This window comes from Hemiscyllium ocellatum, chromosome 49 (genome assembly GCF_020745735.1).
Source record: "Hemiscyllium ocellatum isolate sHemOce1 chromosome 49, sHemOce1.pat.X.cur, whole genome shotgun sequence".
NCBI lineage: Eukaryota > Metazoa > Chordata > Chondrichthyes > Orectolobiformes > Hemiscylliidae > Hemiscyllium > Hemiscyllium ocellatum.
In genome coordinates, this window is record NC_083449.1 from 8,747,012 (window position 1) to 8,853,105 (window position 106,094).

Genomic DNA, 106,094 nt, shown 5'->3' on the forward strand with positions numbered 1-106,094 from the left:
TGAAAGGTTCAGCATAGTTTATGTATAGATATCCAGGAATAAGATACAAACCGGAATCTAATCACGGATTCGATGTGATTTTTACATGGAATAGCAGATATCTGGGACTGAGATGCAGATTGGAATCTTAAGTAGGGTTCCAGATGTTTTACTTTGGAATAACAGATCCCCAAGGGTGAATTGCAGACTGGAATTTAATTGAGGCATTTGGCGTGGTTGATGTTTAGAATAACAGAAGCAGGAAATTGAATTACAAATTGGAATCTAATTGAGAGATTTAAGTTGGTATACGTTTTGAAAAATCGATACTGACGAGTGAGTTACATGCTCAAGAAACTTTCAAGAAATTCAGTATTGAGAAATTCAAGAAATTTCAGGTTCAAATCTGATCGAACTTTTCAAGGTATACATGGATTAACATGCATTTAGGAGTGAGTTATCGTCTGGAATCTTATCAAGTCGATAGAGGTGGTCTATGTATAGAATATGAAAGATTCAATAGTGACTCAAATCAAGGCGATTGGGAGGTTTGCATGTAGAATAACAGATAACTGGGAGTGACTTACAGACTGGAACCTCATTGGCAGGGTGGGATGCAAGTGATTTATATACAGAAAAACCAGATAGGAGAGGGGCAAAAACACGGGACAATGTAGCCACCATGACCAAATCCAAAAATGATGAATGAGAAAGTTTCCAACTGCTCTGAAAGCAGGGAAAGAAACAAGTAGACACTCACACAGTCAGGGACGGACAGAAGAATATTTAGATTTCCAAATGGCATCAGATCAAGATTGACCCAGCACAGATAGATCAGAAAGAAAATGAGAAGACATCATAAGGTGACTGCAAAACCCAGAACAAATAACAGGAAACTAATCTGTTTATTCAACCTGTGCTGAAAAGCACAGTTGGTCAGGCAGCATCCAAGGAGCAGGAGAATCAACGTTTTGGGCATAAGCCCTCCATCAGGAATGAGGTAAAAGCATCAGATTATTGTAAGTCTGCACTGCAAAATTAAAATTGACCTGGGATCAATTCCTTTTGCAGTTCCAAAACTGATATGACCCTTTAGAGGTCATTACCCACATTATAGAACATAGAAAAATACAGCGCAGTACAGGCCCTTCGGCCCTCGATGTTGCGCCGATTCAAGCCCACCTAACCTACACTAGCCCACTTTCCTCCATATGCCTATCTAATGCCTGTTTAAATGCCCATAAAGAGGGAGAGTCCACCACTGTTACTGGCAGGGCATTCCATGAACTCACGACTCGCTGAGTAAAGAATCTACCCCTAACATCTGTCCTATACCTACCACCCCTTAATTTAAAGCTATGTCCCCTCATAATATCTGACTCCATACGTGGAAAAAATACATTATGTTTGTGATTTTCCACTTGTGTACATTGAGCTATATCCCCATTTGTTTTCCCCATTCAATGAAAAATGAATATCGTTTTATAATTTCAGTATCATATTGGTTACGATGCTGCCTATCTGGAACATTCTCATTTATCTTGAATACAGTGGAAATACAATGAAACCAACAAACGTGAAGTTCCATCCAATAACTTTTTAGATTGTATTCTCAAACAACAAACATTTGAAATCACAGTGGGTCAGTGTGATATTTAGTAAACTCTTGATTTTGGAACAAGCCTAGCCACACAGGATTCAAATGCTGCGACAGATCCAGAACAAGGTGGCACACCTAGAAAGTAGAGGGGGTGATGGACTCTCAGGGGGAAATGTAGCACGAACAGCCAAGTTTCGTGTACTGAGACTGGCTCTGATGTAGCAAGGGGTCAGTAACATTCCTAGTGATTGATTATGATAGAGAACTCTCTAGTCAGAGGCCTTGTGAGTCCAGAAATAAGCATTTTGTCACAGACAAGGCTGGATAAGGCAAGAGATAAACAGGAGTAATGGGTGCCGGTCTTAGAGAAGTGGAAGATGTAAATGGGGTAGAGCAATGGGATAAAAAAGAACCAAATTACATAAATATCGTGTATTTGTTGAATTCAGGGTGTGTGTGTCCCTGCCTTGTAGACAGTGGACATCGCACCCTCTTGCAAGGGTAAAATAAATGACAATACTGATTCAGACCTTGTCTCGGATTGAAATTATTGAAGTGAGTGAGCTTTGTTTCTCACAATTGGGGGCTGTCCGGGATGTTCTTCCATCGCCGGGGGGGAGTGGTTGGCCCTGGACACTGAGAAGACTCGTCCCGTTCCCAATTGAGGCGTGGTCTCGTGTCCCAGTTTGGTCCACTCCCTTGGGCGACTGGTACGAATCCCACAAGAGAGACATCTGAATCAGACAGTGACAGGAGGTCGATACAAAATACGGCAAAAAGGGGCCAGGCAAGTCTGTGCACAGATCAGGGTAAGAAAATTGACTTTTAAGTACTGCCTTGGTGGCTGGGATTGAGATTTAGTAATTAATAAGGGACTAACGAAGGAACTCAATATGGGTTGTGCCGTGGGTAAGGAAAAAGCCTTCGGGAGAACAAAAGAAGAAAAAGGCAATGGAAATGGAGGCGGCGTCCTTTGCAACATACCTCCAAAAAGTCCGTTGGGCAGGATGTTGTGGAATTGGAAAAATCATACTTGTACAAGGGAAAAAGATGATTAAATATTGTTGCTTTGTATGGACTAAGGAATCCATTCTTCATCCCGCCGTCTTTTGGCCAAAGTACAGGTTGGACGAAGACTGGGTTTGTAAATATCTGAATTTATATGTCAATGAAAAACAGCCTTACAGTCAGGAGAAATCAGATTATGCTTCAAGTCGGAAGGGCTAGTGGCTGATTTTTATTGTGGAAACTTAACATGATTTCTTTTAAGGTTAAGGATTCTATAGTGATTATGAATTAAAAAATGATAACTCCTGTTCTTTTTACAGGTCATGACTGCCTTACTATCAGTTTCTAACTAATCTCTTTTATCCTTACATAAAAGTGATTTATGGACGACAGTTGAAGTTTCAGTTCAACATTAGATTGTAGTAAAAGCAAAGTCCTATGGTTAATATCTGTGACCTTGGATTCGGCCATTGTTCATGCATTAGAAGTTTTTTTTAACTTGAATAGACAAATTCTTTTAAGGCAGCTCTGATTATTTCACAACCTATAGCATTGTAATTGAGCAATGATTGGTCAGGACTACTTAAGAAAACTAATTTTGGAATTAAATTAAGGGACTAAAACTGGATAATTATAGTGGATTTCAAAGTTGGGAACTGTATGCATTTTACATCTTAAATATTAAATACTGAATAAATTAATGTAAATATATAAATATATTTACAAGTTAGGAACAGGCTTTAAAGTTTGTCAAGCATAAATTGATGAATTGGTATTTGAAGTTATGGGAAGCAAGAAATATTGCAATATTTCTTAAAAAAAATTGTCAAGGTCTAAATAAAACATTGGGTGATGAAGAACAGCCATTGGATGGCCCTAAAGCTGTTCAGTTGGTTAAATCGGATCAGCAATTGATCGGGCAACGTAACATAGAAGTGGAAACAAAAGGCAAAAATAATGATAGCCCACAGTTGATGAGATAATAAAGAAAAGGACAAAACTAAAAGGAGAAAGGAACCGGAATGGTCAGGGAGGAGATGTTAAGGGGTCTGGTGGAGAGGAACAAGGATCGAAATGGAAATCCCCACAGATGGGATGTTATTACTGTGAAAGGACAGGTCATTTTAAGAGAGAGTGTCCAGATTTAAAAAGGAAATAAAGACAGTACCGTTTATGAACCTTGATGAAAAATAAAGGTGTAAGGAGTTCCTGCCCCCGGGGACCCACCAGGAACCCATGATAAATTTAAAGGTGAGACCTTATAAAGAGGACATAGTTTTCCCAGTCGATACAGGGGCAGCAAGGTCATCCTTAAAATTTAAGCCCAAGATACGGGGAACGAAAGAGTTAATTGGATTATGGTGACAGTTTTGTGATGAGAGGCACGAAGAATCAGTTTTGCGCTCATGACAAAATACTACCACCAAATTGGGACTGAAATAACTGCAAATGGTGCTGTGAAATCTGTTGAGGTTCTTAAAAATGAATGTGCTCGAGCAAAACAATTACAGAAACAGAATGAGAAAGCATAAGTGACTGGTAAACAAATAGAACTGTACAATTACAGTTTTAAAAATGTTTTGGTCATTTGTTGCGTTTCCACCCTGAATTACAGATAATGATTTTTATATTTATATCATATATAATTAATAATTATAATTAAATAGATCGATTGTGTTAGCTTGAATCAATATTAATTGGTAGGATCCCTTCATGCAGTCTCAGTGACCTGTCATATTGATTCCTGCTTAATTTAAAACATGACTGCATTAATTCATTGTTAATTAAAGAATGGAAAGCTACATTATTGGCTGATGAGGTAACGAAAGAAGCAGCTCTGAATCCACAGGAAGCGGTGGTTTATTCCCTAATACCTACTGTCCCAGGTCCTCCGGAAGTTCCTATCTCTGGCCACTGCCAATTCCAGAAACTAAAGATTTGTTCTTAAAGAAGTATATACTGGGCTTGTCCTTCTCTCTGTCTTTCTTCAGGAAACAGGGTTTATTGTCACAGACTCCATCGCTGTTCATCCGATTCGACCGGGAGATTGCGTCTTAGTAAAATCATGGACAGGGACTAAATTGCAACTGGACTAGGAAGGGCCCTATCAGGCTCTTTTGACCACCGAAACGGCAATAAGGATGGCAGACAAAGGCTGAACTCACTACACTCTGATAAAAGGGCCAGTGGAATCTCCAGTTGAGGAAAAAGTCTGGAATCAATGCAAGAACCACTGAAACTCAGACTAAAGAGACTTTGAATAACTGATTATGCAGTGGCGACGCAAGCGTGGGATTATTTCTATAGGATTGTACATTAAGTCTTTTTGTGCTTCAGCACGATTTTTAGAATACTGGGAATGCTTAGAGTTATGATTCTAGCCCTCTTAATATTTGACAAAATCCCAATACTATTTTCATATGTATTATTAACGGTTCCTGAGTCTGATAATCTACAAGTAATAGATGCTGATGCATGCAGCTTAGTAAATTATAGGGATGTAGATAATCAGAGACAGTACCGCAGCTCAGAGATACATCTTAAGTCCTATGGAGATGGCCTTGGGGATGGTACTTGGTATAATGGTCTCATCACAGTACCCTTCCGACCAGCTCTCGATTATTCTGATAAAAAGTGTAACCCAATATATCTAACGATAAAGAAAATCACATGGCACAAAGCAATTCGGGGGGGGGGGGGGGCACTTATGAGATACAATTAGATGAAATATTTGGGATAGAAATGAAAGCAAATGGGAAGGATTTCTCGGGCTGTTGTTTTCGAATTAGTGTAGGAAAGGGAAAACGGGTAGAACTACTGGATAATAAGGTACAACCTTTCACCCCTCCCGATGACTCTAAAGTAGTAAATATTATAGAGATATAGGACTTGAAACAGACCATTGATATAAAAACTGGGTACGGGGATGCAAATGCCTGAGTTGAATGGGTAAAGTATACTGTAAAAAGTCTGAACAAGAGCAATTGCTATGCATATGCCTCTGGTAGGCCAGTGGCCCAGGTGGTTCCCTTTCCGCTCGGGTGGAAGTGAGACAGGAAGGGCATGAAATGTATGATAACCCTGTACCAGGATGAGACTGCATGAATGATAGGAATTGTTCCTCCCTTTCTCTGATGTTCCCTCCCTTGGAGAAGAAAGATTTAAAAGCCCCCCGACGTTTTCAGCTGCAGTTGGAAATCATAAGTCTTGTGTGCTTAGACGAGGTACAAATCAGTCTAGATATTTGGGAGAGCTGAAATTATGTACAGAGATTAAGAATGTCACCAAAACAGACAAGGGAGGGAACTACTCAGCACTAAAAGTTCCCCGAGCAGATCTGTGGTGGTACTGCGGAGGCAAAATATTGAGACCCACGCTACCTCCGGATTGGAGAGGGATATGTGCAATTGGCAATTCCATTTACCCTGGCATTTGAGAAGGAAAAGATAGTCGGGAAAAAGGGAAGGGGTAAGAGATTACTGTTAGGCACTTCTTTCGATGACAGGATTTATCTCGATTCTATAGGAGTCCTTAGGGGGGTACCTGATGAGTTCAAGGCTCGCAACCAGATTGCAGCAGGCTTTGAGTCAGCTCTCTTCTGGTGGGTAGCAATTAATAAAAATGTAGATTGGATAAATTACATTTTCTATAATCAACAGTGATGTATAAATTATACAAGAGATGCGGTTAAAGGAATATCCGAACAGCTTGATGCAACAAGTAGGATGGCATGGGAATACAGAATGGCCCTTGATATGATTTTAGCAGAAAAAATGTGTGAGATGTTAGGAAGAAGCTGTTGTACCTTGATTCCTAATAATACTGCGCCTGATGGTTCAATTACTCGGGCCTTAAGGGGATTGACTACCTTAGCAGAGGAACTGACTGAGAATTCGGGAGTAGACACATCTCTCACTGGATGGCTTGAATCCTGGTTTGGAAGATGGAAGGGGGTGGTAGTTTCCATCCTTACTTCCCTGATAGTAGTAGTCGGGGTATTGGTGGCCATTGGCTGTTGTATCATACCCTGTATATGAGGGCTCACCCAAAGACTGATTGAGACCACCTTAATGAAACAGATGCCCCTAAAAGGGAATCAGGCGGAGGAACTTTATCGACTAAATAATGAGGGGATGAGTGAGACCAAGATGGATGAAATCTCCGGAATGATGCTTGCAAATTTTGGGAGTGATGCTTAAAAGAAAAATGCAGAAGGTAACAAATGGTAATTAAAGAAAAAGGGGAAATTGTGGGATATAGGTAAAGTAGTGTTACTTCTGCAATTATAATTACTTATGCAAGGTAAATGAACTCACACCAGTATGTAATTGTTTCAACTAAGAGCTGAGTCAACTAGAATGCAAACTATGTGGAGGATATACATAATTGTTTTTGTATTAGCTAAAATTGTATGCAAGAATAAAACGTGATTGCAAAACAATGGTAGATATTCCAGACAAATAGGTAAGGTGCTGTGAGGATGTAGGTTAAGCCAGATATGCTTGCACAAGCAGTAGTTATAAGCATCTGTTTCCCACTTTTACAGAAACACAGGAACAAACCCCAATTAGAAGGTCATAAGGATCAGTATGAATGGGGAAAGCACAGATGGAGGGAGTAGACAATACCTAACAATGGGCCACAGCAGGATGTGGTCAAATGGCCTTGTGAGGCCAGAAATAAGCATTTTGTCACAGACAAGGCTGGATAAGGCAAGAGATAAACAGGAGTAATGGGTGCCGGTCTTAGAGAAGTGGAAGATGTAAGCAGGGAGGAGCAATGGGATAAGAAAATAGGAACCAAATTACATAAATATCATGTATTTGTTGAATTCAGGGTGTGTGTGTCCCTGCTTTGTAGACAGTGGACATGGCACCCTCTTGCAAAGGCAGAATAAATGACACTGATTCAGATCTTGTCTCGGACTGAAATTATTGAAGTTAGTGAGCTTTGTTTCTCACACTGGTATAATTACAACATTTAAAAGACATTTAAATGGATATATGATGGGAAGGGTTTAGAGGGATATGGGCTGAATGCCAGCAAATTAGATTAGATTAATTTAGAATATCTTGTCAATATGGACAAGTTAGATAGAAAGATCTGTTTCTGTGCTGCACCATCTCTATGACTATGACCTAGAAGCCAGTCACTGAGCCATTTCAGTTTTTGTACATTTGTGCCTCTCAGATATCAAGCTTGCAAAAGCAGACATTGCTGAAATGTTACATTGTCTCAGGCCTCTTCTGTAAACAACTTCTGGAATTTATCGTCTGTCTCCCTCCCCTCCCTTTGGGACAAGAATTCACAATTTTTACAATGCAGGAATGTATGAATGAAAAATGCTTTTGTTACATTTGCACCTGTCCTCTCTCTCTCTCTCTCTCTCACTCACTCACTCACTCTCTCTCTTTCTCTCACCCATTAACTCTGGTCAAAGAAAGAGGTACAAATACAAAAGTGTCTGTTTCTGTGTTGCATGATTCTATACCAACCAGCAGTCTATTGTGCCATTGGTCCCAAACGTGATGTAGGATATAGGTAAAGTAATGTTACTTCTGCAATTATAATTACTTATACAAAGTAAATGAACTCACACCAGTGTGTCATTGTTTCAGCCAAGAGCTGAGTCAAGAAGAATGGAAACTATATGGAGGAAATACATAATTTTTTTTTTGTATTAGCTAAAAGTGTATGCAAGAAAGAAACGGGACAACAAAACAATGGTAGAAATACAGACGACTAGATAAGATGCTGTGAGGAGAGGCAGTTAAGCTAGATACGCCTATACAAACAATAGGTATAAACATCTGTTTCCCACTTTTACAGAAACACCGGAACAAACCCCAGTTAAAAGGATCTTAACGATCTGTATGAGAGAGGCGGCACAGATGGAGGGAGTAGATAATGGTAAGGAAAGGATGTGCCTAACAATGACCCACAGCAGGATGAGGTCAAACGGCCTTGTGAGGCCAGAAGTAAGCATTTTGTCACAGACAAGGCTGGATAAGGCAAGAGATAAACAGGAGTAATGGCTACCGGTCTTAGGGAAGTGGAGGATGTAAACGGGGGAAGGAGCAATGAAATAATAAAAAATATATAGGAACCAAATTATATAAATATCGAGTATTCGTTGAATTCAGTGTGTGAGTCCCTTGCCTTATGGACAGACAGTGGACTTCACACCCTCTTGCAAGAGTAAAATAAAGGACACTACTGATTCAGATTTTGTCTTGGACTGAAATTATTGAAGTGTGCGAGCTTAGTTTCTCTCAGTGAGAATTTAGAATTGCGTGAAGATGTGAACCCACAGCTTCAGACAGAAGACCTCCCGCCTTCTAACCACTAAGGTTTGGGGATACGTTCACAGAATTTGGAATCAATTGTGCTCGAGAGTGAGAGAGAAATCAGACACCATTTTTCTGACATGAAGTGCTGTGTTAATTTGGTCCATTCTTTTCTTCAGTTGACGATGGCAAATGAGGACAAGTCATGCCCACCACCTGAAGGAACTTTTAATCTTCACCAGCAGAGTTCTGTGACTAGCTCCTCCGAATGTTCTGGTAGATAGACGAACCATTATCTTCCTGCCTTCCAGCACGTATGTCTTGGTCCCTTGTCCTTTCAAGGTGCATTAACGATGCGTAAGTCACGTGACTGTCAGCTTCCCTCTGCAAGGGAACAAACAATATTTTAATCCAAAGCTTGTTGCATTTTCTGACCATTTTTGTAATTGCACTTCAACAAAGGGGTTGAAGGACAGAGCAAGTGGGAGCAGGCGTAGGTCACCCGCCCCCTCCAGTCTGCTCCAGTAGTATCCCCCAACTCAGTCTCCCTTTTCCTACTTTCTCTTTTTAGTCCCTAAGTACTCTATCCCAATCTTCCTTGAACAATATTCAATATTCGCATCAGGACTGCTTTCTGTGGTGGAGAATTTCACAGGCTCCCCACTTCTTGAGTGGACATTTCTACCCATCGCAGCCCTACATCCTGTCTCATTTCGACTATGACCCATTTGTTTTGAACTCCTCTCCCTTACCTCTGTTAGTGAGAAATTCCTTCCTGCTTTGAACCTGTTAGAATTTATTGGTTTCCTCTCACCCCAATTCTTCTAAACTTGAGTAAATATACTCCTAACTAATTCAGTCTCTCCTCATCTGACAGTCCTGCCATCTCAGGAATCAGTCTGAGGCAGCGAAGAAGGCAGTCATTTTAGTTTAAAAAATAGTGGTAATGAACCAATCAGCCCAAAAATTATGTTTCCACTTTGAGACCCAACCACCCTGCTGTGGGCCTGGAGTCACATACAGTCATATTCATACAGCACTGAAACAGACCCTTCAGTCTAAACAGTCCATGCCGAACATAATCCCAAACTAAATTGTTCCAACTGCCTGTGGTTGGCCTATGATCTTGCATGGTCTTATCTAAACATTTTAAACATTGTAATAGTGTCTGTATCCACCACTTATTCTGAAAGTTCATTCCACACACAAACCACTTCATAAGAAAAATTGTCAGTTATGCCTTTATAAAATCTCTCTCGTCTCACCTTAAATCTTCCATTCTCGACAGCATCCAGGCAAATCTCTTCCAAACTCTCTCCAACTTAATAATATCCTTCCTATAACAAGGAGTCAGAACTGGACACAGTACTCCAGAACAGGCCTCACCACTGCCCTGTTCAATCTCAGTAGGACATCCCAACTCCTAGAATCAAAAGTTTGAGCAATAAAGGCAAGTGTGCCAAATGCCTTCTTAATCACCCTATCTATCTGTGATGCAAACTTCAGAGAATTAAGTACCTGAACCCTTTAGGTTTTTACTGTTCTGCAAGACCACTGATGGCTCTACTTCTAATTGTATAGTTCCTGTCTTTGTTTGTTTTACCAAAGTGCATTACTTCACATTTATCCAAAATAGACACCATCTGCCACTTTCAGGCCATTGATCATGATTTCTTTGTAATCTTCGATAACCTTCTTCATTATCCACTATACTACCAATCCCGATGTTTTCTGCAAACTTACTAAACATGCTTTCCGTTTTTTCATCCAAATCATTTATATATAAATGACAAAAGTGGATCCAGTCTTCCAAGACACTGAAGCTTTCAATGAAACTACTTAAACTTCAGGATCATGAACCTTAAATGATCGGAGGACTTTACTATTAATCTTTAAAAGTGGCAACTTGTCTGCCCCGCTGCATCACAGTGTGGGTCTGAACATCTTAATGATGAGTCAGAGCAGCAATGGAGAAAGAAAAGGAAGCATCCCCTGCACCAGATCCCACTACCTATACAGAAAACCTGCCAGTTCAGTTGCATAAAGAACAACAGCAAAGATGTATTATCCTGAATAGATGACATCCTTGCATTGAGGGACAGCTGACAACATTTTGGTGATGATTGGGCACAGTTGCTACAAATGTCCTGATCTCAGCTGTCTACAAAACACTTTGCAAAAAGTGTTAGTTGCATAAAGCTTGCAGTAGCTGCAAAGATCAAATAGTTACTGTCCGCTCTTGTTTATATTTCTCAAGCCATGATCTCTGAGCCCTGATGGCTACTCCTTGCAGTGTGACCACTCTTGCATTGAAGCCATTCAGTAGGTTTACATATTATGATAGATATTCTGTTGACAGGTTTTTTGTCTCTAGTAGAACGCAAAGTATTACAGAATAGATAACTCAGGAAAGCCAGATTGGTACAGGTTTCCTTCCATCAAGCCCATTTTTCTTTAAAAATATACACTCATAGGATGCAGGTGTGACTGGCTGGGCTAACGTTTATCACCCAACCATAATTGCCAATAGGACAGTAAAGAATCAGTCACATTGTTGGGTGGTCTGGAGTTATATGTAGGCCAGACTGGGTAAAGATGACAGATTTTCTTCCTGAAAGGACATTATACCCAGATGGGGCTCTCTCCTGTCAATGGTCCTCATGAGACTCGAAATCCAAGACTTTTATTGAACTCAAATTCACCCCTTCTCACCCCTTTGCCATGGCAGGATTTGCACCTCTGTCACTGGAACATCACCTGGGAATCCGGATTAATAGTCTAACATTAATACCATTCATCCATGACCTCCATTTGCTAGATCAGAGAGCTAGTTGGGTGTTCATAACGTGGTTCATTTGATCAGATCCACTTTTAATGATTAACTAATGTATCACACAGAACCACATCTATTAAATTGATGTCAGGACTTAATATTTAAATGGGGAAAGTCTGCGTAAAGCTGTGGACATAAACGTTTGGGAGTCTGGTCTGTGAATCCCAAAACCGAAGCTAGTGTCCAAGTTAAGCAGGTCATACTAGCCTTTATTTCAAAGGGAATGGAATATAAAAGTCAGGAGATTTTGTTTAAACTATACAAGACACTAAATAGACCACATCTGTGATACAGTGATCAGTTCTGGGCCTCTGTATCTAAGGAGTGGTAGACTAGGCATTGGAGGCAGTCCAGAGAAGCTGATCTTGGGTATGGAGAGATTGTGTGTTGAGGAAGAGGTTGAGTAGGTCAAACCTAAGCACATTTGGTGTTGAGAAGAAAGATAGGCGATCTATTGAAGATTCTCAAATGGCTTGACTTGATGGGAGTTGCAGAGAGAGGTTGTTTCTCCCTGTGTGGAAAAGTCTGGGACCAGAGGGGCATCATTTCAGAATGTGACAGGGGGAAGGGGGTTTGTTGCCCCTTGAAGATGGAGATGAGGAGGAGTTTCTTCTTTTCCAGGAGAGAGTGTCTGTGGACTTCTTTACTGCAGAAGGCTGTCGAGGCTCAGTCGTGAAAGTATATTCAAGGCTGAGATTTTTAATCTGTTTTTTGCAGCAGAGAGCGGCGGGAGCTGGGCGGAAGCGAAGTCGGAGCGCAGAGCTGGTCGGGAAGATAAGTGATTGTTAGTTCAGAACTTACCACAATGCCAATGGTCTTTTTGTAGCAGAGAGCGACGGGAAGAGGGGAGTTATTCAGGAGCTCAGGGAGTTAGGCTGGAAGCTAAAAGCTAGGACTGACAGAGTCGTCATCTCTGGGTTGTTGCCAGTGCCATGTGACAGTGAGGCAAGGAATAGGGAGAGAGTGCAGTTGAACAAGTGGCGGCAAAGATGGTGTAGGAGGGAGGGCTTCAGGTATTTGGACAATTGGACTGCATTCTGGGGAAGGTGGGACCTGTACAAGCAGGACAGGTTGCACCTGAACCAGAGGGGCACCAATATCCTGGGAGGTAGGTTTGTTAGCACTCTTTGGGGGGGGGGGTTAAACTAATTTGGCAGGGGAATGGGATCTGGACTTGTAGTCCAGCAAGTAGGTTAGCTGTTTTTCAGGATGTCCAAGAATGTAGGGAGACTGTGGAGAAGGTAGCACTGATACGGAATACTTGCGGACACAGAGATGTGTTCTAATTATTTCTGATACTTCAACGCACGGAGTATCAGAAATAAGGTGGGTGAACTTAAGGCGTGGATTGGTACTTGGGACTATGATGTTGTGGCCATCACAGAAACGTGGATAGAAGAGGGACAGGAATGGTTGTTGGAGGTTCCTGGTTACAAATGTTTCAGTAAGATTAGGGAGGGTGGTAAAAAAGGAGGGGGTGTGGCGTTGCTAATTAGACATGGTATAATGGCTGCAGAAAGGCAGTTTGAGGGGGATCTGCCTTTGGAGGCAGTATGGGCTGAAGTCAGAAAGAGGAAAGGAGCAGTCACCTTGTTGGGTGTTTACTATAGGCCCCCCATTAGCAGCAGAGATGTGGAGAAACAGATTGGGAAACAGATTTTGGAAAGGTGCAGAAGCCACAGGGTAGTAATCATGGGCGATTTCAACTTCCCAAATATTGATTGGAAGCTCTTTAGATCAAGTAGATTGGAGACGGGTCAGTGTTTGTGCAGCGTGTCAAGGAAGCTTTTCTAACTCAGTACGTAGATTGTCCGACCAGAGGGGAGGCCATTTTGGATTTGGTACTTGGTAACGAACTGGGACAAGTGATGGGCTTGTTAGTGGGTGAGCATTTTGGTGATGGTGACCACAATTCTGTGACTTTCACCTTGGTTATGGAGAGAGATAGGTGCAACAGGGTAGGTTTTACAATTGGGGGAAGGGTAAATACGATGCTGCAAGACAGGATCTGAGGAGCAAAAGTTGGGAGCATAGGCTGTCAGGGAAGGATGTCGTTGAAATATGGAACTTTTTCAAGGAACAGATACGACGTTTCCTTGACATCTATGTACCTGTCAGGCAGGAAAGAAATGGTCGTGTGAGGGAACCTTGATTGACGAGGGAGGTAAAGAGGAAGAAGGTGGCTTACATAAGGTTGAGGAAACAAAGTTCATTGGAGGGATACAGGATAGCCAGGGGGGAACTGAAGAAAGGGATTAAGAGAGCTAAGAGAGGGCATGAAAAATCTTTGGTGGGTAGGATCAAGGATAACCCCTAGGCCTTTTATGCATATGTGAGAAACATGAGAATGATGAGAACGAAGGTAGGACAGTAGTGGTAGATTGTGTATTGAGTCGGAAGAAATAGGAGAGGTCATGAATGAGTACTTTTCTTCAGTATTTACAAATGAGAAGGACCGTATTGTTGAAGAGGAAAGTATGAAACGGACTAGTAAGTTAGAGGAGATACCTGTTAGGCATTTTGAAAAACTTGAGGATAGACAAGTCACCCGGGCCTGATGGGATATATCCTAGGATTATGTGGGAAACAAGAGAGGAAATTGCAGAGCCGTTGGCAATGATCTTTTCGTCTTCACTTTCAACGGGGGTGGTACCACGGGACTGGAGAGTGGCGAATGTTGTGCCCCTGTTCAAAAAAGGGAATAGGGATAACCCCGGGAATTACAGGCCAGTTAGTCTTACTTTGGTGGTAGGCAAAGTAATGGAAAGGGTACTGATGGATAGGACTTATGAGTATCTGGAAAGACACTGCTTGATTAGGGACAGCCAGCACGAATTTGTGAGGGGTAGGTCTTGCCTTACAACTCTTATTGAATTCTTTGAGGAGGTGACCAAGCATGTGGATGAGGGTAGAGCAGTGGATGTAGTGTACATGGATTTTAGTAAGGCATTTGATAAGGTTCCCCATGGTAGACTTATGCGGAAAGTCAGGAGGCATGGGATAGTGGGAAATTTAGCCAGTTGGATAGAGAACCGGTTAGGTCGAAGTCAGAAAGTGGTGGTAGATGGTAAATATTCAGCCTGGAGCCCAGTTACAAGTGGAGTTCCGCAGGGATCAGTTCTGGGTCCTCTGCTGTTTGTAAATTTTATTAATGACTTGGAAGAGGGAGTTGAAGGGTGGGTTAGTAAATTTGCAGACGATACGAAGATTGGTGGAATTGTGTATAGTGAGGAGGGCTGTTGTCGGCTGCGAAGGGACTTAGATATGATGCAGAGTTGGGCTGAGGAGTGGCAGATGGAGTTCAACCCTCAAGTGTGAGGTTGTCCATTTTGGAAGGACAAATAAGAATGCAGAATACAGGGTTAATGGTAGGGTTCTTAGTAAGGTGGAGGAGCAGAGGGATCTTGGGGTCTATGTTCATAGCTCTTTGAAAGTTGCCACTCAGGTGGATAGAGCTTGTAAGAAGGTCTATGGTGTATTAGCGTTCATTAGCAGAGGAACTGAATTCAAGAGTCGTGAGGTGATGTTGCAGCTCTACAGGACCTTGGTAAGGCCACATTTGGAGTACTGTGTGCAGTTCTGGTTGCCTCACTTTAGGAAAGATGTGGAAGCTTTGGAGAGGGTGCAGAGGAGATTTACCAGGATGTTGCCTGGAATGGAGAATAAGTCGTACGAGGATAGGTTGAGAGTGCTAGGCCTTTTCTCATTGGAACGACGAAGGTTGAGGGGTGACTTGATAGAGGTTTATAAGATGATCAGGGGAATAGATAGAGTAGACAGTCAGAGACTTTTTCCCCGGGTACAACAGAGTGTTACAAGGGGACATAAATTTAAGGTGAAGGGTGGAAGGTATGGGGGAATGTCAGGGGTAGGTTCTTTACCCAGAGAGTGGTGGGGGCATGGAATGCGTTGCCTGTGGGAGTAGCAGAGTCAGAATCATTGGTGATCTTAAAGCGGCAATTGGATGGGTACATGGATCAGTGCTTAAGCTAGGACAAATGTTCGGCACAACATTGTGGGCCGAAAGGCCTGTTTATCTATGTTCTAATCAGGAAGAGGAATTGAGGGTTATGGGTAGAAAGTGAAGTTGAGGATTATCAAATCAGCTTCATTCAGCAGAGCAGACATTGTGGGTTGAATGGTGTACTACCGCTCCTAAATATGATTATTTTAATGGACTTGGGGAGGGATAATGCACCTAAGATGTAGACACTAAGTTGCAGGATCCTATAAGTACTGAAAGTCCCAGGATGCTAGTACACAGATCCCTGAAGGTGGCAGGACAGGCTAATAGTTAAGAAGGCATTCAGGACATTTGCCTGTATTAGTTAAGGCATAGATTTTAAGAGCAGATTGGTGATATCTGAGCTGAACAGGACCTTGATGGGGCTACAGCTAGACTACTATGGGGAGGATGTGATTGTCGTAGAAGGGGTGTAGAGCAGATTCACAGCAATGTTGCCTGGGTATCACATTCCAGCTCGGATTGTTCTCTCTGGAGCAGAGAAGGTTGAGGGGTGACCTGATAGAGGTGCATTAGACTGAGAGAGACATATAGCTGTAAGGCACATTTCCAAAGGGTAAAGCAATCAGTAAGCAGGGGTCACTGATTTAAAAATAAAAAGGGATTTGCGGAGAATATTGTTCATCCAGAAGATGGTGGTCTATCTGGAACTCACTGCCTCTAAAAGTGGGAGAGAGCAGAAACCCTTGTTACATCAAAGAAGTATTTAGATGTATAACTGCATTGTCGTAGCCTCCAGGGGATAAGGGTGAAAGAGCTGGAAAGTGGGACTGTTGCTTTCAGATCTTTGCTGGTAAGAACCCCTTGTCCGTAAAGGTCCATGAAATAACAAGAACTTACTGGTTCTCTTCTTGCTCTGATGTGATCTGGAAGAAACAACCAGAAAAAGATTTTAGTGCATAATATGGCTAGGGATTGCATTTACCGTTTCCCTTGAGATTATGTATCAGTTAAAAAACAGAGTGCAGGAGGAGAGGCGGCTGGCAGTATATGTGCACAGATGACTGAAGGTGGCAGGACAGGGGGAGAGCGTGGTTTCTAAAGCACACAGCATCCAAGAGCAGGAGGTGATGTTGAACTTGTACAAGGCACTTGCTGAACATCAGCGAGAATACAGCATGCAGTTGTGTTTGCCACATTATAGAAAAGATATGAATGCGTCTCAGCGAGTGAGAGAGTGCCAAAGCAGTTTTGATTTGATTTATTGTTGGCACACACACACAAACAGTGAAAAGTTTTGTTTTGCATGCTCCTCAGGCAGATCATCACATATAAAGTGCATCAGGGCAGCAGAACAGACTGCAGAATACAATGTTAAAGTGTTAAAGAAGGTGCAGAGAGGGAGATCAACATTAACATTTCAGAGGTCTGTTCAAAAGTATGGTAACAGCAGGGAAGAAGGTATTCTTTTTCTGTTGGTATCGATATTCAAACATTTGTATCTTCTTCAGAGGTAATAGAGTATAACCAGGTTGGGAGGGCTCTATGATTGTGTTGGCTGCTTTCCCAAGGCAGATGGAGTCTGTGGATGGAAATCTGGCTTGTGTGATAGACTTACAAGAAACCAGGTTCCAGGAAGGAGAAACTTCAACGATGAGGATACTGAAAGAAGTCAGTGACTATACTCCCTTGGAGAGGAGAAGCAGAGGGCGAGGTAGGTCTTCAAAATCACGAACAGGGGCTGGACAGAGTCAATAGAGAGAAGCTGTTCCTGCTTGCACAGAAACAAAAATGAGAGTGGGGCGGGGCGGGGGGCCTGTAGATTTAAAGTGATTTCGAAACAAAGCAAGTTGGCGAAGAAATGTGAGGAATAAACCTTTTCACCCAGTGAGTAGTTACGGTGTAGAATGCACTGCCTGGAAATGTGTTAGAGGTAAGTTCAATGGAGAAGGGAACTTGGACAGAAATGGGCTGCACAGGGATCTGGGAGGAAAAGCACGAGGGGATACATTTCTGTCAAGCTGTGGAGAAAGAAGTTGGTTTCGGTCAGTCCCAATATAGCCACACCATCTGACTGATACATTCGATTCTAGATATCTCTGAGGGAGTAAAGGTGTGCTTGACAAAGCCTTTATGTTAGGTGGAGGTGTGTCAGACTATGTTATCTCACTGAAAGAATACAGCACAGATTAAGGGAATGGTGAAGTTCAGTAGGGAATCCCACATCACATTGAACAACAGAGCAGACTCGATGGGCTGAATGACCTCATTCTACTTTCATGTGCAGTAAACCACTGAGGAAAGTTAGGTGTCAACCACATCATTGAGGATCTGGAGTCACATGCAGGGCCAGACTAGGTAGGAAAAGAGATTTCTCTCCCTGAAGGACAGCAGTGAATCAGCTGGGTTTTCATTCTGAGTTATGTTACAACAGTTTCACACTCACTTAATAAGACAAAGTGCAAAATGTTCTAGCGAGGTTATAATCAACACCAGGTTATAGATAAACAGGTTTATTTGGAAGTATAAGCTTTCCAAGCATTGCTCCTTCGTCAGGTAGCTCGAGGGGCACTAGCTACCTGATGAAGGAACAGCATTCTGAAAGACCTTAGTTTCAAATAAACCTTTTGGATTATAACCTGGTGTTATAAGATTTTTAACTTTGTTCACCCGCCACCTCCACATCATGTTAGTAAGCCTAGTTTGCGGGTGATGCAAAAATAGATGGGAATGCAAGTGGTGAGTGTGCATAGATGGGTTTAAATGAATGTCCAAAAAACTTTGAATAATACGTGCAAAAATGTAAGGTGATGCAGGAAGAACAGAGGAGTTGAAGATTATTTAAACAGAGTATGAATCTGAGGATTTGATCGTCCACATTTGTGAATCACAAAAAGCTTGTGCTTAAATTCAGCAGGTGATACCAGATCATAAGATTTCGGAGCAGAATTAAGCCCATCGGATCTCCTCTGCCATTTGATGATGGATACTATCTTTCTCAATTCCATCGTCCTGCCTTCTCCCCATAACCATTGATGCCCTTATTAATCAGAATCTGTCCATCTCTGTCTTAAAGCCACTTAATGACTTGGTCTCCACAACCCTCCATGGCAGTGAGTTTCACCACCTTCTGGCTGAAGAAATTCTTCCTCATCTCAGTTCTAAAGGGTCGACCCTTACCTGAAATTGTGCCCTTGGGTTCTCATCTCTTCTATTCATGGAAACATCTTCTCTACGTCCACTTTATCCAAGCCTCTCAGTATTCTGTAAGTTTCAAATTGATCATCCTCATCCTTCTAAACTTTATCAAGTGCAGACCCAGAATCCTCAATTGCAACTCTTTTGACAAGTCATTCATTTCCAGGATACTTCATGTCAACCTCCTCTGAAGCTCCTATCAGGCTAGTACATGCTTCCTTAGATACAGGGCCTAAAATTGCTCATAATATTTCAAATGTGGTCTGAAAAGAGCCTTATACAGCATCAGCAGTATATCTCTGTTCTTGTATTCTATCTCTCTTGAAATGAATGATAACATTGCATTTGACTTCCTAACTGCCAGCTTAAACTGCCTGTTAACCTGAATAGAGTCTTGAACTAGAAGTCCCAAGCCTAGTGCTTCAGATTTTCTTAGCCTTTCCAGAAAATCGTCTATGCCTCTAGGGAAGGCAAATGGAATGTGGCCTTTATTTTGAAGAGAATGCCGTATAAAAATGGGGGTGCTTCTGCTAAAGCTGTACAAGTCACTAGTCAGATCATGTCTGGGATAAGGTTTTGGGGTCCCATATCTGAGGAAAGATAATCTGGGTATTGGAGGCAATTTCGAGAAGGTATGATCCCAGCTACGGAATGACTGTCTAATGAGGAACGAGGTTAGGCCTGTATGATGAGGGAGTAGGTTGGGACTGTCCTGGTTGGAGTTTAGAAGAAGAGACAACCTTATTCAAGATGCTTCGAGGAACTTGACAGGGGCGATGCAGAGAGAGGTTGTGTCCCCTTGTATGGGTGAGTCTGGGATCAGAAGGGCATTGCCTCAGAATAAATGGGGGCACCCATTGAAGATGGAGGGGAGGAGGAATTTCTTCATGATATGGAGAGTGAATCTGTGGAATTCTTTACAGCAGAGGTCAGTCAAGGCTGGGTCATGAAATATATTCAAGGCTGAGATTCTTAACCAGAAAGGGGCTGTGAGGGTTATGGGGAGAAAATGGAGTTGAGGTTAATTACATCAGCCACAATCTTGTTGAATGGTGGAACAGACTCAATAAGTTGAATGGTCTAGTTCTGCTCCTGTAGTCGAATGGATCCCATTCCTTGAAGATATAATCTTGTGTTTCCTTTCTGACAGAGCAATGTAAAGTTATTTTGAAACATGTTACCTCTTTCTTTCCTGTTCACTTGAACAACAGAGTACATAATATTACCAGAAGTGGAACCATTGTCATCTGAAACAAAGAACACAATTTTTAAGGTTTGAGAAATAACATAGTCCAGAATTCTGGAGATCTGAAACCAATACAGAGCACTGGAGAAACTCAGCAGGTCTGTCAACATCTGTGGAGAGACAAAGAGAGTGAAACAGTGTTAATTTTTTCAGATCCAGTGTGAATCTCCATCAGAACTAAGGAGGGAGAGGTGGAGAGGTATTGGGATCAATGAAAGCAAACATGCCAAACACCTTCTTAACCTTTCACAAAACTATGTAACTAAACCCTTCAATTTCTCTGTTCATCAACACAACCTAGGCCCCTATTATTAAGTGTTTTGTTTTACCAAAATGCTGGACTTCACATTTATCTGCTACTGCTCAGTCCATTGACCAAATTGATCAAAATTGCTTGGTAATCTTACATAACCTTCTTCACTGCTGACTGTATCATGGGTTTTGGTGCCAGTGGGCCAAGCACCGATCAGTAATTTTACCAGCAGCTATACAAGGAAATGCAGCCTTTATTTCTCACGTGCCCAGTCACAAACTGACCTCTGCTGGGTTGGGAATTGGAGATGTCCTGAATTCCCTCTTTCTGACGGAGTCTGCAAACAGCGAACAGAAGCAGGAAAGTGAGGAGAACAGCAGCAACAGCAGAACCTCCGACGATCAAGGCAAAATTCCCAGGGGAATCTGGAACACAGAATCGTGAAATGAAACATCATTCTGACTGTCGCAAAATCACTAAATTTAACATGCTCAGTGAGAAAGCAGGCAACTGATCCTATTGAAATGGCAGAGCATGCTGGGAGGACCAGATACATAAGAGTTAGGGGCAGGAGTGGGCCATTTACTCCTCCCATACGATACGTATGACCTCAATTGATCTCATCTTGGCCTCATCTCCACTTCCCTGCCAGCACTCTCTTTAACCCACCACTGATTAAAAATCTTTCTCCTGAAATTTATTCAGTGTCCTGGCATCCCGCAGACGCTCTGCAGGGAGTGAATTCCTACTCATCTATTCCAAATCTGCACAAATAAAATTATTTGGCTTTCTGTGGTAAACAATTCCACGGGCTCCCTATTCACTGGGTGAAGACACTTTTCATCATCTCAGTCCTATCCCATCTCCTTTAGCCTGTGACCTCCTGGTTCCGGACTCTCTCCCAGTCACCAGTAACATCCTTCTTGCATTTAGGATACAAGTTTGCCCTGCAAATGGTGGAATTCTGAAGACAGTAGAAATGTGGAAAAGTGGCCGGATCCAGAGAGTGACGGTTGATAGATATTTTTGGGGATAGAGTAAGTTTCTAGCGGAGCTTTTCAGGGGATGCCTTTAGGAACTTTGCTTCTCCTGATAAGTTAATGATCTGGATCTTGCAGCACAGGGGTCAAAATCCAAGTTTGCAACTGACACAAAACATGGAACGATCACAAATCGTGAGGAGAAGAGTGTGGAACTCTGAAAGGACATTGACAAATTGATGGAGTGGGTAGATTGGTGATAGGTCCAGTTCGATGTTGAGGGAAGTGTGAAGTGATGCAATTTGGTGGGAAGTACATTGAAAAACAATATAAAACAGAGGGGTACAACTCAAAAGGGTGTATGAGCAGAGGGAGCTGGGGGATATATGTGCACAGATCACAGAAGGTGACAGATCAGAGGGATAGCAGTTAATAAAGCTCAGTGTCCTCAGCTTTACTAATTGGGGTGCAGAGTTCGAGAGCCATAAGTGATGTTGAACTTGCATACGATACCCGTTAGATTAGATTACCTACAGTGTGGAAACAGGCCCTTCAGCTCAATGAGTCCACACTGACCCTCCGAAGAGTAACCAACCCAGACCCCCATTTCCTTACACTTACTTCTGAATAATGTACCTAACACTATGGACAATTTCTCATGGCCAATCCACCTGACCTTCACATCTTTGGACTGAGAGAGAAAACCGGAGTATCCGGAGGAAACCCACGCAGACAATGGGAGAATGTGCAAACTCCACACAGATGGTCACATGAGGCTGGAATCGAACCTGGGTCCCTGGCGCTGTGAGGCAGCAGTGCTAACGACTGAGTCACTTTGCCGCCCCAGCTGTAATAGTCTACACCATTCTGGGCACCATAGAAAGGATATGGTCATTTCAGAGGGGGAGAGTACAGAAGCAGTTTACAAGAACAGTTCCAGGCATGAGAAAATTCAGCCATGAGAATTGATCGAAGAACTGGCTACTGTTGTCAATAGAAGTTAGTATTTTAGCAATAATACACTTAATTGTACCAATACCAACAAAAAGACCAATTAAAACAATAGCACTATACATAGCCATAGTAATTAAGCCAGTTGTACCATGATCCAAAATCCCAATCTCCCCATCCTGCACCTTTATTCATTCGGTTGACAAAAGTGCGAATATTATCAATATGTCAAGTAATGTTTTTGATAAGATCAGTGACCCCCATAATGCTTTTTCCTTTAACTATAGTGCAAAATCCACCTTCCTTCGCAAGTATGTAATCGTTTTTTTGGGCAAATAGGCGCAATTCTGAAAGCATGTCCCTAATTTCTATTAAGGAAGCAGTTGTCTCATTTCACAAAATTGTGAGTCCACAAATGAGATAATTATGGTCTTGATGACTAATAATTCCTAAGGACTCTCCTAATGAAAGAACACTAAGAGCTGCATATGCCAATGAGTGTGTTTTACTTCTCAATATAGCCTTTGGATTCTTCCATTCTGTACAGAAGTCAGGAGAAACTGTATGTTTAAAAGGGGAATTATGATCTCATTGCCAGGTAACTGGTCAGGGAACAGGAGTTGGAAATAGTGTTCCTACAGCTATGGCACAAGGAATACTTGCTCTATTCAGAACAAGGTAGTTAGTTGCCTTATTATAAACAAAAAATAATATCCAGGTTTAGCATAGGTAATAGAGGGACCTACCCAGTAAGAAGCAGGCCTTTCTTTGTGATTTCCTGGGGTATGTGGGTAATCTATCATTACATAATTTGGCCCTGGGTGCTGAGTGTGAAAATCATCTAATCTAATGAGGTGAGTTTCTTGATAAGAAACATGGTCAACATTCCAAAATTGTTCTATGTATCCCATAATTTGGAAAATATTAGTGCCATTAGGGATATCGTAATGAAGGTGGTGTTGATACTCTCTCCACATAGAGTTAGAATTCCAGTGGTAATATGGATACATTTTTCGTTAAGAGAAGCGAGGTCCTTCAGAAAAGCAGTGATGACTACTACATTTAATCATAGTGCAGGGAATAATTTTAGGCACTCTTACATTAAACGCACCCCCATCCCTTACCTTTGTAGGGATTTGGTTAGGATATTGTGGATTTATTGGAGGAAGTCCATAAACAACTAGCAGATGGGGATAGGTAATAACTAAAAAGATATTACGTCCTGTAAATGCTTTAGTACTATTCCATAACCCCATGTTAGTATTTGGAAGAATAAAAGGGGTCAGGGAGTCTCTTGCTGAAATAAGGACATAACAAATTACTTCATCCTCTCCCAAAATGTTATTATGGGTTTCTAGAAACATCCCCCCTTTGTCTTTTTTACTACGTGATCTATCTGAAAGGGGACAAGGCTTACCAGGAATGCCTATAGTACAAATGTAATCAAACTGGCACACAACACCTTTACAAGGTAAAGACCATTTAGACTTGTTCTGTAAATGAAATGTTTTTTTAATGCAGTTGACCACTGAAAAAGTCATTCTTGGCAACATTCAGTCCTTTGGCAAGCAAGGATATCTTCATGGCAAAGTTGGTACACTGTTTCTGATTGCTCAGAATCGCACAGATTCTGGTGCACCAGTGCTGGCAATGGCAAGTCCACACAGCAGGTCAAGTTTGATCTTAATCATCTCCCAGCATTCCCCCCCCCCCCCCCCCACAAGGTTAGAGACTGCAAAGTGTCCATTGTAATAAAGTATAAACCATTTCCTCCTTGTATATAAGTATATACAATACACATATATTCAAGTAAAAGAGGCAGCAGCAAAGAAGTAACACAAACTAATCTCGTAGAGATCACCCATATTCTGGTTTGAGTATTGCAGGAGTACCTTATTTGAGGCCATAATTTGTGCGCTTCAGCAGGCTAGAAGCCCTAAGAGCAATTTTAAAATAAATAATTCTCAAGTTAATCAAACTCAAATAGCCCATTTGATTAAATATATTGCCCATACTAGCAAAAAGTTCATTCATTTTAAACTCTGCACTAGAAATTCCCTTCCTACCCATTACTTTCTTATTTTATATGGAAAAGCCCAGGCATGGACGAATTAAGCAAACCTGTTCTTATACTTCCAGCATTGCTAGGATGTAATACTCTTTGAAGTTTTCCTACTAAAAACATCTATATTATCTAAAATTTAGATTAGTTCTGCAATATATTGTATTCTCTTTTTTTAAAAAAGAAATCATTAACCTTGTGCCCAATTAAATGGTCTGATCTACAGCTTTACTTAACAATAATTAGAATTAAGTGTAGAAACCTGATGGTGATTTTGAGCAGAAAAGTTGGTAATGAATATTGGCTGGAGGACAATGCTGTCTCCAAGTTATGGTAACATGACACAAAGCTTTCAAACGACACTGAAATTTTTCTAATATTGAGCTAACCTCAGAATTTAGATATTGGTACAATCTTAAATTTATAAACAACACTGTTCAGTATTAAGTATCTAAGTGAAGATAATAGCTCAGCCAGACACTCCTTAGATCTAACAGCCTTATCCAAAAATAAATCAAATCAACCAGTGTGTATTCTTACAAGCTCCATACACAAAGCAAAGATATTTAGACTTAGTGTCCATGTATGAAATCAAATCCCTTGATAATTTAGTCAGTAGTATATTATAGTATAAAGTGCCTGTAATTAATTCAAAAATGGATAATTGCAAATTACTTCCAAATTTCAAAACAATATTGAGAACAATCCAAACACTAAACCCGTATGTTTACAGTCAGTAGGCAATAGAGAAATCCACCTCTACATTGTGAATTGGCACTGAATGGACAGTTTCATTCCCCCATGCATATCACCAGGTCTGGCATACCTATCCTTATACTGTGCCTAACCGGGTTTTGCTGGGAACCCAATGGGATCAGAAATTTGGAGCATAAGGCTGCCTGCTTGGCAGATGCATATACTTACCCATTACTTTAGAAACAGCATCAGTTTCATCAGTATAAGCCAAACATCTTGATAATCTTCAGACTGATTGAACAAAATAGCATTATTATAACGTTGCCCCCTTGGGGGTTAAAAATCTTCAATGTTCATATAAGGCTCCAAAATCGTGGATCATATTAAAAGCACAATGAAGAGTCACTGTATACTAGTAGATTTTCCTTTTGATAGGATGAAAGCATGTCGATTTCCAATATCAGCTCAGAGGTAACATTAAAGACACATTACTCCCCATTGGCCACACTTCAACAGTTAAAGCAAGGGCCAGGCATTTGTCCCTGTTTTTTTATGTCTTGTTGCCAGTCTCAAAGGTGAAATGCTGGGGCCTGCCTGCCCCTATTTTCAGAATCCCCTCGGGAAAAAGTTATCCAGCAGTGGTCATCGGGTAGGCACGAGGTAGGTTCTGCCCCCAGTGGGTATCCTGGTTCCAATCAACCCTATCAGGGCTGGCATACGGCATTTGAGATCGTGAGGACACTGAATATAATTTGTTTTATCTGTAACTTGCATCATGGTTCAGTCCGGTTCTGGCCATCCCAATAGAAAACCACCACTCACCTCATTTGCGACTGGAAATTCCTGGACTGGTTTGTACTGTTGGTCTGGATCATGTCAGTGACTCCAAACAGAAAACATTGCAAAAGCATAGGGTTAAATAAAGGTAATTGAACTTCTTGATTATTGTTCAATTGTTCTTCACCTCTATCAGACAGATAGGCACATGTTTCAGTCTTGTAACACAAACCATTCATATTCAGGGTATTCCTAGAATTTTATGCCATTTACATCCATATCACACTTGGACATACTGAGCAAATTTGGCCAGTTTGGTCTTGCAGTTAGAGGCATGCTTCATTAACATAACTATAGTTCCCGGGATGGGATCCGGTTTAGGATGGCGCAAGTCACTCATTTCCATGATATAGACTATGAAGACTGAATGCTTCATTTTCAAAAGAAGGAAAAGTTTCAACAAGTGGATGATTTAAATTAAAGCTGGGGACAATCAGGAGATAATTAGATTCCCTACTGTTTGGAAACAGACTCAAGTCCACACCAGTCCTACAGAGAATAACCCACCTAGCCCCGTTTCTCTCTGACTAATGCACCTAACACTATGGGCAATTTAGCATGGCCGATTCACCTGACCTGCACATTTGGACTATGGGAAAAAACGGGAGCACCCGGAGGAAACCCACACAGACACGGGGAGAATGTGGTAGTTGAAAGTGTACAAATTGAGACATTATGTTGCGCTTATGCAGGACATTGATGAGGCAACTTTTGATGTACTGTGTACAGAATTGGTCACCCTCCTGTAGGAAGGTTGTTATTAAATTGCAAACCACGCAGAAAAGATTTGCATGGATATTACTGAGATTGGAGGGTTTGAACTATCAAGAGAGGCTGGGACTCCTTTCCCTGTGGTGTAGGAAGTTGAGGGGTGAACCAACATCAGGGGCACAGACAGGGTGAATACTAAAGGTGTTTATCCCCAGTGGGGAACTCCTAAAATAGAGGGCATAGTTTATGCTGAGAGGAAATGATTTAAAAAGTCTGTGAGGAGTAACTTTTTCACTTGGACGATGATGCAAGAATGGAATGAGCTACCAGAGGAAGTGGTAGATGCAGGTACATTTACAACATTTTAAAAAAAAACATTTCAATAGATACATGAATAGGACAGGTTGAGAGGCAGACAAACTGGACAAGTTTAGTTTGGAAAATCTGGCCAGCATGGCTTAGTTGGGCCAAAAGCCCTGATTCCATTCTATGTGACTCAGTAAAATATCTTCAGCTGAGTTGAAACAATGTGGTCAGGATTTGACCAATTCATTGGCTGACCACCAGGGAAATTCTGGAAGGAGGAGCACACTTTGAGATAAAATGAGTGGAGCAAAAGACTTCTCATGAAGGGCTATGGAGACCAACATTCGCAAATACAGGTTCTTGTACAAGCCCACGTTATCAGAAAATCTCTCTTTAGAAAAAAATGCTTAATATGTTGATGAGTAATTGCATTACAGCCAACACACATTTTAAAAGTTCATACTTTAAGTTAAGTCAGATGAGGTAAGATATGAATACGTTTTATGTTGAGTGTTGCTATCTGAAAGGTTAAATAAAGAAGGGTTTGTTGATTGAACTACTGAGTCGGTTCCCTGCCTTTTGTATGCAAGTTAACCAAGATGAGTGTCCCCTCCGACAACATTGCAATTTACAACTGATGACTTCTTCCATTTTGATCCATACCTGACAAAGTGAGGGTGAGTGGCTCACTACAGTTGACAACACGGGTAACGGCATTTTCAGCACCACAGGTGTACACAGCATCCTCCCCCTCAGATGGCACAGTAACATGGAAAGTGGCTGTCCTGGAGTCAATGACTGTTGTGTTACCCAGGAGCTCGTGGTGATGACGGTACAGTAAGAGGTTTATAGGCAGCGTCCCTCTTTCCAAGGTACACTGGATGGTAAAGCGGTCACCAATGGATATAGTGGAGCCCTTCAGATCTGAGTTGATGGATGGGCAGCTCACTGGGACTGGGAAGGAGAGAGAAGATTCCAGCATTGCTTAAAGCCCAGGCAACAAAAGTAATGACCTCATCACAAATTGCACACACATGATTTTCTTCACACAAAGACACATTGCCAGTGGTGAAGGTCCAGAGTTAGGTATAAACATCAAATCTTCGGTACAGAAAGAGGTAATTCGGTCTCTCGAGTATTACCTTTCAAAAACAAGCATCTTTCTATTCGAACTCTATTTTCATCAGGTTACTTCTTGGGGCTACAGGAATCAAAGGGTATGGAGTAAACAATGAACCAGAGCACTGAGTTGGATGATCAAACTGAATGGTAAAGCAGTCTTTGAAGGGCTGAATGGCCTATTCCTGTTCCTATTTTGTGTGATGCGATGAAAGAAGGAATCGTGTCAGATCATCTGTTACCTCCAAGATTTCATACATATTAAAACACACATTCCACACCTTTGAGCTATGCTGCCATACCTTAATTTACTTCAGTTTGGTTAACACAATGTGACTTTTATTCACTTACTGTGGCCAGACAGAAAGCTCAAATGGCAGGTTTATGAAAAACTGGATAATAAATAAAGCATGCTGGGAAATCTAGCCAGACACTGACCAAAGTATCGCATAAAAGCACTGAAATAAACAAGCTACAAACCCAGACAGACTGTAGCTGCAGATAATATAATATACAATTCACACAGCCTATTCCCTTAAAAATAGGGTTCTTTTCCAGAACAGAGCGGTTTCTCACACCCTTGTTTAGGAAAGGCTACCTGACCTCCATGCCCCCAACGCTTAGAAATGGAGGCCTAAGGACCACCCACCATCAACACTAATGCATGATTGGGTCCAATTGGCCAGGGTGATCAAGCTCTGATAGATCTGTTTGTCGGCATCAAAGACCCTCCCAAAAAGATAAGAACACTTCCAGGTATTATAATCACCACAACACAACCCTCAGGAGCGGTAGCTCAAGACAAAGAAACATGAAAAGAAGATGACCCTTGGACCACCAGAAGAAGAAGACCAAATGATCATTGCTATGTGGATGAAGGCTAATATCTAGTGTGGTGGTATTTGTACATTCAAAGTTGAAGATTTCAGATAGTTAATTAAACTTACAGCATTAATTATCAGTTTGTAGTGTATTGTTATTATAGTATTAGCTGTGTTGAAATTGATAAAAAGTCATTTCTTATTAATGTTATGAGTTGACCTGCAGTTCTTTGCTGAACATAAGAGTCAAACTGCACTGTGGCAGACGCAAGAAATTGGTGACTCTGGTGGGACTCGATAAGAAGTTACTTTGTTGTTGCAAAATTGAACCCATAGAACCTAATATTCCCTCATTTTTTGTCTGTGCCTGAATTAAGAGGACAAAATCACACATGCACTGCTCCCTCACAGCACCAGGGTCCCAGGTTCGATTCCAGCCTCGGGCAACTGTCTGTGTGGAGTTTGCACATTCTCACTGTGTCTGCGTGGGTTTCCTCCGGGTGCTCCGGTTTCCTCCCACAGTCCAAAGATGTGCAGGTTAAGTGAATTGGTCATAATAAATTACCCGTAGAGTTAGGTGCATTAGTTTTGGTGGGTTACTCTTTGGAGGGTCGGTGTGGACTAGTTGGAGTGAAGGGCCTGTTTCCACATTGTAAAGAATCTAATAAAAATGGTTGGGAATTCAAGTAAATCGGTTGGGAATTCAAGTTCAGGCAAGATGTGCAGCAGTGTGCCATGTGAACAGAGAATTGTGGTTCTCCACTAGCCTTCCCAGAGAATCCAACCTGTTTAGCACCCCTGGAGACAACCCTTGTTGCAGTGAACATGATTACCACTGAAAGACAGGTCAGGGACACCGATGCCCCACTGTCAACATACACTAACCCATTTACAGTCTTGTAATTAGCGGAATTTGCTAAAAAGATTTCAGAATTTGAGCCATCTGCACATCGTAGTCAGGCAACAGAAAGCTTTGCATGGATTAGATGAGAGAGAAAGAGAAGATAAAACTCATCGTAATGTGTTTGAGCCAGTCAGTACGATCTGCAACTGCAGTCTCTGGACGTAGGGGAACGATCCCAAGCCACCACGAAAGAAGTGATTCTCACAGCAGTTGGGTACAATAAACGAGACCCCATTGACGGGCTAAACTAGTGCAGTCAAAAGAAGAGAGAACAGCCTCCAGCCCACCAATCGTTCACATGTATATTTATCGTGAGTGTTTGGGGATTTAAACAGGGATCTGTTATCTGAGGCTGATATAATGAAGTGGACTAGGACTCTTAATTTCATATATCACTGAAGAGAGCAGGAGGACGTGTGAACTTCAGTCCTTCAGAGCCAACCCCCAATTCTGAGGAGAATGTCTCTGATGTGGGGGAATGAAGCACACTATCTAAACAGAATAAAAATAGGGAAAGAAGGGAAAATACTTCTTTCCTGAGTCTCAATCCAGTATGGAGTTTGAAGGAAGAGGAGGTAATTGTTATCAAAGGAACCCAGCAACAGGGAGAGATAGAAAGACACAGCAGGGGAACATGTGATGCTACCACTGCGGGCAGACAGGACACTATGCTCGAGAATGTGGAGTCTATGTGTGGGAGGCACAACATTACAATAACTTTATTTTATTTGTCCTTACAGAAGAAAGGAAACAATGGTTGATCAACCTTACTAGCACCAAAAACTCCAACTAACAGTAATACACTTAACTAATTCCTAATAAACCTCACTTGAACTCTTTGTCCCTTACTGACACTACTTTATTTTCTACTTACAGATGTGTGCACAACTGGCTGTGCCCTGCATTAATCACCCTAGTCAGTTGCAGTCAATGTGCTTTAGGTAGGCCGCCATGAACTTTGGGAGGTAATTTCAGGATGTTGACCTAGCAACACTAAAGGAACAGTTGATATATTTCTAAGTCAGGATGTTGAGTGGATCGGAGGGTAAAATTCTAGGGGGTGGTGTTCCCACGTATCTCCTGCCCTTGTCCTTCCAGATGGAAGTGGTCATGGGTTTGGAAATTCTTTCTGAGGAACTTTGGTGAATTTTGCAGGTGGCACACATTGCTGAGACTGAGCATTTATATTGGAGCGAGTGGATGTTTGTGGATGTGGTGCCAATCAAGTGGGAGCTACTTTGTTCTGGATGGTGTTGAACTTCTCAGGGTGATCAGGGCTGCATCCAGACAAGTGGGAGTATTGATAGGGCAAGTCCAGTTCGGTTTTTGGTCAATGAGAATACCCAGGACTTTGGTTGTGTGGAGACTCAATAATAGTATTACAGAATGGTCAAGAGGCTGATGGTTAGATTCTCTCTCTCAGTGGTTACCCCCAGAATGTTGATGGTGAAGGGACTCAGTGATGGTAACACTATTGACAATCAAGAGGCGATGGTTAGAATCTTTCTTATTGCAGATGGTGTTTGTATGGTGCAGATGTTACTTGCTAAGTTGTCAACACAAGTCTAGGTATTATCCAGATCTTGCTACATTTTGACGCAGACTGCTTCTGTACCTGAGGCGTGTGGAATGGAACTGAAGAATAGAATCATAGAGATGAACAGCACAGAAACAAACACTTCAATCAAACTCAACCATGCCGACCAGATACCCTAAAATAATCTGATCCTATTTGCCAGCACTTGGATCATATCCCTCGAAACCTTTCCCATTCATGTATCCATCCAGATGCCTTTTAAATGTTGTAAATTAACCTATCCCTACCACTCCCTCTCGCAGCTCATTCCATACATGCAACATCCTCTGTGTGAAAACAAAATTCCCCTTAGGCCCCTTTTAAATCTGTCTCATTTCACCTTAATTCTATTCCCTCTAAGTTTGGACTCCCCTACCCTTGGAGAAAAGACCTTTTCTATTCACCCTATCCATGCCACTCATGTTTTTTATAAACCTCCAAATTTTACGAAACTCAGTCTTAACTGATCCAGGGAAAATAGCTCCAGCCTATTCAGCATTTCCCTATTCCTCAAACCCTTCAACCTTGGCAAGATCCTTGTATATCTTTTCCCAAAACCTTTCAAACTTAACATCTCTCCTACAGCAAGAAAACCAGAATTGAATGCAGTATTACAAAAAGAAAATGGCCTAACTAATGTCCTGTACAGTGAGAACATTACATCCCAATTCTTATACTCAATACACTCACCAAGTGTATGTAAGTGTACCAAACACCACCACCTTCACTATCCTGTCTGCCTGCAACTTCACTTTCAAGGAATTGTGAACCTGCATCCCTCAGTCTCTTTGTGAGGCAATATTCCCCTGGATGCTACCACTAAGTGCATAAATCCTGCCCAGATTTGACTTACCAAAATTCAACACCACACTTTATCTAATATTTGTCCAATTTGGAATACATTGAACAGTTCTGGCTCCCTGTGTTTGAGAAAATATAGTCTGGGAAGTGAGGCAGTGCAGAGAAGATTCACTCAGCTGATCCCGGATATGGAGGGACTGTCTGATGAGGAAAAGGTCGGGTCTATCCTGGTTGGAGTTCAGAAGAATGAGACGTGACCTCATTGAACATTCTTAGAGAGACTTGAAAAGGGAGCCAGAGAGAAATTGTTTTCCCTTGTTTGGGATAGTCTAAGACCAGAGGAGCATTATCTCAGAATAAATGATGTTACCCATTGAAGATGGAAATGGGGAGGAATTTATTTTCTGTGAGGGAGCTAATCAGTGGGATTCTTTACCGCTCAGAGATGTTGAGCCTGGCTCACTGAGTATATTCAAGCAGAGATAAAGAGATTTTTAATCAGGAAGGGGAATCAATGGTGATGGGAGGGTGAGCATTTGGGTGGGGTGGGGGGTATGACATAAATGTGGAGTTGAGGATGATTAGATCAGAAATGCTCCCATTTCACAGTGCGGATTCTATGGGCTGAATGGTGTACTCCCACTCCAACATCTTTGTGAAAACAGTCGAGTTACATGCACTGTACATATGCCAAACGCTTGCAGAGAGTTGGGCCAAATTTCACAGTAAGAGGTCCTTCACAGCCAAATGATCTCCATTTAGAAACTGGTCCCAGGATCACACCAGAGATGAATGTTGGTGATCTATCAATTATAGAACACTCCTCATGAAATTAACTCTCATCCCCAGCAGCTAAATTTGAAGAGTAAAACTGGGACTATTGCAACTGCAATAAAAGATGACATGAAGATATCGGTCAACCTGAGAAACCTATTATGACGAATAGTCTTGGACCGGTATGCAACCTCTGTGTCAACCAATATGTCCCATCTCTTCCATTGCCAATGCCAGTTTGTTGCACCTTGAGTTCAAACTCATGCAAATTGTCCTAATCTGTTTCAAGACTAGAAACGAAAGACCATTTCCATTTAGCCAGATCAGCCCTCGTGAACCATGGTTTCCATCCCATGTTAGCCTTCCCCCACACCTCCCACCGCACTACGGCCACTCGGTTTACTCACTCTGGACAGTGACTTCCACCGGGAGAGACATGAATGTTGAAAGTTTCTGGAAAACCATGCAGCGGTACCATCCTGAATCCATTAGGGTCGCTTCTTGGATGTGATAGATATTGTGAGATTCAGAATCAGAGCTTACGATGATTTCGTTTCTGGAGAAGGAAATATGTCCTCTCCCACACAGGTGATCCTGGGCACAGGTACAATTCAGTGTGATGGAATCACCGGCTCTCTGCAGCCTGGGATTCACCTGTAATCTCACTGGACTTTCTGAAATTGACAGAAAGGTTAAAATGTTTTGTGATGTAAACCATAGGATTTTGATTAATCATTTTCAATATCTGTTGTTTGGATATTTGCTTCACAATTAGAGTGAGTGTGACGATGTCAGCCAGGTGGAACATATAGAATATGAGTTCCCCGATTGGGGCTGTTAACCTGGTCAAATCGGAGAGTCCTGGTTGAAAGATGTAAACAGTGATGGCAGAGATTTAGGAGCCAGCTCTGAGCTAGCCGGGTCCGTATCATGTACTATACGTAAGTAACTAATTGACTGAATACCAGCCTCTGTCGACTTATTTCAGCAGCAATTAACTGATGCATTTTCATCTCTGCATTTGATGTTCATCATTAACTCACAGGTATTTCTGACACCATTCCATCTAAAATCAGTTTGAAAGCATGAATATAGACTGAGTAGCTTTATGTATTTACATAGAACTTAGAATATTACAGTGCAGTACAGGCCCTTCAGTCCTCGATGTTGCGCCGACCTGTCATACCAATCTGAAGCCCATCTAACCTACACTATTCCATGTACGTCCATATGCTTGTCTATTTAGATTGCTTTTTGTTGGAATGATAGGTAGTGCAGTTGTGAGAGATCTCTTGGGATGAACATGCATAGCATGATAGAATTTTTCATTAGAGTGGAGAGTGAGATTCTGAGACTAGGTTTCTGAATGTTAATAAGGTAAACTATGGTAGTATGAGGCGTGAGTAGGCTATAAGGGATTGGGAAATGTTACTGCAAAATATGAGAGTGGGCAGCTAGTGGCGAGCATTCAAAGGGCGAATGGGTCAACTACTAAAATTATTTATTCCAACTTGATTTAAGTGAAACGGAAACAGTGGCCAAACTATGGCTTACAGGGGATATTTCAGATAGCATTAGATGCAAAAACAAAAAGGATTTCAAATTAGCAAGAAAAGAAAGAGTAGCCTTGAGGATGAGGAACAGTTCAGAAGTCACCGAAGGGGGACCAAAAGATTGCGTGAGAAGAGGAAACTAGAGTTAGTGTAGGCTTGCTGGGAACATAAAAACTGACTGCAAATATATAAAGAGAAAAGTATTGCTGAAAACTAATCTAAGTCCATTTCACTCGGAAACCAGAGAATTTACAATGAGGAACAAAGAAATGGCTGATGAACTGCATTTATATCTCATTTCTGTCTTCATACAGGAGGAGATGAAAAATGTGCTGGAAATGATGGGGAACACAGAAGTTGTTGAGCCGGAGGAAATAAAGGAATATTGCTAGGGAAATTGATGAGATTGAAGGGAGATTGATCCTCAGGGCCTGACAATCCACATCGCAGAGTGATTAAGGAAGTGGCCATAGAATTTATGGTTGCATTGGTGACAATGTTCAAGGATCCAACAGACTGTCGGGTAGTTCATACAGATTAGGCGTTTGCTGATGTAACCTTGCTATTTAAAAAGGTAAGTAGAGTCATACATTAATACAGCATGGAAATAGGCCCTCTGACCCAACAAAATCCTCTGTTAATTAAAACCATTCACCCAGAAAAGCTCACCTCAGCTCGTAATCTGTTAAAATGTGAGTGTGTGACAGAGAACTCCTAATTTCTACTATGTAAAGAAAAATAATAACTTATTTTCCTAACTCTAATAGTGAATATTAAAAAACAACTATTTACAAATCCAAGTCCCTGTTCTTAACTACTTATTATCTGACTCCAATGCAATAAAAATATGTTGTTCCATTAACACACTTATTAAACATTACATTAGCTTAATCTCAAGACCACACAGTCTCTCTCTTCCCTACTGTCTTCAGTTTTCCTGCTGCTGATCTCTCTGGGTCGTCTTCTTTCTTTTCACTGTGAATAAATGTTACATGAAAAGGTACCATTGATAGAGTGTTTTTTCTGATTTCTTTATGAGCACGATGTTGGAAGGGCAGTTAATTTTCTGATATTTTCTACCTCAATGGCAGTTTCTCTCCAACCAGTTTTCAAAATGTCTTCATTCTTATATCACCCAACTTTGGATCTTTTCATTTGGTCAATGTTGGAAAAACATTAAGTTCAAACTCAATTTGGTTTTAGTATCCCATGGCATTATTTAAACTGATTGATTAAATTTGAATTATTGTCAAAACAATAACTCAAGTATCCACTTCACAAGTAAATGTTACATATTCAAAGTTTGTGAGAAGATTTGTAGCTCGGGTGCTCGTTGTTGTGGTTGTGTTCGCCGTGCTGCTCAGCGAACAGAACCACAACAAATGTTACATATTTTCAATTTTCCAGTATTCTCTGGGACTGCCATCCAGTCAGATACAGGGGTTTGTAATCTCTCAGTTCAGACAACATTCCCTCTCTTAAAGGTACAGCACATGCCTTCAAACTTAATAACATAGGATGGTGTGAAAACTGTATTAGAAATGATGGGAAACACAGAGGTTGGTGAGATAGAAGAAGTAACAATATATTGCTGAGGAAATTGATGGGTAAAAATGGAAATCGATCCTCAGTGCCTGACAATATAGGTTAAGGAAGTTGCCTTAGAATTGATTCATTGGCGACCGTGTTTGAGGATCCTACAGATGCTGGGATAGTGCCTGCATATTAAACAGTTGATGATGCAACCTTACTATTTAAAAAGAGAGGTAGGATCATCCAGTAATACAGTAAAAACAGGCCCTTCGGTCCAAACTGATCCATACCAACTATGGTTCCCACTAAGCTAGTTACAATTGCCCTCATTTGGTCTGCATCCCTCTAAACCCTTCCCATCCATGTACCTATCCAAATGTCTTTTTAAAAATGTTACTATTGTACCTGCCTCACCCATTTTCTCTACCAGTCCATTCCATATACGCACCATAGTCTGTGTGAAAAAGTTGCTCCTCAGGTCCTTCTTAAATCTTTCCCCTCTCACCTTAAACCTGTGCCCCCTTGTTTTCATTTCCCCATTCCTGGGGGAAAAAAAAGACTATTTGCATTCATCCTGTCTGTGCCCCTGATGATTTATATGCCTCATTCTCCCACGTTCCAAGGAATAAAATCCTATCCTGGACAACTTCTTCCTCTAACCCAAACCTACTCGTCCTGGCAACATCCTTATCAATCATCTTTGCACTCTTTCCAGTTTAACTATGTTTTCTTATAACAGGGTGCTCAAAACTGTACACAATACTACAATTACAGCCTCACCAACGACTTATACAACAGCAACATAAAGTCCCAATTCTTATGTTCAGTGCCTCCACCGATGAAGGCCAGCATGCTAAATGCCTTAAACAACTTGTCACCCAATTATGCTGCCTTCACCAAACTATGTGTTTGCAGTCCTGGAATCCTTTGTTCCACTCACTTCTCTGGACCTTTATATTAATATCTTGGTTTGACTTTCTAAAGTGTGACAGCTCACACTTATCTGTATTGAATTACATTTGCCAATCCTCACCCCGCTTCCCCATCAATCCCTCAGTAATTGTTGATAACCTCTTCCTTGTTGTCATTAATACTTTCTAATTTTGTAATATCCACCAGCTTACTAAACATGCCTTGTACATTCACATTCAGGCTTCTGAAGAAGGGCTTATGCCCAAAACGTCGATTCTCCTGCTCCTTTGATGCTGCCTGACCTGCTGCGCTTTTCCAGCAACACGTTATTCAGCTCTGATCTCCAGCATCCACAGTCCTCACTTTCTCCCATTTATGTAAATATCAAATAACAAAGGTCCTAGCACCGACCCCTGTGGCGTACCACTGGTCACAGGCTTCCAGTCTGAGAAAAAACCTTCAACCATCACTCTCTGCTTCCTAGAATTCAGCGAAATTTGAGTCCAATTAGTTAGGTTTTCCTGGATTCCAGGCGACCTAACCTTTGTGACTAGTCTGCCATGCAGGGACCTTGTTAAAATCCATGTAGACAACATCCATTGGGCATTATAGGCCAGTCAGCCTCACGTTGGAATTGGGAGTATCAGGGAGATGGGTGATTGGTAAAACCATAAGCATTATAGCCAGCAATTGTTATCAGCTAGAATTAACCACTCAGATTATTACTGCCTTAATAATGCCAATCACTCAGTATCATCCTTTCAGCTGCTGAAATACATTTCTCTCTAGATTTGATGAGAATTAAATCAATCAAATCATGCGACGAACTTTCAAAATAATATTCACATCAAATTCAGGGAATAACATTAGTTTAGACAGTGGATTGGCTAGCCAACAGTGAACAGAGTCAGGATAAATGGATCTTTTTCTGTTCGAGTGGGATATAATGAGTGCAACTCACAGGGTTAAGCCTCTGTCTCCAAACATTTAGAATCTGTATTCATGATTTGGACACAGGGATAGAAGTTACTCCAGGCAAATTTGCAGATAGTGCTAAAATAGTTGGGAAACCAAGTTGCAAGGTAGACATAAGACATTTATAAATAGGACGGAATAGGTTAGGTAATAGTCACAGAATTTGACATTTGATGCGGGTATGATTGGGTTTGCCCATTGTGGTCAAATGAATAGAAATGCAACTTATTATTCAACTAGGAGAGAAACTTCAGAGTGATTTTATTGCAGAGGGATCTGGGTGTCCTTGTGCATGAATCTTATTACAGCAAGGAAGGCAATTGGCAATTGCTGAAAGAATGGTGTAATTGAGTAGGGAAATGTTGCGGCAACTGTACAAGGCCTTAGGGTCTTCACATCCGAAGAACTGTGTGGTGGTTTGGTCCACTTACTTGAGGAGGGATGTAATTGCATTGGGGGCAGTTCAGCAGAGATCCACTCAATCAATTCCAAGGGTTTGTCTTATGTGGAGAGATTAAATGGTTTCGGCCTATACTCTCTGTAGTATAGAAGATTGAGAGGAGGTCCAATTATGGGATATAAGATGCGAAACGGTGGGGTAGGGTCGACAAAGAAACTGGAGAGAGGATGTATCCTCCTGTGAGGCAATCTAGAATGAAAGGTCATTATTTCAGGATAAGGGGCTGAGCAGACTGAAAGCAGATATAAGGAGGGATCCCTTTTCTGAAAGTTGGGAGTCGGGGAAGGGAGGTGTGAATCTGTAGAAATTCACCACTCTGCCCTCCCCAGAGGTTGTGGGGGATGCCAGAACAGTTAATAAATTCGAGGAGGAGGCAGAAGGATTTTTGATTGTGCCAATCTTCAGGCTACTTCCCCATCTGATCAAAATCCCTCAGTAATTATTGATAACCTTTCTTGCTGTCAACCGTACCTCTAATTTTGTATCATCCACCAACTTATTAATCATGCCTTGTTCACCTACAGCCAGATCATTTATGTAAATAACAAATAATACATGTCCCAGCACTGAATCCTGTGGCATACCACAACTCACAGGCCTCCAGTCTGAGAAACAACCTTCAAACACTACTTTCTGCTTCCTACAACCGAGCCAATTTGAATCCAAGAAGGCTTGCTCTCCCTGAATCATAACCTTTGTGACTAGTCTGCCGTGCAGGAACTTGTCAAAGGCCTCACTAAAGTCCATATAGACTACGTCCATTTGGAATTATAGACCAGTCAGCCTGATGTTGGAATTGGGAATGCCAGGGACATGTTGAGGGTTCAACATTGGCCATCGTTTCAAGTCAACATGACGGGTTAAAGAGAGGGGGGCAGGGAGGTGGAGATGAGGCTGAGATATGATCAGCCATAGTTGTACAGAATGGGGGAAGCAGGTTTTGGAGGGACTGAATGGCCTCGTTCAGCTTCTAACCCTTATATTCTAAAGTGAAACATACCTTGCACATTCACATGTTTGTAAGCTGACGTGTATACAGGACCTTTGGGATACTTAACAAACTGCATTTGGCATCGATACCGTCCTGTATCCTCAGACGTAACCCGTTCCTTTTCAAAAGAAACACTTTTATTTCTTGTCTGGATCTCAGCCACAACAGAGCCTTCCCGATAAAACAAATAAATGAATTCATCTTGCGGACCGAACGTGAATTTACAACTCAACTTCAGTGTCTGTGCATACCACAGAGCTTCTGGCTCAGATTCAATACTCATAAGCGAATCAGGAGCTGTCAAGAAAGAAATGGCTTGAATTAATAACGGGGCGTAAGAACCAACCATACCAATCAGCTGCTGCTGCCAGCAAAGTCTCTACTCAACAAGTCCCCAACTCCAGCTCATCATCCAACATGACTTTCCAAGTAGCTGTGTAACCAACCCTTCCACTTATGATTATAAAACAAATTTCCAAAAGGGGCACCGAGTTTTGCTTTCGCAGTGTCTTTTCCCCATTTCAGCCCACTATCCAAAATACAGGAAAAAATAATCAGTAATTCTCAGGAGCAGTGCATCCCATTGACAGGAAATATAGGGGAGCTGGGTATTGTTTAACTGGAGAAAGACTGCAGAAAGCTATGGATCAGAGGGATTTGAGGAGTCTTTGTTTGTGAATCACAAAAAAAATGTTAGCATGCAAATATAGTGGGTTACAGGGAACGCAAATTGTTTTTATTTCAAAGAAAATGGGCTATAAAAGGTGGGAAGTTTTACTAAAGCTATACAGCAAACACATTAGTCAGACTACAGCTAGGATCCAGTGAACAGTTTGAGCACCACATCTAAGGAAGGTTTGACCAACATTGGAGGCAGTCCACAGAAGATTCACTCAGCTGAGCTGGGTAGGAAGGGACTGTCTAATGAGGGAGAAATTGAGTACGTTGGGCCTGTCCTCATTGGAGTTTACAAGAAAGAGAGGTGACCTTATGGAATATTCTTCAAGATTTTTACAGCATTGACGCAGAAGAGGATGTTTCCCCTTGTGTGGGAGAGCCTGAGACAAGAGGGGCATTGCATCAGAATAAGGAGGTGTGGTGAACACTTACTGAAGTTGGAAATGAGAAGGAATTCCTTCTGTGGAATTCTTTGCCGCACAGGGCTGTTGAAGCTGGATCATTGAGTATATACAAGGCTGAAAATTTTAATTGGGAAGGAGAGTTGAGGGTGACTGGGGAGCATAGAGTTGTAGATGATCAGACAGATTGCGATATCATTGAATAATGGAGCAAATGCAATGGGCTGAATGGCCTAATTCTGATCCCACATCTCAAGAATTTGTGAATGCAAGTATCACAAGTCACTGCTCTGCTGATACAGCAGTCAATGCCTGCTATGTACAGAACAGATACTGCTGAGATCAACTAGTCTTTCTGTGCTGTTAATGTTAGGAAAGGAGAACCATTTCCTAATGTCCTGCATTGACTGTGGAAGAGAAACTGTCAAGTGGGCGGGAAGGGGGTTTCAAAATGATTAAAAGAATGCATCAGACTCAGCGTCACAGAGTCGTCAACTCATAGGTTCATACAACACAGTAATAGACACTTCGGTCCAACAAGTTCATGCCGATCATAATCCCAAACTAAACTAGCCCCATCTGCCTGAGCTTGGCTCATATCCCTGCAAACATTTTTTAAAAAATTCATGCATTTAGCCAAATGTTTTTCAAACTTACAGCTGTACCCACATCCATCACTTCCTCTGGAAGTTCATTCCACATATGAACCGCACTGTGTAAAATCAATTGTCCTTCATGTCCTTCTTAAATTTCTCTCCTATTATTTTAAAAATATGCCCACTAGTCTTGAATTCCCCCACCCTCAGGAAAGATTCCTGCCATCCCCTCATGATTTTGAAAACCTTTATTACGAACACCCTTCAACCTCATGTACTCCAGCCAATCCAACATATTTTTATAACTCAAACCCTCCATTCCCAGCAACATCCTGGTAAATCTTTTCTGAACCCCCTTCTGTGGAATAATAGCTTTCCTTTAACAGGGCAGCCAGAACTGGACACAGAACTCCAGAAGAGGCCTCACCAACATACTCTACAATCTCAACATGACATCCAATCCCCTATATTCAAAGGTCTGAGCAATGAAGACAAACAAACACCTTAACCATCCTGTCTACCTGTGACGCAAATTTGAAGGAATTGTGCTCCTGAATCCTAAGCCTCTCTATTCAACTACACTACCCAAGGCCCTTTTAATTGTAGAAGCTCTGCCTTTGTTTGTTTTACCAAAAAGTAACACTGCACATTTATCCAAATTAAACTCCTTCTCCCACTCCTCAGCCCACTGACCCGATCACGTTTTACGGCCAGAGGTAGGGTTGTAGTTGAAGTAATGGCTCCTCTTTTCCCAACATGTTTAATTGATGATCTGGATCTTGTTGTACAGAGGGAGCATTTCCAAGTTTGCAGATTGCATAAAATCCCAGGAGAATCGTAAAATGTAAGGAGAAATAGTGCGGAAATCCAATAGGACATTGACAAATTGGTGGCATGGGCAGAGCTGTGGCAGATGCCATTCAATGTAAAGAGAAGAATGAGGTGCGGCACTTTGGTGGGAAGAACATTGAACTTCAATACAAAGTAGGGGGATACAATTCTACAGAGGGGTGTAGGAGCAGAGGGAGCTCGGGTACATGTCCACAAATCAGTGAAGGTGGAATGACAAGGGGAGAGCGATTAATAAAATACACAATGCCTTTGGCTTTATTAATAGAGTTGTAGAGTCTGCCAGCAGGGCGGTAATTTTGAATTTGTACAAGACACCAGTTAGACCTCAGCTGGTGTACTGTGTACACTTGTTGGTACCATGTTATAACAAAGTAATGGGGGAATGGGGCGGGGTTTGGGGGAGCACAGAAGTGGTTTATGGGTGTGCTTTTCCAGCACCTCTCTAATTTAGACTCTGGTTTCCAGCATCTGCAGTCATTGTTTTTACCTAAGATTCCATGGATGAGAAACTTCAGCACTTGGGCTTTAATGGAGTATGATGCTTTTCAGTCTATAAAGAACACGGTATCTGAATTAAACTGTGAGCTTTGTTTTGATTTAAATTGTGAAATAACCAGGAATTTGGTTCATAAAGGAAGCTGGTTTTCTTTTAGCAAGAGATTGTTTCAGTTCAGATCATTTTCCCTCTGGGAGTGCAACAGCAGGATGTTTTCTTCTTGTTTTTCTTCTAATTTGTGAAGCCTCCAAGCTAGGACAGCTTGATATAGAAACTTAAAATTCTCAGAGGTGTAAAATATATAAGAAAACACTCACGCCCTCGAAAAAGCGAGACTATCACTCAAACAGACTCGTGGATGAAACATGACATTGAAAAGACAGAAATGGAAAAAAGGAGCCAGTTAAGTCGAAGGCTTCAAGAGTTGGGTGATGATGATAGAAATATCGAAAATAGGAGGAGTAGGCCATTTGGCCATTCACGAGAGCTCTGTCATTCAATGGGATAGTCTCCATCCCGTTCCCCATTTTAACAGCTTTAATAACAAACTATATATGAACTTAAGGGGCAGGGTCATATGTACCGGTCATATCACAGATTAGCAATCAAGTGGACCAGGGTGACAACCAAAAGGGTGAGTTTGAATCCCCCCGCTTTCCTACGAGATCCGCTGGGTAACAGTGATCCAGGCTCAGTGAGATCTGCACATGAGATGGTATCTGTCGAAACAATGCCACCCACTCACTTCCCATCATCAGAAGAGTCCTTCTGGGAGACTGCTGCCTGTTCTTAGCCCTTCCCTTTCCCTTTCCAGAACCAATTGCCTCCAACTTTCAAGTGGGCAAGCTGCCCAGTACAAGGGCATGTGACTCACATTGTGGCAGCAATGCCTGAGAAAGTTTGGGGGTGGGATGTGGGGGTGTGGAAGGCACCGTCAATCGATTTAGTGAAGACCCGCAAACCTTTATGCTTCACAGCTGCACTGATGCTAACCCATGAGAAGACCAACATCTTTACTATTCCTACCCCTGTCTATCTTTGGGAGTTATTAGAAATACACCCCAACTCACAGGATACTCTCACAAGAATGCTGTTACTGTAGGGTGTTGTATGTGCCGATGTGGAATATTGGCATCTGTACTCTCCATCATCCTCCTTTGTAGCAGCCTCAATGATGTAAGTCTTCTCCCTGAACTCTTTGGTAGTTTTGTTTACGATCCAGTTATAGGTTGTTGAACGAAGCTCCCGACCGGCATTGCAGCTAAGAGTGATCCGGTCGCCCGTTAAGAATCTGTCCCACATTGGCTCCATCGTTAGTACAGGTGCTCCAATCTCCACTGAGGAACCTAATCCACAGAAAAACATACACAACCACAATGGGAAGCACTGAAATTTGCTTGCTGCAGTAGCTTGCCACTCAGACAACTCAAATTGGCTTAGGCTGATGAGTGGTAAGTAACATTTCCAACTCACAAGTTCCAGACAACGACTATCTCCAATAAGAGAGAATCGAACCATCACCCGTTGACATTCTCTGAATTGTTACCATTTCTGAATTGCCTCAATATCAATATCTAGGGGTTACCAGTGAGAGAGAATCTCACCAGCCCCTTCACTTTCAAAGATATTACCATGACTGCATCCATCACACTATCAGTGGGAGTGGGGGAGGTTTACTATTGAGAGAGAATTGAAACATCTCCCTTTGGTGTTCTATTGTGTTATTATCACTAAAGTCCCCACTATCAACATGGTATCTGTCGAAACAATGCCACCCACTCACTTCCCATCATCAGAAGAGTCCTTCTGGGAGACTGCTGCCTGTTCTTAGCCCTTCCCTTTCACTTTCCAGATCCAATTGCCTCCAACTTTCAAGTGGGCAAGCTGCCCAGTACAAGGGCATGTGACTCACATTGTGGCAGCAATGCCTGAGAAAGTTTGGGGGTGGGATGTGGGGGTGTGGAAGGCACCGTCAATCGATTTAGTGAAGACCCGCAAACCTTTGCGCTTCATAGCTGCACTGATGCTAACCCATGAGAAGACCAACATCCTTACTATTCCTACCCCTGTCTATCCCTACTACTGAGGGATAATTTAACCATCAACCCCTTCATTTTCCCCATTATCAACATTCTGGAGGCTATGTTGAGAGATCATAACCAGTGCCACCCATCCTTCCCGCTCCACAACAACATTTGGGTTGCTATCATTCAAAGCAAATCTAACCATCAGCCCCTCATTGGTGTTAGCATCACTGAATCACCCATTATCAACATCATGGGGATGACCGTCAAGAAAAACCCTAACCAACAGCCCTTGACTTTTAATATCCAGAAACTGGATTGGACTCACCATGTAAACACAATTGCTACAAGAGCAGGTCAGAGGCTGGGAAGCCTGCAGTGAATAACCCACCTTTGGACTCCACAAAGCCTGTCCCATTATCAACAAGGTGCAGTGGCAGGCAGCATGGTTTTGTGCGGGGAAAATCGTATCTCAATATCTTGATTGAATTTTTGGAGAAGAGAAAAAAAGATTGATAAAGGTAGAGTGGTGGATGTTGTCTATTTGGACTTCAGCAAGATGTTTGACAAGGTTCTGCATAATAGACTGTTGAGTAAGGTTAGATCACATGGAATATAGGGAGAACTAGCCATTGGACACTCAATTGGCAGAAAGGTGATGGGTTGCTTTTCAGAGAGAAGGCTTGGGATCAGCAGGGTGCCACAAGGATCGGTGCTGCATCCACTACTTTTCCTTATTTAAATAATTTGGATGTGAATATAGGAGGTATAGTTTATAAAATAGCAGTCAACAACACAGTTGATGGCAAAGTGGACAGTGAAGGAAGTTGTCTCAGAGTACGACGGGACCTTGATCAGATAGACTGAAGAGTGGCAGATGGAGTTAAATTTAGATAAATGTGAGGTGTTGCTTTTTCATACCGCAAATTAGGGGAGGACTTACACACATGATGTCTGGGAGTGTTACCAGACAAAGAGACCTTGGAATGCAGGTTCGTAGTTCATTGAAGATAGCATTGCAAGTGAGGGACAAGATGAAGGAGGTATTTGGTAGTCTTGCCTTTAATGCATCAAATATTGGAGTTGGGAGGTCATGTCATGGCTATACAGACATGAGTTCAGCCACATTGAGAATACTAATAACCGCAAGATGTTGTGAAGTTTGAGAAAAGATTAACAAGGATGTTGCCAAGGTTGGAGGGTGTGAGCTGTGCGGAAAGATTGAATGAGCTGGGATTATTTTCCTTGGAATGTTGGAGGCTGAAGGGTGACATGACAGATGTTCATAAAATCATGAGGAGCATAGAGTGTGTGAATAGTCAAGGTATTATCCCCAGGTTCGGGGAGTACAAAACAAGAGGGCATATGTTTAAAGTGAGAGGGAAAAGATTTAAAAGGGAGCTAAGGGGGACCTTTTTCATGCAGAGTGTGGTGTATGAATGGAATAAGCTGCCAGAGGAAGTGGTGAAGATAGGTACAATTGCAAGATTACAAGGCATCTGGATGGGTTTATGAATAGCATGGGTTTAGAAGGATATTGGCCTTGTTGTGGCAAATGGGATAGATTAATTTAGGATATCTGGAGGGTAGCAAATGTTGTCCTCTTGTTCAAGAAGGGGAGTAGAGACAAGCCTGGCAATTATAGACCAGTGAGCCTTTCATCGGTTTTGTGTAAAGTTTTGGAAAAGATTATAAGAGATATGAGTTATATTCATCTGGAGAGCAATACATTGATAAGGGACAGTCAACATGGTTTTGTGAAGGGTAGGTTGTGCCTCCCAAATCTTATTGAGTTCTTTGAGAAGATGACCAAAGAGATGGATGAGGATAAAGTGGTTGATTGTGGTGTATATGCTTTTCATTAAGGCATTTGATAAGCTTCTCCATGGTGGACTATTGAACAAAACACAGAGGCATGGGATTAAAGATAATTTAGCAGATTGGATCAGAAATGGGGGTGGTGTTTGATGGGGAATGTTCATCCTGGAGTTCAGTTACTAGTGGTGTACCGCAAGGATCGGCTTTGGGACGACTGCTGTTTGCCATTTTTATAAATGACCTGGATCAGGGCATAGAAGGATAAGTTAGTAAATTTGTGGATGACATTAAGGTTGTGGATAGTACTGAATGATGTTGCAGTTACAGAGGGATATAGATAAGGTGATGAGCTGGGCTTAAAGGTAGCAAACAGAGTTTAATGCAGAAAAATGTGAGGTGATTCACTTTGGAAGGAGCAACAGAAATAAAGAGTACTGGGCTAATGGCAAGATTCTTGATAGTGTGAGTAAGCAGAGAAATCTTGGTTTCCATGTGCATAGATCCCCGAAAGTTGTCACCCAGGTTGACAGGGTCATTAAAAAGGCATTCGGTGTGTTAGTAGAGGGATCGAATTTTGGCTGCACTTGGAGTATTGTGTTCAGTTCTGGTAATTGCATTATAGGAAGGATGTGGAAGTTTTGGAAGGGGTTCCAAAGAGATTTATTGGATGTCGCCTGATATGGAGGTCAGGTCTTCTGGGGAAAGGCTGAGGGACTTGAGACTGTTTTCATTGGAGAGAAGTAGGTTGAAAAATAACTTAATTGAGGCATATAAGATAATCAGAGGGTTAGACAGGGTGGACAGTGAGAGCCTTTTTCCTCGGATGGCGATGGCTAGCACGAGGGGGGCATAGCTTCAAACTGAGTGAAGATAGATATAGGGACAGATGTCAGAGGTATTTTCTTTATTCAGAGTAGTATGGGGCATGGAATGCACTGCCTGCAACAGTAGCAGAGTCACCAACTTTAAGGGTATTTAAATGCATAAACATATGAATGAAAATGCAATAGTGTAGGATATGTAGGCTTAAGAGTTGTTCCACAGGTCGGTGCAACCTTGAGGGTCGAAGGGCCTCTGCTACACTGTGATGTTCTATGTTCTATGGCCAGTGTGGAAGAGTTGAACCGAAGGGTCTGCTTCTGTGCTGTACAGCTCAATGACTCTAAGTCAGGAGTGTGATGGACACAAAATGTTAACTGTGTTTTTCTCTCTCTCTCTCAGTGCACAGATGCTGCCAGACCTGCTGAGCTTATCTAACACTTTGTGTTTGTTTCAGATCTCCCAAACCTGCAAGACTTTGTTTTCCATAATGTAAACACTGACGCTAGTGCAGACACTGTGGGATTCTTCAACATGAAAGGAAGGCACACTGGATCTTAACATACCTTCTCGTATTTGTAGAATCATCACTTGCTCTGAAAATACACAATTAGACACAATCAATAAGTTTTACGGGAAGTGGAATTGAGGATGATCAGATCAGCCATGACCTCATCGAATGGCAGAGCAGGCTTGATGGGTCGAATGGCCTACTGTGATCCTATGCCTTGACATGAGGGCCCTTGCTTTAAGTTGCTCAGTGCTGACACATAATCAGACTCATTGGTTGAGGTCACATGTGCATTTTTATGTGTGTGAGAAAAATTGTGTGTGCGTGAGAAACAGTGTATGAGTGTGTGTGTATGAGAGAATGAGACAGTGAGAGTATATGCCTGTGTGAGGCACTGTACATAAAGGAGTGAGGTCATGTGCCTGTAAGAGCGTGCATGTGTGTGTTTGTGTTAGAGAGTGAGAGAGAGGGGTGTCTGTGCATAAGAGACAGGGGAGTCTGTGTATGTGTATGTGTATGAGAGAGAGGAGTCTGTTTGTGGGAGAGAGAAAGGAGTTGATTCCTGATGAAGGGCTTTTGCCTGAAATGTTGATTTTTCTGCTTCTCAGATGCTGCCTGTCCAGCACCACTCTTATCTTGACTCGAATCTCAACCATCTGCAGTACCCGCTTACGCCTGAGAGAGAGGGGGGTCTGTGTGCGAGAGGGAAAGTGTGCTTATATACTTGAGTGAGAGGTGGAAAGGGGAAAAATGATAGAGAGATATAAGGGATAAGCATCAAGGAATGCAGAGTGAGGGAGATGGAGAAAGGGAGAGAGACAGGGACAGAAGAGGGGTAAATAAAGAGAGAAGCAAGGACAATAACAGGGAGAGAGAGAAAGAAGGAGGAAGAGAGAGATCGAAGGGTGGAGGGATAGATGGAGACACTGCGGGAGGGACGAAGGGGTGAGAGTGAGTGAGTTGGGACAGAGAGGTGGAAAAACAAGATAGAGGGAAGAGAGAGTGAGGGAGGGAGATAGTGAGATGGGGGAGAATAGTGTGTTAGAGAGAGAGATAGGGAGATTAAGTAAGAGGAAGGAGGAGAGAGAGAGAGCTGTTCGGTAGAGTATGACAAAAGTGTGTGTGTGAAAGAGAGGGAGAGAAAGAAAGAAAAACATGAGATACAGTGATATAGTGTTCAGATAGAAATGGCGGTAGAGTGTTAACTGAGTAAGAGAGAAAAAGACAGTGACAAGGAATGTGAGAGATAGGGATATACAGATATTAGAAAGGAAGACAAAAGAGAGAGAATGGGTAAAGAGAGAGTGAATGTGGGAGAAGAAATGGAAGGGGGAGAGAAAGAGAGAGATGAGAAGATGGAGAGATGGAGAAGTGAGATGGGACAGAGAGAGAGGGGAACACAAACAGATTTAGAGAGACACACGGGGAGAGAAATGTTCTCAGGACCTGCATTTAATTCCCAGTATGGGTAGAGAGTGAATGCTGAATTTATAAATATCTGCAACTAATGCTGGGCCCAACCAGCAATGCCTACATCCTGTGAATGCATTAAAAAGACACACCAATTACTAATATGATTATGTTCAAAGTATCTATTTGGACCCTCAAGCCTGCTGCACTATTGAGTAGGACCACAGCTGATCCTGTATCTCAAAGCCATATCCATAGAATCCTTACAATGTGGAAATAGTTCATTCAGCCCAATGAGCCCACACCCACCTTCCAAACAGCACCGCACACAGACCCATCTCCCTAACCTAACCCTGCACTTGTCATGGCGAACCTATCTAGACTACACATCCCTGGACACTAAGGGTAATTTCCCTTGGCCAATTCAACTTAATTTGCACATCTTTGGATTTTGGGAGTGAATTGGAGCACTGGGAGGAAACCCATACAGACATGGGCAGAATGTGCAAATTCCACACAGTTGCCCGAAGGTGGAATTGAACCATGTCCCTGGTGCTATAAGGCAGCAGTGCTAGCCACTGAGCCACCATGCCACCCCCACATTTTGTCTTCATTTCACTTGGTTCCTTTCAAATCTCGACAATTATCTCTCCATTCAGATTCCTTTGTTTATCCTCACTTCCCAGCTTGTCATCATTTCAATCATACTCGCTTTTTGTTTCTCCACATCTGTTTCACTTTTAGCCACGGTGTACTGCATCTGCTATGTGTTTGCCCACTCACTCAAATTGTCTAAATCACTTCCTTTGCATCCTCCTCACAATCCTGGCCAGTTTTGTGTCATGAGCAAACTTGGAACTGTTGCATTTGGCTCCTTCATTAATATATATTGAGAGTGGCTAGGGCCCATGTATTAGTTCCTGCAGTATCTCACTAGTCATGATTTGCCTCTTGGGTAAAAGACACATTTATTCCCACTCTCTCTCTTGTCCATCAACTAATTCTCAATTCACATCAATATACTACCATCAAACTCTTGTCCTTTCACTTTGCATGTCAACCTCGTCTCAAATGTCTTCCGAAAAAAGCCAAATAAGCTACATGTACTGCTTCTCCCTTATTTATCCTTAGACCCTCAGAAAATGACGGTTGATTTATTAAGATTCTTCTGCCTCTCATAACCCATTCTGGCTTTGTCCAACGTCTTTAATGCTTTCTAAGTGTTCTGTCATCACGCTTTTTATAGATATTCCCAGAATTCCCCCTACTAACTGATGTTCAGCTATATCTGGTCTGTAATACTCAGTGTTTATTTTTGTCTCTCTCTGTTGCCTACTTTTTAAATAGAGGGATTTCATTACCTCCCCTCCAATATGTGGGAATTGTTCCCAAGTCTATAGAATCTTAAAGCATTATCAACAATGAACCCATTATATCCAGTTCTACTTTCTTAAGAATGTTGAGATATCAATTAAGAGTCCCTCAGGACTGATCAATCTTCAATCCCACTAATTTCTCCAATACCATTTCCCTATTATTACTGATTTCCTTCAGTTCCTCCCTCTCAATAGATGTTGGTTATCTGACATTTACTGGGAGATGATATATTTCCCTCTTTTGAGAAGACATAACCAAATTATCCATTCAAATCTTCTGCCATTATAATATCCCCTCGATTCAGACTGCAATGGACCTACAATTATCTTCATAAATACTTTTCTCTGCACATGCTTGCAGAAGCTTTTAGAGGAGAAAGTGAGGACTGCAGATGCTGGAGATCAGAGCTGAAAATGTATTGCTGGAAAAGCGCAGCAGGTCAGGCAGCATCCAAGGAGCAGGAGAATCGACGTTTCGGGCATGAGCCCTTTTTCAGGAAGAATGGCTCATGCCCGAAACGTCAATTCTCCTGCTCCATGGATGCTGCCTGACCTGCTGTGCTTTTCCAGCAACACATTAGAAGCTTTTACAGGCAGTTTTTAATGTTCCCTGCAATTTTAAACTCATTCGCTATTGTCCTGCTCTTGATCAAAATTTTTGTCTTTGTTTTCCAAATTCTACAATTCAATCATGCATATTCATTTACATGTACACTAGCACATGTGTACTCACAAACAGACACACTACCTTTATACACTCATGGGATTTGGATATTGCTGACGAGACCAGCATTTATTGCCTGTCTTTAATTGTGCTCTCTCTCCTGTAGCCTCTTTCTCTCTCTCTCTCTCTCTCTCCCCCCCACACCCTTAATCTCCTGCTCTACCGCACCCTCATTCTCTCTCTCCTGCACCCTCACACTCGCTCCATTTATGTATTTATGTCCTGCACCCTAACTCTTCCTGTATCTTTCCTGCACCCTCACACTCTGTCTTTCTCTCCCGTAACCTCATTCTCTATTTCCCGCACCTTCACACTCTCCTACTCTCTCCCACATTCTCACTCTCTCTTACAACCTCACATTCTCACTCTCTCCTATCCTTAGTCTCACTCTCTTCCCCACACCCTCACTCACTCTCTCTCTCCTGCACCTACACTCTCTCCCACACCTTCACTTTCTCTGGCTCTCCCCCGCACTCTCACTCTCCCTTTCTCCCCCTCTCCCTCACTCTCTGTCCCTCCTCTGTACCCTCAATCTCCCTCTCGTGTCATCACTCCCTCTCTCCTGCACACTCACACACACTCTCTCTCCTGCACCCTCAATCTCCTTTTCACCCCGCACCCCCCACCTCTCTCTCTCTCTCACACACACACACCTTCACTCTCTCGCTCGCACTCTCACTCTCGGACCCTCACTCACTCTCTCTCCTGCACGAGTGTGTTTGAGAGAGCATTTGGATGAGAGAGTTTGAGAGAGGGAGACTGTGCATGAAAGGTGTGAGAGATTGTGAGGAGTGCATGCAATAGAGGGTGTAAGTGTGTATGTGAGAGAGATATATTGTGCATGAGGGAGTGTGAAAGTGCATGTAAGAGGGTGCGGGAGAACAACAGTGTTGGAAAGTATGTGTGTGCAAGTGTGTGTGAGTAAGTGTGAGAGTGTGAGTGTGTGCACCTGTGTGTGTACGTATTTGTTAAACAGTCTGGGAAATGCCAGCACACATGTGCACTGCTGTCCGTACACAATAGGATTGTGCCTCTGTTCACATTCCCATTGTACACTGAGCTGAGGGCAGGAGCTGAATGACAGATTTATTCCTTGCATCCACCCTGAAATAGTGATAAAATCTGGAGATACGTACCGAGCAGTAAGAGAGCAGAGAAGATCTCCATCACAGTGCCCTGTCTGATCGATGTGTGTATTCAGTCAGTGACTCAGTCTGCTGTTTCCTGCTTGTCTGATCCTGCTGATGGCAGGGAAGTGGGCGGCGAAGTGGGCACTGCCAAAGGGTCTGAGACAAATTGAGATGGGACACAGTCATCTGTCACCAGGACATTTCTTCATCCACCACACCCCATTACCCTCCATTCCACCCCATGATTAAAAATCTCAGCCTTCAATACACTCAACGATGCAGGCTCGACAGATTGACTCCTTCTGGAGAGAAGAAATTCCTCATCACCAACAGACAAAAACTGACCCTTTGGGTCAGCGCTCTTCCCCACATTCAGTTCTTAGGGCGAAATAGGCTCAGTTATTCCTCCCCATCTCTGTTTCCAATCTGTCCCATCCCATTGTTCTGAAACATTGATCCTCTCGTTTTAGATTACACCACACAAGGAAGCATTCTTTCTCCAACTCTGCCAATCACCTCTTCAGCATCTTATATCCCTCAGTTAGATCTCCTGTACAAGAGGGATAGATTGCATTCAAGCTGGAGGGGGACCAATATTCTGGCAGAGGGATTTGTTCAAGCCACTGGGAAGGGTTTAATCTGGTCTGATTGGGAAGTGGGATCCACAGCATTGTGGAGATGAAAGAGAAGGTTGCGGTCAGTACAGAAGGTAATGACAGAAATTCCAAGGCAAAGGTACTGTTGGTAATCCTAATATTAGACAGGACAGACACAGGCATGGCAGGAAACAAGGAAAATCTTTGTTAAATTGCATTTATTTCAAGGTAGGAAGCCTGATAGGTAAGGCAACTGAACTGAGGGCATCGATTGTTATATGGGACTGGTATATTACAGCTATTACAGGAACATGGCTGAGAGAGGGACAGAACTTATCGCTCAATGTTCCGGGAAACAGATGTTGTAGGAAGGTTACAGAGGGAGGCAAGAGAGCATGGTGAGTTCATTTTTGATGAGGGAGAACATCACAGCAGTCCTGAGAAAGGACATTCTTTAGGGATGATTCACTGAGTTTATATGGGTATAACTGAGAAATAAAAAGGGCAAGATCACTTTAATGGCACCTACTACAGGCTTCCCCCAACAGAGGGAGATTGAGAGCAAATATATAAGGAGATCACAGAGAGCTGCAAGAATAATATTATGGTAATCATAGGGGCTTTCACTTTCCTGACATCGGCTGGGGCTGCTAAAGTGTTGAGGACTTGGCTGGAGAGAAATGTGAATGCGCTGAGGAAGAATTTCTCATGAGTCTGTACATGGCACTATTAGAGAAAAAGCAAAAGTTGACCTCCTCTTGTGAAATAAGGCAGGGCAAGTCTCAGAAGTGTTAGTAAGAGTGAATAGTGACCATACTTCCATTACTTTTAATAGCTATGGAAGAGGAAAGGCTCACAAGTTAAAGTTCTCAATTGGAGCAAGGCCAATTTTGATGGTTTTTAAACAGGAGTGTTCAATGAGTTGATTCAGGGAAGCTGGTTGCAGGCAAAGGGACATGTGGTAAATAGGGGGCTCTCAAAAGTAATTTAATGAGCGATGAGGGCCAGCATGTTCCTGGCAGAAGCAGGAAGCCCTGGATGACTAAAGTTGTAGAGGCCTTGGTCTTGGAAAGGAAGGAGGCATTTGAAATATAGGCAGTTGCCATCCAGTGACTTCCTTGAAAAATATAGAGGGTGTCAGAGTGTGCTTAAGAGAGAAATCAGTAGTATGAAAAGGGGACATGGAAAGATATTGGCAGATAAGGTAGAGGAGAATTCAAAGTACGTGAAGGACAAAAAAGTAACTAAGAAGAGAATAGGGCCTCTTAAAAATCAGCAAGGTACATGCAGAGGGCCAAAAGGTGGGTGAGATTTTAAATGAAAATGTCGAATCAATGTCAGGAGAATTACGTATTGCTCTGCATCTGCCCCAATGTCACTTTTCCTATATACAGGGCCGAGTCTTTGGCAAGAACTGAAAAGTCAAGCTTCACAAATAGCAGCATAATATTAGAAATGCTTACCCCAATTTAAAGACAACTGTCGCAAGTGAATCACTTCAGGAGTACGCTGTTGTGCTCCTGTTTTACTTACATGTGCATAGTACATGACACTGACCCAGCTAAACTGAGTCACTTCCCAAAGTGAACAGAACTCCTGATATTCCTGTTCATTTTTTTTTCAGGAAAAGTAGGAAAACACCCGAGTGGCCTGTGACAAGCAGTGCCCTTCACATCAAAGGGCAATGCTGTGTGAACAGATATTCCTGTTCATATCTGTTAGCCAGGACTCCCTGAGTGGACCAGACCATCAGCCCCAATCAGGGAACTCAGACTCTATGAGGTCCACCTGGCTGACCTCGTTCTAATCATTATCAGAGGGGGCTACGAAAACAGAACAAGGAGAATCTCCATGGATAAGCAGGGTCAAAGTTGGAAGCAGATGCTTCAAAACTATCAGTGAGAGTAAAAAAAATCAGGTTAAAAAGCAGAACTCAACAAGAAATCAGAATCACACATGGTTGGAAAAGGCGGTCAATGAGCACTGTTCAATTCAAACCTTAAGACAGACAAAGTGGAAAAATATCGAGGTAAGTCAGAGATTTGGACATCTTTCAGGAACACACAGATGGTGTTTAAAACAGAGAAAGTTTATTCTGAAAATAAGAATATACAAAACAAGCTTCTGTGATTATGTAAAAAGGAAAGAGTGTAGCAATCTATCAGACATATTCTAAAGACACAGGATTTTGGAAGATGATGAATGCTAAGCCAAGTTGCTTTTAAAAATGAAGAGGTGCTGTGCACCTTAGAAGTATTAAGGGAGGTAAGTTCCTGGGCCCTGATGGATCTATTCCAGAATATTGAAACAGGCAAGTGAACAAATTGCTGGAGCATTGACAGGCATCTTTGTATCTGATTTGGCCACAGGTAAGGTTCCAGAGAACTGGAGAATAGCCATTGATTAAGGGAGGGAGCAGGGATAATCCTGGAAAATGCCAGCCTGTGAGTCTCACTTCGATGGTAGGTAATATTTTTGAACAGATTCGCAGGGACAGGATCTGTATGCATTTTGAACCAATTGGACTTATTCGTGATAGACATCATTTTTTTGCAGGGGAGGTCATACCTCATTAACTTGATCAGTTTTTGAGGAGGAAGCAAAGATGATTGATGTGGGAAAACCATTGACAAGATCCCTCCTCGCAGACAGATTCAAAAGGTGAATTAACATTGTATCAGGAGTGAGCAAGGCAAGGTGGATACAGAACAGGCTCAGTCACAGGAGAGGGTAGCGGTGGATAGATGCTTTTCAGAATGGAGGGTTGTGACTAGTTGTGTTCGACAGGGATCAGTACTGGGACCACTGATGTTCATGATATACATGAATGATTTCGAGGAAAATGTGGATGGTCTAATTAGTAAGTTTACGGACATTACAGAGTTTGGTGGAGTTACAGATAATGAGGAAGATTGTTAGAGGATGTAGCAAGATCTACATCAGCTGGAGCATGGGCAAAAAAAAGTGACGGATGGAATTGGACAATGTGGTTTTTGGAATTCACGTACAGATGGAAATTATACAGTGAATGGCAGAACTCTGTGCTGCATTGATCTGGGTGTGCGGGTCCACAGATCACTGAAGGTGGCAGTGCAGGTAGATAATGTGGCCGGACAGACTGCCCAAAGTAATTCATTTATGATGAACTTCAATATAGTGGCCATAAATTAAAGCATGCTGAGAAGTAGAAACCAGCCTTGACTAAAGTGATTGTATTAATCTACATGCTGCAGAGTACAGACAGGCTGCAGCTGCCCACAGACAGTTTGCAAACAAACCTGACAGCTGTGGACCCTGCAATACACACCTGGAGTTGGACACTGAATGGGACAATGGAATGTCGCCCTCAGGACAATCAGGAGCATCAAGTCATTCGCTAGACACAGAGGCACCCTGCACCCTGATTTGGAGGGGTCTGTGTGCACCCAGTACCTATGATAATGGACACCTCAGGACCACACTGTCATGAAAGTGCCAACACCTGGTTGGGTCTGATCGAACAGGGTAATAAGTCTGATCAATCCATTGGCAGATCTTCAAGACACTTCCAAAAGGCCGTGAAGATTCAGAACAGTGAGAATTGCCGCAAAATCCTGCTCAGCGCAGTAACTCAAGAATAACAAGAAGAATCTGGGCGGCACGGTGGCACAGTGGTTAGCACTGCTGCCTCACAGCGCCTGTAGACCCGGGTTCAATTCCCGACTCAGGCGACTGACTGTGTGGAGTTTGCACATTCTCCCCGTGTCTGCGTGGGTTTCCTCCGGGTGCTCCGGTTTCCTCCCACAGTCCAAAGATGTGCGGGTCAGGTGAATTGGCCAAGCTAAATTGCCCGTAGTGTTAGGTAAAGGGGTAAATGTAGGGGTATGGGTGGGTTGCGCTTCGGCGGGTCGGTGTGGACTTGTTGGGCCGAAGGGCCTGTTTCCACACTGTAAGTCTAATCTAATCTAATCTAATCTAAACACCGAAAGAGAAGACACATCCAAGACCATGGAAGAAGAGGAAGACACCACCACATGGAGCCTGGCCAAGTTCAAGTGTGGTGGTATATGATCATTTAAAGTGATTTAAAGTCTAAGATTGTTTGTAGTGTGTATCGTTAGTTTATAGTAAACTTTATTGTTCTAATTTTAATTGTGTCAAATAAATGAGTATTATTGTGTATCATTATTAAGGTTCAACTCTCAGTTCCTTTGCTGAATATAAGAATTTAAACACACTGTGTGGCAGGTGCAACAATAAGATAGCAAAAACGCCTATGGCATGCTTGCCTTCATTGGAAGGGGCATTGAGGATAAGGGTAGGCAGGTTATGCTGCAGCTCCAAACAACTTTAGTTAGGCCACGTTTGGAATATTGTGTAGAGTTCTAGTCACCACACGTTCAAAAGGATGTGAATGGTTTGGAAAAGGTTTGGAAAAGGTTCACAAGGATGTTGCCTGGTAGGTGGGATTTTAGCTATGAAGGAAGGTTGGATAGACTGGGTTTATTTTCATTGGCCTGCAGGACACCAAAGGGGCGACCTGATAGAAATTTATAAGATTGTGAAAAACATGGATAGAATGGGAGGTATGAGGCTTTTTTTCCCCTGGGTGGTGGGGTCAATTACTAGGAGACACTAGGAGACAGGTGCTGGGGGAGGGTGGTGGGGAAGTCTAAAAGTGATGAACAAGGCAAGTTTTTCACACATGGGATAATGTGTACCTGGAATCCATTGCCGGAGATGGTGGTGGAAGCTGAGAAAAGAGCTACATTCAAAAAACACCTCGACAAATTGGAAGGAGCAGAGGGTTACAGATTAGTATAGAATGGCAAAATGTGTTGGTGGAATTTTGGAGGTTTAAAGAACCTGTTCCCATGCTGTATTCTCCTTTGTTCTTAATGCTTTAATGTTTCCAGGTGATCTTCATTCACTATTCCGAGATATAGATGATCAGGTATTAGTGATTTGTCTACCTTTAGCATCATTACATAGCCCAGCACCATTTCCTTCCTAATCATTTTTACCCTTCCACTCAACTTCTGGTTCTCTAACATGTCATTTAAGCGGGCATTGGATAGGCATTTGGAAGTTATTGGGCTAGTATAGGTTAGGTAGGACTCGGTCGGCGCAACATCGAGGGCCGAAGGGCTGTACTGCGCTGTATCCTTCTATGTTCTATGTTCTATGTTCTGTCCTCTTGAGTCCTCTTTTGTGAAGACAGAAGTAAAATACATGCCCCAATCTTCTGCCAGTTCTTTGTTCCCCAGTATAATTTCACTTGGATCCTTACTGCACTAGATCTACATTTATCTTTACAGACTCGTTATTCTCACATATTTATCGATGTTTTTACAGTCAATTTCTATGTTCACTACAATTTTACTGTCCTACACTATTTTCTACTCTTGACCATGTATTATCCTTGATTTCTAAAATGCTCCCTATCCTTAGGCTTGCTGTTTTATTTTCGAGGAGAAAGTGAGGACTGCAGATGCTGGAGATCAGAGCTGAAAATGTGTTGCTGGAAAAGCGCAGCAGGTCAGGCAGCATCCAAGGAACAGGAAATTCGACGTTTCGGGCATAAGCCCTTCATCAGGAATGAGGAAAGTGTGTCCAGCAGGCTAAGATAAAAGGTAGGGAGGAGGGACTTGGGGGATCAGTGATGGAGATGGGATAGGTGGAAGGAGGTCAAGGTGAGGGTGATAGGCCAGAGTGGGGTGGGGGCGGAGAGGTCCAGTTTCCTCATTTCCCCTCCCCCCACCTTGGCTCAGTCGAATCCCTCGAACTCAGCACCGCCTTCCTAACCTGCAATCTTCTTCCTGACCTCTCCACCCCCACCCCACTCCAGCCTATCACCCTCACCTTGACCTCCTTCCACCTATCACATCTCCATCGCCCCTCCCCCAAGTCCCTCCTGCCTACCTTTTATCTTAGCCTGCTGGGCACACTTTCCTCATTCCTGATGAAGGGTTTATGCCCGAAACATCAAATTTCCTGTTCCTTGGATGCTGCCTGACCTGCTGCGCTTTTCCAGCAACACATTTTCAGTTGCTGTTTTATTTTCTCAAGCAATCTTACGTCTCTGCTCTTTGATTCTGGAGAGTATAGAACCAATTTTGAAACTCATACCAGAGTCACCTTTCCTCCTTTTTCACTTGCATCAGACAGAAATGAGTAAATTCATAGGGTGCCATCTTTAAATATGAACCATTCCCTATCCACCATCAACCACTTTAACATGGCTCACATCCATCCTTGCCAATTTGTGTCTCTTACACTCATAGTTCCCTTTATTTAGATTCAGGATGCCAGCTTCTAGTTCAACAACTTGGCCCTTCGTCTTGATGAAGAATGCTGCATATTATGGTCAGTCTTCCCCACGGGAACTGTACATAACAAGCTTGTTAGTTTATGATTTCTCATTGCAACATATTCTATTTAGAACAGTCTGTTGGCTCATTGGTTCCTCAACGTTTTGGTCAGAAGAACCATCTCTTTCTCAATCACACACAAACTTCAAGAAAGCAGCTCACTACCACCTTCTCAAGGATAACTAGGGATGACCAGTAAATACTGGCCAGCCAGCAACACTCACATCTTATACATGAATACATGTCAAAAACACACATATACACCCATACTCATGGGAATAGTCCACCAGTTTGTTTTGTCCAATCCAAATGCAAATTGAAGTCACCCAGGATTACAGATGAACCCTTACAACAGAAATCTCTGATGCTTTGCTTAATGCCAGAATGTGTTTGTAGGAAGGCTAATGGAATGTGAGCCTTTATTCCAAGAGGATTTGAGCACAGGAGGAGTGAAGTCTTGTTTCAAACACATCAGACTTCGGTTAGGATGTACCTTCAGGACAGTGTGCAGTTTGGGTCTCCATGGTACCTCAGATGGTATTTCCATGTAGAGCAAGAGCCATGAAGACTCAGCAGCTTTTCCTTGATTTGGGGATGATATCACATAAAGAGCAAGTGGGCAAACTGGGCCTGTGTTATTAAGGGATTGGACAGATGAGCAATGATAACATTGAAAATATAGTAACCCAACTCTTAAAGGGAGGGACATGGTAGATACAGGTTTAATGTTTGCTACTTAAGGGTAACGAGAGCCAGGGAGGATCTTGGAACAAGGGGGACTTTGGTCCGAGAAAAGAGTTTATTTTGTTTTGCTCAGTGGTTTGTGATCCTTTAGCTTTCTGTACCTGCAGGAGTCTGGGTCGCACTATCTCTGTGTATGTTTAAGGTAGAGGCTGGTAGATTAATGAATATCGATTGTTAATTGGGTTATTGGAATGGGGTATGTAAAATGCATTAAAATACTTGTTCAGCCCTGATCATGTTCAATACAACAGCAGGTTCAAGGGGCTGAATGGCCCACTCATGTTTGTATGTTTCTCTGTTGCGAAAGCAGCCCTTCGTGTTTCTTAACATTCTCAGAAATTTTCTCAAGTACTTTCCTTCCCTAATCATGAATCTCTGCTCGAAAATGTACAATTTATAGATTTGTTAGCTCAAAGGTTTGTTCTCTAAATTAATGCAGTGGCGATGAAAATGTAATGTGTGAGATTAGATCCGAGCTGTCCTTTGTCTCAGGGAGGGACTGAAGATTAGCAATGACTGTGTCAAGCCAAATCAAAGCAAGTATGTCCAGTAAGAATATTGGACAATTTTGTGTTTCTGTAAATGACAGCTTCAACACGTTTTTATTTAACTTCTGGCCCGGAAAAGCTGCATTAGCAACTCTGCTATTTCATGTACAATCCAAGTAAATTGGAGTCTAAGTGAAGAAATTATGTCTGTGAAGAGAGATAGATTGGATAAGATAGATTAAATGAATAGATAGACATACAGATAAGACATTTCCAGCTTAAAGTTTGAACACTATGTTTAACAATGTTGCAGTAAAGACACCATTGTTTAAGAGAGACCCACAAAGGAGTACACGTCCATCAAAATTTCACCATTCCTTTAACAATGTAACTACTGAGCCCTGACCACCTTTCTGACATCATCCTGTCGGGGGAAAAATATCAATTATTAATTGCAAGGATTTGTTGCTGAACATACTGTTAAGGACGGAGTTACTCCAGTGAGATTTAAAAGTAAAGAAAAAGTTCCAATCATAAACATTGACTCTTAACCTGTGTGTAAAAAAAAGCCCTATTTCGACAACAACAGAATTCTATAGAAATTCTACATCATCTGACAATGTTTCCCACTGAATTTGTGCTAGAATTTAGACACTTAATAAACCATTTGATGTGTTACTTACTATTGTGGTGGAACAGGAGAATCCAGCTAATATTTGCACATAACAGCTCACAACAAAAAGGAATAGGTGTCAATTCTTCCCAGAACAGAAACACTCCTGAAGCTAGCAGTCTCTCCAAGTATCTCTCTCCCCACAGAGTGTGGGAATTGCACTGACAAACTCTGCAGGAATCTGCACACTTCTTTCTTATTTCGACACTTCCCTTTTCATATCTTTTTTTATCTACAAATGGACTTCCAGCACAGTCAGTGCAGTGTTTTTTTTAAACAATATGCGTAAAAGCAATGTCGCAATTGCTTGGCTCAATGGAAATAATAAAAGAAAACTTGCAAGAAAGTAAAACCATATTGCTATTGCAGATGGATGGGGATTAGCACTATTTTTAGAATTGTATCTCACTCTGTAGTATACAATAGGCAGAACCGTTTTTTATTAATGTGAGGGCACCGTGCAACATGCCACATATGTCATTCCAACTGGAGGCAACATCTCAACATTTCTGATATATCCACAATTAAGTGATGGCCTTGTCACCTGCAGCAGAGAGAAAGAAAATAGATGAAAATGCATCAGCACAAGTTACAAGCTTTGAGTTGTGGCATTGGTGTCGGTTGTCTTCGACATCATTGGGCCCAGCTCAGGACTCGAGGTGGCAACATTGGCATTGGCTTTCAACAACAGGGAGCCTCTGCAGTTGATGGAGAAAACAGAATCTATGGTCGGTATCAGACATGATCAACAGGAGCAGCAGTTTCTTCAGTAGCAATGTGGGTGACCCAGTGTGGGCTCTCCTGGGGTGGGTAAAACTGTGTGGGTAAAACATGGCACAGAGGAGGAGATCAGACCCTTGTAGCAAGTGCAGTCCAGGGTCACTAAACACATTCGAAAGACTGGAATGTTTGACTTTTTACTGTATTTCTTCATTTTTTGACTCAATACAAAGAATTACTGTAACTTTTAACTTTGTTCTTTCTTTTTATCCTGTTCTTATGATTCTGTACCTAGTTACTTGTACCTAAGATGGTGCCTTGTGTGGCGACATTAAACACTTTTCACTGTACTCCTGTACTTGAGTACATACGACAACAAAATCAAAATCTGAGAAGGGGCGATGTTAAACCAGATTTGGGTGTCCCCTATACGCCAGTCATTGAATATAAGTATGCAGATAGAGTCATAGAGTTATACAGCACAGAAACAGACCCAACTCATCCACGCTGACCAAATATCCTAAACTGATCTAGTCTTATTTACTAGCATTTGGCCCATATCCCTCTAAATCCTTTCTATTCATGTACACATCCAGAAGCTTTTTAAATTTTGTAATTGCAAACATCTCCACCACTTCGTCTGACAGCTCATCCCATACAGTCTTCACTCTCTGCATAAAAAGGTTGCCCCTCAGGTAACTTTTTAAATATTTTCCCTCTCACCTTCAATCTTTTCCCTCTAGTTTTGGACTCCCCTACTCTAGAAAAAAGGCTTTGGCTGTTAACACTATCCATGTCCCCCATGATTTTATAAACTCTGTGCAAGTCATCCTGATGCTAAAGAATATGTGAAATGGATGAAAATAGAGGGATTGTATCCTGATAGTGAATACAGTTTTAGTTTGGAATAGCAAATGCATTGACACAGGCTTGTAGGGCCGAAGGGCCTGTTCCTGTTCTTTGTCATCCCTGATCCTCTGACACTTCAGGCGAAAAAGCTCCAGTCTATTCAGCCCATCCCTCTAGCTCGAACCCTCCAACCATGCCAACCTTTTCTGAACCCTTTCAGGTTTAACAACATACTTCCTATAGCAGGGAGACCAGGATTGAAAACAGTACTCTAAAAGTGACCTCGCCAATGCCCTGTACAGTCGCAACGTGACTCTCAGTGATCTGACCGATGAAAGCAATTGTGGCAAATGCCTTCCTTATCACCCTGTTAACGGACAACTCCACTTTCAAGGACCTATGCACCCACACCCCTCGGTCTTTTTGTTCAGGAACACTGCCCAGAATCATCCCATTGCCCAGGTCCAGATGCAGGTGACAGTAAAGAAACTGAATATTGACCTTCATAGTGAGAGGATTAGAGTACAGGAACAGGGATGTCTTGTTGCAGTTGTACAGAGCATTGCTGAGCCAACGGTTGGAAGATTGAGTACAGTCTTGGTCTCCTTATCTGAGGAAGGATGTTCTTGCTCTCGAGGGGTTGCAGCAAAGTTTTATCAGATTGATTCCTGAAATGGTAGGACTGACGTACGAAGGAGATCTAGTCAGTTTGGATTATATTTGCTGGAGTTTAGACAAAGGAGAAGTTGCGGTGGGGTGGGAGAATGTCTTAAACCTACAAACATTCATCATGACTTCGACGAGTTTGTTGCAGGCAAGATGTTCCCAATGATCCACAGGATTCCAGAAACAGGAATTAAATTTATGGATAAGGGATAAATCTTTTAGAACTAAGGAGCCCATGTCTTTGCTCAGAAAGTGGCGAGCCTGGGGGATTCACTGCCACAGAAAGTAGCCGAGGCCAAAGCATTGTGTTTTCAGGAATGGCGTAGATATCACTCTTGTGTCTGAAGGGACTTAGGGATGCAGTGGTGGCAGGGCAGCGGAGTGCGGAATTAGGATATGGCGCTCGATGATCAGCCACAATCCTATTGAATGGTGAAGCTGCCTCGAGGGGCCGAATGTCGAGGGTACTCCAGCCCCTACCTTCTGTGTTTCTATGATTTTTCTTTGTAATTGTAACCCAGGTATTAACACCACCGATTTCCTACAGCAAAAATGCTTCAGTGTTTCCAAATAAGTTTCACACATCGAAGACAATCCTCATGCACTCCTGAGGGCAATTCTGAAAAAAAAAACAATATTTCTCCTACAGGAGAGGAGAGTGTTGATTGCTTACCAAGTGGATTGTGCCTTGCAGAGGTGTTGCAATTGAGAATGCAACCACTGATGTTGAGTGCCTTCACATGGCAGATATTGTTTCAGTTTTATACAACCTTAACTGGTCTGGGTATTGCTTTAGTAAAGTTCAGAGGGCACAGTCTCAGGATAAAGGAATGTTGATTTAAGTCTGAGATGAAGAGGAATTCCTTCCCTCAGAGATTGTGAGTCTTTGTAATTCCTTACCACAGAGAGTGGGAGCCAGAGTGCTTGTGTATGTTGAAGGTGGAGACAGATTCTTGATTACTTGGGGAAATCAAGGGAAAGTGCAGGAAAGTGGACATTAGGAATGTCAGATCAGCTATGATCCTACTGAATGATGGTTTAAGCATGAGGGTTTATGAACTACCAAATTACTCCCACCCATTTTGTTCCTTTGTGAAAGACACATTGGGTAACCAATGTGTCTTTCACAAAGGGAACCAGGGCCTTGGTAGTGCACAAATAGTGTTTTGATTGTTGTACACATATGAATGCTACATTGTAGCAAGATGTGGCTGAAATTCTGAGTTAGCAATGGACTAACTGTATTCATGTACTTACTGGTGTTTGAAACCATTGGAAACAGTCAGTCAGTGACAGTGATTGAGAATCACTCAGCAGTTACTAAGGAACTTCATCTTGTTCATTCATCTCCCCTACACAGTCAGCCAGCAGCCACCCCATCTAATCAAGTCTAGTGATATTACCCTCCTCAGTCGCTTTCTCCTGCACGGCCCCAAAATCCCAGGCCTGCAATCAGCACGAGGAATAATGCAGCCCCTTCACTTGCTCAGACTACCAGAGATGCAGATTTTATAGCTCCGTGTGACTCCAGTTCTACTCTCACATTGATGACACTTAATTGCCCTCAGAAAGGGTAACAGACGCTGCTGTTCAACAGGAAATAAAGATTTTAATAAATGATTCTAGAGAGTGTGGGACTGTTGGAGGGTCAGAGCTAAGGCAGTGCCACACTGTTGGAGGGTCAGTACTTAAGGAGTGCCATAGCATCCGAAGGTCAGTGCTGAGGCAGTGCCTCACTGTCACAGGGTCAGTGCTGAGGGGGTGGCGCATTGTTGCAGATTAGTGCTCAGGAAGGGCTGCACCAGAGGGTCAGTACTCAGGGAGTGCCGCACCGTCAGAATGTCAGTACTGAGGCAGTGCAACACTGTTGGAAGGCCAGTGCTGAGGGAGAACTGCACCGTCTGAGGGTCAGTGCTGAGGGAGTGCCACACTGATATAAGGTCAGTACTGAGGAACTGATGCACTGTAAGAGATTTAATACTGAGGCACTGCAGCACTTTGTGAGCTGATTTCTTTTATGTGATATTCCAATGCGGCAGTGTGCATGGTCACTATTTTCATGTTGGTATAATTAATTACTTGAATACTGCTGTCAGATGAAGTTTCTCCAGAAATGGTTGAAGGTTTCATTTCTTGAGGAACTTGCTGATGAAATCACTATTTTGAAATAAAACCGGCTTGGTTGAGGAGGGGCTGATTTTGGAGGTATCACTTTGAAAGAGCAGCACAGTTGGTGGGATTGAAGCCAATTTCAACATTGGGAGTTGAATGGACCTATCAGTGACCATCACTGAGAATCACTCAGCACTTACTGAGGAACCTCATCTTTTCCATGCATGATTCCAACATCCCCCCCACCCCGCCGACCCCAATCCCACTTCAATCAATCAGCAGCCATCTTCATTTGATCGAGCCTTCTTAGTGAAATTACCCTCCTCCTTCACTTTCTCCAGCATGGCAGTAAACCCAAAGCAGTATAGCAAGTAACTCTGGAATGCGAACAATAGGATACATAGAAAGATCCCAAGGCCGAGCGATTACAGTATCTGCTAATCACTGAGATCATGTGAACCTGGGGCTGTCAATGAATGCCCATCATTGATTAGGTGTCTCATAGGATAGGGTATGCAAAGTAAGAGGGAGCAACATATTAATCACATTGTGTGTGATTGTTTACAGAAAGTGTACAAAAGATACTGCTTTTTTTAATTGTAAAATCAGAGTGTGCCATGGATCTCTCCACCGAGCCCAGTCTCAGGGGAAGATCATTTGGCCCTCTCCCTGCATTAACTGGTTTCTTCTTGAATAAACACCTACTACTTGCCTGAATCCTGCCTGCCTCCTGAGTCTTTCTTCTCTGGTTGGGGATTATGCTCCTACAAGAGGCCTTATTGTAGTCCATATAAACTACATCAACTGCATTACTCCCATCAGTATATTTCATTGCCGGGACTGGAGGGTTTGAGTTATGGGGAGAGGCCAAATAGGCTGTTGTTTTTTCCCCCTGGACTGTCTGAGGCTGAGGTATGACCTTATTGAGGTTAATAAAATCATGGGTGACCTTAAGAGGGTGAATATGCAAGGTCTTTTTTCCAATGTTGGGGAGTCCAAAAGTAGAGGGCATAGGTTTAAGGTGAGAGGGAAAAGATTTAAAAAGCACTTGTGGGTTGCTTTATCATTGCAGAGGGTGGTGCTTGTATGGAATGAGCTACCAGAGGAAGTGGAGGTGGTGGGTACAATTACAACCTTATGTAGGCACCTGGATTGGTACATGAATAGGAAGAGTTTAGAGGGAGACAGAACAAATGCTGGTAAATGGGACTTGGTCAGATTAGGATCTCTGGTCAGCACTAACAACTTGGACCAAAGGACCTGTTTCTGTGCTGTTCAACTGTATGACACTCTGAAGGCCAGACCTTGATATTACTACTCCCAGTTAGATTCCGCACTATCAGAATTGGAAAAGTCCATTGCTTTTCTCACTTTCACTTTTAAGAACAGCACAGACTCGTTTCTGTGGCAATGTGTTGCAGTTTTACTTGTCTGTGAATCCTATAGATACAAACAATTACAGAAAATAAGATCTTTCCCATTCACTTCAGGAAACATGAACAGAGAACTCTCCTGTCCCACTCTGCTAACTGGCTGTCCACTTTACAGCAAACATTTAAACTGCTCAGTAACACAATGCAGGAAGACTGAAGCGGGGTCAAGTGAGTATCGGCATCCTCCCTGTGTCATAACTGTTCCTTTCAAAAATCTTTTTATATATAAAATTTGTGTGTATACACAATGGAGAACAGCCTGAGTAGTCAACATTAAAGAATAGTTTCTAAGTTCTTCACTAGACAACGTGGCTCTACTCTGTGGCAGCCTGTCACACCTGAGCAGAGTTTTGAAGGACCAGTCCCATTGAATAGCACAGACTGACAGGTAGATAGTAATTCCCAGGTACACAAGCCGTACAAGTGAATGGAAGAGCAGAGCAAACAGTTGCTGACTGTGCCAGGTATTGTCCTTATTCATGTAATGAAGGGTGTGAAGGAAACTGATTTCTGGTCGCAACAAAGAATGAGATTGTGCCAATACATCGTGGGTATAGAATAACTCGCAAAGTACTGCCAGGTTAGTAGGCCCACCAGCAAAAATAGAAAAATCATGCCCACAAGGATCACATGGTTGGGAGAGCTAGCATTTCATTCATGAAATTAAACAGGACAGGGTAAGAGTGAAATATGTCAGTCCCAGTGTACAAGTGAACTTGCAATCAAATTTGAATGCATGGCATCACATTGGTCAAAAAGTAAACTCCACTTGTTTATTCAGAAATACTAAACCCCCTATTGCATGTTCACAATGTATTCCAGTTAATAGGGAAAGAAGTAAATAAACATTCAGATTAAGTATTCATCCAATTATCGCACCATGGTTTAAACTTGCTGTCTCACTCTATGACTGTATGTAATTCATGTATCAATTCTGTTTGTCCAGACTGGAGGAATTAGATAGCAGGGTAAAAACAATGACTGCAGATGCTGGAAACCAGATTCTGGATTAGTGGTGCTGGAAAAGCACAGCAGCTCAGACAGCTTTTGAGGAGCAGTAAAATCGACAGTTAAGGCAGAAGACCTTCATCAGGAAAACAGCCTGATGAAGGGCTTTTGCCCGAAACATCGATTTTACTGCTCCTCAGATCACCGGTTCTCTGCAGTCTAGGATCCACCTGCAATATCCCCGGACTTCCTGAAATTGACTGAGTGGTTAAACTATTTTGTGATGTAAACCATCATTTTCAATGTCTGTTGCTTGGATATCTGCTTCACAGTTGTTGTGACTGTAATAATGTCAGTTGGGTGGAACTTATAGAATATGAGTTCATTGATTGGAGCTGTTAACATGGTCCAATCAGAGAGTTCTCGCGAAGGACATAAACAGGAGTGACAGGGGCTCTGCGACTCTGAGCTAGTTGAATCAGTGTCATGTGCTAGGGTTGTTTTTCAGACTGGAGTAGAGTGCCACAAGGATTGGTGCTGGGTCCACTACTTTTTGTCATTTACATAAATGATTTGGATGCGAACACAAAAGGTAAGTTTGCAGATGACACCTAAATTGGAGGTGTTGTGGACAGCAAAGAAGGTTACCTCAGATTACAACAGGATCTTGACCAGGTGGGCCAATGGGCTGAGAAGTGGCAGATGGAGTTTAATTCAGATAAATGCGAGGCGCTGCATTTTGGGAAAGCAAAACTTAGCAGGACTTAATGGTAAGGTCCTAGGGAGTGTTGCTGAACAAAGGGACCTTGGAGAGCAGGTTCATAGCTCCTTGAAAGTGGAGTCACAGGTAGACAGGATAGTGAAGAAGGCATTTGGTATGCTTTCCTTTATTGGTCAGAGTATAGAGATTGGGAGGTCATGTTATGGCTGTACAGGACATTGTTTAGGCCACTGTTGGAATGTTGCATGCAATTCTGGTCTCCTTCTTACCGGAAAGATGTTGTGAAACTTGAAAGGGTTCAGAAAAGATTTACAAGGATGTTGCCAGAGTTGGAGGATTTGAGCTATAGGGAGATGCTAAACAGGCTGGAGCTGTGTCAGAGGCTGAGGGGTGACCTTATAGAGGTTTACAAAATTATGCTGGGCATGGATCAGGTAAATAGACAAAGTCTTTTCCCTGGGTCGGGGAGTCCAGAACTAGAGGACATAGGTTTAGGGTGAGAGGGGAAAGATATAAAAGAGACCTACAGGGCAACTTTTTCACGCAGAGGGTGGTATGTGTATGGAATGAGCTGCCAGAGGAAGTGGAGGAGGCTGGTAAAATTGCAACATTTAAGAGGCATTTGGATGGGTATATGAATAGGCAGGGTTTGGAGGGATATGGTCCAGGTGCCTGTACTAGATTGGGTCAGGAATCTGGTTGGCATGGACGGGTTGGACTGAAGGATCTGTTTCCATGCTATACATCTCTATGAGTCTCTCACATATAGGTAAAGGGTGACTTGACTGAATAATGGCCTCCATGGAGTTATTTCACCAGCAACTAACTGATACATTTTCATCTCTGCATCTGATGTTATCATTAACTAGCAGGTATTTCTGTCACCATTCCATCAAAATGCAACTTGCAAGCCTGGATATAGCCGAAATAGCTTTAAGCATTTTGTTTGCTTTTTGGTGGAATGATTGATAGTGCATTTGTAAGACTGCTTAGGGTGAACGTTCATAATATGATACAATTCTTTATTAAGATGGAGAGTGAGATTCTGAGACTGGGTTCCTGAATCTTATTAAGGAAAACTATAATGGTATGAGGCATGTGTAAGCTATGATGGATTGGGAAATGTTTCTGAAAGGAACATTCAAAGAGTGAATGGGTGAACTACAAAAATTATTTATTCCAAAATGACTTAACAGTAGCCAAACTGTGGCTTACAGAGGAAGATTGAGATAGATTAGAAGCAAAAAAAAGGCATTCAAATTAGCAAGAAAAGAAACAAAAGAACAGTCCAGAAGTCAGCAAAAAAAAGACGATCAAACCATTGATTGAGAAGAGGAAATTAAAGCATGAGTGTAAGCTTGCAGGGAACATAAAAGCTGACTGTAAATGTTTTTGCAAATATGTAAAGAGAAAAAAATACTGAAGACCAGTCTAAATCCCTTTCAGTCAGAACCAGGGGAATTTATAATGAGGAACAAAGAAACTAAAGTCATACTTCAGTTCTGTCTTCTAAAAGGATGTTATGAAACATGTACTGGAAATGATGGGAACATAGAGGTTGGTGAGAGGGAGGAAGTAGAGAAATATTGCTAGGAAAATTGATGGGATTGAAGGGTGATATATCATCAGATCCTGACAATCTACATTCCAGAGTGGTGAAGGACCTGGCCTTACAATTAATGGATGCATTGGTGACTGTGCTTGAAGATCCCACAGATGCTAGGATAGTTCTGGTATATTAGACGGTTGCTGATCTAAATTTCCTACTTAAAAAGGGAGGTAATTCATACAATAATACAGCATGGTAACAGACCCTGCAGCCCAAAATGCTCCATGCCAACCATTGTTCCCACTCACCTAGTTCAAATTACCTGCATTTGGTCCATATCCCTTTAAACCCTTCCCATCCATGTACCTACTCACATGTTGTTTTGTACCTCAAGCATTTTCTCTGGCATCCCATTCCATATAGGTAGCGCATGCTGTGTGAAGAAGTTGCCCCTCAGGTCCTTAAATCCTTCCCGTCTCGCCTTAAACCTTTAGTTTTTGTTTGCCATCCCTGGGAAAATGATTATCAGCATTTATCCTATCTATGCCCCTCATGATTTTATATACATCAATAAAGTCACCCCTCATTCGTCCACGATCCAAGGAATCAAGCCCTATCCCGGCCAACCTCTCCCTCTAACTCAGACCTACTGGTCCTGACAACATCTTCATAAATCTTCTTTGCACGCACTCCAGTTTAACTAGGTTTTCCTATAACAGGGTGACCAAAACTTTACACAATACTACAATTGCGGCCTCACCAACAACTTAGCCAAATGTAACAAAGTTGCAACTCCTACATTCAAAACCTCGACTGATGAAGGCCAGCATGCTAAATACCTTCTTAACCACCCTTTCTACCTATTAAGCTGCTTTCATCAAACTATGTAGTTGTATTTCTAGATCCCTTTGTTCCTCGACACTCCTCTGGACCTGACCACTTACTGTATGAGTCTTACCACTTACTGTATACCTTAGGTTTACTTTACAAAGTGTAGCACCACACACTTATCTGTATTGAATTGCTTTTGCTAATCTTTAGCCTACTTCCCCATCTCATCAAGATCCCTCTGTCATTTGATAACCTCTTCTCTGCTATCAATGATACCTCCTAATTTTGTATCTTCCACCAATTTACTAATCATGCCATGTGCATTCACATGCAGATCATTTATGTAAATAACAAATAACAAAAGGTCCCCGCACCTACTGCTCTGGTGCACTACCAGTCACAGGTCTCCAGTCCAAGAAATAACCTTCAACCATCACTCTCTGCTACCTAGAGTTGAGCCAATTTTGAATCCAATTAGCTAGGTCTCTCTGGATCCCATGTGAACAAACCTTCATGAATAACCGGCTGTGTGGGCCCTTGTCAAAGACATTACAAATGTCCATATAGACAACATCCATTGACAAGAATACAACAGTCAGCCTGATGTTGATGTTGGGAGTATCAAGGACATGTTGTGGGTTCAACATTAGCCATCATTTCAAGTCAACATGGGGGCAGTTTAACCTGGATGATGAGGTAAAAGCATAAGTATTAGAGCCAGCAATTGAAATCAGAGCCAGCACCGTCCTGTTATCAACTAGAATTAACCTCTCAGATTATTACTGCCTTAGTAATGCCGATCACTCAGTGTCATACTTTCAGCTGCTGAAATATATTTCTCTCTCGAGTTTTGGGAATTAAATCAATCAAATTGTGTAATCAAATTCTGAAATCATATTCTTATCAAATCAGGGAATAACATTAGCTTAGATAGCGATTGGCTTGCCAACAGACAACAGAGTCTGTTTGGCAAGCTATAATGATTGGGAACACACACTCCTTGTCCCCAACTATATACAATCTATAGTCGTGACTCAGGCACAGGTATAGAAGGTATGCTAGGCAAACTAAAGCAGTTGTGAAACAAAGCTGCAAGAAAGAAATGAGACACTTACAAATGGAACTAAAAGGTTAAGTGATGGCACCAACATTTGACATTTTATGTGGATGTGTGTGATATTGGCCACTGTGGTTAAAGGAATAGAAATGCAACTTATTATTCAAGCGGGAGAGAAACCTCAGAGTGATTAAGTCCAGAGGGATCTGGGTATCCTTGCACATTAATCTTAGAAAGCTGGCACATAGGGACAGCAGGTAATAAGGAAGGCAACTGGTATGTGCTGAAAGAATGGTATAAATGAGTAAGAAAGTACAAGTACAACTGTACAAGGCATTAGGGTTTCTACATTCAGAATACTGCATAGACATCTGCTCTCCTTATTTGAGGAGGGATATAGTTACATTGAAGGCAGTTCAGAGAAGATTCACTCAATCAAATCCAGAGATGAGTGGTATGTCTTATGTGGAGAGATTGAGCATTTCAGCTGATACATTCTGTAGTTTAGAATCAGGAAAACTAATTGAGGGATATACGATGCTAAACGGTGGTGGAGGGGGTGTTATTGGCAAAGCAGGTGGAGAGAGGACGTTGTCTCATGTGGGGCAATCTAGAATGAGAGGTCATAGTCTCAGGATATGGAGCTGGCAGATTGAAACAGATAAGGAGGAATGGCTTATTTCAAAGTTGGGGGGGGGAGGCGTGTTGGAGGCATGAGTCTGTCAGAATTCACCCTACTCCCCACCCCACAGTGTGTGGGTAGTGCCAGAACACTGAATACATTTGAGGTAGAGACAGAATGATTTTTGATTTTGCAATCCTCAACCCACTTGCCCATCTGATCAAGATCCTCTGTAATTTTGATAACCTTTCTTGCTATCAACTATACCTCCTAATTTTGTATGATCCTCCAATTTACTCATCATGCCTTGTACATTCACACCCAGATCATTTATGTAAATAACAAATAACTAAGGTCCCAGCACCGCACTCTGTGGTGTACCACTAGTCACAGGCCTCCAGTCTGAGAAGCAACCTTCAACCATCACTCTCTGCTTCTTGCAACCGGTCAAATTTTGACTCCAATTAGCTAGGTCTCCCGGATCCTAACCTTCACGACTTGTCTACTGTGCCAGGTCTTGTCACTAATGTCCATATAGACAACATCCATTGGGAATTATAGACCAGCCAGCCTGACATCAGAATTGGGAATATCAGGGAGATGTTGAGGCTTCAACATTGACCATCATTTCACGTCAACATGACGGGTTAACAGGCGTGGATTTGAGGCTGAGACGTGATCAGCTGTATGGAATTGGGAGGGGGGGGGGGGGCGGAGAACCAGGCTTTTGGAGGACAGAATGACATCGTTTTGCTCCTGGCCTTTACATTCTAAAGTGACATGTACCTCACATATCCACATGTTGGTAAGCTGACATATACACAGGATCTTTGGGATAATTAGCAATCAGCACTTGGCATCGATACCATCCACTATCCTCAAACGTAACTCGTTCCTTTTCAAAAGAAACACTTTTATTTCTTGTCCTGATCTCAGCCACAACAGAGCCTTCCCGATAAAATGTGTAAATAAATTCAACTTGCACGAGGTATGTGCAATTACAACTCAGCCTCAGTGTCTGTTCACACCACGAAGGTTCTGGCACAGACTCAATACACATAATCAGAGCAGGAGCTGTCACAAAATAAATGACTCACATTAATAACTGGATGTGAGCACCAACCAAATCAATCAGCCAAATCTCCACTCGGACACATCCCTTGGTTCCACCTCATAGCACAATACGATTTTCTCCCCTGCTTCAGTAGGCAGCTGTGTAACCAACACTTTTTTTTACTTACAGTGTGGAAACAGGCCCTTCGGCTCAAGTCTGCACCATCCCTCCGAAAAATACCCCACCAAAACCCGTTACACTACATTTACCCTTGACTAATGCACCAACCTACACACCCCTGAATACGATGGGCAATTTAGCATGGCCAATTTCCCTAACGTACGCATCTTTGGATTGTGGAAGGAAACCAGAGGACCTGGAGGGAATCCACACAAACACCGGGAGAGCATGGAAACTCCAGACAGACAATCACCCAAGGTTGGAATCGAACCCAGGTCCCAACACTGTGAGGCAGCAATGCTAACCACTGAGCCACTGCATCGTCTGGTTTGTTTTCTTCGGTTCTTTTCCCCACTTCAGTCCATCATTTGAAATACAAAAGGAAATCTGTAATTCTTAGGAGTGGTGCATTCCATTAACATGAAAAATAGAGGAGCTGGAGATTGTTTCAATGAAGAAGGACTGTGAAAAGCTATGGGACTGTGGGATTTGGGAAGTACTTATCTTTGAATCACAAAAAAAACTTCGTAAGCAAATTCAGCGGATTGCAGAGAATGTAAGTAGTCTTTATTTCAAAGGAAATGAAGTGTAAAAGATGGAGGTTTTGTGAAAACTATACACCCAAGGCATTGGTCAGACTATAGCTAGGAGACAGGTAACAGTTTGGGCCCCATATCTAAGGAAGGGTAAACTGACATTGAAGACAATACAGAGAAGATTCACTCAGCTGAGCTGTGTCTGATGAGGGACAGATTGAGTAGGTTTGGCCTGTCCTTGTTGGAGTTTCCAAGAAGGAGAGGGACCTTATTAAAGATTGTTCGAGGGTTCAAACAGCATAGATGTGAACAGAGATTGGTTCCCCTTGCATCAGAGAGCCTGGGACCAGAGGGACATAGTCTCAGAATTAGGGGCAGGGGAGCAGGCACCCACTGAAATGGAGTTGAGGAGGAACATTTTCTGTTCAAGGGGAGTTAGTTTGTGGAATTCCTTACTGCTGTTGAAGCTGGATCATTGAGTGTATCTAAGGATGAGATTTTTCTTTGGGAAGGTGAATCGAGGGTCATTGGGAAGAGTAGAGTTATGAATGCTCAGACTCATCGTGATCTCATTGAACAGTGTAGCAGAAGCAAAAGGCGGAATGGCCTAATTCTGATCCCACATTTCAAGAATTTGAGAACTTAAGTGTCACAAAACACTGTTCTGCTGAGGTAGCAGTCAGCGCCTGCTCTGTACGGAACAGATACTGCTGGAATCAACTATTCTTTCTGTGTTGCAGCTAGTTAATATGTAGAAAGGAGAACCATTTCCTAATGTCGTACATTGACTGTAAAAGAGAAACTGCCAAGTCAAGGTTATAAGAAAGGATTCAAAGAATGCATTACAGACAGGGTCTGAGAGTCTTAGAATCATACAGTCATATATAGCACAGAAATAGATGCTTTGTTCCAACGAGTTCATGCTGACCATAATCCCAAACTTAACTATACCCATCTGCCTGTGTTTGGTTCTTTTCGTTACAAACATATTTATTCATGTAATTGTCTAAATGTTTCTTAAACGTTGTAACTGTATCCACATCCATCACTTCCTCTGGAAGTTCATTCCACCCATGAATCACTCTCTGTGTATAAACAATTGCCCCTCATATACTATTTAAATCTCAAGGACAACTGCCATTCACCTTAACTATACCTCTCATGATTTTATAAACTGCAATAAGGTCACATCTCAACCTCCTACACTTCAGACTATCCAACCTCTCTCTCTAACTGAAACCTTCCGTTCCCAGCAATATCCTGGTAAATATTTCTGAACCCTTTTCTGTTTAATAATATCTTTCCTAAAAGAGCTCAAACATAAGTGGACACAGTCCACAGAAGAGGCCTCACCAACATACTGTACAATAGCAACATAACGTACCAATTCCTATATACAAAGATCTGAGCAAGGAAGGCAAACATGGTAAATGCTACCTTAACCACCCTGTCTACCTGTGATGCAAATTTCAAAGAATTATGCACCTGACCTCCTAAGTCTCCCTGTTCAACTACACTATCTAAGGCCCTTTGAATTGCATAAACATTGCCCTTGTTTGTTTTACCAAATTCAACACATCACATTTATCCAAATTAAACTCCATCTTCCACTCCACAGCTCACTGACCCTTTTCAGCGCCAGGGGGAGATTTGGAGTAGGAGTACTAGCTCCTTCATTTTCCCGATACGTATCAATAATGATTTGGATCTTGTAGGGCAGGGGGAACATTTCAAAGTTTGCAGATGGCACAAAACCTGCGAGAACCATAAACTATAAGGAGAATGATGGTGTGGAAATTCGATAGGACATCAACAAGTTGGTGGAGTGGGCAGAGAGGTGGCAGATACAATTCAATGTAATGAGAAATATGAGGTGCTGCATTGCTGGGAAGGACATTGAAAGACAATATAAATGCAATTCTGAAGAGGTTGGAGGAAAAGAGATGTGCAAAGATCAGTGAAGATAGCAGAAAAGGGAGGAGCACAGTTAATAAAGCACATATTGCCTTTGACTTTATTAATAGAGGCTGCAGTAGTGGGTAGAGTGGATTCTTTCTCGATTATATGTTTTTGGAGATAAGTCTCTTGATTAAACTTAAAATACAAACCATAGCTATTAATTTAACCTGGGGCAGTGTTTGTAGCGGAATAAGACGGTGTTATTTTCTGGGTCTGTAGATTGTGAAGGAGCAAAAATGGCCTTTGCAGTGATATGTACTTCTTGTCAGATGTGGGAGCTTAAAGAGAGTTTAAGGGTTACTGGGGATTATATCAGCCAAATGCTGTTGGATGCAAATCTTATCAGATTGAGTGGATGAGTTGGAAAGACAGATAGAAGCGACGAGGAATTTGCAACAGCTACGTATGTGATGGATGGCAGTTATAGAAAGAGGGGAAAGTCTCAGATACAGTCACATAGATGGGTTAACTCCAGGAAGGGTAAGAGAGGTAGGCAGCTAGAGCAGGAGTCTTTTGTGGATATACCCATTTCAAACAGGTATACTGTTTTGGAAAATGTAGGGAGTGATGGATTCTCAGGGGAACGTAGCACAAACAGATAAATTTCTGGTATTGAGACTGGCTCTAATGCAATAAGGGGTACACCAGCTTCCAAAATATCAATTGTGTTAGGGGATTCTGTAGTCTGAGGTACAGACAGACATTTCTGTGGCCAGCAGAGAAAAAGCAGAATGGTGCGTTGTTTCCCTGGTGCCAGGATCAAGGATGTCTCAGAGATGGTGCAGAAATGTTCTCATGGGGGAGAGGGGCCAGCAGGAGGTCATTGTCCACATCGGAACCAACGACATTGGAAGGGAAAAGGTTGAGGCTCTGAAGGGAGATTACAGAGAGTTAGGTAGAATTTTAAAGAGGTCCTCAAGGGTAGTAATATCTGGATTACTCCCAGTGCTATGAGCTAGTGAGGGCAGGAATAGGAGGATAGAGCAGGTGAATGCATGGCTGAGGAGCTGGTGTATGGGAGAAGGATTCACAGTTTTAGATCATTGGAATCTCTTTTGGGGTAGAAGTGACCTGTACAAGAAGGACGGATTGCACCTAAATTGGAAGGGTACTAATATACTGGCAGAGGAATTTGCTAGAACTGCTTGGGAGGTTTTAAATTAGTAAGGTGGGGGGTGGGACCCAGGGAGATAGTGAGGAAAGAGATCGATTTGAGATGGGTACAGCTGAGGATAGAAGTGAGTCAAACAGTCAGGGCAGGCAGGGACAAGGTAGGACTAATAAATTAAACTATATTTATTTCAATGCAAGGGGCCTAACAGGGAAGGCAGATGAACTCAGGGCATGGTTAGGAACATGGGACTGGGATATCATAGCAATTACGGAAACATGGCTCAGGGATGGGCAGGACTGGCAGCTGAATGTTCCAGGATACAAATGCTACAGGAAGGATAGAAAGGGAGGCAAGAGAGGGAGGGGGAGTGGCATTTTTGATAAGGGATAGCATTACAGCTGTGTTAAGGGAGGATATTCCCGGAAATGCATCTAGGGAAGTTATTTGGGTGGAACTGAGAAATAAGAAACGGATGATCACCTTATTGGGATTTTATTATAGAGCCCTCAATAGTCAGAGGGAAATTGAGAAACAAACTTGTAAGGAGATCTCAGCTATCTGTAAGAATAATAGGGTGGTTATGGTAAGGGATTTTAACTTTCCAAACATCAACTGGGACTGCCATAGTGTTAAAGGTTTAGATGGAGAGGAATTTCTTAAGTATGTACAAGACAATTTTCTGATTCAGTATGTGGATGTAGCTACTAGAGAAGGTGCAAAACTTGACCTACTCTTGGGAAATAAGGCAGGGCAGGTGACTGAGGTGTCAGTGGGGGAGCACTTTGGGGCCAGTGACCCATAATTCTATTCGTTTTAAAATAGTGATGGAAAAGGATAGACCAGATCTAAAAGTTGAAGTTCTAAATTGGAGAAAGGCCAATTTTGATGGTATTAGGCAAGAACTTTCAAAAGCTGATTGGAGGCCGATTTTTGCAGGTAAAGGGATGGCTGGAAAATGGGAAGCCTTCAGAAATGAGATAACAAGAATCCAGAGAAAGTATAATCCTGTCAGAGTGAAAGGGAAGGCTGCTAGGTATAGGGAATGCTGGATGACTAAAGAAATTGATGGTTTGGTTAAGAAAAAGAAGGAAGCATATGTCAGGTACAGACAGGATAGATTGAGTAAATCCTTAGAAGAGTATAAAGAAAGTAGGAGTATACTTAAGAGGGAAGTCAGGAGGGCAAAAGGAGGACATGAGGTAGCTTTGGCAAATAGAATTAAGGAGAATCCAAAGAGGTTTTACAAATATATTAAGGACAAAAGGGTATCTAGGGAGAGAATATGGCCCCTCAAAGATCAACAAGGCGGCCTTGTTTGGAGCCACAGAAAATGGGGGAGATACTAAATGAATATTTTGCATCAGTATTTACTGTGGAAAAGGATATGGAAGATATAGACTGTAGGGAAATAGATGGTGACATCTTGCAAAATGTCCAGATTACAGAGGAGGAAGTGCTGGATGTCTTGAAACGGTTAAAGGTGGATAAATCCCAGGACCTGATCAGGTGTACCTGAGAACTCTGTGGGAAGCTAGAGAAGTGATTGCTGGGTGTCTTGCTGAGATATTTGTATCATGGATAGTCATAGGTGAGGTACCAGAAGACTGGAGGCTGGCAAACGTGGTGCCACTGTTTAAGAAGGGTGGTAAGGACAAGCCAGGGAACTATAGACCAGTGAGCCTGACCTTGGTAGTGGGCAAGTTGTTGGAGGGAATCCTGAGGGACAGGATGTACATGTATTTAGAAAGGCAAGGACATGGGATAGTTAACATGGCTTTGTGCATGGGAAATCATGTCTCACAAACTTGATTGAGTTTTTTGATGAAGTAACAAAGAAGATTGATGATGATCTATAGGGACTTCAGTAAGGCGTTCGACAAGGTTCCCCATGGGAGACTGATTAGCAAGGTTAGATCTCATGGAATACAGGGAGAACTAGCCATTTGGATACAGAACTGGCTCAAAGATAGAAGACAGAGGGTGGTGGTGGAGGGTTGTTTTTCAGACTGGAGGCCTGTGACCAGTGAAGTGCCACAAGGATTGGTGCTGGGCCCTCTACTATTTGTCATTTACACAAATGATTTGGATGCGAGCATTAGAGGTACCGTTAGTAAGTTTGCAGATGACACCAAAACTGGAGGTCTAGTGGACCTCAGATTACAACAGGATCTTGACCAGATGGGCCAATAGGCTGAGAAGTGGCAGATGGAGTTTAATTCAGATAAATGCGAGGTGCTGCATTTTGGGAAAGCATATCTTAGCAGGACTTATACACTTAATGGTAAGGTCCTAGGGAGTGTTGCTGAACAAATGGGCCTTGGAGTGCAGGTTCATAGCTCCTTGAAAGTGGAGTCGCAGGTAGATAGGATAGTGAAGAAGGCATTTGGTATGCTTTCCTTTATTGGTTAGAGTATTGAGTACAGGAGTTGGGAGGTCATGTTGTGGCTGTACAGGACCTTGGTTAGACCACTGTTGGAATATTGCGTGCAATTCTGGTCTCCTTCTTATCGGAAAGATGTTGTGAAACTTGAAAGGGTTCAGAAAAGATTTACAAGGATGTTGCCAAGGTTGAAGGATCTGAGCTATAGGGAGAGACTGAACAGGCTGGGGCTGTTTTCCCTGGAGCGTCGGCGGCTGAGGGGTGATCTTATAGAGGTTTACAAAATTATGATGGGTAGGATAAATATGCAAAGTCTTTTCCCTGGGATCGGGGAGTCCAGAATTAGAGGGCATAGGTTTAGGGTGAGAGGGGAAAGATATAAAAGAGACCTAAGGGGCAACTTTTTCTCACAGAGGGTGGTATGTGTATGGATTGAGCTGCCAGTGGATGTGGTGGAGGCTGGTACAATTGCGACATTTAAGAGGCATTTGGATGGGTATCTGAATAGGAAGGGTTTGGAGGGGTATGGGCTGGGTGCTGGCAGGTGGGACGAGATTTGGTTGGGATATCTGGTCAGCATGGACGAGTTGGACTGATGGGTCTGTTTCCATGCTGTACATATCTATGACTCTAATAGGGGCAGAGAGTCTGAGAGCTGGGTGGTGATGTTGAATATCCACAAGACACCTGTTAGACCTCAGCTGGAGTATTGTGTACATTTGTGGCATATTATAAGAACAGATTTGACATTGGAATGTGGGGGTGGTTTGGGGAACAGAGAAGGTTTTCCAGGCAAGGTTCCACGGATGAGAAACTTCAGCGCTCAGGCCTCAATGAGGCATGATACTTTTCAGTCCATACAGACATGGTACATAGATTAAACCATAAGCTTTGATTTAACTGAAATTGGGAAATAATCAGGAATTTGGTTTAAATTGGAGCTGGTGTTCTTTTATCAAGAGATTGTTTCAGTTCAGCTTTCATCTCTCTGGGAGAGCACCAGCAGTTTGTTTTCATTTTTTTTAAATTTGTGAAGCCAGAACAGTTTGATAAGGAAACTTAAAATTTTCAGAGGTGTGAGGTATATATAAATAAAATTTACAAATCGTGAGAATATCACACAATCAGAAACATGGATGAAACATAACATTGAAAAGACAAAAATGGAAGGAAGGAGCCAGTTAAGTAGAAAGCTGAAGAGTTAAGTGAGAATGCTAAGAACATAGAAAATAGGAGCAGCAGTATTTCAGTAACCTGTTACCCACTTTGACTGCTTTACTGTGATGAACAATATATAAATCTAGTGATATGTAAATATCTGCACGGTAGGTTCAAATTCCACCCCCCCAATCTTCTCCAGGAGAGCCGCTCGGTAACAGGGATCCAGTTTCAGTGAGATCTGGACTTGAGATGGAGTCTGTCGGACCCTCCCCCAAGACCCCTCCCATTATCAGAAGAGTCACTCTTGCAGCTTTTTTTTAGATTTACTTACAGTGTGGAAACAGGCCCTTCAGCCCAACAAGTCCATACCAACCTGCCGAAGCGCGGCTCACCCATCCCCCTACATTTACCCCTTACCTAACACTACAGGCAATTTAGCATGGCCAATTCACCTAGCCCGCACATCTGAGGAAATCGGAGCACCCGGAGGAAACCCACGCAGACACGGGGAGAACATGCAAACTCCACACAGTCAGTCGCCTGAGGCGGGAATTGACCCCAGGTCTCTGGCGCTGTCAGGCAGCAGTGCTAACCACTGTGCCACCGTGCCGCCCACAGCTTCTGCCTGTTCTTAGTCCTTTCAATAGACAATAGGTGTAGGAGTAGGCCATTCTGCCCTTCAAGCCAGCACCACCATTCATTATGATCATGGCTAATCATCGTCAATCAGCATCCTGTTCCTGCCTTATCCCCATAACCCTTGACTCCACTATCTTTAAGAGCTCTATCCAACTCTTTCTTGAAAGTACCCAGAGACTTGGCCTCCACAGCCTTCTGGGGCAGAGCATTCCACACACCCACCACTCTCTGGGTGAAGAAGTTTCTCCTCAACTCTGTTCTAAGTAGCCTTCCCTTTATTTATAAACTGTGTCCTCTGGTTCGGGACTCACCCATCAGCGGAAACATGCTTCCTGCCTCCAGAGTGTCCAATCCTTTAATAATCTTATACGTCCCAATCAGATTCCCTCTCAGTCTTCTAAACTCAAGCGTATACAAGCCCAGTCGTTCCAATCTTTCAGCGTAAGATAGTCCCACCATTCCAGGAATTGACCTCGTGAACCTACACTGCACTCCCTCAATAGCCAGAATGTCTTTCCTCAAATTTGAAGATCAAAACTGCGCACAATATTTTAGGTGTGGTCTCACCAGGGCCCTGTACAGCTGCAGAAGGACTTCTTTGCTTCTATACTCAATTCCTCTTGTTGTGAAGGCCAGCATGCTATTAGTTATCTTCACTGCCTGCTGTACCTGGATGCTTGCTTTCATTGACTGATGTACACAAACACCTAGATCTCGTTGTACTGCCCCTTTACCTAAATTGACTCCATTTTGGGAGTAATCTGCTTTCCTGTTCTTGCCACCAAAGTGGATAACCACACATTTATCCACATTAAACTGCATCTGCCATGAATCTGTCCACTCACCTAGCCTGTCCATGTCACCCTGTACTCTCCTAATATCCTCCTCACATTTCATCCTGCCACCCAGATCCCATTGCCACCAAAGTTTGGATAGGCAAGCTACCCAATCCAAGGGCATGTGGCTCACAATGGTGGCAGAAATGCCTGAGAAAGGATTGGGGGTGAGGTGGACAAGATGGGTGGAGGGCAGCATCAATCGAAGCAGTGAAGACCCACAAACCTTTGCGCTTCACAGCTGCACAAGTGCTAGCCGAAGAGAAGACCAATATACTTGCTTTTCCCGACTATCCCCGGGAATTCTTATAAACATGCCCCAACACCTGGATGGGCATATTTTGAGACAAAGAGGTTAGTTTATCTAACAACATGACCCACAGGATAATCTCACGAGAATACTGTTACTGTAGGGTGTTGAATGTGTCAATGTGGAAGATTGGCATCTGTACTTCCCATTATGCTCCTTTTCAGCAGCCTCAATGATATAAGTCTTCCCCTTGAATTCTTTGCTAGTGTTGTTTACAATCCAGTCATAGCTCATCGAATGAAGCTCTCAACCTGCATTGCAGCTAAGAGTAATCCGGTCTCCAGTTAAGAATCTGTCCCATATTGGCTCCATCATTAGCATGGGTGCTCCAGTTTCCACTGATGAACCTAATCCTCAGAGAAACACACACACTCTAGGGGGGAGAATTGAAATCATCTTAATGCAGTAACTTGCCACTCTGACAGCTCAAGCTGGCTTGGGCTGGTGAGTGGTAAGTAACATTCTCACCTCACAAATGCCAGGAAATGACCATCTCCAACAAGAAAGAATCTAACCATCACTCCATTGACATTCAAAAGTATTACCATCACTGATCCAATCAATAGCAATATCCTGGGGGTTACCATCGAGAGAGAATCTTGCCATTGCCACTTGACATTCAATGGTGCTACTAGCACTGAATCCGCTCAATATCAATATCCTGAAAGATACCTCTGAGACAGATTCTCACCATCAACCTCATGACATTCAATGGTATTACCATCACTGATTACCTGCACTATTAACATCCTAGGTGTTACCATTGAAAGAGAATCGAACCATTATCCTTTGACATTCAGTGGTGTACCATCAGTGAGTGCCTCTCACTATAAGCATCGGGGGATTTACAATTGAGAAATTAACCATCATCCCTTATTATTTAATGGTGTTACTAACACTGAATCCCCCACTGGCAAAATCCTAGCAGTTACCATTGAGGGAAGATTGAACAACCGCCTCCTTGATGTTCAATGTATGATGATGCTGTCACTTTAAAAAATAGATTATTTTGCCCTGGGTTTCTTTTATTTTGAAGTGAGAGTGCAAAGTCAGGCTTGCTCAAGTGTCTAGGTCAAAAGGCCTTTAGATTTTTCTAAAACAAATGTTAACAATGGAAGGGGAGTCTAGTTTCGAGTGGTGCTGGAAAAGCACAGCAGGTCAGGCAGCATCGAGGAGCAGGAAAATCAATATCTGCTACTCTCACTCTTCTCCTGAATCATCCTCGCAATACTTTCCTCTACGTCTCTTGGACTATTAGGAGGCCTGTAGAAAACTCCTAACAGTGTGACCTCACCTTTCCTATTTCAAACCTCAGCCCAAACTACCTCAGATGGCAAGTCATCCTCCATCGTCCTTTCCACTGCTGTAATACTATCCTGGACAAGCAATGCCACACCTCCCCCTCTTTTACCCCCATGTCTGACCCTACTAAAACATTTAAACCCTGGAACCTGCAACAACCATTCCTGTCCCTGTTCTACCCACGTCTCTGTAATGGCCACAACATCGAAGTCCCAGGTACCAACCCACGCTGCAAGTTCACCTACCTTATTTCTTATACTTCTGGCATTGAAGTATACACACTTCAATCCACCTTCCTGTTTACAGGCACCCTCCTTCAAGATCGATGCCATGTTCCTAACCTCCCTACACTCAAGGTCCTGTACCCTAAAGCTACAGTCCAGGTTCCCATGCCCCTGCAGAGTTAGTTTAAACCCTCCCAAAGAGCACTAGCAAACCTCCCCCCAAGGATACCGGTGCCCCTCAGGTTCAGGTGTAGACCATCCTATTTATAGAAGTCCCACCTTCCCCAGAAAGAACCCCAGTTGTCCAGAAACTGGAATCCCTCCCTCCTGCACCATCCCTGTAGCCACGCATTTAACTGTTCTCGCTCTCTATCACGTGGCACGGGTAACAAACCAGAGACAACAACTCTGTTCGTTCTAGCTCTGAGCTTCCAACCTAGCTCCCTCAATTACGGAATCACTGGCATTAGTGCTGACACTATGGAGCTTGCCAATATGTAATAAAATAGAGCCGCACTGGGACTCACCATACCTTCTCGTATTTTTAGAATAATCACTTGCCCTGAAAATACACAATTAGACACAATCGATAGGTTCCATGGATCTTATGTCAATAACGGGAAAACAATTCAACAGTTCTACCTTTGAAAATTGTTCCATCCAAAAGTCATGTTTTAAAATACATCAAAGTGATGTATCCTAGGCATTTGGTATGCTTTACTTTATTGGTCAGAATATTGAGTACAGGAGTTGGGAGGTCATGTTGCGGCTGTACAGGACATTGGTTAGGCCACTGTTGGAATATTGCGTGCAATTCTGGTCTCCTTCCTATCAGAAGGATGTTGTGAAACTTGAAAGGGTTCAGAAAAGATTTACAAGGATGTTGCCAGGGTTGGAAGATTTGAGCTATAGGGAGAGGCTGAACAGGCTGGGGCTGTTTTCCCTGGAGCGGAGGCTGAGGGGTGACCTTATAGAGGTTTACAAAATTATGAGGGGCATGAACAGGATAAATAGGCAAAGTGTTTTCCCTGGGGTCGATGAGTCCAGAACTAGAGGGCATAGGTTTAGAGTGAGAGGGGAAAGATATAAAAGAGACTTAAGGGGCAACTTTTTCCATGCACAGGGTGGTACGGGTATGGAATGAGCTGCTAGAGGAAGTGGTGGAGGCAGGTACAGTTGCAACATTTAAGAGGCATTTGGATGGGTATATGAAGAGGAAGGATGTGGAGGGATATGGGCCGGGTGCTGGCAGGTGGGAGTAGATTGGTTTGGGATATCTGGTTGACATGGATGGGTTGGACCGAAGGGTCTGATTCCATGCTGTACATCTCTATGACGCTAATGTCTTTTCCATCATCCAAAGGAAATGGAATTGGGATGTAGATTCAGGTCTGAGATGGAGAGATTTTTCATCTGGATGGAGAATCGAAGGTCCTAGGGTAAAATGATCAGATTGGCCATGAACTCATCAAATGGCTGGGCAGAGTCGATGGGCTGATTGGCCTACTGCTGATCCCATGCTTTAACATGATGACACAGGTTTTCATTTCTTAACTGGTGATGCATAATTCAGCTCATTTGCGGAGATCACTTGGTAGGCCTTTGCACAAAATATGGAGTTTCTATATTGAAGGTGATTTGCCAGTTTGGATCAGAAATTGGCTGGCTGAAAGGAGGGTGGTGGTTGATGGTATGTATTCATCCTGGAGCTCAGTTCCCAGTGGTGTGCCATGAGGATCTGTTTTGGGGCCGCTGCTCTTTGTCATTTTTATAAATGATCTGGATATGGGCATAGAAGGATGGGTTAGTAAATTTGTGGATGACAGTAGGTAGGCAGAGTTGTGGATAGTGCCAAAGGATGTTGTGGTTTACAGAGGGGCATAAATAAGATGCAGAGCTGGGCTGAATAGTGGCAAATGAAGTTTAATGTGGAAAAGTGTGAGTAGTTTACTTCAGAAGAAATAACAGGAATGCAGAGTACTAGGCTAATGGTAAAATTCTTGTCAGTGTAGATGAACAGAGAGATCTCGGTGTCTAGGTGCCTAAATCCCTGAGAGTTGCCACCCAGGTTGATAGGGTTGTTAAGAAGATATGTAGTGTGTTGGCGTTTATTGGTAGGGGGATTGAGTTTCAGAGCCAGGAGGTCATGTTGCAGCTGTACAAGACACTGGTAAGATCACACTTGGAGTATTGCAAGCAGTTCTGGTCACTGCATTACAGGAAGGATCTGGAAGCTTTGGAAAGTGTTCACAGGAGATTTAGGAGGATGTTGCCTGTTTGGAAGGAAGCCTTACGAGGTCAGGCTGAGGGAACTGAGGCTGTTTCGTTGGAGAGGAGGAGGTTAAGAGGTATATAAGATATATATATCGAGATATATAATAATCAGAGGGTTAGCTAAGATGGACAGCGAGAGCCTTTTCCCTCAGATGGTGAAGGCTAACATGAGGGGAAATAGCTTTAAATTGAGGGGTGATAGAGAAAGGACAGTTGTTCAGGGACAAGATCTGTACACATTTTGAAGCGAATGGACTTATTACTGACATACAACATGTTTTTTTTCCTCGCAGTGAGTTCATGCCTCATTAACTTGATCGGGTTTTTGAGGAGGGGTCAAAGATGATTAAGGAGGGAAAAGTCCATATTGTCTATATGGACTTCAGTAAAACCATTGACAAGATCCCTCCTGGCAGACTGGTTCAAAAGGTGAAGTCACATGGTTTTGACGGTGAGCTGGCAAGGTGGATACAGAACTGGCTTACTCATAGGAGACAGAGGGTAGCAAAGGAAGGATGCTTTTTGGAGTGGAGGCTTGTGACTAGCGGTCTTCCACAGGGATCAGTGCTAGGACTTCTGCTGTTCGTGATCTACATAAATGAGTTGGAGGAAAACATGGCAGGTCTCAGTAATAAGTTTGCAGACAGTACAGAGTTTGGTGGAGTTATAGATAGTAAGCAAGATTGTCAGAGGATAGAGATCAGTAGGAAGTATGGGCAGAAAACTGACAGATGGAGTTTAATCTGGACAAAAGTGGGGTGATTTGTTTTGGGTTGTCATATAGAGATGGAAAATATACAGTGAATGGCAGAATCCTGAGCCAAATTGATATGTCGGGAGATCTGGGTGTGCAGGTCCACTGATCACTGAAGGTGGCAATGCAGGTAGATAACATGGCCGGACAGGCTGCCCAAAATAATTCACTTATAATGAACTTCAATATAGTGGCCATAAATTAAAGCATGCTGGGAAATGGAAACCAGCCTTAATAAAAGTGACTGTGTCAGTCCGCACACTGCAGAATGCAGACAGACTGCAGCTGCCCACAGACAGTTTGCAAACAAACCTGACAGCTGCAGACCCTACAACACACACGTGGAGTTGGGCGCTGAATGGAACAATGGACTGTTGCCATCGGGATGATCGGGAGCATTGAGTCATTTGCGAGACAGAGGCACACAATTCCCTTATTTGGAGGGGGCTATGTGCACAAGCACCTACCATAATGGACATCGATGAGCCGACACCTAGCTGGGTCTGGTTGAACAGGGTAATCAAACCTGATCAATCTATTAGCAGGTCCTCAAGTTCCTCCCAAAAGGGCGTGAAGGTTTGGAATGACGAGAATTGCCACAAAACCCCACTCAGTGTGGTAAATCGAGAATAACCATTGCAAATGAAGACACATTCAAAATAACCGGAAGACGACAAGGACATCGTCACATGGAGCTCAGCCACGTTCTAGTGTGGTGGTATGTGATCATACAAAGTTAAATAAAGTATAAGATAGTTTGCGGTGTGTCTTGTTAGTTTCTAGTATACTTTGTTGTCCTAATATTAATTGCGTCAAATAAATGAGTATTTTTATTAAGAGTCAATTCACAGTTCTTCTGCTGATCATAAGAATTTAAACAATCGTGTTGCAGGTGCAGCAACAAGATAGTAAAAAAGGCCTACGGCATGCTTTCCTTTCTTGGAAGGTGCATTGAGGATAACAATAGGCAAGTTATGCCGCAGCTCCATACAACTTTAGTAAGATCACACTTGGAATATTGTGTAGAGTTCTATTCATCACACTACCAGGAGGATGTGAATGTTTTGAAGAGGATATAGAAAAGATTTACGAGGATGTTGGCTGGTAAGTGGGATTTTAGCTATGAAGCAAGGTTAGATAGACTGGGTTTATTTTCGCTGGCATGCAGGACATTGAGGAGCGACTGGATAGGAATTTATAAGATTGTGAAAAACATGGAAGGGTGGAGGCTTTTCTTTTTGGTGGAGAGATCAATTCTCGGAGACACAGGTTCAAAGTACTGGGAGAGAGCAGTGGAGAAATCTAAAAGAGACACATGAGGCAGATTTTACACACAACGCGTAGAGAGTACCTGGAATGCAATGCCAGAGCGGGTGGTGGAAGCTGACAAAATATCACCATTCAGGAAACTCCTGGGCAAATGCATGAATGAAAGGATACAGATTAGCATAGAATGGCAAAATGTGTTGGTGCAGGTTTGAAGGGTTGAAGGACCTGTTCCTGTGCTGTATTGTCCTTTGTTCTTAATGCATTTAAATGTTTCCAGGAGACCTTCATTCACTGTTCCAGGATGAAGATCAGGTATTAGTGACTTGTTTACCTTTGACATCATTACATAACCCAGCACCATTTCCTTCCTAATCACTTTTGCCCTTCCACTCAACTCCTGGTTCTCTAACATTTCTGGCACTTATTTGAGTCCCCTTTTGTGAAGACAGAAATATAATACAAGTCCCAACCCTCTGCCACTTCTTTGTTCCTAGTATAATTTCACTTGGATTCTGACTGTACTAGATTGACTTTTATCTTTATAGACCTGTTGTTCTCACATATTTATAGATATTTTTACAGCTAATTTCTCCTACACTATTTTCCTCCATTCTTAGCACTATATTCAGCAACAAATTCTTCCCAACAGGATAAAACACGAAGGGTGAATATGCACATTAAACCAGGGCTCACAGTGACAGTGTTAATGAATGGTCCAATTTTGATGGGCGTGCACTCCTGTGGTAGTTCTTTCAATAATGATGTATTTACTGCAACATAATTTAATCTTATAAAAACATGATGCTCAAAGTTTTACCAGGAAAAATATTATCTGTCTGTCTATATATCTGATCTATCCTACCCAAACTATCCGTCTATCCTATCCAATCTTTCCTCGCATACTTAAAAGATTTAAAAGTAGAAGTTCAAATCCAAAACTTTGAATCTTAGCTGTGTGTGAGAAACAATGCACTAATTAGACAACAACAGAATACAGCAACTCTAATGAGAGACTGATCAAGTAAAGTACTGAAATGCTACAACAACTGACAATGTGTCTTAGTGAACATTTGCCAGAATTCAGACACATAATAAATCATTTGGTGAGCTACTTACTGTTTTGATGGAATGGGAGAATCCAGCTAATGTTCGCACCACAGGAAGGGATAGATGTCAATTATTTCCAGAAAAGAAACAGTCCTGAAGCTAGCAGCCTCTCCAACAGAGTGTGTGAATTGCACTGACAAATTCTAAGAATCTGCATACTACTTCCTTGTTTCAACACTTCCCTCTTTTTTAAATCTTTTAAAAGGACTTGCACTGGGTCAGTGTAGTGCCTTTTTCTTCCTCAAGATGCATGAAATCAATGCTGCAATTGTGTGGTTCAATGGAAAGAAGGAGAGAAAATATGCAAAAAAGTCAATCCGTATTGGTATTGCAGACGGGTGGGTATCAGTGAATCTTGGAATTGCATCACACTTCCCAGCACGTGCAAAAGACAGAACTGTGTCTGGAACCTTTTGTTTTTCAAGAAAAAAGAGTGAGGGACAGTACTATATTCTAGATGTGTTACTGCTAACAGGGGGAAATGTCTCATTGGAGGCAACATCTCAGCATTTATGGGATACACACAATTATGTGATTACCATGTTGCCTTCAGTGTAGAGAGAGAGAGAGAGAGAAAATAGATAAAATGCACCAGTACAAGCTCCAAGGTCTAAGTGATGGCACCAGTGTGGTTATCTTCGACATTGGTTGGCTCAGTCTGAGGTGGCAGCATTGACATTGGCTTTCAACAACTGGGAGCCTCTGCAGACAATGGAGAAGACAGCATATGTAGTCGGTGTCAGATAGCTGCAGCAATGAATTAGGCCTGAATCCATACTCTGGGTAGATCAATAGGAGCAGCAGTTTCTTTAGTGGCAGTGTGGGTGACCCAGTGTGGGCTCTCCTGGAATAGACTGTGTGGACAAAATGTGGCACAGAGGAGGAGATTGGGCCCTTGTAGAAAGTGCTGTTGCAGGGTGACTAAAGACTTTTAAAAGACCGTAATATTCGACTTTCTGCTTTATTTCTATGTTTTTCTTCTTCATACAAAGAACTACTTTAATATCTAACTCTTAACTTTGTTCTTTCTTTTTATCTTGTTCTTATTATTCTGTACCTAAGTATTTATACCTGAGTTGGTGTCTTGTGTGGCAACACTACACACTTTTCACTGTACTCCTATACTTGGGTACTTGTGACAACAAAATCTAAATCTGAGAAAGGCAATGTTAAACCAGATTTGCGTGTCCCTTGTACATACTTACTTGCCATTGCCATACTTAAAAGATTTAAAAGTAGAAGTTCAAATCCAAAACTTTGAATCTTAGCTGTGTGTGAGTCATACAGCACAGAAACAGCCACTTTGACCCAACTCATCCATGCTGACCAAATATCCTAAACTGATCTAGTGACATTTGCTAGCATTAGCCCAAGTCCCTCTAAATAATTTTTATTCATGTACCCATCTAGAAGCCTTGTAAATGTTGTTATTATGGCCATCCACCAATTCCTCTGGCAGCTCATTCCATACAGTCACCACACTCTGAATGAAACAATTGCCCCTTAGGTCACTTTTAAATTTTTCCCCGCTCATTTTCAACTCTTGCCCTCTAGATTTGGTCTCCCCTACCCTAGGAAAAAGACTTTGGATGCAAAAGCTATCCATGCCCCTCACAATCTTACCAATCTCTATGAACACCCTGGTTATACGTAAAAAGGGAGGAAATAGAGGGATATGAATCCTGTAAGTGAAGACAGTTTTAGCATGGAATGGCAAAATGTGTTGGCACAGGCTTGGAGGGCTGAAGGGCCTGCTCCTGTTTTTTGTTGCCCCTCAGCCTCTGACACACCAGGCAAAACAAAAAGCTCCAGTTTATTCAGCTCCTCCCTATAGCTCGGGACTTCAACCCTGCCAGTTTTTTTTATGAACTCTTTCAAGGTTAACAACACCCTTCCCAGAGCAGGGAGACCAGAATTGAAAGCAGTATTCTAAACGTGGCCTCACCAATGTCCTGGACAGCTGCAATGTGACAGCTGTCTGTCTATATATCTGATCTATCCTACCCATACTATCCGTCTATCCTATCCAATCTTTCCTCACATACATAATTTCTTCACTGAGATTCCAACTTACTTGGAGTATACATGAAATTAAAGCGTTGTTAATGCTGATTTTCCAGGCCTAGAGTTAAAATACATTGTGTTGAAGCTGTAATTTACAGAAACACATTTTTGTCAGATATCCTTACTGAAAATATTTGATTCAATGAGGCTTGACTAAGTCATTTCAAATTTTCAGTTCCTCCTTGAGACAAAGGACAGTTGGGGTCTAATCTCACACAATACATTTTCCTAACCACAGCATTCATTCAGAGAACATGTCTTTGAGCAGACAAGTCTATAAATTGTGCATTTCCAAGCAGAGTTTCACAATTAGGGATAGAAACTACTTGAGTGTAATTCTGAGAGAAAAGAAACAGAAAGTTCTGCTTTCGCGATAGAGAAATGTTCGAACAGGAGTGGTCCTTTCAGCCCCATGAATCTGCCATCCTGTTGAATAAAATCACGGCTGATCGAGCCCTTCAATTCAATTTACACATCCCATTCCCATGAACCCAGTTAACGGTTAGCAATCCGAAATCTCTCAGCCTCTACCCCTTCAACATGCACAGTAATAACTGACCCTAGCCCTGTGCAGGTACAGAATTCTGAAGGATTACAAACTACCAAGCAAAACAAAATAAACTGTAATTTCAGACCTTCATTCACTGTTCCTGGATATAGATCAGGTATTAGTGATTTGTCTACCTTTAACATCATTACATAGCCCAGCACCATTTCCTTCCTAATCACTTTTGCCCTTCCACTCAAGTCCTGGTTCTCTAACATTTCTGGGCACTTATTTGAGTCCTCTTTTGTGAAGACAGAAGTATAATACAAGTCACAACCTTCTGCCACTTCTTTGTTCCTAGTATAATTTCACTTGGATTCTGACTGTACGAGATTGACTTTTATTTTTATAGACTTGTTGTTCTCACATATTTATAGATATTTTTACAGCCAATTTCTCCTACACTCTCCTACACTATTTTCCTACATTCTTAGCACTATATTCAGCAACAAATTCTTCCCAACAGGATAAAGCACGAAGGGTGAATATGCACATTAACCAGGGCTCACAGTGACAGTGTTAATGAATGGTCCAATTTTGATGGGCGTGCACTCCTGTGGTAGTTCTTTCAATAATGATGTATTTACTGCAACATAATTTAATCTTATAAAAACATGATGCTCAAAGTTTTACCAGGAAAAATATTATCTGTCTGTCTATATATCTGATCTATCCTACTCAAACTATCCGTCTATCCTATCCAATCTTTCCTCGCATACTTAAAAGATTTAAAAGTAGAAGTTCAAATCCAAAACTTTGAATCTTAGCTGTGTGTGAGAAACAATGCACTAATTAGACAACAACAGAATACAGCAACTCTAATGAGAGACTGATCAAGTAAAGTACTGAAATGCTACAACAACTGACAATGTGTCTTAGTGAACATTTGCCAGAATTCAGACACATAATAAATCATTTGGTGAGCTACTTACTGTTTTGATGGAATGGGAGAATCCAGCTAATGTTCACACCACAGGAAGCGATAGATGTCAATTATTTCCAGAAAAGAAACAGTCCTGAAGCTAGCAGCCTCTCCAACAGAGTGTGTGAATTGCACTGACAAAGTCTAAAAATCTGCACACTACTTCCTTATTTCAACACTTCCCTCTTTTTTAAAATCTTTTAAAAGGACTTGCACTGGGTCAGTGTAGTGCCTTTTTCTTCCTCAAGATGCCTGAAATCAATGTTGCAATTGTTTGGTTCAATGGAACGAAGGAGAGAAAATGTGCAAAGAAGTAAATCCGTATTGGTATTGCAGACGGGTGGGTATCAGTGAATCTTGGCATTACATGTCACTCCCCAGTGGGTGCAACAGACAAAAATGTGTCTGGAATCTTTTGTTTTTCAAGAAAAAAGAGTGAGGGCACAGTACTATATTCTAGATGTTTTACCGCTGACAGAGGGAATGTCTCATTGGAGGCAACATCTCAGCATTTATGGGATACACACAATTATGTGACTGCCATGTTGCAGAGAGAGAGAAAATAGATAAAATGCACCAGTACACGCTCCAAGCTTTGAGTGATAGCATCAATGAGGCTGTCTTCGACATTGGTGGGCTCAGTGCAGGACTCGTGGTCGCAGCATTGGTATTGGCTTTCAACAGCAAAGAACTTCTGCAGTCGATGGAGAAGACAGCATCTGTGGTCGGTGTCAGATAGCTGCAGCAATGAATTAGGCCTGAATCCATACTCTGGGTAGATCAATAGGAGCAGCAGTTCCTTTAGTGGCAGTATGGGTGACCCAGTGTGGGCTCTCCTGGAATAGACTGTGTGGACAAAATGTGGCACAGAGGACGAGATCGGGCCCTTGTAGCAAGTGCTGTTGCAGGGTGATTAAAGACTTTAAAAAGACTGTAATAGTTGACTTTCTGCTTTATTTCTACGTTTTTCTACTTCATACAAAGAACTACTTTAATATCTAACTCTTAACTTTGTTCTTTCTTTCTATCTTGTTCTTATGATTCTGTGCTGAAAATGTGTTGCTGGAAAAGCGCAGCAGGTCAGGCAGCATCCAAGGAACAGGAAATTCGATGTTTCGGGCATAAGCCCTTCATCAGGATTCCTGATGAAGGGCTTATGCCCAAAACATCGAAGTTCCTGTTCCTTAGATGCTGCCTGACCTCCTGCACTTTTCCAGCAACACATTTTCAGCTCTGATCTCCAGCATCTGCAGACCTCACTTTCTCCCCTTATGATTCTGTACCTAAGTATTTATACCTGAGTTGGTGCCTTGTGTGGCAACACTACACACTTTTCACTGTACTCCCATACTTGGGTACTTGTGACAACAAAATCTAAATCTGAGAAAGGCAATGTTAAACCAGATTTGCGTGTCCCTTGTACATACTTACTTGCCATTGCCATACTTAAAAGATTTAAAAGTAGAAGTTCAAATCCAAAACTTTGAATCTTAGCTGTGTGCGAGTCATACAGCACAGAAACAGCCCCTTTGACCCAACTCATCCACGCTGACCAAATATCCTAAACTGATCTAGTGACATTTGCTAGCATTAGCCCAAGTCCCTCTAAATAATTTTTATTCATGTACTCATCCAGAAGCCTTGTAAATGTTGTTATTATAGCCATCCACCAATTCCTCTGGCAGCTCATTCCATACAGTCGCCACACTCTGAATGAAACAGTTGCCCCTTAGGTCACTTTTAAATTTTTCCCCTCTCATCTTCAACTCTTGCCCTCTAGATTTGGTCTCCCCTACCCTAGGAAAAAGACTTTGGATGCAAAAGCTATCCATGCCCCTCACAATCTTACCAATCTCTATGAACACCCTGGTTATACGTAAAAAGGGAGGAAATAGAGGGATATGAATCCTGTAAGTGAAGACAGTTTTAGCATGGAATGGCAAAATGTGTTGGCACAGGCTTGGAGGGCTGAAGGGCCTGCTCCTGTTTTTTGTTGCCCCTCAGCCTCTGACACACCAGGCAAAACAAAAAGCTCCAGTCTATTCAGCGCCTCCCTATAGCTCGGGACCTTCAACCCTGCCAGTTTTTTTTATGAACTCTTTCAAGGTTAACAACACCCTTCCCAGAGCAGGGAAACCAGAATTGAAAGCAGTATTCTAAACGTGGCCTCACCAATGTCCTGGACAGCTGCAATGTGACAATCAGTATTCTGAATGAAGAAAGCAAGTCTGCCAAACGCCTTCTTTACCACCTTGTCAATGTACAACTCCACTTTCAAGGAACTATGCACTTATACCCCTGGGTCTCTTTGTTCAGCAACACTCCCCAGAATCCTACCATTAACTGGATAAATTCGGCCCAAGTCCAGATGCAGGAGACAGTAAAGAAACTGCATATTGACCTTCATAGTGAGAGGATTAGAGTGCAGGCGCAGGGATGTTTCGCTGCAGTTTCACAGTGCATTGCTGAGGCCACGGTTGCAAGATTGAGTACAGTCTTGGTCTCCGTATCTGAGGAAGGATGTTCTTGCTCTAGAGGGTGTGCAGTGAAGGTTTACCAGATTGATTCCTGAAATGGCAAGACTGATGTGCGAAGGATATTGAGTCAGTTCAGATTATATTTGCTTGATTTTAGATGAATGAGAAGTTGTAGTACACTGTATAAGCAATGATGACTCACAGTGCCAGTGATCAGGTTTGATTCCAGCCTCGGGCAATATCTGTTTGGAGTTTACATATTCTCACTGTGCCTGCGTGGGTTTCCTCCCACAATCCAAAGATGTGCAGGTTACATGAATTGACTATGCTAAATTGCCCATGGTGTTCAGGGATGTGTAGGTTAGGTGCACAAAGTTAAAAATCACACAACACCAGGTTATGGTACAACAGGTTTATTTGGAAATACTAGCTTTTTTAGCGTTGCTCCTTCATCAGGATCATAAGACACAGAATTTATATCCAACGATTACAGTGTCATACAGCGATAAGTAAATCTGGATTAAATCTTTCATCTTTTAGAATGGGTTGCAGAATGGTTTCATTAATGGGTTCATTAATATGCAAATCCTAGAACTTCTTTTAAGTCAGCTTCTCAAGATAACTTATAAAATTTTATAACAAGAAGTGACATTTTAACTCAGACAATTAAAGTTGTGATGTCAGAGTCTGTCTGTATCCCAGTCCTGAGCCAGACAGGTTCGATTTCCAAAGTGAAATTTACAAAATACATGTATTAACTGCCTTCATTCAGCCGAAACATGCACACAATCCGGTTTGCTCAATATTTCACTGCATGACCCTGTAATCTACTCCTACAAATTCTGTGCCTTGTGATGTTATACACCATAACCACCTGATGAAGGAGCAGCACTCGGAAAGCTAGTACTTCCAAGTAAACCTGTTGGATCATACCTGGTGTTGTGTGTGATGTTTAAATTTGTCCACCCCAGTGACTCCACCATATCATGGATTAGATCCATTAGTCAGGAGGAAATACACTGTAGGGGAATGGGTCTGGGTGGGTTACACTTCGGAGGCTCGGTGTGGACTTGTTCAACCGAAGGACCTATTTCTACATTGTACGGATTCTATTCTAAAAACATTCGAACAGGACTGTGGAAGCAGGAAAGATTGTCCAATGACCGATGGGATTCCACAAGCAGGAGTTACAGCTTTAGGATAAGGGATAAACCTTTCAGACTGAGGAGAAATGTCTTCGCCCAGAGCGAGTGAAGAGCTTGTGGGATTTACTCCCACAGAAAGTAGCTGAGGCCAAACAATTGCATTTTCAAGTAGGGGGTAGATATGCTCTTGTGGTTGAAGGGACCAAAGGATGTGGATTGGGGGCGGGGGTGTCTGAAGAATTCGGGAATTGAGTTCAATGATCAACCACAATCTTATTGAATGGCGAAGTCGTCTTGAGGGGCCAAATGGCCTCCTCCTGCCCCTACCTTCTGTGTTTCTATGATTTTTCTTTATAAATATAGCCAGGAATTAACACCTCTGATGTCCTACAGCAAAAATGTATCAGTGTTTCCAAATAAATTTCACACATCCTCAAAGACAATCCTCATGCACTATTGAGGGCAATTCTGAAGAAGAATAATATTTATCCTGCAGGAGAGGAGAGTCTTGATTGCTTACTAAATGAATTATGGTTGGAAAAGGTGTTGCAATTGAGAATGCAGCCACTGATGCTGATTGACTTAAATAGCTGGTATTGCTTCAGTTTTACACAACATTAATTGGTCAGGGTGTTGTTCTAGTAAAGTGCAGAGGACACAGTCTCAGGCTAAAATAATGCAGATTTAAGTCTAAGCCTGAGATGAGGAGGAATTTCTCCCCTCATAAGTAGGTGGGGAGCAGAGGGACACAGATGCTTAGGAATTGGGCGACAGGTTAAGACAGTGGATTTCTATCCATTCAGACCCCTGAAGGACCAAAGGGCCTGTTCTTGGGCTATAAATTTTCTTTGTTCTTTATTCCATTTGCCTTCCTAACTGCCAACTAAATCTGCCTGATAACCTGAAGAGAATCCTGAACTCGGACTCCGAAGTCCCTTTGTGCTTCAGATTTCCGATTTTAGGAAACAGTCTCTGCCTCTATTGTTCTAAACCCATTGCATAACGTCCCACACTATCATCAATCTGTCAACCGAACCTTAATAGGATCCTGAACTTGGACTCACCCCTGTGGGATATAGACAAAGTAGTGTTACTTCTGCAATCACAACCACTTATGCAAGGTAAATTAACTCACACCAGTGTATAATTGTTTCAACCAAGAGCTGAGTCAACAAGAATGAAAACTATGTGAAGGAAATACATAATTGTTTTTGTATTAGCTAAAATGTGCATACTAGTATGAAACGTGCCTGTAAATAGATGGTAGATGTTACAGACAAATAGATAAGGTGCTGTGAGGGGAGGGGGTTAAGCTAGATATGCCTGTACAAACAGTAGTTATAAGCATCTATTTCCCACTTCTGCAAAAACAAGAACAAACCACAATTAAGAAGTCATGAGGTTGTAAGATCATAACAAGTAAGGGAAATAGATGATACTGAAGGAGGATATACCTAACAATGGACCACAACAGGATGTGGTCAAAAGGCCTTGTGAGGCCAGAAATAAGCATTTTGTCACAGACAAGGCCGGATAAGGCAAGAGCTTAACAAGAGTAATGGGTGTCAGTCTTAGAGAAGTGGGAGATGTAAACAGAAGAGGAGCAATGGGAGGAGAGATGGGAAACAAATTACATAAATTGTGTACTAGTTGAATTCAGTGTGTGTGTGTGACTGTCTTTGTACGTAATAGGCACCACACCCCTCTTGCAACAGCGAAATAAAGGGCACTATTGATTCAGATCTTGTCTCGGACTGAAATTATTGAAGTGAGTGAGCTTCGTTTCTCACACAGAGGACCTTGTTTGTGCTTCAGGCCTGGCAGCATCTGTCCAGAGACAGACAGAGAGAAAGCGGAGTCAACGTTTCGAGTCCCGGGACAGCCGTCCTTCGGGAGAGTGGCCTTTGGTCTTGATGTGCCGCCGCACAATTTCTTGTCCACTCCCACCTCTCTGTCTGTGTGGGTATTTGTGATTATGATTGAGTTTGGCGAGTCCCGGAGCCGGCCCTGTTGTTTCTCTCTCCTGAAAGGGTTGTCCCTTTAAAGAGTCTTTCCCCTGAAGCAGCTGCTAACGGTCACTTGGGGCACGAGGCGGCCGTTAACCGCCATCTCGCGCGGGGCCTGAGGGGGCGGGGCCTGAAGCTAAAATGGCGCCGGGGCCACGCGGGAAGGAAAAGCGCCGAGGGAGAGCGGACTGTGTCAACATGTCCCGTCCCCGAGGGTCAGGATGGTGGTTATTGGGGGGTGGAGGGGGACAGGAGAGATTCCCCCTCCCAGTGAGGCATCTTGTACAAACCGCGAGGTCTCTCTCCGTCTCCGTTTCCCTCCCTCTAACTGTTTGATTGTCCATGACTTGCTTTAACTCTCTGACTAGGTCGATTGATCTTGTACAAACCGCGAGGTCTCTCTTTATATATCTGTGTCTCTATCTCTCTCTGTTTGACTGTCTATGACTTGCTTTATCTCTGTCGATTAATCTCGATGACGCTGTGATTTTGTGCGTCTTTCTGACTCAGTTTGACTATGTTTCTTTAAAACTGTATGTCCCCGTGTGTGTCTATGTCTCTCTCTGTGACCCTCTGTCTCTCTCTGACTCTGTGACTCTAACTCTCCGTGACTGTATGGTGAGAGTACTGTTTATTGCTGAACACAACAACAACTCCTGCCTTAGAAAAGTGCCCTATAGTTTGGTTTAATCACAGGCATCCCTGTGTCAGTCCGAGAGCTGACTGTTCACCTGGAAATAAGGTAGGGGAAGGAGACAGCACCTCGTTAAACTGCTCTGTTTGACCCCAATTGAATATATTTTCTGTAAGGATGGTGAAGAGATTTAGTGGGAATACTCCAACCACTGCAGAACCGTACACACAATCATCAACATCAGCAAAAGTCGAGAGGGCAATTAGCATTGTGCTGTTTCTAACCTGCAGGCAGAGTCTCTCCTGAACAGCAAATGTATTGCCCTTTCAGTTTTTAAGCAACTCTATACATATTGACATTATCAGAGCAATGTGATAGCACTGGGGGAGCATGCAGAGGGACATTTGCCAGGATGTTGTCTTGAGGCTGGAGAGTTTCAGTGATGGAGAGAAATTGGACAGACTGTGGTTGTTTTCCTTAGAGCAGAGCAGATTGAGAGTGTGGGGACATGACTGAGATGGATAAAATGATGAGGGGCATAGATAGGGTAGACAGGATGAAACCTCCTCCCCTCCCCTTGATGAAGGTGGATCGGTATAGATTTAAGGGGAGGGGCAGGAGGTTCAGAGGGGGATGTGAGGGAAAACATTTTCAATCAATGGGTGATGGGGATCTGGAACTCACTGCCTGTAAGGGTGCGAGAGGCAGAAATCCTCATCACATTTGTGAGAAACAAAGCTCACTCGCCTCAATAATTTCAGTCCGAGACAAGATCTGAATCAGTAGTGTCATTTATTTTACTCTGGCAAGAGGGTGTGGTGTCCACTGTCCACAAGGCAGGGACACACACACACACACTGAATTCAACTCGTACACAACATTTATGTAATTTGGTTCCTATTCTCTCTCCCCATTGCTCCTCCTCTGTTTACATCACCCACCTCTCTTAGACCGGCACCCATTACTCTTGTTCATCTCTTGCCTTATCTGTGACAAAATGCTTACTTCTGGCCTCACAAGGCCGTTTGACCACATCCTGCTGTGGGCCATTGTTAGGTATATAAAACATAGAACAATGCAGCACAGAGCAGGCCCTTCGGCCCACGATGTTGTGCCGAACATTTGTCCTAGCTTAAGCACCTATCCTGAACCTGAGGGGCACCAGTATCCTTGGGGGGAGGTTTGCTAGTGCTCTTTGGGAGGGTTTAAACTAACTCTGCAGGGGCATGGGAACCTGGACTGTAGCTTTATGGTACAGGACCTTGAGTGTAGGGAGGTTAGGAACAAGGCATCGTTCTCGAAGGAGGGTGCCTGTAAACAGAAAGGTGGCTTGAAGTGTGTATGCTTCCAATGCCAGAAGTATAAGAAATAAGGTAGGTGAACTTGCAGCGTGGGTTGGTACCCGGGACTTCGATGTTGTGGCCATTACAGAGACGTGGGTAGAACAGGGGCAGGAATGGCTGTTGCAGGTTCCAGAGTTTAAATGTTTTAGCAGGGTCAGAGATGGGGTAAAAGAGGGGGTGGTGTGGCATTGCTTGTCAAGGATAGTATTACAGCGGTGGAAAGGACGATGGAGGAAGACTTGCCATGTGAGGTAGTTTGGGCTGAGGTTAGAAATAGGAAAGATTAGGAGTTTTCTACAGGCCTCCCAATAGTCCGAGAGAAGTAGAGGAAAGTATTGCGAGGATGATTCAGGAGAAGAGTGAAAGTAGCAGGGTGGTTGTTATGGGGGACTTTAACTTCCCAGATATTGACTGGGAAAGCTATAGCTCGAGTTCGTTAGATGGGTCGGTGTTTGTCCAATGTGTGCAGGAGAGTTTCCTGACACAATATGTAGACAGGCCAACAAGAGGTGAGGCTATACTGGATTTGGTTCTAGGTAATGAACCAGGCCAGGTGTTCGACTTGGACGTAGGTGAGCACTTCGGGGACAGTGACCACAACTCGGTGACTTTTACTTTAGTGATGGAGAGGGATAAGTGTGCATTGCAGGGCAAGAGTTATAGCTGGGGACAGGGAAATTATGATGCGGTGAGGCATGACTTAGGATGCGTGGATTGGAAAAATAGGCTTCATGGGTAGAACACAAATGATATGTGGAGATTGTTCAAGGAACAGCTATTGGGTGTCCTTGATAAGTATGTACCAGTCAGGCAGGGAGTAAAGGGTCTTGTGAGGGAGCTGTGGTTTAATAAGGAATTGGAATCCCTTGTGAAAGGGAAGAAGATGGCCTATGTAAAGATGAGGCGTGAAGGTTCAGTTGGGGCGATTGAGAGTTATAAGGTAGCCAGGAAGGATCTAAAGAGAGAGCTAAGAGCAGCGAGAAGGGGACATGAAAAGTCCTTAGTTGGTAGGATTAGGGAAAACCCAAAGGCTTTCTATAGGTATGTCAGAATAAAAGGATGACTAGGGTAGGTATCGGTCCAGTCAAGGATAGTAGTGGGAAGTTGTGCGTGGAGGCGGAGGAGATTGGAGAGACACTAAATCAATACTTTTCATCAGTATTCACTCAGGAACAGGACACAATTGCTGATGTGAATATTGAGTCACAAGTGATTAGAATGGATGGCCTTGAGGTATGTAGGGAAGAGGTCTGGGGAATACTGGAAAGGATGAAAATAGTTAAGTCCCCTGGGCCTGATGGCATTTATCCTAGGATCCTCTGGGAAGCTAGGGAGGAGATAGCAGAGCCATTGGCCTTGATTTTTATGTCATCATTGTCTACGGGAATAGTGCCAGAAGACTGGAGGATAGCGAATGTGGTCCCCTTGTTCAAGAAGGGGAGTAGGGATAGCCCGAGTAAGTGTAGGGCAGTGAGTCTCACTTCTGTTGTGGGCAAAGTCTTAGAGAGAATTGTAAGGGATAGGATTTATGAACATCTGGATAGGAATAATGTGATCAAGGATAGTCAGCATGGTTTTGTGAAGGGCAGGTCGTGCCTCACAAACCTTATTGAGTTCTTTGAGAAGGTGACTAAGGAGGTGGACAAGGGTAAAGCAGTAGATGTGGTATATATGGATTTTAGCAAGGCGTTCGATAAGGTACCCCATGGTAGGCTAATGCAAAAACTACGGAGGTATGGCATTAAGGGTGCATTAGAGGTTTGGATTAGGAATTGGCTGGCTGGAAGGAGACAGAGGGTAGTAGTTGATGGAATAGGTTCATCTTGGAGTGCAGTTACTAGCGGTGGTCTGTTTTGGGACCATTGCTGTTTGTCATCTTTATAAATGATATAGAGGAGGGGCTTGAAAGCTGGGTTAGCAAGTTTGCGGATGACTCGAAAGTCGGTGGAGTTGTGGACAGCGAAGAAGGATGTGGCAGGTTACAGCGGGATATAAATAAGTTGCAGAGCTGGGCAGAAAGGTGGCTAATGGAGTTCAATGTAGCTAAGTGTGAAGTCATTCACTTTGGTAGGAGTAACAAGAAGATGGATTACTGGGCTAATGGTAGGCGACTTGGTAGTGTGGATGAGCAGAGGGATCTTGATGTCCATGTACAAAGATCTCTGAAAGTTGCAACCCAGGTAAATAGTGCTGTGAAGAAGGCATATGGTGTACTGGGCTTTATTGGTAGAGGAATTGAGTTCCAGAGTCCTGAGGTCATGTTGCAGTTGTATAAGACTCTGGTGCGGCCTCATCTGGAGTATTGTGTGCAGTTTTGGTCGCCATACTATAGGAAGGATGTGGAGGCATTGGAACGAGTGCAGAGGAGGTTTACCAGGATGTTGCCTGGCATGGTAGGAAGATCGTATGAGGAAAGGCTGAGGCACTTGTGCCTGTTCTCATTGGGGAGATTTGGTAGAGGTGTACAAGATGATTAGGGGTTTAGATAGGGTGGACACTGAGAACCTTTTTCAGTTAATGGAGTCAGCTGTTACTAGGGGACACAGCTTTAAATTAAGGGGTGGTAGGTATAGGACAGATGTTAGGGGTAGATTCTTTACTCAGTGGGTTGTGAGTTCATGGAATGCCCTGCCAGTAGCAGTGGTGAACTCTCCCTCTTTATGGTCATTTAAGCGGGCATTGGATAAGCATATGGAGGTTATTGGGCTAGTGTAGGTTAGGTAGACTTTGGTCGGCGCAACATCGAGGGCCGAAGAGCCTGTACTGTGCTGTATTTTTCTATGTTCTATGTTCTATCCAATTGCCGCTTAAAGGTCACCAATGATTCTGACTCTGCCACTCCCACAGGCAGTGCATTCCATGTCTCCACCACTCTCTGGGTAAAGAACCTACCCCTGACATCCCCCCTATACCTTCCACCCTTCACCTTAAATTTATGTCCCCTTGAAACACTCTGTTGTACCTGGGGAAAAAGTCTCTGACTGTCTACTCTATCTATTCCCCTGATCATTTTATAAACCGCTATCAAGTCACTCCTCATCCTTCGCCGTTCCAATGAGAAAAGGCCTAGCATCCTCGTACGACCTATTCTCCATTCCAGGCAACAGCCTGGTAAATCTCCTCTGCACCTTCTCCAAAGCTTCCACATCTTTCCTAAAGTGAGGCGACCAGAACTGCACACAGTACTCCAAATGTGGCCTTACCAAGGTCCTGTAAAGCTGCAACATCACCTCACGACTCTTGAATTCAATCCCTCTGCTAATGAACGCTAATACGCCATAGGCCTTCTTGCAAGCTCTATCCACCTGAGTGGCAAATTTCAAAGAGCTATGAACATGGACCCCAAGATCCCTCTGCTCCTCCACCTTGTGGGCAGCACGGTGGCACAGTGGTTAGCACTGCTGCCTCACAGCGTCCGAGACTCGGGTTCAATTCCCGACTCAGACTGTGTGGAGTTTGCATGTTCTCCCCATGTCTGCATGGGTTTCCTCCGGGTGCTCTGGTTTCCTCCCACAGTCCAAAGATGTGCGTGTCAGGTGAATTGGCCATGCTAAATTGCCCGTAGTGTTAGGTAGGGATAAATGTAAGGGTATGGGTGGGTTGCGCTTCGGCGGGTTGGTGTGGACTTGTTGGGCCAAAGGGCCTGTTTCCACACTGTAAGTCTAATCTAATCTAATCTTACTAAGAACCCTACCGTTAACCCTGTATTCCACATTCTTATTTGTTCTTCCAAAATGGACAACCTCACACTTGACAGGGTTGAACTCCATCTGCCACTCCTCAGCCCAGCTCTGCATCATATCTAAGTCCTTTTGCAGCTGACAATAGCCCTCCTCACTATCCACAACTCCACCTATCTTCATATCATCTGCAAATTTACTGACTCACCCTTCGACTCCCTCTTCCAAGTCATTAATAAAAATTACAAACAGCAGAGGACCCAGAACTGATCCCTGCGGAACTCCACTTGTAACTGGGCTCCAGGCTGAATATTTACCATCTACCACCACTTTCTGACTTTGACCGGTTAGCCAGTTTTCTATCCAATTGGCCAAATTTCCCTCTATCCCATGCCTCCTGACTTTCTGCATAAGCCTACCATGGGGAACCTTATCAAATGCCTTACTAAAATCCATGTACACTACATCCACTGCTCTACCCTCATCCACATGCTTGGTCACCTCTTCAAAGAATTCAATACGACTTGCAAGGCAAGATCTACCCCTCACAAATCCGTGCTGGCTGTCCCTAATCAAGCAGTGTCTTTCCAGATACTCATAACTCCTGTCCCTCAGTACCCTTTCCATTTCTTTGCCTACCACCGAAGTAAGACTAACTGGCCTGTAATTCCCGAGGTTATCCCTATTCCCTTTTTTGACCAGGGGCACAACATTTGCCACTCTCCAGTCCCCTGGTACCACCCCCGTTGACAGTGAAGACGAAAAGATCATTGCCAACGGTTCTGCAGTTTTCTCTCTTGCTTCCCACATAATCCTAGGATATATTCCGTCAGGCCCGGGGGACCTGCATAAAGGGCCTAGGTGTTATCCTTGATCCTACCCACCAAAGATTTTTCATGCCCTCTCTTAGCTCTCCTAGTCCCTTTCTTTAGCTCCCTCCTGGCTATTCTGTATCCCTCCAACACTCTGTCTGAACCTTGTTTCCTCAACCTTAAGTAAGCCTCCTTCTTCCTCTATGCAAGACATTCAACCTCCGTCGTCAACCAAGGTTCCCTCACACGACCATCTCTTTCCTGCCTGACAGGTGCATACATATCAAGGACACATCGTATCTGTTCCTTGGAAAAGTTCCACATTTCAATGACATCCTTCCCTGACAGCCTATGCTCCCAACTTTTGCTCCTCAGATCCTGTCTTGCAGCATCGTATTTACCCTTCCCCCAATTTTAAAACCTACCATGTTGCACGCACCTTTCTCTCTCCATAACCAAGGTGAAAGTCACCGAATTGTGGTCACCATCACCAAAATGCTCACCCACTAACAAGCCCATCACTTGTCCCGGTTTGTTACCGAGCACCAAATCCAATATGGCCTCCCCTCTGGTCGGACAATCTACGTACTGAGTTAGAAAAGCGTCCTGGCCACACTGCACAAACACTGCCCCGTCCAATCTACTTGATCTAAAGAACTTCCAATCAATATTTGGAAAGTTGAAATCGCCCATGACTACTACCCTGTGGCTTCTGCACCTTTCCAAAATCTGTTTCCCAATCTGTTTCTCCACATCTCTGCTGCTATTGGGGGGCCTATAGTAAACACCCAACAAGGTGACTGCTCCTTTCCTATTTCTGACCTCAGCCCATACTGCCTCC

General features: G+C 42.7%; 1 protein-coding gene and 1 pseudogene across 6 annotated transcripts; one reads left to right on the forward strand and one right to left on the reverse strand.

The window, feature by feature from the left end:
* The first annotated feature begins 5,154 nt into the window (after positions 1 to 5,154).
* On the forward strand, positions 5,155 to 6,956 carry LOC132837324 (uncharacterized; annotated as a pseudogene).
* A 1,212-nt stretch (positions 6,957 to 8,168) lies between these two features.
* On the reverse strand, positions 8,169 to 93,261 carry LOC132837093 (Fc receptor-like protein 5). 6 transcript variants are annotated; one of them, XM_060856780.1, is made up of 11 exons: positions 93,167 to 93,261; positions 52,172 to 52,321; positions 47,581 to 47,610; positions 43,424 to 43,699; positions 39,340 to 39,627; positions 33,314 to 33,580; positions 27,575 to 27,865; positions 20,653 to 20,793; positions 20,051 to 20,116; positions 16,572 to 16,597; positions 8,169 to 9,258 (listed from the first exon to the last, which is right to left on the reverse strand). In XM_060856780.1, exons 2-11 carry the CDS (start codon positions 52,200 to 52,202, stop codon positions 9,130 to 9,132), a joined length of 1,545 nt encoding a protein of 514 aa, XP_060712763.1. In that variant the 5' UTR covers positions 52,203 to 52,321; positions 93,167 to 93,261; the 3' UTR covers positions 8,169 to 9,129. The 6 variants fall into 6 exon arrangements, with proteins under 6 accessions (XP_060712763.1, XP_060712765.1, XP_060712767.1 ...); XM_060856782.1 differs by lacking the exon at positions 93,167 to 93,261 and adding an exon at positions 89,633 to 89,721; XM_060856784.1 differs by lacking the exon at positions 93,167 to 93,261 and adding an exon at positions 61,027 to 61,147 and having other exon boundaries at positions 20,096 to 20,116.
* Between the last annotated feature and the right edge of the window lie 12,833 nt (positions 93,262 to 106,094).

What these genes read in the sequence shown, in the direction of transcription:
- LOC132837093 (XM_060856780.1), bottom strand. Translation starts at nt 52,202, where the DNA reads ATGGAGATCTTCTCTGCTCTCTTACTGCTCG. An exon ending in CATTCTTGTGAGAGTATCCT is followed by an intron (nt 39,628 to 43,423) that starts GTGAGTTGGGGT and finishes CTTTCTTGACAG; the next exon opens with CTCCTGATTCGCTTATGAGT. An exon ending in CAATTCCCAACCCAGCAGAG is followed by an intron (nt 20,117 to 20,652) that starts GTCAGTTTGTGA and finishes TCTTTGTTTCAG; the next exon opens with ATGACAATGGTTCCACTTCT.